The following is a 140,402-nucleotide window of genomic DNA, read 5'->3' on the forward strand; positions in this document are numbered from 1 at the left end:
AGACGTAGGCCTGAATGTTCCCAGGATCCCTAGGTGGAGCTACTTATATATTTTTAATTCACCAATTAATTTTTTATTTGTATGTATGAGCATATGCTACCTGTGCCACACATGTGCAGGTGCCTTCAGAAGCCAGAAGCCCTAGAGTGTCCCAATTCCCTGGAGCAGGAGTTATAGGTAGTTTGTAAGCTGCCTGCTGTGGATGCTGGGAACCAAACTCTGGTCCTCTGGAAGAGCAAGTGCTACCTCTCCCACCCTTCATTTATAGCTTTAAAAAAGAAATAACATGAGTTTCTGCGCAGCAATCATGAGAATTAAAACAGGTGTCAGCCGGGTGTTGGTGGTGCAGGCCTTTAATCCCTGCACTCAGGAGGCAGAGGCAGGTGGATCTCTGTGAGTTCGAGGCCAGCCTGGTCTCCAGAACAAATGCCAGGATAGGTTCCAATGCTACACAGAAAAACCCTGTCTGGAAAAACAAAACAAAAAACAAAACAAAACAAAACAAAAACAAAACCACAGTTGTCAGTGTGAGAATAGCAACGACTGTTGAAGGTTTTTAAAGCTGCAATAGGAAACAGACAAAGCTTACACTTAGTTGTGAGTGTGAGACCCTCAACAAGGCAAAGTATGAGTAGGTTAGTATACTGCTTCCATTCCTTTGAGCTTGCCTGAGGGAGGCAGACCTACCTACACGTGCATCGACTACCCTCTTCCAAGGAACAAGGGACATCCATTATACCCACCAGATTTCCATGGCAACCCTAGTCCAGAGAGGTAATAAATTAGACCCATAATGCTAGTCTTGCAAGCTCAAATCCATGAGTGATGAAAAATAACATATGGGAAGAAAAACATGTAATTTCAACTTCCTACTTTCAACCAATGTTAAAAACAACCAAACAAACAAAAAAACTATTGTGACAGGCATTAAGTGTTCAGGAGAGATACATGGCCATTTTATGATGTCTGTCTTTTGTCACTTTGACTCTGTTTGCATTTCTTTGGTCATTGTGTTTATTGTGAATACAGTAACTGAGTGTTGGGAGAACTTCCGTGTTTAGGCTAGATGCTGCCATGGTGGAAGCACAGCACTTAGTGTGCTCTATCACTAACAAGACTGTTTGTGTAAGCCAGAGCATCTCTTGACCCATAGGAATTAAGATTACTCAACAGGAGGAGCTGGAGAGATGGCTCAGCAGTTAAGAGTGCATTCTGCTCTTCTAGAAGTTCCCAGCACCGGTGTCAGGCAGCTCACAAACTACCTGTAACTCCAGCTCTACAGGATCAGTTGCCCTCTTATGGTCTTTGTGGGCACCCTCATACACATGACCAACATTCACAGACACATACAAATAAATAAAAATGAAAATAAATCTTTAAAAGATTCCTAAACAAGTTCACCACTAACTGGTAGTGGCACACACTTTAATCCCAGCACTCAGGAGGCAGAGGCAGGCAGATTTCTGAGTTCAAGGCCAGCTTAGTCTGCAAAGTGAGTTCCAGATAACCAGGGCTATACAGAGAAACCCTGTGTCACAAACAAAAACAACACAAAACCCCACAAGATTCCTAAGCAATCTCAAATGTGTTATAAAGCAGAATGCTGTGTGAACATGGGTGGCAGGGTACACTGCTCAGTGCTGTGCAAAACACTAATGCTATTCAGACTAAGCAGATGGACAGATATTTGAATGTTTTTAAAAGTAGGGAGCAAGTAGCAAGTAAATATATTTCATATTGATCAGCCTTTCCCTCTATTTTCTCTTAAGTGGGAAAATATTTAACGATTACTTGAAAATATGCCCTATAAGGAGCTGGAGAAATGGCTCAGCAGTTAAGAGGCCTCACTCTTCCAAAGAACGGGTTCAATTCCCAGCACCCACATAACAGCTCACAAGTATCCATAACTCCAGTTCCAGGGGATCCAGTGCCCTCTTCTGACCTCAGACACCAGGCAGGCACACACACACACACACACACACACACACACACACACACACACACACACACACGGAGGCAAAACACTCATAAAATAAAAATAAATAAACCTAAATCCAAATTCATGTAGAGTAAAAATGTTTTAAAGAAATTTAACAATATTTTCTACCCCATTACAAATATGAAGAATTTATAGCAAAAATGGCACTGAGTCTTACATTTTTATTAAGGTGGTAAAGCTGGTCACATCACAAATTCACACAATATTTTCAGGTCTTTCAGAAATATGGAAAGTCTGACTTCAATCAACGGGACAAGATTTGTAAGGACTTAACCGTATATAACCTTGCAGCAATGATAAGGACAGTTGATTCTGTCTATCAGGCATTCCCAGGGGAGTATGCCCTAGGCTAAGCATTTTGCAAATAGGATTTACTTACTCTTTAAAAAATAATATAATATAATTCCTTTCATTTTACCAAATGAGCCCGCTGAAGCTAGAGAGGTTAGCTATCTTTCTAAAACCTGTAACTAATGAAGGGTAGGATTTGAATGCAGCCCATCTGACGCCCAGGCCCAGCCAGCACCATCACCACTCTACATCAAGCTCAGACTGCCAGCAACTGACAAATTTTATAGTGGATTTTCATGATTTTTTATTCAAAATCTATTTCTTTTAGTGCATGTTGGCTTTTACTTTAAGATATAATTTGCATTTTATTATGTCACAGTATAATTTGATATAAAAATTAACGACTGCAAGGTGTGATACACTAGTATCTAATATTTCCGCACTTGGTGTTTTTAATATAAGGGGCAGACAGTTCAGCAGGCCTCTGCATCTGCCGTGGGGAGTGTATGTTTTGTTTGGTACAAATGAAGTAAATCCTTGCAAAATAATTCAAATCTCCTTAGATTTAGTTGTAGAAAAAAGAAATACCTGGGGTCCGGGAACAGTCACAGGAACCTTCAGGAGAAGACTGAATTTAACAGCTCTGTTTCAGGGCTGTTTCATTCAGCTAGGATGGTGGCTGGCATATCTCACATCTTCCTCACAGCTTTTGCTGTTACTCTGATCACAAGGTCTTTAGTAGAAGAGATTTTGTTTCTTTGTTTTTATAGGGTTTCTCTGTGCCCTGGCTGTCCTGGAACTAGTTCTGTAGACCAGGCTGGCCTCAAACTCAGAGACCCACCTGGTTCTGCCTCTCAAATGCTGGAACTAAAGTCGTGCTCCGCCACCTCTGCCTGGCTTGTATAAGAGTATTTTTAGGCTTAAGGAGTGCTGGTAGAAGGTTCTTTTCTCTCCTAAGTCCCACGAGGTTGGGCTATTTAGATTTTTTGTTAGCTGAGACTTTCAGACTAGCTGTAGTGTGATTTTAAGAATGTATTCCCTGACACTTTCGAGTTGACCCCATAAGTTTCCTTCAGGCATAATTAGTTCTCAACATTTGGAGGTAAATAATTAATGGACATCAATCTTTAAGGCAAGAGATGCCCACTACATTCTTGTCACAGCACTCACATTGAAAAAGAAAAGACAACCCAAGAGCTAGAGGTACTAACTGATTTTTAAATGGAGATGTGGGGTGGCTTTTGGTTTTTGATTGAGACTTTCGGCGTGATGGCCTTACAGAACCCATTAGACAGTTTACAGAGCTGGGGCTCAAAGATCAGGCAACAAGGCATTTCTTCCATTCTTTGACCTGAGTAGCCATGCAACCTTGGCCACAATGTGGCTATTGATTTAAAAACAATATATTTTAAAGATCTCAGTAAAACGTCTGCAAATAAAAGCACCACATTTTGTACAGCCTGGCCAGCTGGGACAATCACAGAGGCTCAGCAGCAGCAGCCCAAGAGTTCAGGGCTTAATCATGTCAGTAACTTGTTAAAACGATTCCTGTCTGTTGTTTGTGATGGTCGTAGGGACAAAAGAGGCTGACAATTCTCTCCCAGCTCTAGGGCATCTGCATCGGGACATGTTTGAGGACGGGAACCCTATGAGGCACTGAGGAAAGTATTCGGCTCTCTCACACTTGAGGTCACAAAGTTTTGCAAGTCAAAAATGTTGGGCATGCCAAAAACATCACGCTACACACTACCAAATAAAAGAACACTGTTGTTCTTACAAGGGAACACTTGATGGGAAGGGAAATAGGGAGGCCGGGGAAGTTTACTTAATACCAAGACTCGTTTAACCATCATGAAGCCAAAATACAATGACAGCTTAAAAAAAATAAACAAACAGCTGTTACACAAAACAAAACCACTGGGTATGTGTTCTCCACTGAAACTGGTTATTAGAGTTTTTGGCAAATGCAAGAAGTGGGTGGATAAGCCCAGAAAAACCCCCGGGAAACTTCTAGAAGCCTTCTCGTCTGTGTGCCACGTGCTTTTTGCAAAGACAGTGAATAGTAAAGTGTTTTTAATTTGTGGATAGAAAGTTGAAACAACGAAGACGCGATCTTAAAATGTTTCAGATGATTTCATTAAAGAGCAGTCTTTTTAAAAGTCACATTCTCCTTAAAATGGGCAGCAGTGGGGGGAAGGAAAGAAGAGATAGGAGATGGGAGAAAATCTAGTCCTTCAGTACAGTTTTCATTTTGTTTCAACACGGCAGGAGGGCAGGGCCACTGGCTTCTCTGGTCCTTTTGAATGCCAGGAGTGATTATGCAAAGCCCACAGCCACCCAAATCTTTAAAGCCATAATCTCACTCTCATAATGACTCTGCCTGCTTGCTCTCAGTCATTGCTACATCTCATTTTCTGCCAGGTTTTGGATCCACTGGGAGTCTTCAATTTATAATTGCAAATGCTTTTTTTTTTCTGTCATTTTAAAAGTAAAAATCGAAAACAGCAAGTGACATCTAGTGGGCGTCTGGGTTGCACAATAATCTCAAGAATATCTTATTTTATAATTATTTAAATTTGCTCTTTCTCAAATAGTCTTTTCTCCCCCCTAATATGGGAAAACATTAGATGGAAAGACTATCTGATAAGGTTGGCAAATTGCTATTTTCTTTCCTTACAGGAAATGTTCTTCTTCCATAGAACATGAACAAGAACCTTCCAGATAAAGCACTAGAAATAACGGGGGTTCTGCTATTAGACATGGGCGTTAGTGAGGACAACCCCATCCGTGTGGGTAGGTCTGAAGACAAGGTGGCATAGTAACCACAGATCCCAGTTCATGTGCTTTGAGAGAATTAATCTGACCAATCCATATCTGCTTCAATTATTGCCCCTCTTCAAATGCCTTGGGAGAATCCGGTAAGTTAGCTGGTCTCCTTTCTACACTGGTGGAAACCTTTGCTGATTTCACAAATGACTAGATTAATGGGAGTCAGTCAGATCTTAATTGGGGTTAGAATAGCTGAACCTTGCTCCTTTAAGAGTTTTAAGGTTCAGAAAAATATCCCAAGGGATACATGCACTGCTGCCTACACACAGGATTGTGGGAGGGACAGAAAGGGAAATTAGTCAGTGAGAAGTTGAAAGATCCTGTTTAAATTTAGCATTTTCTTTCAAGAAAATGTTCAGCTGTAACCCAGAAGCCAGCTGTCTACTCTCCCCAACTTTTCAGGAATCTTCTTTTTTATTTTATTGTTTTTTTAATTATCATTATTTTGTTTTGTTTTCCAAGACAGGGTTTCTCTGTAGGTATCCCTGCCTGTTCTGCAACTCCTCTGTAGACCAGGCTGGTCTCCAACTGAGAGATCCTCCTGCCTCTGCCACCTGAATGCTGGGATTAAAGGTGTGCGCCACCACCCTGCTAGGAATCTTTTTGATAATCTGCACACTCGCACAAGGCATAGGCTTTCCTGAAACTCCCCACAAAACTCCTTGGCTCTCATCTCCCATCTTAGCATTCACCGTCCAGATTCCCCACATGCCTGCAATTCTTTCAGCGCTCAAGAAGCTAAGGCAGGAGAATTGTTCATTGGAAGCCAGCCTGGGCTACATGAAGTGTCACTTCTCTCTTCTTCCCCCCTTTTAATGGAATGTAATTTGTTTCTCTTCTTTCCATCCTCTTCCAAAGCACCGCTGGAACAGAAAACAATGATCGATTTGACCGAACTGTGGATACAGAAGCGGGGAGTTCCACAGCACTAATGGCTCAGCCAACAGATGAAAATGTCGCCCATGATGCTATGAAGTGTGGGACTTGTTTCAAAATATGTGGGGAGGGGAAGAATTGGGAATGGGACAGTAGAATGATGCAGAGGAGGCAGTCACCCGCAGGGCCCTGGGAACCATGGGAAGACATGGCACCACTGTCACATATGCTTGGAATTTCTCCAACATTTTTAAAGGAACAAGTTTCTTGGCAATACCAAAAGCGGGGAATTTCTCACTGGTTTTTCTCCCATCAGTCCCCTACTATGTCTGGAGGTCCCCTCTTTCATAATTGAGGAGTCCCATAACTTCCTGCCTCCTCTTTTCAGGTTGTTCTTGGGCCCCATTCTAAGACTCGGGTAGCCCACCAGAAACTAGGATAAAGGAACGATTGCCACCCTCACCCTAAGTAGTCCATCCAGCTTTGCAGACTGTCTCCTTTAGGTAAAAGTAACCCTCGTAGTTTAGCACGTGGCTCACACTACACTTAAAAAGGCCCCTCTCAGGGGGCAGTGGTGGCGCATACATTTAATCTCAGGGCTCAAGAGGTAGAGGTCTCTGTGAGACCTCTGTGAGGTCTCACAGGTCTCTGTGAGTTCGAGGCCAGCCTGGTCTACAGAGTGAATTCCAGGACAGGCTTCAAAAGGTACAGAGAAATCCTGTCTTGAAAAACCAAAAATAAATAAATAAAGCAACAGATGAAGAGTATTTAAAAAGACTTTATATTTAAAAAGGCCCCCCTCTTCCTGTGTTTTCTAATTCAAGAGCCCAGGATAAGTCTTTTAAAAGTGGGCATGGACAACTGTACTAGGGCCAAGCATTCAGAAAGATAAGCTGGCTCTACAGAAAAGTCTTGAAGAGAAAGAACACGTAGCAGATGGGCAATCATTTCACCTCCTTAACAAGATGTTCAATATAGACACCATGCTAGGTCCAAATAAAACCTTTGAAAACCCACCCTTACCCCTGAGGTCCTTTCCACTAACTGTTCCAGCTCACACAGTCCTGGCTGACTGAGGAATGAATGCACAGGCCTGCACTGAGGGCTAGCAAGAGGCAGCCTTTCCATTCCTCAGCTTCGGCTGGCCCCAGCTCATTTAACTGCATTGTCTACTTGGAAAAACAAAAAGAACCCACAAGGTCTTAGTGAAGGTGTGATTGAGATTTGGCTACTGTTCAAACTCCCCAGAAGTGTGCTTATCTATCAGAAACCCTTTCTCCTTTCAAATGTGCACAGACATGAGCTCTCCCTCTGAACAGCTACATAAATTAACACCAGGGTGAAAGCTATGTCTCTACCTCCTCTTCTAGCCCTAAGGGGTAGGTAATCAAGCTAGGGACTAGGGTGGGGTGGGAGAATTGGCTTTCATCCCATTTCCAAAATATCCCTAAGCAATGGAAAAGTGGGCATATCATCGTTGGTATGTGCCATTGTCCCCAAATGCACAGATGAACCTTTTTTTTTCTCTCTCTTTTTGTCAGTATCATGTTCTTACCCTCTCTTCCCAGGAGACTGAGTTTCCACTCCATGGAGCCTGGTGACATTCCAGGACAGAGTAGGCTGGCAGAGTTGGGCACAGGGATCAGTTAACTGCAGCAAATAAAGACTTTCAACTTGACCTTCTGAAGCTTTATTGCCTCATCACCACAGCTTCTTTGCTTTGGCTGTGTATTGATTTTTTTGGGGGGGTGGGGTTGAAAAACTGTTTCGTTTCTTCTGAGATAATTACAGCCAACAGGCAGCTTCTTTTCCAACTTGCACTATTTGGCTATTACAGAATCACTCCAAGCTCCCCCTGAGACAGGACCCTGGTGTGGTGATCATCTTTCCCCCATAATACTATTGCCCCTGTCATCTCCCAGCATGTAGCTGTGGGGATTTTATTCCTATTTGCCTTTGCACTGCGCCCCCCCCCCCATATACTTTCTCAGTTCCTTGTCAATTGTCCTGATTTCTCTACCACTCGTCAAAATATCACTCCTGAAATGATCTGTTTCTCCAGGATAGTAAAAGAAACTCCATAAAAGCAGTTCAAGCCAGGTGGTGGTGGAACATGCCTTTAATCCCAGCATTGGGGAGGCAGAAACAGGAGGATCTCCTAGTTTGAGGAAAGACTGGTCTACAGAGAAGTTCCAGGACAGTCAATGCAACATAAAGAAAACCTGCCTTGTACCACAAAAAAAAAAAGAAAGAAGGAAAGAAGGAAGAAAGGAAGGAAGGAAGGAGGGAAGGAAGGAAGGAAGGAAGGAAGGAAGGAAGAAGAAAGCAGTTCGAGAATCAGTGACCAGGTGTTTCACTTGGGGTTTTTAATTTCCTCTAAGTATAATGCTCTTTTTAACACAGTGAATAAGCCTATGGAAACCCATTGTCTCCTTATCCGCCCCCCCCCCACCTTAGTGATAGCCACTAAGCTTGTACTTGTACCATGTGATACAAGTCCAGCCTCCTCTTTCATTCAGTGTTCATCTCATTGGAAAGTCGGGTTCATATCATCTGTGGAAGAGGAAGGGATATTGGACCCAGTCAGGAACCCAAGCCCAGCAAAACGATTGCTATTATGGAAGCAGGCACGCCTTGGCCTTCCCTTGCTCATCTGTTCATTTGCCACCTCCCATTGTTCTAAGCTGTCTTAGGTTCATTCATAACCATGATTTGGTTTCTGTCCATTTGCAGCTTCTTTCCTTGGCCAGTCTCTGCTCATGATATGGTCACTGGTCACAGCTTAAGTGACTTGTCAAACATCAGATTGGTCCTGATGTTCAGCTCCAGTAATCTGTCCAAAACTCTTCTATGGCTGCACAGCTGGCCATAGCGTCCCTGGCATTGTGTCCCCTCCAAGATAGCCCTGCAAGCTACCACCGAAAACACATAAAATAGTCCACACCTTTTTAGTCCAGTTTACTTTGACTCTGCCATTTTCTCATGATGCCTCTTGTTTTGATAGCACAATCATGTACCTCTATTTGCCTAACCTCTCCACCACTTTCCACGTTGAGACAATCTCTCACTATGCAGCCCAGCTTGGCTTCAAACTTGTGATCTTCCTCTCTCCACGAGTGTTGGAACTCAGGTATATCCCACACTCGGTTTTTAAACTCCCTCTCCTGAGGATAACTGCTACCATTGGTCAAGCGCTTTTTGCTGTGTCTGATATGTTAGACACATCATCTCTACTTTTTCTAGTATGCTATTCATGTTCATTTTACAGACTCAATATATTAAATGCTGACCTTAGGGTCACAGGGTTAGAGTGTGACAGTTCATTACCTCAGTTGTCTCATTTATATCATCTAATGAAGGGCCAAATTTGAGTGAAGGCAATGTTAGCATCCACACACTAGAAACAGAAACTTGAATGATGGTGCCTCAACCTCACTTTAGAAACCTGCCACCAGGTGGCAGCATTTTGCCATGTTCACGGTCTGGTGTTCAGAAAAGCTGGGACCTCACTCAGAAATGAGACATATTCTCTTTATGATTAAAACACGTGGAGAGCTGGAAGTTTATTGAATCTTTTTAATAAGAGCCCAACTTAACCTTAACTGTAAAGTTCCCCAATTCGGTTTTCTATTTCTGTTTTTCTTCAAAGCTTAGATATATTTTCCATATTAATATTCATAGGAACCAGCTCAGCATGGTCCACTGATTTCATCTTGAATGGTTCCTAAGGCCCCTGAGCTAACACCGGCTACAGACATCAACACAGTCCCCAGCTGCAATTGAACTACAGATGCAGACAGGGCCCTAGGTAACATCTTGAGTTCGGACGACATCCTGACTCTGGGTGGAAGCACTGGCTACTTAGGTAGGGATGGTTCTAGTGGCTGCATGGCCACTGGACACCTCCAAGACCTCAGGTTGTGGCCCCAACCAGGCATGGGTTTCTATGTGATCTTTGATGGCAATATGGGACTCGGATATCAGCACAGACCCCAGCCGTGGTAGGACCCGGACCCAGACATGGTCTGCGTCAGCAGCTGAGTCTGGATGTCACCAGTGGTGGCTTTGCCTTTCCCTGGACACCACAGCAAGAAAGCTGGCCCCACCCTCACCACAGGTGAAACCGACCCTGAGGACATGGGCTGAGGGGAGCTGACTGTGCCCCTTGCCTGGGGTGGCTAGGACGGACCAACTCAGCTAGGATGGACCACAACCGGGCTTTGAGTTGGCCCATCCTAACATCTACCCACCTGCTACCCTCCATGACTGGGGCAGCCTCGGGATATCCCGGGGTCCAGTGATGATCCAGAAACCAGACTAGTGACTCATTGTAATGAACATTTGCTACTAAAGCTGACAGGACAATAGTGTGCTGTATGACACATGGAGACCCCCAATGCCACCAGGTGGAATGAAGAGGTGTTGGAGAGGTGGGAAAAGAGAAGGAAAGACTTTTGTTGTTTTTGGTTGTCTACTTGCTTTCTTTGTTTTCTTAGTATTATTATTACTAAAACTAAAATACCAAAGTTGGCTTCATCTTTAGCATTTCTACTCTAGCACTACTTTAAGGCTACGGCAGGGACAGACAGTAGTGGCAGATAATCCAAAGCAAACACTGTCCTAGAGCGCCAGGAACTGTGGGGAATGGCACCCCAAGGAAGAAACCCTCCCATTACATCCCAGTGAGGCACTTACACCCAAGCTGTGCGGTGTGCTCTCGGTTTATGGCTGTAGCGAGCAGTCACCATGCTGGATGGGCCTTCGGTGATGCAGGTTCCTCTGAGTCACTTCCGCTCCTGTGTGCAGCCCCTCCCCCATTGTCCCTGGTTCACCAAGTTATACTTTAGTGCTGTCCTTTATAGTCTGTTGTGGGTTCCCAATCCAGGGAGAGTAGACCTTTACAGTTCCAGTCAAACAGCACCAATGTGGAAAAGAACAGGAGTAACATTAGCACCGCCCCCTTCCTCAGACTGCATCTCACAGTAGTTCTGGCCTCTAGCTCATAGCAATCCTCCTGGTGCAACCTCCCAATGCTGTTACAGCCCACACTTGATCTCTTTTCAGTTCTTTAGTAAGCTTACGTAAAAAAACGTGATCTGCTAAAGACTTCAACTTTATTGAATTAAAAAAAAAACAAACCTTACAACTGATAAAGCAATTAGAACAAAACTAGTAACTAGAGGACTATAATTTAAATAACACAACAAAAAAACCCAATGGTACACTTGGTTTGACCAAATCTGTATGTCCTTTCCATCCTCACAATGCGGCTTTCTAGGTAACCATCAACCACAGGATAGAGAAGTTCCAATGTAACATAACAGGTCCTCTTTCTGCATCCTAGAATACAAAACACTACCAAAACTAAAGCTTCTCTTTACAGTGTTGAAACAGCAAAATACTTCAAGCAGTTTTAATTCTTTCCAGTGGAGCCGAAACCTCCTGAGCCCCTTGCAGTGTCATCCAGTGTCTGAAAAACAAGATAGGAGGAAGGCAAGCCAGTCAGTGTCACAGACTCTCCAGACAACTCACAAACTCTTTGTCCTCACTGTATCACCATCCAAAATGCCACGGTCATCCAGAGGAAAAAACATTTAACAGTCTCACACTAAAAAACTAATTTTGCTTAAATAGTACCAGTCATTTACACTATTTATCTACAAAGAGCACCTTCTCAAACGTCCCTCCTCTCCACTTAACAACACACCATCCACTCTCCACTCAGCAATTACAACACTTACTTGAACTTCTTCTAAGTCCGGATAAAAAATCCGTTCACAAATGAGCTGTGCAATTCGATCACCTTTTTTTACTTCAAAGAAAAAAAAAAACAAAGAAACAAAAAAAAAAAAACAGATTACTATTGATACTTACTGATGTTTTTTCTATCCTGTGTTATTCATTGAGAACTGGGATCAATTTTACTAACACGGGTAACTCAAAATTCTCTTAATACATGTAAATGTACATACTTAACTCACCTTCAAACTTCTCTTTTCCAAAGTTAAACAGCACAACACCAACATTCCCTCTATAATCTTCATCTATGACACCGGCTGGAGGAAGGAATAATGTTACTTTGGTTTATGCCACCAGAACACCAGGTGTCTAAGATTATCTCAAGCCCTCTTTTCCAAAGACTTTCTCAGATTCTTATTCTTACACCTGACAAAGTGAAATCTCACTTTGGTCCTACATAGTCTGAAAACAAATGACATTACAAAAATACAAGAATTTAAAAAGTGTGTCTCAATTTGCCATCCTGCAAGCTTATCAAGCGGTGAGCATCTGGTACTTCAAGCTGGGTGGAGCAGTTACCCTCTCCAACCTTCCAGCTGACTACCCAGTCTATATGCTAAAAGGAGGAGAAAAAATCTGGGCTCTAAGTCTTCTCTGGTAACAGCTTTCACGACTTTCTGATTAAATCAGAGAAACAACACTCTGAAACCCGGTGACATGACTAGAGGGAAAAAGGGAGGGGGGCAGAGCACTTGTGTGAGTTCTTGGGTTCCTAGTACTACTATTACAAACAAACAAACAAAAACCAAAAAAGAGAAAGAAAAGGGCTCTTCTCTGCATAAAGACGATGAGCACTGTGTATAATCTCTGCACAAGGATTAATGCATTCTCGTATCTCCTCATGAAAATGCACTGAGCATCTTGGAAAGCTATCATTGGAAAAACCAGCACTGGAACTGGCAGTGGTTAATCGACTTCAGACTCGGGTTTTCTGTGTCGAGACTCTGGCATGTCATCGTTGGAAGCTGCTTTAGTGAAAATGCTCCACATCTGCCAGATGTGGATTCAGAACAATCTTGCACAGTCAACTTTTCCTTTTGACCCCTATTTCCAGCCTGAGGCTTCTAACAGCCTCTCCCTTCAGTTGCCAACTATGATAAACTTGTACCTAAGAGAAATGTTTTAGATATTCTGCATCCAAGAACATACCACACTGATTTTATGAATAACCTCATACCAACCACCAGGCAAACTAACTTTCCAACTGCATGATTTTCCCCCACACAGTTGTTTTAAGCAGAGTAAAATTTAGAAACAAAGTTGGAGGGGGAAAAAGAAGTTTCCACATAAGAAAATCGGTTATGTCCCTAGGAGACAGAACTGTTAACTTGAAGTAATGTATGTGCCAAACACTGTTGTATGCTTCACACACATAACTTAGCTCTCCTACCCCTCAGAGGTAGGCACACTAATTTCCATTCTATAGGTGAGGATTGCCCCTTTAAAAACCCTATGGAATTTCACTAAAAATATAAAATCTTTTATAACTTTAAATTAGATAATTAAGTGACTATACTTGACTTAGTAAAATTTTAAAAAAATTTTATTGTATGTGTATGGGTGTTTTGCTTGCATAGATGTCTGTGAACCACATGCATTCAGTGCCTTGGGAGGTCATAAGAGGATATCAGATACCCTAGACCTGGAATTACAAACAGTTGTGAGCTGCCATGTGATTGCTGAGAATTGAATCCAGGTCCCCTGGAAGAGCACTCAGTGCTTTTAGCTGCTGAGCCATCTCTCCAGCCTGTAAAAAGTAGTTTTGAAAATTAAATGTAACTCACTAAGCCCTGGGATTTCTCAATCCAAGAGAGGACTGTAAATATCAACCTTGAGGCTATACAGAACAGCAAACTATTTTGAGGTATCTGCCTTGCCCCACAGCACCACCTAGTGGCACCATGGGAGACACCAGTACTTTCTAAAACAGGAGGCCAAGGGATAGGCAGGTGTCTGGGCAGCCAAGCTTCATCTTATGCTTAATTAACCCCCACCCATACTGGTACAGAACAGTAAACAGAGGACAGTGAGATGGGGCAGCTTTTATTCCCCAGAACAGTGGTATTAGAAACACATTTCTAAGCCAGTTTTCTCATTTAAAAACCAAAACCCAAACCCATCTTGACAAGGTTCTGTAAAAAACAGCCGCCAGATAATCTAGCATACCCACACATCTGAGGACCAGTGTCTCTGAAGTAAAATACTGGATGAAGACAAAGACAGGTCAGGATTCTGGCACAACAGTGGAGTAATGTGTCCTAATAAGAGACCAGAAACAATCCTATCAAGAGGGCCTACAAAGATAGCTCAGTGGTTAAAAGCACTTGCTGCTCTCACAGAGGACCCCTAGGATCAGTTAACAGAGAACTCATGGCAGCCCACAGCCTTCTGCAACTCCAGGTCCAGGGGATGCCTTCTTCTGGCCTCATCTAAAGACCCAGGCATGCACATGGCACATACACACACACAGGCAAAATGCTCGCATACACTAAAAACACACATAAAAAAGAGCCTATCAGGAAAGTGAAGATTCTTTACATGTAGAGGCACAGTTAGAAACCCTATAGCCAGAATGGCTACCAGACGACACTGTCACAAAGGTAACAAGAGAAACAGTGTCACTGAAGACACTTTTAAGAAATGTAGAAAAGTGCCATATTTTGTCTTCATACTGTGGGGGGAAAGTACCTTGTTATATTTTGCAAAACAAGTATGGCCTTTCTTCCAAAGCTAAGAAAATTCTTACAAGCTAGATCTGTCTTTCTAGAACCTTTTGCTAACTAGTTCAGAAAACAATAACTACAAGGTTTTCCCAGTCTATGAACCAATTTTGTACTAAATACAGATTCTCAGTACAACAAGGCAAAACCCTTTGTTGGATAGTGCCTGTTACTAGTAAAATAACATGTATTTCATATGTGATCAGTAGAAATTAGACATTATCAAACAGTATCTTAAACTATAGTATTGTTGTCTATCAGACCTAGAAATTCCTAGTGGTAAGGATTCTACAACAAATAGGATAAAGAAATAAATGTTACCTCCTACATCTATGAAGTGCTTTACTGCCAAGCCAGAGCGTGGAGCTGAAAACAAAATTGGAAAAACAGTGGTTATTTTAAATGGTAAGGAGAAACAGACATACTATTTTTGATATAACAAGTACCATGGTCTCCTCTAAGGTTTATATTTCCACCTTAATTTCAGGAGATCATTTTTTTCTTTTTTTTTGGGGGGGGGGATTCAAGACAGGGTTTCTATGTGGCTTTGGAGGCGGTCCTGGAACTCGCTCTTGTAGACCAGGCTGGTCTCGAACTCACAGAGATCTGCCTGTCTCTGCCTCCCAAGTGCTGGGACTAAAGGCGTGCGCCACCTGGCTCAGCAGATCATTCTTAAAGAACACATTTACCATATACTATACCACCAAAGAAAAGACTAGTTTAAAAAAATCTAATGTCGTTTTAATTCAAGACAAACGCAGAACACAGCCCCATGACTGGTGGCAGTACAGAAACAAGCAATGGATTGCTGGAATGAACTGGAAAGTGAGAAGTACAGCCCAATTTGAAGGATTCTGACTAGTGTTTACATCATATCTACTTACTATGACTGCGTGTGTGTGTGTGTGTGTGTGTGTGTGTGTGTGTGTGTGTGTGTGTGTGTGAGAGAGAGAGAGAGAGAGAGAGAGAGAGAGAGAGAGAGAGAAGACAACCCCGTGGACTCAGAGAGAGAGAGAGAGAGAGAGAGAGAGAGAGAGAGAGAGAGAAGACAACCCCGTGGACTCAGTTCTCTCCTTCTACATGTGGGTCCGGCATCAAACTCAGGCCACAAGGCTTTGTGGACAAATGCTTTACTCACTGAGCCATCTTTCTAGCCCAACTTGTAGTTCAAGATGGGAGAGCTAAATATGCAAATCCTAGAATGAAGAAGGGATAAGGCTATGCAAACAATGGCAGAGCTTAGCAGAGACTTCTTTTCATTCTTCATGTTAGGAGACATGCCTGCATGGAACATGAGTAATGGCCAAAGCTCTAATGTTAGTGAACTAAAATATCTATGGAATTTCACCAAAAATTAAAAACTCCTGTACATTTTTTATTCTAAAAATGAAAAGACATTTTATAGCTTAAACTTGCTGACCCAACCATCAGGTCTATCTCAATAATCCTAACATCTAGGACCACACTTCACAACAATCTAAAGCAGGCACTTTGTCAATAAACACCACCTTTTCAGGGTTGTTTCCCTCATCCCAACCAATTGCTTTCCTACCCTAGGACTTTAAAAGTGTAGTCGGTGGTGCTAGATTAGCAGAACCCCTTTTCTTCTTTTCAAGGGCCAAGGTACTAAAGGTTCTACACACTCATAACAAGAGTGTTAGTCCAGGTCTCTTAGCTAAGAAGAGCCTTGGTTTTTTTTCCCTCTTACTTAGTTTGAAGTTACAAAGGCACTTAGGTTTTTGACAAGTTTTGAATTTACTCTCTAGACAATGACACTCCCCAGAAACTGACAGTCCATTTTCTTCTCAGCAGGAACTGATTCAAACATACAAGTGTCTCTCACTCTAATCTCTGGGGCCCAGAACAGGACAAGGCTCCGTGGGTTCAGGCCTCTCTCCCATAATATAAAATGCCAAAGCCATCATTCTAAGACCCCACTTTCTTACAAAATATTAGTCAACCTTAAAATGACTATATTCACAAAGAATGTGACCTCATATGCAGACTAACTCTTGCAGAGTTGACAATACTACTGGGAAAAGCTCCAATTAAAAACCACCTAAATTTTTCATTTTAAGAACCAACAATTGGGTCAGTGTAACAATTCTATAAAGCTCAAGAAGGTACTTGAAGTAAAAATGCAAAAGCAGACATGTGAATCTGAGTTTTTTGAAATAGGTGTATCCAATCAGATGGCCACAGACCAAGCCTACATGACACTAAGATGACAGACAGTTATCATAAAGGACAGGCATGACAGTTACCTGTTTCTTAAACTACTTACCTACTCTTCCATAACACCCAGAAGGAACAGCTATCTGAATGTCTGTTTTCACAATGGCTTTCTCCATAGGTGGTATTGTGTATTCATAGGCACTGAAAAGACATTTAAATAAAGTATTTATTAAACTTTTTCTTTTTGGGTTTTTCAAGCAGGGTTTCTCTTTGTTACATCCATGGCTGTTCTGGAACTCTCTTTGTGGACCAGGCTGGCCTTTGAACTCACAGAGATCTGCCTCCCAAGTGCTGGGATTAAAGGCATGGACCACCACTGCTTTATTAAACTGCTTTTAACATTCTTTGCTTTGATAACACATATAAAATGTATACAGATATGTCATTATTTCATATAAACTTAAATCCTATAAACATGACAAATTCCTAAATCATTTAAAAGTTTCCTTAGAAGTTTTTTCTTTAGTTAAAAAAAAAAAAAAGAAAGAAAAAAAAATAACTGGCTGGAGGTGGTGACACATAACTTTAATCCCAGCACTCAGGGCAGAGAGCCTCTCTCAGTGAGCCCTCAGGTTATCTGTAACTACATGGTAAGGGGTGGTCAGTCTGGACACACAGCTTAGCTAACAGTTCTCTGAATTAACACTGTCACTGCTGTGTTTCTGTCTCTGAAAGCAATGGTTAGAGAATTGGCATGAAGGGCAGAAAGGCTGACTTAATTCTACCTTTATGGAGAGAAAGTGAAAAGCCAAGAAAAGGGCAAATAACGGCTACCACTCCCTAGGCCCATACTCCATGCCAGGCACAGTTCTAACCTGCTAATGCATATGAACCCATTTTACTTTTGTAACCATTCTCTTGAATGAGAAATGTAACCATTCTCTTGAATGAAGAAGAAAATATTAAAACACAAAACATTGGCGAGCGGTTGAGATGCACTTCATCCTTCCTCTTAGCCAGGTAGATCACCAAGCCTCCAGAGCTATGGCTGTGGACTTGGGAAGCTGAAGAGAAAACTGGTCACCCATCACCCAGCTCCTGGGGATGGACACTGATAAAAACCGATTTCCGAAGGTCCTCCTACAAAATGCTGCTGTGGTCTCTATTACTGGAGCTCCCCTCCTGATAAAAATGTCAGAGACTTTACAATGAGCAACATGGAAGTTACTCTGGTGGCCTTAATTCAATCTGGTAGAATTAACTGTTCCATGGCTCCATTTCTTTCACAAGGTATTTGCACTCCTTATACACCAGTCTTCAAACACACAGAAAACCCCAGCTTATTTACAAGATGGCCAAAGTAACTAATGTCTCTCCCAAGACTCGCCATGCTAGATGCACACACACGGGTCAACAGGTTTGGTGACCATGGCAAATACTTTTACGCTAAGCCATCTCATTAGCCTGAGACCCCCTTCCTTAAGTTCCCAGTCCTTGGATGGGACGTAGAGAGAAGTAAGCAGCGTCCATACATCTTTTTCCTAGACTCTCAACTTAGCTTTTCTAACGTGCACACCGCAGACGGTCACCCTCTGGTCAAGCATAAGCCTTGCTCACCGGACCTTCCACTTGGAAAGGGTAGAGTGCACGCGGCACAGTCATGCTTTGGACATGTCAGCCGTTTACTTCCCTCTCGCCCAAACCCTTCCTGGTTTGCTTAAGATGAACTTTTAAAAGTCTTTGGGAGAACGCGGCGGAGCCACGGCTGCACCAAGGCTCGGTGCTTGCATTCCTGCAGGCCGGCCGTGGCTCTCACCTGTACAGGTCGTAGCCCGCAGCGCGGGCGGACCCGCGCGTGGGAGCCGTGGCGTGCTCCGAGAGCCGCACGAAGCGCAGAGAAACGCCATCCTCGGCCCGAGCCCTCTTGCTGATGGACCCGGCGGCAGCGTCTTCGGAGCAGGGCATGGTGGCAAACGGTAAAAAGCAGAGTGCAATGAGCACAGGAACCCGCCAGCCCGGAGGGAGAAAAAAAAGAATCTCCCGCCTGGACGAGCCCACCGCGCAGAACAGGGATGCGGCCTTCCGCAATGGGCTCGAGCGCGGCCTACTGGAGGCACCGACCGCGGCGGGCTCCCCTCCTCCGGGACCCCAGTGGACTCGCTCCCGCGCTCGGAGCCCGGCCCAGGCTTGCAGTTACCTGGGCAAGTCCAGCCTCCCCTCCAGTAGCTCCCTCCAATCAGCGCGCGCGACCTCCCGGTCTCCCTCCTCCCCACCAGCGCACGCACCCTCCCCGGCTCCCTCCTCCCCACCAGCGCATGCACCCTCCCCGGCTCCCTCCCACCACCAGCATGCACTCCTGCCGCAGCTCCGCTTTACCGGCTCGCGCACCCACCCACCCCAGCCCGCGCGGCCGGGACTTCACTGGTTCCGTTGCTGATTCGGCTCCGCGCGGGCACCAGGGCCCGCGAGGGGAGCCGAGCCCACAGGAGGTGGCCGCGCAGCAGCAGCGTACGCGCGCACGGGAACAGCATGACGGGACTCTCACTGGGCCACTGCTGGCTGGAGCTTTAGGCCCCGGCAGGCCCTGAGCCCGCTGCTCCGCCCTAGGCTCCGCCTAGCGGCCCTCCTGTTCGCCTTTCCTCTCCTGGCAAACAAGAGACCAAGAGACCAAGAGACCGTTTGCCTTCTACAAATGTACCCATAAGTTGTCCTCACCCAAATCAAACGGGAGATCCCGTGGCTGGGAGTCAGACATTCTTTGACTTTACAAAGGGGATAATTAAGGAACTTAGTAGAATCTCCGGTTTTATCAGGAGTATACCAGAAACTCATGGAATTCAAGTTGTGATGCACTTTGATTTTCAGGATAAATAGAAGGCCCAAGGCACTCTTACAGAAATGTCAACTAAGCGTCTTAGGAGTTGATCGTCATTTCCTTGCCTTTTCTACAGGCCAGTGCAGTCCTCTGGTGAGTGTACTATACAGTACACTTCCTGAGGCTCTTTAATGAGTCTGTTGTTAGCCAGGTGGTGGGGGCGCATGCCTTTAATTCCTGCTCTTGGGAGGCAGAGGCAGGTGGATCTCTTTGGGAGTTTGAGTCCAACTTGGTTTACAGATCGAGTTCCAGGACAGCCAGGGCTATGTAGAGAAACCCTGTCTCAGAAAAACAAAAGGAGGAAGGAAAAAAGAATCTGTTATTGTGCGAGTTCATGATTGTTGTGCCAGGTTCGCAGAGCCCAAGAGACCAACCCAAGGAGCAGACACTTCTGATGCAATATCAAAAGGTTTCTTTTTATTGTTCAAGCTGGCCAGCTTGGATCTCACTCCATGATGGGGAAATGAGATGCCAACCAGCCAAAAAGAGAAGCTTTTAAAGTGGCAGACCATAGGGTTGATGTTAGGACTTAAGGCCTGGCTGACCCTGCCCCCTCTCCCCCCATGATAGGCAGGCACTCACGGGAAACGCGCTACCTTTTTCTCTACTGATAGCTGCAGCAGGAATCTAACAGTTGAAGGCCACAAATTTCAGAGTTTCCATGGTCATAAAAAGTACAGAGTAAAGCAGTAACTATTTTAAGCAAGATACATTTGAGTAAGATAAGACAGGGTTTGAGGTTGCGGGGTCACAGGGTCTCTCAGTTATCCGATGGGCTGGGGGATCTTTACAACCTTACATCCAGTAATTAGCAAACATAGGAATGTTAACCCAAGTAGTGGAGGGTCACCTCCCCTTCTCTGAGAGCAGGGCTCAGGTACCAGCCCGGCATTTCCAGTCATTAGAAGTTCCCTTTTCAGGGCCTAAGTTTTTAAACTTTTATTCATTTTAATTTTTGGTCCTTCAGTGATAAGTAGGTGTGGTCCTGCAGCAGGCCAAGCCAGTCAGCTCCTCCTTCCTCCTTCCACCTGTAGGTGGGTATAGGAGTGGACCTCTGGTGGCTGGGCTTGAACAACAAGCTCATTTTCCCGCTGAGCCTTTTCCTTGGGCCCAGGCTTTAAATTTTATCTATACGCCCAGAACTTCTTAAATTTCTAGCAGTAATCAGGCATTCTGCTCATTTTCCGACTTGAGAGATTATCCTGCTGCCCTCTGTTCACAGTGTCTTCCTAACAGTTTCTAGACCCAGCTTTGGCCTCAACAAGACTCAATTTATCTCCAAGAGGCCATTCTCAAAAAATTGAAGTTGTTGCCCTGCCTCCCCTCAGCACTGTTCAGTATCAGAATATCTCTCTATTTACATTTCTTGTGTATATATTTTTCTTGTACATTGCCTACTTATTTGGTAAAATACAAAATCCATAAAGGAAGGCCTTTTATATTCCTGGTGTATCATGGTTGGTTTCAAAACCCACACCAGGCCCACTATCCGTTATTGCCTGCTGGCCTGAGGATCAAGATGTAGCTCTCAGCCCTTGCTCCGGTGCCATGCTTGCCTGTTTCCTGCCGTGATGATAATGGACTGACCCTCTGAAACTGTAAGCAAACCTCCAAGGAAATGCTTTCTCTCTAGGAAGTTGCCTTGGTCATGGGGTCTCTTCACAGCAACAGGACACTAAGACAGATAGTGATCTCATTGTCTAGTCAGTCAGACTTCCCCATATTATTTCCTTTCACAAATCTTAGCATTTGTGTTGATTCCTTTAAACAAGATTATTGTTGGGCCTGGAGAGGTCAGTTGTCCAGAGCACTTGGTGTTCCTGTATCAGACCCAGATTTGGTTGGCAGCGTCCACATGGGGTGGCTCACAACTGCCTGAAGTTCCAGCACCAGGGGCTCCAACTGTCTTCTGGCTTTGTATGGCACTTGTGCACACATGGTGCACACATGGTGCACATACAGACAATCAGACCCACACAAACATATGCATAAAATATATTCTTTTCAATTCAATTTTGTACATGAAAGTGTATGTGCTTTGACCATATTGCTCCAATTATCCTGTCTTATCACATCCCCTGCCACAAACCCCTTCTCCTGAAATGCCTCTTCTGGTGTGTGTGTGTGTGTGTGTGTGTGTGTGTGTGTGTGTGTTCCTCTTTGTAGCCCATGGCATTTAACTAGATTTACCTTCTTGTGCATGGATGGACAACCATTAACTGTCCTTAGTCCCTCAGGGAGAGGTGGGGTCTTGTTTGCCAATTGTTTTATTTTCTTAATCAATCATCATGTTTTTGAGATAGGATCTCATGTATCCCCATGACCTACACTGGCCTTGAAAAGGATTACTTAAGAATCAGATTCTCCTGCCTCTACCTCCCTGGTGCTGGGGTTACAGGGGTGAGCCACCATGCCTAATTTTGACAGGAACAGAGGATGGAACTGAGTGCTTCATGCATTCTAGGCAAGCACTTTATCAGCTATACTGTGCTCCCAGCCGCCAGTTCCTCTGATTTTTATTTCTATATTTATTCATTTATTTATTGGTTTTTCGAGACAGGGTTTCACTGTACAGCCCTGACTGTCCTGGAACACTCTGTAGAGCAGGCTGGCCTTGAACTCACAGAGATCTGCCTGCCTCTGCCTTCCAAGTGCTTGGATTAAAGGCGTGCGCCACTACTACCCAGTTCCTCCAAATTTTAATTGAAGACTTTTTATTCCGTGTATTGCTTTTCAAAATAAGAAACAGGTATGATGAGAAATTGTTTGAATCCTTGCTTTTCTTATCATGTAATAATTACAAATCTTTTTCCCTAGTCCCAGATCAAAAGCTTACTTTAAAACCAAGAGTGGACTTCTGTTCTCATCTTATCTACCACAACACTTACTATATCATTGATTTGTCACTTAGCTCTGGTGTGTGAGCTCATATCTTATCTTCCAGATTAGCAAAAGTCATATAACTTCATGAATGCTTCAAAGTACTTACCTGGGTGTTTTAGTCAAACAAAAAAAGTTGCTTGACTTATAATACCTACCACTATGACAGTGTCCTTCGGTATCTTTTGTTAATTTGGGTATAGAAAGTGCTTATTGTGATCACTTTTCATCTGGGGTTATTTTAGACAGCGGACTACCGACTAAGTAGCTTAAATCCAAGCTACTTCAGTTAAGAACTAGATATCTCTCCCCCCCCCCCCCCGACACAGTTTATTCTATCAGGACACAGCTTTTGGTCCTGCTGACTAATTTAGTTGCATATGCCCAGTGGCAGCTTCAAAACTGAGGATCAAATAGGAGCTTTGCCAGCCAAGTTGGCCATGCAACCTCAGATGCTGTAGCATCAGAATCCGTGCCCTTCCACCATTCCCTGCAGGTTTCTACGTGCTCCAAGAAGACTATGACGGCAACACTGAGCCTGCTGCTGCCCATGCTCTCAGGGGCTAAGATGACTGGTGAATGAATCAGGATTCTTCATGTCGGAGTTGATGGGGCCCTTGCAGAAATGCTGCTTCCTCAGCCACACACTGTGGTTTCCCTCCCTTCTCCTGGTGTTCCTCTTCTCAGGTACATTTCAACTACTTATGCTTCAAGCTTAAAAAAGTCTGAGAGCCAGGTATGATGGCACACATCTTTAACCCCAGCTCTTGGGAGGCAGAGGCATGTTGATATCTGAGTTTGAGGACAACCTAGCATACAGAGCAAGTTCCAGGACAGCCAGGTCTACACTGTAAGACCCTGTCTCAAAAACAAATAAAGCATTTTAAGAAGAGACTTTGTTTTCTTTCTCTCAGGTCTTCCCCTCTTTGAAAATAGTCTCCTTCTGGACACCAGCTAACGCTTTGCCCTATTTGGTGGCTCTTCATTGCATGTACCCATATATGAAATGATAGATTTATTCATTTCACCCGCTCATGGATCTGTCCTTCACTAGCATGGAAGCATTAGGGTAGACTTGAAATTGTGAGTTGGTGTGACAGTCAGTGTTCTATAGCTGTGAAGAGACACCATGACCATGGCAACTCCTATAAAGGAAGACATTTAATTGGTGCTGGCTTTCAGTTTCAGAGATTTAGTCCATTGTCATCATGGCAGGGTATGGCAGCAAGCAGGCAGACATGGTGCTGGAGAAGGAGCTGAGAGTTCTACATCTTGATCCAAAGGCAACAAAGAAGTGAACTATCTCACTGGGTGTAGCTTGAGAATAGGACCTCAAAGCCCAACCCCACAGTGACACACTTCCTCCAATAAGGCCACACCTCCAAATAGTGCCTCTCCCTTTGTGGGCCATTTTCTTTCAAATCACCACAGTTGGTTTCTTTCCAGAGTTCTAATCAATTGTTTTACCCTTTCTGGTCTTCTTTTAAACTTTCTAAACATTTTTTTCAGGTTTTTTTGTATATGTTTTACTCTGCTTTTTTTTTCTTTTAATTGAAATGTGTACTTGATTCATCAGTTTTTAAAATATAAAATTAGTCTATTTTTTTCTGTATAACACCGGGTCTTTAGCCAAATGCTTTGACTTTGTTAATCCTTTTTTCATTTACATGAAATTATAATTTCATGTGCTCTGGGTGCTTAATTTTGATAAGCCTCACTATTAGTGGCACTTTGAATAGCCATTTTAAGCAATGCTTGCCTATGGCAATGCATTATTTTGAAAGCATCTCTTGCAGTATAAGAGCCTGGAACACTGGGACACAGCCAAAGTTAATAATACATCTTGAGACCACTCAAGTCTAAGACTGCTGTCCTGTTGTGCATGCAGCCTTTTTTAACCTGCCTTTAAGAGAACAGTGGAACAACAAATCTTACTTGCCTTGGATTGTCCATGTAGTCAACATATACAACCTAAGCTGATGCACAATTGTAATCTTAAATTATGTACTCTTCCATTCCTGTGACACAGAGAGCAATGCATTCTACAGTAATAAATGCTAGAAATAGCAAACAGATTGAAAGAAATCTTACAAAACAACGATTTGCCATCAATGTTGAAAATAACACGTGGATGTTGCTTGATAGGATTTGTTTGTTATCTTGGTCAGTTGGAGTCATTGCTTTAACCCCTTGTAAACTGTTAAATATTTCTGAAAAGTATCCCCCATTGCTTCCCTCACGTGAGCTTTCTGCACTGTTGTATATAAGAGAGAGCAAAGCCCTTGGTTGGAGGCATAGACACACAGACAGACACAGACACAGGGTAAGATTCACAAGACAGCATTCAGCCAGTCATGCAATAGACAATGAATGACAAAGGCACAAGGAGAGGCAAGCAAGAATTCAAGTCTGGCCTCACTCTTGGTGAAATTACACTAAGGGAAAGTGATTTGATTTTAAAATTTTTCTTAATGGGATACTGATGCATTGATGGTGACTGGGAGTTTGTCACCAATGCATTTAATACCATTTATTGCTTTCACCCTCTTCTTCTGGTGTCTCAGACCTCTGGGCAGTGTCAACATTTTTCTATATAACTTCCTGTGGTGAGGGTCCCTTGTAGAGACATTTTCTCAGATTTGGAGGGTTTGAAAACTCTTGTGTTCCTTTTTAGTGGAAGTATGTTTTCTTGGACAATAATGCAGGGATGGAAGAGATACAGGCAGTGATAGAAGACTGCCCTTATTGTCCTTAGCTAGCCAAATAGATCCGAATTTAGAACATTCCCAAATGGACCAAAGCAACCTTGCTCCTCATGCTGAAGGTCACCATCAGACAAAGATGCCAAGGAAACAAGAAGTCACTTAGGGTTCTTACACTAAAATTGAAACGTGTTTCTCTGCTTTTATTCTGGAGGCATTCCACCATGGAACAAAGTCTGAGGCAGGCTGGGGGTGGGTAGGAAGTGTGCTTTTGTAAACAGATGGTTACAATAGTGGACCTGGAAAAGGAACTGGTAATGCAGAGAAGTGTGAATAAAACCACTGACTGCCTGGATCAATGTCTAAAATATAAAATTAATGAAAATTATTATTCCAGAATTCAGAATGCTTAATTTTGTTAATGTACTACTTTTAAATTTTTGGCCCAATACACCATTGTGGGGCCTGGGGAGATGGCTCAGTAAAATTGTTTGCCATACAAATGAGAGGACCTGAGTTTGATACTCTCTACCTATGTAAAAAGCAGCGTGTAGTGGTATGCACTTGTATTCACAGCACTGAAGAGGCAGACAGACAGATCTCTAGGGCTCCCTGGGCAGCTATCTAAGCCTATTCAGTGAGTTCCAGGTCAATGAAAGACCCTGTCTGTACAAACAGGGTGAGTGACTCCTGAGAAATGGCATCAGAGACTGAACTCTGGCATGCAGATATGCACGCGCGCGTGCGCGCGCACACACACCTAGAAAATAATACTATTGGGAAGCTTCTCAGAATGTCTTGTGTTCCCCCAGAAGTGTGTTCAGACAAATTTGAAAATAGTTTATTGGGTGTATAATGTAGCAACCACATACAACTATTCCTATGAGGCTCTCATGAAGAACATAAAGAACAGATGCGGGATTTTGATTTCATGAGACCAGCACAGGGATCTTAAGTATTCAAGTATCTCAGAAGGGGATGGAGAGATGGCTCAATGGCTAAGAGCACTGGCTGCTCTTGCAGAGGACCTGTGTTCAACTCACACCATGCACACAAAGGCTCACAACCATCCATAACTCCAGTCTAGGGGACCAAATACCTTCTGACTTCAGTGGGCACCAAGCACACATGCAGTACACTTGCATCCATTCAGGCAAAGCACTCGTTAAAAATAAATATATCTTAAGAAGAAATCGCTGTGTAGATTGACACAAAACTGACTGGCAGTTAAGTGGCCCAGAAGCTAATCACACAAATATTTCTTGCTGTAAAACTCTTTGAACTACTCACAAATTATTGCCTCATTGTGCTGCAGAAGTTGGTGAGGACAGAATACTACTTAGCATAAAATCTGAATACTCAATCTAACTTAACGAGGGCAGCCATCATGAAAAGCTGACTCTAGATAATGCAGACATGTCAGGAGACAGAATCTCTGTAATTATAGTTCATAGATGAGTTACTGTTATCTAATTTTAAGGCATCATTAGGCTCTTATGAAGTAAATAGTGTAAAAGTGATAGCTTTAAGAAGAAAAGCACACAGGACAATCCACAGAGAGCTTGGCTAAGGCTCTTTGTCTGCCCCTCCTGGTTATAGACCATTGCTTTGGGGATTTATTTTACAGAATTTTGTGGGTTCATCACAGCCTAGAAAGAACTCCTTCACATTTAATCATTGTTCCCAGCTCAACCAAACCTGCTGTGCTCAACATTGTGATGAAGACATCATCACCTTAAATATGAGAGCAAGGCCAGTGTCTTTGTCCCTAGCACAAATTTCATGGTATAATTGTATTAATTATCACAGAACAGACAGCATCCCGAATATCTGCTGCTTTCTCAATTAAGCTAAATGGAGATCATCAAGACAAGTCACAAAAGATGCCCCATCAGCAACTGAGTGGGACTGAAAAGCTGGAGTTAAACTTATTGTCAAATAGGAAGGGAAAGTCTGAACAATAAGGAGCTATAAATGGAGGAGGGTTACATGGACTGAACTGAAACATGAACTGACTGAACTGAAATGATGGGCTTTCTCTGTCTTTCCTGCTCATAGTGCTTCTTTGTAGCATATCGCCCTTTCTCATTGGGTTTTCTTATTGAACTACAAAATTGACTTTATAATGTAGTCACCTCTGTTGACTGGTCTCTGCTCAGAAATCTTTGCATGGTTCCATCTGGCATTGGGGCAGAATTTATTTATTTTACAATTTTCCTAGACACCCTTCCTACAACATTTGTAATTCACTTGAATTTACAATTTGAGTCAAAGGAAAGGGAATAATAGTTTTAAATGTCATTTCTGATTGTCCAGACTTCCCCACACACACGTGTGTTACTTATAAAGAAAGAATGGTTTCCTACACTAGGACAGGAAGCAACAGAAAGAGCCACTATAGCACAGAAATCCAAGTGGAGACATTCCCTCTTCCCCACTCGCATATTCGTTGCTTTTCTGTTGCTGAACCCAAAATATCTGACAGAAGCAATCTGAGGAAAGACAGGCTTATTAGAGGCACACTTTCAGATCTGGTCCGCCAAGTGTAATAGAGGCAAAGCCGAGAAGTTCAGTTTGTAGAGGCAGGAGCTTGTGGCCATGGTTCTTCACACAGCATAGATCGGGAAGCAGAACCCCTCACTTCCCTTGGTTTCTCCTCCAACTACCTTCTGGGAACAGGAAGCAGCCACGTCAGAGAGCCGGATTTCACTTTCCCAATTATCTGGGTAGCCCTAACTCTCCCTCAGGAATACACATGGCTATGGTTTGGCTACAAAGTTTCCCATAAACAATGTATGTGTTAAGACGGCCCCCCAGTTCTTGGATCCAACTGTGGAGAAGCAGTTGGATCATGAAGACTCTGATCTACTCAGTGATTAACCCATTGATAATTCCTAATTCAATGACATTTAGGAGAGGTGTAGACAGTCTGAGAGGAAGCAGGTCACTAATGGAGTATTCTTGGAAGTGTTTCTTGTCCTGGGCCCCTTCCCTCTGTTGGCATGAAGGTAATAGCATCTTCTCTTCACCGTTTACTATTTTGTTTATGATCTAACAAATAAAGCTTGCCTGAAGATCAGAGTGCAAAACTAGCACTAGTCAGTCATAAAGGCCAGGCAGTGGTGGTATGCACCTTTAATCCCAGCACAAAGGCCACACTGGGCAACGAGAGATTGAATCTGTCTAAAAGAGAAGTAGAGCTCACACAAAGGTGATCTCAGCACTTGGACTGACACGCCTTTAATCCCAGCACTAAGAAGTTGGAGACAGGAAGGGATATGGCTGGGCAGACAGGAATATAAGGCAGGAGGAGATAGGAGCTCGATGCAGTCTAGGCACTCTGAGGACAGGACAGGATCGCCTCTTTGGTCTGAGCATTGTAGACACTGTAGAGGTGAGAACTCTTTAGTGGCTGGCTGCTTTGCTTCTCTGATCTTTCAGCTTTCACCCACTGATAGCTGACTCTGAGTTTTTTATTATTAATACCAATTAGAATTTGTGTTGTGAGAGGGAGAGGAAGAGAGAGAGGGAGAGTTTTGTCTCCCGGGGAAAGTACTGGACACAGCCCTGATTTGGCAGGTAAATTAGATAAAAGACAGAAGAATGTGGAAGTGCTGGTTTGTCACTTTTCAGAGCTGGGGGCCAATAGGAAAAGAATTAAGAGTCAGATCTATGGGGAGGAAAACACGCAACAGAGATAGAAAATAATCCCTGGGTCAGACCTTTAATAGAGAAAAGGGGAAATCTGTGATCCGACTTGGACATAGAGTCCTTAACAAAGGCCTGGTACCCTGAACTTCAACTGGGGAAGACTTCTAAACAAGGAATAAAAACGCTTGTCTCAGCCTGGCTCCTGAGGCTGTGGGACATGGGAACAGATGGGAACCATCTAACTGCAGTTGGGAGCAGAAAAACTGAGCAGTGCAATAACTCATGTCTCCTTAAGAAAAAAGGAGGTGTGAGGGAAACCAGTCATTGATGGGCTGGCTAAATAGAGCCCTTAGGAGCACTTGGCTATCTCCATCTGAGGTCCCTATAAATATCAGGGGACAGAGGCCCATAGAGGAGTAATGTTGAGTAACCCCCTCCCCAGGGGTTACTGGGGAGGCTGAGAGAAGTTGTGTTTGATCCCCAGTTCACAAGACCAGGAAGATCAATGTTCACTCGACAGTTAAAAAGGAAGTTGATTCAGCAGGGACCTTGGGACTGGTATAGAGGGCTTTAGTGGCTTTGTTGAGTCTCATGATGGGTTGTGGTATTTTTGAAGTAGGAGAGGCTTTGGCAGACATAGGTGACCTAGCACATAAACTGAATTTGTAAAGTGGTAAGGCAGAGGAGGAGAAGAGGAGGAGGAGGAGGAGGAGGAGGAAGAGGAGGAGGAGGAGGAGACAGAGACAGCAGCTAAAAGGTCTGTATAGATCACTTAGAATGAAAAATGTTGCAAGATCTGGGCAACAGTTCACGCACAACATTAACAACACATTACAAATAAGAAAGACTAAGCTTGTCCAGGGGTGGGTAGTCGTGTCCCCAGACTAATCTGTATATACTTCTCTCTAGCAGGAAACATTGCTGCGGGGGATGGAAATTATTCATGCCGTCTGGGGTCCTTGCAGAAGCCAGGTGTGGCTGAGGGTGAGACACTGGAGGTGGCTAGAGTTGCAGTGCATACTCATACCCTTCCAGACTAAGGACTCTCACAGAAGCCGGCATGGCTGAGAGAGGGGCAATGACAACTGGCTGAAACCCAGAGCCTCTTAGATCCAAGGAGCCAACTCAAGCGGCAAGCGCAAGCACAGCCCACTCCTCCTTATACCTGGGCATACGCATACAAGCAACACTAACTGGGCTCAGCAGATGGCTGTGAACAATGCTGTTCCATGAAGACTCTCTAACAGGTGCAGTTAGGTACCGTGACACTGAAAAGAGTTTGGTAGAGGAAGGTGTCTGAGGTAACTAGAGACCAGACAGGTTGGAGAGATTGAAAATTGTCTGTTGTGCTAATCCTGATTCACGAAGGATTCACATTTGTTTTTCTTTTCTACATTTCCTTTGTTTTGTTGTTTTGAGACTAGGGTTCTCATAGACTAGGCTAGCTTTGAGCTCCCTGAGGAAGACTTTGAACTCATGATCTTCCTGCTTCCTTGTAGATGGAAGTTTCTGTCCTGTCTGGTCCCTGCCTTAATCCCAAATAAACACACAGGGGCTTATATTATTTATAAACCATTTGGCCTATTGCTCAGTCTTATTACTAAGCTCTTACAACTTAAATTACAAGCTCTGACAACTTAAATTAACCCATAATTCTTATCTATGTTTAGTCATGTGGCTTGGTACCTTTGCTCAGTAAGGGATTCTCATCTTCCTTCCTCCGTGTCTGACTGGAGACTGTCTCTGCCTTCCTCTTCCCAGAATCTCCTAGTCTGCTAGCTCACCCATTCTTCCTGCCTGGCTATTGGCCAATCAGAGTTTTATTAAACCAATCCGAGTGACAAACCTTTACAGTGTGCAAGAGCATTAGCCCACGTCACTTCCATCCAGCACTACATTGCAGACTGCAGCACCACACTCAACAACTTTCAATCTTTTATTGCTGGTATAACAAAGTGTTACAGTGGTGGCTTGAAAGAAAATGGCCCCCAAAGGGAATGGCACTATTGGGAGGTGTGGCTTTATTGGATAGGTGTGGCCTTGTTGGAGGAAGTGGGTCACTGTGAAGGTGAGCCTTGAGGTTTCATATATGCTCAAGATACCACCTAGTGTCACAAACCATTTCCTGTTGCTTGCAAGCTACTTCTCCAGCACCATGTGGACTGCAAAACACCACGCTCCCTGCCATGATGATAGTGGACTAATCCTTTGAAACTGTAAACCTCCCAAATTAAATTCTTTCCTTTGTAAGGGTTCACTTGGAGCCAGGTGGTAGTGGCGCTCACCTTTAATCCCATCACTCGAGAGGCAGAGGAAGGTGGATCTCTGTGAGTTCAAGGTCAGCCTGGTCTACAGAGTGAGTTCCAGGGCAGGCTCCAAAGCTACACAGAGAAACCATGTCTTGAAAAAACAAACAAACAAACAAACAAAAGAGTTGACTTGGTCATGATGTCTCTTCTCAGCAATAGAAGCACTAAGTCTTAGTGGTTTAAACACTACCTTTAAAAGAAATCAACATTCTTTAGGTCAAAAGTCCAACCCAGTTATCAATAATCTAAATATAACAGGCATTAGAAAAGCTGCTTTTTTTTTTTTTTTACAAGCTCTAGAGAGAGAAAGCCATGCTTTCCTTCCCCCACCTTTCCAGCCTATGACCTCCCTTTGAGCTCAGAGCTCTGAGCAGCCGATGAGTTCTGCTGCTAATGTCGTCTCTTTGGTTCTTGGCCACACCCTGGACTGGTTTTTCTCTATGTGCTTGTTAGTTGCAGTTTGTCTACCAGACTGACCAGGATACTATCCCCAGCTCAAGCTTACACATGGGCCATACACGCAGAGTCTCTTTGCTGTTGGAAGTACAGGCTCAGTGTGTGGACAACTTTGAGGAACAATGAGTAAGCCAGTCCTTAGTCCCCACATCACTGCTCCACTTCCAGGCTCCCCCACCCCCAAAGGTCATTGGGAGGAGGATGTGTTGCTCACTGATGAACTTCTTGCCTTTCCCAGAGACCTGCTCTCCTATTTCAGAGGACACAGGGCCATCTTAACCAGGTCACTAGTCATTTAAGTTTCAGATCCATAGGGTGAGCTGAGTATCAGTGGACAAGGCATCCTGCTGACTGGGCCTTGCTCCTTGCCTCTGTTAAGCTTAGAAATATTCATCCTGAATCTCAACTTTAAACAAGCTGCAGGTGTGGTTACGGGGATGCACTCTTCAGGCTCGCATTCATGTACCATTGCACATTGCACCATTGTTGATTTCAATGACAGAAAAGGAAAATGCACCACTTTGTCAAAGCAAACACATTTTAGCGATTTTATTTCTGGTCGATTTGCCCCACATATTTCCCCAGAATAGTCAAAATATGCCAAGAAAAATCAAAACAAAACAAAACAATAAAAAAACAAGCCATTCATCAGATAAACAATTTTTAGGTTTTTTTTTCTGTGATTAAATATAGACACACTATCAAGAAGAAAAATCAATACCCGTATTCTTAATTTTTATAATTTTCTCCATTCATATCTTAGTTATCCTCTAAAGCCTATATAACAACTGTAAAAAGTAAATGAAAGTAGGATCTATATGTACTTTTAATAGTGGATTGAAAGTTTATGAGATTATTTTTCAATGAGACATCTATTTTGATTTCATCTATGCAAACCATTAATTAGAAAAATAAGCAAAGTAGTACTAAGATAGAAATTTAAAAATATTTAGCAGGGAAGACAACTGATATTTATATGTTAAGAATCCACTGGAGTTCATTTAAGTAGAGCATGTGTCTCTTGCTCGCCTCCCTAACAAACCTTCAGCAGGCAGCAAATCCAAGCTATGTGTTATCAGAGATCACTTGTAAGCATATTATCTGCTGCATTAAATAAACCTTTAGGTAACTGCTTTGAACACTCTGTAGACTCTAGTCCTTCGTAAAGTTTTCAGTTATTGATTTTTAAATCTTCATAAGCCTCTCAGGAGGCCAAGCAGAATCAGGCTGCTGACCCAGCAGGTCTTTTCCTGTGATTGCCACCTGCCGTCACCATACCAGCCTGTCAATAAGTGCTTATGGAGAGCCTGCTGTGGGACTGAGGTGTGCACTGGGGCCATACAGCAGGCTCCACAGATTAAGTTTGCCTGGAGCTCACATCCAGATTAGCATGACTTGTAAGCATGCCAGCTAGGTTTTATTAATTTCTTGTTTTTCAGCAACTTTGACAAAGTGTTTCTCTAGGAGCGGTATGGCTTTTGATGTTTCTTAAACTAATGGGGAAAACCTCTTGTTAATAATAACTCTTTTTTTAAAGACAAAATTTATGTAGAATCAGGTACGCTAGTCTTCAGAGGTTTGTATAATCATAGATGAGGTTTTACATCATCAAGTACCAGACGTTTTTCATATTCAGACATCAAGTTACATTTCCTATCTTTCACACATTAAGAGTAAAATGTCAGGACATTTTTGTGATTTCCTCTAACCAGTAACACAGGAGGGAGGTTCCTGGTCAGAATTTCTAACCACGCCATGTACAGCATATCCGATATAGATCCTTTTCTTGCCACTGGAAGGCTCCTGATGACATGGAAGAAAAATTAAAATCAAAGAGAAAAATTACAGTGGGCAGGGACGTTGTCTGCATTTCTGAATTAGCAATAACTAGAATTTGAAATGTTTATCACACCCCCCCCTCAAGTGAGAGCACTGCAGTTATTTTAAATTCAGAAATTAAATTGATATATTCTTCAAATAATGCAAACATGTATAAGTGAGAAAATGTACAGTCATTGTACAGTTATTCACCCCTCCAATATCTACTGGGATTTTTGTTGTTGTTGTTTTTGGTGGGGGAGGTATATTAGAAGTAGCAGTCCTCTAAGCCACGCCATGCTTGAAGATACATATATTTTCATATATAGGTCAGTTCACTGGGTAAACATAAAATAGTTGGACATTACCCCATTTTTAGCACCAATCTTTGTTACATGAGTAATATTTTCAGTAGGGGAATACTCCTAACATTGGTAAGGCCATGGGCTAAGGAGTGAAAATATATAAGCTCATGGCCTTTTGTCTTTGGTGATCTATTCCCACACTGTACAGAACCACATGAGTCAGTCACAAACACACATAGCTCAGAAGTGCCCACCCAGGAAATCAGCCATGGACACACAGCTCAGCAACACCCATCTAGGGAAGTTACTGGTGAGCCCTGTGGTCCACTTGGGCTATTGGGAGGGAATTTCAGACTTCCAGACTCCTGGAGCCTATTTCATATGGGACCACAGGGTAGCTTCAGGCCAACATGGACGTATGCTCCCGGCCCCATGATTGTTGTAGAACCACTAGAAAGTCCAAGCAGGCCCTGCTGAAGTTCACAGGACTCAGTCATCCCTGTCTAAGTGCCCAGTGATACTTACAGCACGATGAGATTGGCAGCTCTCGAATGTTCCTGTAAGAGCTCATTCAGTCGAACTTGGCGGTAACTCTGTGGACAGTATTTAGACTGAGTTGAGTACAGGTTGACCAGAATTATGAATGAGAAGTTATCTTCTTACCTCAAGTCACAAATAATCAGAAGATATGATTAAAAGTCATTACTAAAAAGTGCACTTAATAAATGAAGATTTAATGTTGTAAAGCTTCATGGGAAATTGTAGAAATATGAAGAGTAATTCTGGATTGCCATTGTGACATGGTGGCTTATTAGATTCTAGGAGTGTAGAACAACACAGATGGCAAAAACAAACAAACAAACAAACAAAAAGATGAGAACAGAGGGCTTGGAAACAGGTTTTCATCTGAAGAAAACCAATTGAATCTCGCTATCTTTTTGATAGCCTAAGAAGGTAGGTTCTGTTCTATTGTGTTTTCTTTAAGCTCCCTGACAATATTATTTAGGGGACCAGTTTCAAGTAAAAAGCCACCAGTAAACTCATTGGAAAATTATTTTACAGTGATAAGACTAATACTATATTTTTTTTGTGTTTCACAGGTTCATGTCTGACTTGCTTAATTATACGCTATGTCTCTGTAAAACTGGGTACTTAATCGCATGTACAGTTTATTCTTCTATTTCAGCATTGGTGTCACTGATGCTGGAAGGGTTCAATATTTTCTTCCTGTGATCCTTGTCCTTTGATGTCCAGTTAACATGTTGAGTTTTGAACTTAAATCTTCATCCCTGTTCTTTTCATTGTCATTATTACCTACCACTTCAATTTAAGCTCAGGCCAGAGAGACAATTCTGGTTGTTCTCTGTCCTTCTCAGGCTGGTCTGGTGTTTGTGATCCTCCTGCCTCAGATTCCATAGTGCTAGAATTACTACTGCCATTGTGCTATCTAGGAAAACTTATCATTTTACACCCATTTCACTGTGTGTGCTGGGTGCAACTTACACGTACACATACAATTTTATTATTTCTCTGTGTGTATGATGTATGTGTGAGTGCTGCCATATGCTTGTAGATGTCACAGAACAGCTTTTTATCAATTATTTTCTGCCTCTACAAATAGAATCTTCAGGCTGAACTCAGGCCACCTGATGAGCTATCTTGTTAGCCCAGGCACAACATCTGTATTCATTATTCCAAACAACACATCATACATTTCTATAGATATTTTTGTTAGTTTTTCACAGCTATGTTAATCAGGCCAGAGGCCTTTGTTATTGGTTAAATTTGTGGGTCAATTTACCTTTATCCACATTGCATGCCTAACGACTTAAATTATTTTAGGTTAATGAAAATACATTTCAAAGGAGACCTCACAATATGGACCAATAACCTGTTTTGTTAACTTAAAAATAGGTTATATCCAGTAACATGATCAAAAAGTCCCTGAAGATGCAGGCTCTCAGGATGCTGAGGAAGGCAGCTTGACTTGATGTATCATTTCTTGAAATCAGCCACTGTTTCTTCTTTACTGTTTAGACGGTGAAGTAAAAACTAAGGAAGATGAGTCCTTACCTTTTCCTTGACGGCTTCCAGTTCTGCATCTGTAATTTTCCATGGACTTTCTCTTTTTAATTTCTCAGCAGTGGTCAAATCTTTGTGGCTTTCATGGAGACGATAAGGTTCAATCATCTCTTCAAAGACCTTCCAGCTGAAATTGGAATTGTAAAGGAGGCCTCACAGTGGGAAATGGACTCATTATTTCACAGATGCACAGAATCAGAGCAGAATTGTATGCAAATCTTTTAAGAGTCATCTTTGTACAGAATGTACTGTGAGGGAAACCATGGGCATTACTCCCTCTGTAGTCAAAGCAAGCAGTTAGTGCGTTTGAGGCCTGGTTAGTTTGCCAGGATCATCAACATTATTAATTCATGGACATGTAGATAGTAATTATTCTACAGATGTGTTTTCTGCATAATGTAGTTAAAGAGCTACTTATGCTATACACATGGAAGCCCATTTCTATTTGCTTGTGATGCAGGTCAGTGGGTGACCTCCAGCAGTTACTGTAGTTGGGAGATGACCTCCATGGGAACGATGGGGGCCCTCCTCACCTGCAGTCAACTAACAATGCCCACTCCTGCCGGGAGGCTTTGGGCAGATAGGAAACAGACTGGGCTCTCATAGGCTTAACAGAAAAAAAAATCTGGAAAATAATGGCATCCTTGTCCTGGTGTTTGATGTTGCTGTCTGAGATTTTCAAATGACTATTATTCATGTTTGTGTTAAGCAAGAGGGTGAAAATCAATAACATTTAATGCTTAAAAATCTGAGGCCATCTTAGGGCATCTAAGAATAAATCATTGAGGAGAAAGTGAGAGGCAGTGTCTAAGAGCTATGGAACGTTTAAAAATTGCAAAAAGAATCTCATTCTTGTCTTACATGATAATCTCCTAAGATTTATTCTTCAAACTTCCGCACAAAGTGAAGCTTCTAATTTATGGAAGGAGTTGTCTTCAGAGCTCTTCTTAAGAAGACCTCAACTATGAATAATTTCCTTTGGTTTTATATAATTTAGCTTACTTACCATTTAGTAACTTTGGGATGAATAGTAATTAGAATCCATACGCTTTGGGGTTAAGAAATTAAAATACGGAGTGATGAATTTAATTATCTCATCAGTTGGCCTGATTTAGGATTTGCAAATACGAGTGCAGAGATTACAAAGGAGTAAAATTGTCTCTGCCAGTTAGCTTCTGTAAAGTATTGAAGAGGTGCTGAATGCAATAGACTCCTATTGTGCTGACTCACATAGAGAGTTGGGAGACGATAGGTAAGCAAGAGAACTGATGTGCACCTATTATTCTTTCAACAATACATTCATTTGTCACTACTTCCAACAGTATCAACCCTGAAAGAGCTGTGGTGACAATCAGTAAGATGCAGGGCCTGGCCTCAGAACCTGGAAAATTGCTCTATGGCTTCTACTTTCCTCGTATAGCTAGCTAATCTGGCCTACAGAAGGGAGTGACAATGGCCATTAGGAGCCCTGGGAGAACCAGAGTGATGCTGTGGCTGCAGTGCCTCAGGAAAGTGAGGTAGCATCTTGCTGACCAGCCCCAGAACTTGGTTTCAGGTTGGAAAACTGTGTTTAAACTCTACAAGTACAGTTTGAGTTTCTCTGCACCTCAGCCAGAGACTGGCTAAAGGCCAGCCTGATCTACAGAGCGAGTTGCAGGACAACCTCCAAAGCAATACAGAGAAACCCTGTCTTGAAAATAAAAAAAAAAGAAAGAAAGAAAGAAAAAGAAAGAAAGGAAGGAAGGAAATACAGAACAAAAGTGATTTCTCAAAAAACAGAGGGGAAGTGGAAATTAGCAGTTGTTTCCATAGTATCCAGTGTGAGAACTATTCCATCTACAACATCAACCAATTCTAGCATATTTCTGGGCTTTCTGCAAGGACTGGGTAAAACCCAGGCAGTTTTGAACCAATATACACCCTATATTATAGTGCCTGCCGTGTATGGCCCAGTGGTTTAGGCAGATAATGAATTCTGAACGGAGTGACTTCAATGATTAGGGAGAGACACTTTCTACTCTCCTACTGAATACACAAGAACAAGTATGGAATCCTAGTTGCTATTGTTACTCCCCTTGTTTTTATAAGCTAAATAAACTTTTATTGATGGCTTTCCAAAGGAAGGGAGAACAGAAAGAATGAAAGAAAATCAGTCCTTTGTTATAAAGTTTATTTTCTAGGTCATTTAGCTGAAAGGCAGCCTACCCCTGTACTTAATTGTGTGTGACAATAATTTCTGTCATCTAAATCACTATGAGATTTTCTTTCACTGGCACTAAAACATGCTAAGGGAGTGATGAGGGAGACGAGAACAGGACATTGGATCTCCTGGAACTGGAGTTATAGATGGTTATTAGCCAGCATATAGGTTCTAAGTATTGAACCCTGGTCCTCTGGAAGAATAGCCAGTACTCTTAATGCTGAGCCATCTCTCTAGGCCCCAAGTGATTTTTCTTTAAAGTACCTTTTAATTGACTCTCAGCCAAGTAATATCTGCTGCTAAATGTAAATGAGAATTAATTCAGTTTTCCAAAATTAACTAAAACTGTCCTTCCTTCTCCATCATTTTCTTCATACCAAAGTTTAGCACTATTTTAACTGCACAGAACTTTCTCTGAGAGAGAAAAGGGAAGGAAGAAAACAATGCACTTTAATCTCAAAATGTGATAAAATTTAAAACCTTATCCTTGGTCCACATTAAGATTCCCTCTTTCAAAGTAACGTATTGTAGTTTTTGTTTTGTTTTGTTTTTTGGACAACTCTAACATCTAGCATCTTTAAGCTAAATTATCTAGTTAATTGCTTCCAGTTTCTCCTTGATTTCCACATAAAGATTGCTGTCTTTGGCCCATGACTTTTAATTCAGTTTATACAATAAAAATGAATCCTAACCACAATATGTACTATGTTTCTCTAGGCTCAATTATTTTCTCATTTAGTTGAGAAAATTTAGTTCTCATTTTGTGCTGTATTCACCCTTGCACCTCCCATATTTAGAGATAAGGTTTCCATGACAAAATGCCTCTGACATAACTAACCAACATTTCATGGTGACTGCAAGATGTACTAAAGGTGATTGAAAGATAATTTAACACTAGGCCTTTCCCAAGCAAATCACTGACAAACTGTTATCCACTTTGTATAACACCAGGTGAGCAAGACAAAAATAGTGATCTGGGGACAGTTGTTCATGGTGGTGAAGACTGTCCAGCCAAAAAGGCTACCCTGGGCGCTGAATTTGGAACAGTATACTCTTGATGGTTTAGCTCTGAGGCCTGGGGCTACATCTGTCTACAAGAGCTTTCTCTGATTGCATTACCTAGAGTTAACACAAACATGACTGACCTTCTGATAGAGGCTACAGGTACCATGGACCAAATGACTGCTTTCTGTTCCAAACTAGGGCTACTTTAAAATCTGGGACATGAGTTACAGCAGGGTACATGGCATTTTACACGCCACTATTATCAAAGTGTGGTAGAGGGTGAGAGAGGAGGAGGGCCCCTCTGAGCACTCTTTCTGGCAGCTGGCCTCCTTTTCTCAAGACAGTATTCATTAGCCACCAGTATCCTTTAACCTTAGCAAGGATGGATGTGCTCCCCCCAACCCCCGTATCTTCTCTGCAACCTTCACACAGCAGAGAGAAAATTTGCAAAGCTTTGAAACCTAATTTATTGGTTTCTCAAGGAAGGGAAGTAATTCTCTTCTCAAGAGGACAGTGACACTGTGTGAGGAACACCAATGGTGTGTGGAATAAAATTTAGATGCACAGACAAAAAAAAAAAAAATGAAAATGCCCAGAGAAGAGGACAGTATGTGGCAAAGGTTAGCATGAAAAGACAAAGTTTGCCGGTACTATGACAATCAGGCTCTTCCAGAATGGAGACGACAGTTAATAAAGATGACATATCACACATTCAATGACAGAACAGAAAGGGTAAGAACACAGGGTGGTGGCCACAGCAGCTGAATGGAAGCAAGGTTGCACGACACAGAAAGGAACTTACCTTCAGTAGAGAAAACCAGGTTGAGGGTAGAAAGACGAAGGAGTAGAGAAATAACTGTGTATTTATGAAGATAAATGATGAAGACAAATTCTGCTGCTATAAGAACTGGGTGGCTAATTTTTGTTCAGCATTGAGCAAGGGCTTGAAGAGATACAGTGGTTACCCTCCAGACAATGAGAAATGGCTTGACCTTGATGTACAATGATACCTAAACCCTGTCACTAAGGGGTTCATGCAAAAAATTGTCCAGCTTGGTCTTCTATGAAGGATCCATCTCTGCCAACTAGAGCCACACAGTGAGCCTGTTGGGTCACATGACTACAAGTACCTCCCAGTGACTCAGTGAGCTACAACTCTTCAGATGACAATCCATTTCTGATCAGAACAATGTTTCCACTTACCAAAGGGAACTATAAATATGCCATTTTACTTATGTGTTTGTTACCGCAGAAGCATAAGAATTTCAGGCATGGCCAGTCAGTGGTGGCTCATGCCTTTAGTCCCAGGAGGCAGAGGCAGGTGGATCTCTGTGAGTTTGAGACCAGCCTGATCTCCAGGGTGAGTTCCAGGATAGACAGACAGGACTGTTTCACAGAGAAACCCTGTCTCGGAGGGAAAAACAACAACAACAACAACAACAACAACAAAACCAAAAGAATGTTAGGCATTTGAGTTATGTGTGATGCAAGGAAATGTTATAAAGCATATAAAGCTTTGAAGGCATTTAATGATTATTTCTGCTTTGTCACTCCCTGTTTCCGGGAGTGGGGCTTCAATCACCTTTCTAGGTCTCAGATAGTTTTAGAGACTCCCTCAAAAGTTCACAGGCCATAACCATTGAGCCCCTTAGTGCCTGGACCCTAAAATAGCTCTGGGATGGGAGACCCTGTCCTCAGGCTTCTTGCCATAACCCAACTCTATTAAAGTGGACTTGATGGCTCTGTGTCATGGTTACTGAAAAGCATTTCTTTAATATCTGTCAAGAAGACATTACAGTAAATGCATTACATTTTCAATCCTTTGTTAAGCAACAGGAAAAAGAGTGAGACAGCAGCAGGGGTGATGAGGGGAGCTTGCTAAACAATTCACACCTCTCTTTGTTTGGCTTAATGTTGATGTCTCCAATTATATGGATGTCTGCAAATTTTATCCTAAATTTGCTGAGAAGAGAAGCCATTCTGAAAAAAAAGAGAGAGAGAAAAAAACCACATAGTTAGTGCCTATGTAATTACTTTCTATCAAATGTGTCTTTGTATTTGAGTTAAGGCATCAAAAGCAATCAGTACAGCTTTCAGACAGAGGCTTTTCAGTTGATTTTGTTAACATACTTGTTGGAGAAGTTAAGTATGCACAAAGCTGCTCCACTGGGGTCATAAAGTGAGCCCTGCAGCTGATTAGGGTGTGGTACACCTGCTATCTCAGGGTACTGAGGTAGGCAGATTGTGAGTTAGAGGCCAGCTTGACACACTCAAAGACACCTTGTCATAAAAACAAAATCCAAGAAATCAAAACAAAGCCCCGGTGGATACAGAGAACAGAAAGAGCAAAGGGAACTCTGCATTCATCTTCATGAGAGATGCTGTAATTTTCCTTGTCATTGCCAATTCTTACTACTGGAAGTTTTTATAAGGTTGCTAACAAACTAATAGTTCTAGTGTATGCCTATATGTTGAACCCCCACCCCTAGAAACTGGTAATTTGAACTTAAAGTTACAGAAATCTTATAAAATGGTTCAAAAGTTCCTAGGCTTATTATTTGCTTAGATTTGGTCTAATTTGGCTTGTTATTATTATATAAGCATTGCATAATATTCATTGAGAGTAAATATATAAATATATACTTATTATAAATGTGAGTGTATGTGTGTACTTAGCATAATTCCATTAACCTGAGAGGGAAAAGAAAATATGATAACTGATAGAATGAGAGTCCTATATTATTGCAGTTTCTGGAAGGTACAGAGTTCAGGACTTTAGCCTGCCAAGCAGGACTGAGAGCTGCTGATGGCATCTCCCAGGTTTCCATGACAGCTGTGAGTACAGCATGCTCTCTGATGTTTGTTATTCTCACATCTATACATCAGCTCCAAGTGGCTACATTAATGAAAAATCTATAAAGATACCTGATTCGACTTTAATTAGAAGTTTTTCTAATTAAAACTGCTCATTATGCAGCCCTGGCTGGTCAGGAACTCAACATCTAGTAAAGTTGGCCTTGAACTTGGTATGTAATGCAAGCTGGGCTCAAACTCAGAAAGATCTGCCTGCCTCTGCCTCCTCAGTGCTGAGAATTAAGGTGTGTGCCTTAATTCTAGCTCAAAGATGTTTAAGGCACTGAAAACTCAAGCCCTAGAGCAGCCCATCCCCAAGACAACCAGAAAGGCCAGGCCCAAATCACTCACGAAATTTTTTCCTCTTCAATACGGTTGATTTTTCCTCCAACATAGATTCTTAACTTACAGTCTTTCCATTTTTTTCTGAGAGTCAAGATATATGGGATAAGAAGTGTTAACCCTGGAATAAAGAGTAAATTACAGCAGAAAGGATGAGAGAAATTGAGAGGAAAAAAATGAGAGCATTATTTTTATTCATTCCCATTATCACAGCTATTAAATGATTTATGGCCTTTAGGAACTCAGAAGTGGGATTCTTGAACGGACACCCTTTTCATACGCAGCCATCCTGTCAAAATAGTCAAGCAGGAGTTCCGCTCCCTCGTGAACGTTTTGGACAGCTTACCTCCATCATCAAATAACCACCAAACATCAATCGTGCCTTTTCCTTGTTTCTTTTTAAACTGAGCACTGGCTTCGACCAGTTTCTGGTTGAACTCCCCGACATGCATCGACTGGATGGTGTTGATGTTTGCCTCTGAAACAGAGGACACAGTGATGCATCTGTTTGTCTTTTGAGGACAGAAACAAGATAACTTCCCAATAAGCCTACTGAGGAAAAACGGAACGATTCATGGTGTCATGGATAAGTTCTGAGCTGCATTGAACAAAGTCAAACTCCACGGTTTAGCTCACCTTCCTTAACTAGGGAAAGACATGCCCCCAGTTCTATCGACAGCTTTTATTATAAAGCAGTGCATTGTTTTTTAGATCCCTCTTATTCTCATGATGGAATTATAATTTAGGTGTACAGTGGCTTAAACTTGAAAGATAGCCCTCAAGCTTATATTTTGAGTTTTTTTTTTTTAACCCCTGGCTAATGGTGTTATTTGGGGAGGTTGAGGAGCTTTAAGGGGGCTCAGCCTAGTTGGAGAAAGCAGTTCAGTGAGGGGCTCACCTTAGAAGGTTACAGGCTGCCTCCTTCTGTAGGGCCTATAAACTTTCTTGTGTGCCCTGATGTGAATAGCATCTCCCTTGAGCATTTGCTGCCAAAGATGAAGCCACAGTGGTTTATCTTTTCTACTCTGATAGACTAAAACTCTCTGAGATTACGAGCCATTGGAAATCTTTCCTCCTGTAAGGTGTTTTTTTGTTCAGGAGACCATGAAAGAATAAAGTGTCCATGGGAATGGTTTGGAGGGGGGGAACAAAGTGTCACATGTGACAGGTATGTGGAAAGAAGGCTACTGGGGAAGGAGAGGGTGTAAAAGGAAGAGGACGGGGACAAAGAGGATAAAGAGGGGAGAGAAGCAATACAAACATTTGTTTGAAAACACTGTAATGAAACCTAACTCTGTATATGTTAATAAAAACATTTGTTTTAGAAGAGGGCTACACCAGCTGCTTTCTCGTGGGATGTTTTAGCCCGGTTATGCTCCAGTTACAAATGCAGCATGTGGCAATGCTCACTAGATCCCCAATCTTTGGAAATTTTAGAGTAAAACAAAAGTTTTTAGATTGACTTTAATTAGGTATGGTGATGGAATTTTCTAGAGATAAGGAGTAGGGGACTGGGAAGGCCACTGGGTTGCCCAAGTACTAGCTTCTGTGATGCAAAAGCAAAATCCTTTTGAGTTGTATGAATTTTTGTGAATGATATGAAAAAATCTAGGACACATAAGGCTTAAAAACTGCTTTGAGTTTTAATTAAGGATGGATGCATATATAATATTTACAAGTGAATAATATCTTTCTAAACCATTAATTTGTTTAAAATTATTTGTATTTTTGTTACGTGTGTGTGTGTGTGTGTGTGTGTGTGTGTGTGTATGCTTGTGTGTGTGTGGGGGGGGTAAGTATGTACACTATGTGCACATAAGTGCAGGTGCCCTCATAGGTCAGGTATTGAATCCTCAGAGCTGGGATTACAGGTTGTGAGAGCCTCCTGATGCATGTGCTGGGACTTGAACACACGTCCTCTGGGAGAGCAGTCAGTGCTTTTAGCCACTGAGTTATCTCTTCAATCCCATGTTTGATAGTTTTTGACTCTGACACGGGAACAATGAAGGAGGCCTATTTCCTGGCAGAGTGCTCATCACTGTTTCTCTGGCATGCTTTCTATATTATTTCTAATTTCCTTGCCGTTGAGAGTTACTCCGTGGCTCTAATGCAAAGAGGCAGTTGTTGGGACAGTGCTTAGTGCTGCACTGACAGCCTCTTCAGAGCTCCCTCTCTGATCTAGTGGGTTCTGAAGACGCTTTGTTTTGTTTCCGCTGTTGCCATGTTCTGGGCCTGTCAGTTGTAAAGCAACGATTGCCTATTGTTTTTACATCCTTAGGACTGCTGAGAGAGAAAGTAAATTTATTTGTAAAATGGACAAACTCTGCCCTTACTTCCATGCAAATCAAGGCATCTGGAAGAATCATTAGGAGAGCCTGCAGGTTTGGACTTGATCTAGAGCTCAAAAGAGTTGTCTGAAGCTGGGGTGGCATAGGCTCCCTGCAGAGCAATGTTTGAACACCTAGGTACTCAAGCACGCAGCTCATGATTTTGTTTTTGTGAATACCAAGGCAGGTTGACATTGGGAAAAGTACCTTTTTACCTAAATAATTTCTGTGATGGAGGAGTAGATTTCCAGAATGAACAAGCCTTGCTTACACCAATGACACCAAGGCATCCCCCTCTCAATTAGAAACGGGAGGAGCTTTAGCTTTGAACTTTTTGTTGGTTTTCCAGGCCGTTGTCACTCAATAGAGATTAATAGTACAAATAAGACAACAATGGGAAAAGAAATATTTTTTAAAGTCTTATTGCTAAATTAAAAATTTTATTTTTGTGAATGCGCATGTGTGGGCACATGTGTGCCATGGCTTGCACATGGAGGTCAGAGGACAACTTGAAGGAGTCAGTTTGCTTCTTTCATTCTATCGGTTCCAGGGACAAATCAAGTCATCAGGCCTGGTGGCAAGCACTTTAACCTGTTGAGTGATCTCATGGGTCCCTTATCACCAATTTATGCCAATTCCAACTTCAGATTCAAACATATAATTCTCTTTGGAACGTATGTATGTATGTATGCATGTATGTATGTATTATGTTTGTATGTTTTGAGACAGAGTCTATCTCCATAGCTCTGGCTGTCCTGAAACTCACTATGTAGACCAGGCTGTACTCAGACTCAGAGATCTGCCTGCCTCTGCCTCCCAAGTGCTGGTAGTAAAGGCGTGCGCCACTGTGCTGGGAGGGAAAGGATATTTTAAAGTGCATGGGAAGGGGCTGGAGAGATGACTCAGAAGGAAGAGTCCTGGTTGCTCTTCAAAGGATGGAAGTTCAGGTCCCAGCAGCCACATACCCACGTCAGATCACATACTCCTGTAAACCCAGTTCTGGGGCTTCTGGTGTCTGCTTCTGGCACTTACACATACACATAAAAATACATCATTTTTAAAACTTGGTGGGAAATATTAGGCTTCCCACAGTCTGTGGGATACAAATTTCCTGTCATTCTTCTATTATAGGTAAATTTTAAACCTTGGGCTACACACACTAGAACAAGCCAACGGAATTGAACTATTTATAGGCTGGGGAGTGGTCTTTTCAGAGATGGCTGTCACCATAGACCAGGGGCTGGCAAATTTCAGTTTGGATCCTGCCACTGGACTAACAGTGAAACCATCTCTGGCTACTTTCACACCCTGTGTGACAGTCTGTGTCTCATGTGTATTCTGATTTTCTACCAGCAGAGGCCACTGTGGACCTCATTAAATTCAAACTTAGACTCCCTCTGCTTAGGAAAGAAGGCAACTTTCAAAAGTAAATAAAAACCCTTCCGTTTCCACAACTTAAAAAAAAAAAATGCTCTCATGTTTAATCCTCCATCCTCGGGATGTCTTCCAGACACACAGAGATAAGTTTACAGCTAGTCCAAAACTACAGGAAGCAATCAGTATCAGGAAAGAGTCCAGTACTTCATTCTGGTCAGGTAGGAGGATGCCTTTCTGGAAACAGGTTTTTAGCTGTATCCCATTTGCCCAGTGCCCCTGACACATCTGCATAAGGATTCTATAGATAAAATTGATGGATATTATTGGTTTTTAATTCTCTATTCTTCCGTCTCAGCAGACCTTTCTATTTTGAGGCACCCAGTCTACATAAGCACCAACTACTTTTTAAAAAAAAATAGTTTGTTTTTAACAGTGAGGTAGCATAGAATGCTTAATGACCCTTCTTTCCTGGAAAAGACCTTTCTGTGCATGCCCAAACTCGGTGTCTCGGATGCTTCTCTGACCCCCTCATGATGTTCAGCTATGTGCTCATCTTGAAGTCTTGCTCCTAAGATTTTAAAGTGCTTACCTTTCTTAGGGGCTGCCTTGGAAATGTTGAGCTTGCCAGCTTTCTTAAACAAGCCTCGGATGCCTCCCTTTCCCTCCTCACACTCGTTGTCTTTAATTGTGGCCTCCAGAGCCAATCTCTCTTGTTCCAGTTTCTCCAGCTCATCTGAAGAGAGTAGACACAGTCAGCAACTCCACTCAGAGGAACAAAGTTTCCAGGAGAGTCTTAGAAATGTATCTAGCATGTCATACAATTATGCAATGAGATGGCTGTGCAATGGTATGGCTGTCTTTCTCTGATCCTTAAAAAGTAATTTGTTTTCAGCAAATTGTATTCAGAAAGTATTAACAGCTGCTCAGAAAAAGACAGCTCCATGTATGATGCCATGGGGATTTGATTTATGAGGGCAAGAAGGACTGATTTTTTTTTTTTGAGACAGGGTTTCTTTGTGTAACAGCTCTGGATGTCCTGAATCTCTATTTGTAGACCAGGTGGTCTTGAATTCACAGAGATTCTCCTGCTTCTGCCTCTCGAGTGCTGGGATTAAAGGTGAGTGCCGCCATGCCCACCTGAAGACTCCTACTTATTTACACCTTTATACCACTGTTGGGAAAATCTGACCTAGTGAGATGATGTCCCTACTGAATCACTGACTTAATGATCAATTTACCAGGTAAGAGTTTCAACAAGCCAAAGTAATAATATCGAAGAAGTATTCTGGGCATCCATCCCACACAGCAAGACCTCTGGATTGAAACAGAAAACTAACAGCAAGAATTATAGACAGATACCTGAGAATGCTAGTGTACACATGTGATCCCAGCACTTGGGAGGTGGAAGCAGAAAGGCCAGGAATTCAAGGTCATCCTTGGCTACACATGCTCAGGCTATAATAAAACTCTGTCTCAACAGGCCAAAGGGGACTGGGTGAATTACAGAAATCAACTTCTCTGATCTTTGAATGCAAACTGAATAAAGTATCCAGCACTGATTGACTGTGTCTCTTAAGTGAACAACAACGACAAAGAAATGGCATTATGGAATAAGTGACCGAAGGCAAAGAGCCAAAGCCAAGGTTTCTGGGAGAATGCCAGAGTCCAGATGGCTGAAAAGTCACTCGAAACACTTGAGTCTAAACCAAGAGTCAAACTGTGCTGAATTTCCTCCAGAAGGTTCAGGACCACTGTCCAGGCTTTGATGTTGTATCTGGCTGCCTTTTAGCTTTTCTGAGTTTTGATTGTGTTGGAAAGTTCCTAGCCAATCTCTCCATCTCTCCCCTCCCTCCCCATCTCTCTATATAGCATAATATAATATATAATCTCTTTGACCTTAGCAAGTAAGAGATTATAAACAATCACATGACAGTGATGAGCTAACAAGCATGTTCTTGAACTTCCCTGGGATCTCCTATTTCATTGCCTGCTGAGAAGTCAGCCTTGGGAAATAAGTCCTGCTCCAAGGGAGAGGGCAGAAAACCCAGATTCGGTGTTACAAAACCCTGCCAGGGCTTCTGTAAATGTCAATCCTCACAACCCATTGCCTTATCTCTCTGTGAAGGGACGATTCCGCCTTAACTAAATCTGTCCAGCTACACAGAATCACTGGGCCCCTTTCCAGGTCTTACCAATTAATCTTTTGCCAGTGGCATGAGATTTAGAGTCAAATCTCCCATGTGATCTCCCCAAAGCTTCAAAGGTTCTCATGATGAGCAGCCATAGATGGGCTGGGAATGAGGCTGATGGTCTTAGAGATCAGGCGGGTCGTGCTTGCACTGACATTAAAAATGTGAGGGCAATCTATATTGCAGTGGGGGCCACAACCCGTAGGAGCTCAGCAGCTGGCTGGCTGTGAATTCAGTCATTTACTCCATTTCTCAGACCTCCTGTGGAATGGAAAATCAGAATACTTTCCCACCCTCTGAGCTTCATAAGAAGAATAAACAGCAGTGTGACTTGGAGCTCCAGGAAGACCAGTGCAGCAATGGTCTCATTAGGCAGGGTATTTATACTCCTTCTGGACATGGGTCTTATCAGGCAAAACAAATGACCTTGAGAAGGCCGGTAGTTGTTTTAACCCTGTTTATTGCACACTCTCTGGGTGATGCGTTTTATTCCTTTCCAAACGTCTCAGAGATAGTTACTATGGTTTTCTTCATTTTGTAGATGAAGAAACCATAGCTCACAAATTTAAAGAACTTGCATGACTATGATCGAGCAAGATCAGAGCTTAAATACAAAGAGGTCAGTTTGGCTGTCAGTCTGTGTGCTTCCCAACATGAAGACCTTCTAGCAGCTTGTTATTTTTACTTTACAGTTGTTTCTATTAACTGCCAGCTTCTTCATCAGAGGAACTAAAACATTTGCAGGCACAGGGTGCCAAGCCAAGCTACACCCCCAATGATGGTTCTGGAACATGTCATTTTAGGGAGGGCTCTAATGATCTGGGTTATATGGGAGGCTGCCTCAGAGTTGCAGCTGGGACGTTCTCTTACAGGCCTCTTCCAGGAGCTTAGCTGTGAACTACTTGGAGGCAACTAAGGACTGCACAGAGGAGGGGGCAGCTCCCTTTCTTTCTCTCTCTGACAGGCTCCAGCACACTCTGTGTTTAGCTACTAACTGTGCTCTGCCTGGATAAAGATAGTTTAAATCCTCTTTTGTCAATGAGCCAGCTAGCTGAGCACACCCCAAGTGACTCTAGCCATTTGTTCCAAAATGAGTCTGTAGCCCATCCAGGACAAGCAAACTGCAGAACCTCAGGCTCAGGAGACAGACCAAAGTCCTGCTCCTAAGTTTCAAATTCTTTAGTTCCCTTGTAGAGCAGACAGGCTGGTGAAATCTATTCTGGAGGCTAAAATCAGCTTGCTTAGTCATCTTGGGTTTCAGGGCCACAGTGGTGCCATGTTTACTACACACACAGTAGGCTTGCACGCCTTCATTAAAGATGATGCTTCATTGTTTACTCTGTGGGAGATAGATGGAAGACCCCCTCTGTGCAGCTCCTCACATTGCAGTCTGAAACAGAAGTGCCCCTTGGATGATCTTGGGTTTGAATTATATCTGGTAGACTGCATAACTCTGTCTGCACTGGAAACAAAGAATCAACTTTGCCAAGATGTTTAAGAGGGATACCAGCCAGCTAAATTGCAAAAGTAACCATTAGTCACAAGGAGGTGGTTCAGGGGAGCCATGAGGTTGACATTAAAGGTTACTCATTCTAGCCGGGCCTTGGTGGTGCACGCCTTTAATCCCAGCACTCGGGAGGCAGAGGCAGGCAGAGAGTTCGAGGCCAGCCTGGTCTCCAGAGAGATTGCCAGGATAGGCTCCAAAGCTACACAGAGAAACCCTGTCTCGGAAAACCCAAAAAAAAAAAAAAAAAAAAAAAAGATTACTCAATCTATGCCATAGCCATGACCACCATTCTGTCCTTTGTTTTGTTTTTGGAAATAGGGTCTTCTTCTGTAGCCTAGAAGTCTTCATGTAGCTGAGGCTGTCTTGAATCTCTACCTCTTCATCCCAAGTGCTAGGATTACAGGTCTGTGCTCCTAGGCTCAGCTACAACAACACTTTGAATATTCAGGAGTCACAGTCTCCACATGTGGGAGCTTTGCTTCGGATGCTGGTGTGCAGAGAGAACTGTTTTAGTCCTCACTTTCTTATAAAGGAAACTTGGACATAAACAGTGCAGGTGATGTGTTCAAGGTACCATAGTAACATGTCTTCTGTTTCCAGTTCTAATATTAATGCATGTCACCACTGTCTTTGAGTCTTATGTAGCCTTGGCTAGCCTCATGATCACTGTGGAGCCTAGGGTGGCTTTCAACTCCTGATCTTGTTTCAGCATCATCAGTGCTGAAATTACAGGAATGTGCCACCACACCCTATTGCTCATCCCTTTTTACCAGTGGTTCTCAATCTTCCTAAGGCTGTGACCAACTCTTTAACACAGTGTCTTATGTTGTGTTGACTCCAAACCATAAATATCATTTTTGTTGCTACTTCATAACTGTAATTTTGCTACTGTTAGGAATCATAATGAAAATATCTGTGTTTTCTGATGGTCTTAGATGACTCCTGTGGAAGGGTCATTTGGGGTAGAGACCCGTAAGTTGAGAACTGCTGCTCTTTGCTGTTCTTCAGTGACCTGATCATGGTATCTGTCCGCCCTTTGGTTTTATAGATTTTGAGAGAATCCCAAGGCTATAACGGTAGAATTATATGACCTTCAGGTTGTCAGTTGAAAGCAGGATTTGAATAACTTTCTTCCTACATACCCTGAAAGAATTCTAGTGAGACCAGATACCCAAACTGCTTTGAATAGTGGTTACTGTGTTCGAAGTGCTTCATAGACCACATAGTAACCAACTGGAGACACTGTATTTTGAAATTCATTTAGTTTGTCAGAATGGTCTTGTGTTCTAATGTGTCATTAAAAAAAAAAGATGTCATTTGGGGGCTTATAATTCACCATCTGCTTTGAACCTTAAGGACAGCAGCAGGAGGAGCAGAGGAAGCCACAGGGCAGTCATATTCCCCTCCCATTTTACCGCCTCTTTTTTCTTTATTCATTATTAAATTATAACTCTTTCCTTGGTCAATCAACTTGAAGCCACAAATACTTATATGAATCAGTTGCTGATCCCCAGGTGAAGTCAGGCTGGATTGAAGGCAGGAAGCAGTCCTACAGCCTTGCCTTCCAATCAAGCAATTATTTACTGCTAGGCCATCTGTCTTTATTTTGCTAAGCCACTCGATCAAACACAGCAGTATCACCATGCTCTGAGCTGGTCATAAATCGTGCAGTACTTACCCAGGGTACTCAATTGCAAATCACACTCTATCACTTTGTTTACTACCAATGCAATCTGGATTCTTTGTTTTAATTGGAAAACTTGCTAAATACCTCTGGGATGTGAAAAATATGAAATGCCACATTTTTTTTGTGTTGTCAGACAATAAATTAATTTATTAAGAAGAAGTATTAGTCATCAGTATCGGGTGACTTGCTGTGGTGTAGGAGGTATAACGCTATGAGCATCGATCTTATTTAAACAAAAAGTTATTCTCATATGAGCCTGTGACACAGTACAGAAACGATTGTCATTAGCTGGTAAATTACCTAGAAAGCTGATTTCTACTCATTGCTTTATTAACTGTAGTATATGGGCTCAGAGTTGCTAATGTTTCCCTTAAATTATAATCTGTGATGACACTGCGGTGCCCATGTTGGGAAAGCTATGATGATGATCATTAACATACTGTAATGCAATACTGAAGATTTATCAGGCTCTTATTAAGCCCTATATTACAATATAATATAATGAACTGCAAGTTTGTTTCTTCTAATCCAAAATCTAATATAAGGCTTGTGCCATAAATTGCCAGAGCTTCATAACAAAGCATGGAGCTGTGGCATCAAACTAATTCCTATCATTATGGTTTTTTTTTTACATGTTCTCTGTGTATTCGTGTGACATTGCATTTCTGTTTACCTAGATAGTCGGTACTTATAATTATTTTATTAGCATCCAACTGTATTTTGCCTTTCTGTCTAGGAAGCAGAAATATTTCAAACACAAAGTTGATCTAAATAGTACTTGTTTTCTGGGAAGTCTAAAAGAACTATAGTGCCAGGCTTCTTTAAGAAACATTAAAGAATCTAGTGGTTCTATTGCATCACAGAAAGAAACTGATGGTACATTTTGGTGCCTGGAGCAATAAGAGGCAGAGGTGATATTTTTCAGCTACATTGCATATATCAGCTTGAAGAGACTAACATAATACACAAAGAAAATGCATAATCTAAATACAAATTATATTTTTTATTCTTATTTTTAGATAGAAAACTCAACAGCACCAAAGGCAGAAAAAATTAAAATATATTGGACACAGGATTTAGAGACATTGATTTGGATCTGACCAAGAAGCCTTTGCCCTGATGACTACGTTTTACAGTACTAAAAGGTACTATGCAAGCTTCCGTGGTAGGGGAGAAGTCAATAGTCCCACCCAGTTGTGATGCCCATGAAATTCAACAATGAATGGTAAGAGATCCCTAAAGATGCAATAATGGTACTCACATCTTGGTAGTAACCAATAGCCGTCTAATTGGACTTAAGACGCTCTCAAGGAGAGGGAAATCATACCCGGTACTGGAAACCTAGCCACCTACCCAGGACTAATTAAGTCATGAATTTTAGAGGAGAAACTACTACTGCACTTTACTAAGCCAACATAATTCTTAGCTGCATTCTAAGGGCTTACACTTATACCCTTAAGTGTGGTCTTCATCCCTCATTGAAGAAACTTCTCTTTATAATAGATAGGAAGAATTACAGAAATCCACAACTGATCAAAATGCAGGGAACAACCAATCATGGGGTGTCCAGTCCAGCCCCAATGATACATCTACAACCCAACTTCTGCAATCTAAGCCTCAGGGAACATTTTGGAAGAGGGGGCACAATGATTGTAAGAGCCAGAGGAACAGGAAATCTGCTGTGGAAGTGTGTCTCCTAGAAATGACACCTCCCATTACACCTCAACAATATGGCTGCCTAAACAAGACCTGAAACAAGGATTTTAACACTGTAATTCTAGAGAAATCTCTTTCACCACAATTACCTCTGTCATGTCAATTATATTTCATTCACTCTAACTGGGCTTGTCTGCTGTCCATGACAATGTTGATTATTATTATGGCTCCCCTGACACCAGTCACCTGGTCCCTTTTGGCTCCTTCTTAGTTTCTTTCTTGGGCTGTATTTGCATTGTTGTAGTTTCCATTTCCACCTTACCAACAATGATTTTCCATCTTCACTTGCTGGGGATAACCACAAAACCACCATGCATTAAAGAGATTTGAGCAATGGAAATTTGTTTTCCACAGTTCTGGGGGTGAGAATTCCAATATCAAAGTGTTGACTGAAATAATTATCCCAAGTTGACTTGGCCTGGTTTGAGGGTGGTGCTTCCCACATGGTAATGCCCACCTCTGCATCTTAATCTCTTTTTGTAAGAGCTCTAGATAAGTTAAATTGTGGCCTATCAGTGTGGTCCTATTCTTCCTTATTTACATCATTAAAGATGATCTTTTCAGACAGTTCCAATCTGAGGTACTAAGGTTAGGACTTTGGCATATGAATTTGGTGGTCTATGAGGCACAGTTTAGTCAACAACATCTAAATCTGGATCTCAGATGTAGTTAGATTAAGAATCTTGACTCCCAGCAGGATTTCCCACTATCTTTGAGTTAGACACACATCTCTCCTTTTCTTGCATTTCCCATCTTCTTTGCTAGCCCAAGCACTCAGTCAACCAAGGCATTTTTTTTCTTCACAGTTCCCTGTCCTGTCTCTTACATATTCAATCAACTTCTATCACTGCTCTTTATGCCTCCAAAATACTTATCCATTCTGCTTTATTCTCTTCATCCCTGAAGAAGATTTCCAAGTGTGAGCTGTTAACTCTCCTTGCTTCTATTATTTTAGAAATCTTTTTTCAAGTACACATTTTACAGTCTTTTTCCTTGGTGAAATATTTTAAAGCAAAGTAGACTCATCAATACTCACTCCTAGCATGTTTGTACATATCGCTCTACCCTTGTAATTCTAAAAATTAATTTCTTAACCTACAAAATAGTAGGTTTCTTTTGACATTTTCATACATATGTATTATTGTGTCTTTCTCATATTTGCTTCTCCCCCCACCCCCGCTGTCACTGACTACCTTCTTCTCTCTGTCCTGCCCCCTTTCACTGGTCCCCTTTCTCCCTCCAAATGTAACCCATTCTACTTTCATGTCACATATATGCATGTATATACACTTAAGCCTAGATTTCACGTATGAGAGAAAAAGTGACATCTCTTTCCCCCGTTCTAGTCTTCTGTGAGTCATGCCCCAAATGACTGAAATAGTATGAACTTTGAAAGCCAACTTTGACATTATACCCTCACTTACATCCTTCTGAGGATTCTCGTTGGTGACAGACTACAGTCCACCCTTTGAGTATGTCAGAAGAAGCTTGGGAAGCCCTCATTATTGCCTGCCTCATACTTTCCCCTTCGGTGGTACTGATCTGCTCTGGCTGTGCATATACCACCCATTCCTGTTCCTCATCTTAACCTTTATTCATGCTCGCCTCTGGGCAAGAGATGTTTGTTCTCAAGTCTCATTATTCTTTTGTCCCTCGACATTGTTTATTTAACTCTTACTCATCCACTAAACCTCTGTCTTAGTTAGGGTTTTCATTGCTGTGAAGCGAAACCATGACCACAGTAACTCTAACAAATAAAAACATTTAACATTAACTCATTTACAGTTTCAGAGGTTCAGTCCATTATCATCATTATGGTGAGCATGGTGGCTGACAGGCAGATGTGGTACTGGAGAAATGTCTGAGAGTTCTACATCTTGCAGGCAACAGGAAGTCCATTGACAGTCACACTGAGGGAAGCTTGAGCAAAAGAGACCTTAAAGCCCAACCCCCACACACTTCCTCCAACAAGACCACACCTTCTAATAGCTTCACTCCCTTTGGAAGCCACTTTCTTACAAACCACCACAACTTCAAATCATATCTCTTCCAGGAAATTTGGGATCAGATGCCCCTTCTTTATCATAATTTCTCATTCACACATAATGATCACATTAATATCCATTTCCCTACTACAGTGCCAGTTTCTTAAGTGTAGAAACCAAGCTTATTAATATCATATTACCATTGATACCAATATCATCACCTGCACTCTCCATGCTATACAATAGGCATCCCAAAATATCCCCTTGTCTTAGTGTCATTAGAGGATCGAGTAGAGAATCTCAGTTGAAGAGAAGGACTCCTATTCTCTCCTAATCTTTCAGAAACTCTTCTCGTATGCTCTCCTTACTTCATATCTACCAAATTCTCTATAGTGAAGAAACAGGTATTAACCAGAACGAGTGTTTCTGCCTGTGTATTACTCAGTGATTCACAGACATGACCCATTCAAGTTCATTTCCATGTTGTCTACAAACCAGTTCGTGGTTACCTGACAGCAAAATGTGTGCTTCTCCATGGAGGAAAAAAAAAATCTACATTTTCTTTAACATCTTATAGAAATTAATTTGGCAGGCTACTGTACTCAAGGTGTATATTTACCACATACTGGCTTTGTAGTATTACAATAAGAAAAATCATTGACTACTCTGAGTTTAATCTACATCTTTGATTACCAGGACAAAGGCTACTTGTGTTAGCCATGGGAAAACACACTTGGAGTGCACACACCATGGGCTGAGGGAGAATCATTTTGTCCACACTGAGCACTGTTCTGACCCCACCATCTAGAACAATTCACCATCTGTTGAGTGGATAAGAAAAATACTTACCTTGTACCTGGAGAACTGGAGAGATGTCAAACCCTTGGCTGATTCTGACGATAACCACACCAATCTCAAAGTCAAAGGCATCACTGAAAGGGGAAGCAACATGTTAAGTGTTTCCAGTGTTTTCTTCAACCTTCACACAGGGTAAATATTAAACTTGTTCCTAGGGTTCTGATATTGTGAAGTTGTTAAAATTCGCTTTAGAATATAGCTAAGAGCAGATATCTTCTTTGGGTTTTCTTTCCTTTGTGCCTTTAGAAAATAAGTTCTGGATAGAGGTAAAGAGATAATTTACCATGAAGCTGATTTGTTCTAATAGTTCCACCAGCTATAAGTTTTGATTAGGAGCTTTCTACATACTTTAAAATAATTAATCTGTTATTAGGTGATCAAAACAATATGATATATTTAGAATGGAACATTTATAGATTGCAAAATCTTTTGAAATTATCTGCCTTCCCTGCCTGCCACTGGGAAGACATCTCTAGTGACATTGGACACCAAGTTCATGGCTTGAAACATCTCTAGTATAGCAGTTGGAAGGTAGATGGGTCTCTGAGTTTCAGGTCAATCTGCTCTACAGAGTAACTTCAAGGACAGCCAATCCTGCATAGTTGAGATTCTGTCAACAAACAAACACAAAGGTTTCCAGTTTCTCTGAGGAACTTTTGTTATAGACTCTGCACAGGCCCTTCAAAGCAGCACCTCCCCTGGAAATCCCTGGCTCTAACGTCTTCTATGCCCCAGCTTAAGGAGATCAAAGAGTGTAGACAAGAAGGAAAAGCTACTTGGTTTATCTTAGCTCCTGTAGTACAGGTCATAAATCTGAAAGCAAATCTATTGCTTATTTGTGTTAACTAAACATTTCCCTCTGGAGGTTCCCTTGTTGGCTCATCTGCAAAACTGAGACCCAGAATTGCTTATGGTCAGGCCACCCTCTTCGGTATTGTTGATATAGTCTATGATGGCCACCATAAACAACAAGCATCCAGTAAGAAGTCAATCTGAACTTTCAGGGAATGATATGAAGAGGTTCCACTCAAAATTCAAAATGTAAATTGTTCAAGCCAAAGATCTCAGGGCTTGGCATAAGATTCTAGGCCATGCTTGGCCAGCCACATAGTTATATATTAATCTTTACATAGCAGCTCCTTAGAACCTCAGCTCAAGAAAAAAGCAACATGACCCAGTCCCCCATCCTATGTTCCACTTGCAGGCTTAGTCACCTAGGTGACCCTTCCTGGACCTCTTTCTTACTCATGAACTCTTTACCCTGCCAAACATCCTCTCTTTGTGGTTTCCTAATATCCCGTCTACACTAACACCTTGTGCACAAACAATCCATTCTACCCCTCCCCATATCCTGCTCTGCTGACTATATAAGCTAGCCTGAGAAAAATAAAGTTTGCCACTTGATTAGAATCTTGTCTTGTGGTCATTCTTTCTATGTCTCTTGTCCCCATTCCCCATCCCTGACTCTCTTGCCCCAGGTTGACATCCCGCAGGTTGGGACAGTAAATTACCTTCATTTTAACAAAATAGTTGTTTTCTAACACAGAACTCTACATAAGCAAATCTTATTTCTATTATGATTATGAAAAACTAGACAATTAGTTTCACAAGAAGATGTTGATTCTTTTATAAGCAGATTGGTGGCTTTAAAGGACATCCTAATTCCTGAAACCTATGAATACATTTCATCACTAGACAAAGGGGACTTTTCATATATAATAAAATCAAGAGCTTTGAGGGTGGGGAGAGTATTCTGCAACATCTTCCTGGGCCAGATATAGGGACAAGAGTGCTTAAAAATGAACTTGAGAGACAGAAGAGATCTGTGTAATGTGGCTGTTGCTAGATTGGGAATGGAGAAAGAGGGACACCAGCTACATCCACTCATGTGCAGCTTCTAGGAACTGAAAAGGCAAGATAGGACTTTACACTAGAGTATTCTGTGGATACATCCTGGTTCACTTTGATTTGGGCATAGTAAGAGATGTGTTAAATGTCTAACTCATCCAACTGTAAGGTGGAAAAACTTCATTGTTTTAAAAGCCATCAAAAACTAAGACAGATTCTAAGTAAAAGCAGACATTTAAAACCTTTTACTCAAAGGAGTATAGTAAGACACCATATGATTGTAGCCTTAGCCCAGTGTTAACAGTGTGTGGCTACTTCCTCCTGCTTTCTCTTTGGTGGTAGATTTATTCAATTTTATACTCGTGCAAGCTTGGATCACCTTAGATAATCCTGCCAAGAAGACCAATTGTTAATGTGTTGTAAAAGCCGGAGTCTTCCTCAGTTTGATGTAATTAGGCTCAATCATTTTGATCCTTGGAATTGAGTGTTTGGGATGGTGGGGAAGCTGATCACAGGAATGCTTCTTCAAATACTAGACTGTGAGGCTGCACACAGTTCTTATATCTTATATGTAATATAAGACAGACATATAAGACTATATCTTATCTCTGTTTGCATTTCTTTCTCTATCCTGTTTGTGGGCATAACAGCCAACCCATGATTCCAAATGTTTTCAAGGAAAATTTCTTCCCCCTCTACCTGTCCTTTGCCTTCAATCTAGTAGATAGAATTTTAGGTTGTACCTTATATTATATACCTTGGCGACCTTAAACACTTGCCTTTTCTTGACTTCAATATCACTCTACTCTATCCCCTCTGATATTCCAACTCATTCTACTTATTGGTGGTGTGGGTTTTATTTTTCCACTTTGGAATAGAACTTACAGTTGCAGGAGAGTGTGTTCTTCTCCAGCAATTGAATCTGATGTAAGAAAGCTTTGTGTGTACAGGTTGTATGCTGCCCTAATTAGTGCATTATAAACAAGGAAGTCATCACTTACTGTATGATCCCCACGTAGTTCTCAATCTCTGACAAGGGAGCTTTCCTCCAGTTTCTTTTATATCCAATCACTAGAGTGTTTGGCTTCATTCTCCCCAAGCCTGAGGCCTAAACAGAGGACATAAACACATGAGCAATCCTTCCCATGCCAGTAAAATACTACTGCAGATGAAAAATGATGTCAAAGAGCACTGAAGTAATGTTCTGAAGATTAGATTACATCTTAATGTATGTCCTTCATGCCCGTACCCAAGCATAAAATAGGAAGATCAGTTCTAAATCATCTCAGCCATAAATGGATTTTAGATGACAGGAATGTAGCTTTGCTAAATTAGCAGTCATTTGCATTACTTCTGACACACTCATTAAAATGGTTCAATAATTTAAAATCAAGTAAGGGTTGACTTAACTGTCGATGTGCATGTTATAACTTAGAGGTTCAGAACTCATTTCCACCTGTGATGTCCAAAATGTCATCAACAATGAAATCCACGTTTTGGAGACCATTGAAAACTTCTTTATATTATTTGCTGAAGAATGGCTGAGCTGTGCTTCTAACAATGCTTTTACATGATAGTGTCCTGAGATTTTATATTTCATATCAAAAGTTTCAGTCATTTTTAGATGACAAGATGTGGCTTCCAGTTAATCAGATTTAATGTGGCAATATTATCAAGCCCGTATTAATTGCAAAGTGATGTCTGAAGCACTTGTGATAGGATCTTGGAATAATGAGGAGGAGACAAGATATGCATACGCAATTGTAACACAGTAATAAATGCAACAGAGGACACACAGGGAGACTTGTGCTCCAGCTCATGGCTCATAGCTTCATGGAGAAGTGACATTTATACTGGATCTCCAAGTTTAATTGACCATTGACAACTAAAGGTAAGGAGAGCTGCTAGTGAAGGAAGGTCACGTGGATCATGAAGATACTAAGGAAATGACCAGCCATTCTAGAGGACACATTCATGAGTACAAGGACATAGGCACAATCAGGGATGGCTAACATGAACTTGGCCTTTACATACTTGGTATATGCTTCATGTGAATCTGCATGTTCAACTTTTGTTTTACATTTATTTGCATGTTTCTTTACTTTGTTTTTTTTCATGACTCGTTACAATTTAAAAAAAAACTTTGACAAATTTATTCATGTGTATGCTGAATCCTGGGCTCTTTCAAGCTCTCTCCCCTTCCCTCTATCCCTTGCCTCTTATTGAAGCCCTTTCCCCTAACAAACCACTGACTGTTTTGACAGCCACTTTCTTAGCCCATTGTGTTTAACTGTAGTCAGTTGCATGGACATGAATAGGTGTGAGGCCATTAATAGTACACCATCAACTTATTGGTGGATATACTACTGAAGGAAAAGACTTTCTTCCCCCCAGTACTCATAAATAGCCTGTAGTCCTTTTGTAAGGGGTGAGGTCTCATGAGTCCCCTCTTCCCTGCATGATGAAATAGTTACAGGTCCAATTTTGTATAGGTCTTATGCAGGTAACCACAGTTGCAGTGAGTTCATGGATGTGATGTCCATTGCATGTCCACAAGTCATAGTTTTGTAGCAGCCCCAGCTCTCGATTCTTATTTCTTTATCCCCTTCCTCTGTGATGCTCCCCAGACTTAGAGGGGATGGTATTGATAACCTGTTTAGGGCCCAGTACTCCACAATCACAGTCTTTATACTTTGACTAGTTCTGAATCTCAACATTGAGTAGAACCTATTGTAAAAGAAGCTTCTCTGATGAAGGCTGGGACCAGCACTATTCTATAAACATTCTGTCTATTTAGTAAAACAAGAAGAGCAGTCTCTTCTCTGAGACCTATGACCTCTGTACTCAAAGACTCTTGACCTGGTTTATATTAAAAGGCATGAGTTCCTTTCTGAGGAGTAGCCTCAAATCCAATAGAAAAGTGGTTAGTTATCTCCATAACTATCATGCCACTGTTACACAAATGGGGTATCTTGCCAGACAGATTATCATTGTAGAATTCCTGGAAAGAGGCTATGACTGCAAAGGCTGATCAACTGATTCAATGATGTGGAAAGGTTGGGATGTTGCAAATTCAGGGCTAAATAATTTTTTATTGCCTCTCTCTGTATGTCATCTAATATTTTTGTGGCCACTGGGTTAACATTTTCAAATACACAAATGCTATATTCAGAGAGTCTCTTGGATTGCTTTAAAGTTTTTTTTTTTTTTTTTTTTTTTTTTTTTTTGTACCTTAAATCACAGAGATGAGAACTGGCGACAAGTTGCTGTCATCACTATAGAAATAGAAGAGGGAAGGGCAAAGGAAAGAAAGAGAGAGGGGCATAGGAAACTGCAGACTCCAGCATGTAGCTATAGAGATGATCACATTTATTTAATGTTCTGGAAATAATTCCCAAGGCTGTGGAGATTTTCCGCCCCGATCCACATGCATTTATTAGTGGAGTCTAGCAGCTGCCCACCCGTCATTTGCAAAAGAAAAAAAGAGAAACCGTGCCTGACTGGACCACTGCTACCTGCTGCACACGACGCAAAGAGTTTGAAGTTTTAATAGGATCCTCAATGTCCTCAACCACCAGAACAAATTTGCATTTCAATGAGTGTGGGGACAGAATGGTGCTGGTAGCCAAAGGCAAACTCATTTTCTGTTTCCAGTGGATCATTCCTAGTTCAATGTTAACAGAACCTCAGCTTTTGTTCATGCCCTGCCTAACCCAAGGAATTTGAAACCTATTTCCTGACCATCTGTCTTGATCTCAGATGCTTCCTTGGTGAGTGACCTAACTCTAGCCATTGGTTTGAGAAGTTTCATCCACCAGGATGCTGCCTTCTGCCCCTGTGCTCACTCCCTCAGTACCTGCCTTACCTGAAGGAGACTCCGGACGCCATCTCTGAAGCAGTCTGCTGCTACTGCAGCATAAAACGCCTTGATCTTGTTCTTTATAAGCCAGGCCTGCTTTTTAGCCATGCCGCTGTTCATCTCCTTAACACACAGCTTTCGAGGCCCCTGTATGATGCAATGAAATATTAACTAGAAGCCCAGCTATTATACATCACGCTACCGTTGTTTTCCAAGTGACAAAACCAGCCATGAACGCCCCATTAAATGAAGAGATGGGATTGAGGGAAAAGTACCTCCTTAAGTGAGGTTTGCCTAGAACCCTGTTTTTGGAGAGGACCTATGTGGCTCACATGACTCATTTTCAACCCCAAACCCAGGCTTACTAATACCTACATAAACAACTGCCTTGCACAGAATGGAAAGGAAAGCCGAGGGTAGGATGGCACACGGGGAAAACACTCAGCATGTGATTGAAGAGGCTCCCGATGAATTCACAATCAACCTGTGATTCAACAGTGAGAGCCATGTTTATGAACCTCAAAGAAGGCTCAAGTTAGAGCCCAATTCCCAGAAACAGACAGAGCTCTTGGGAGCCAGCACATGATGAACTGCAAATTCTCCACAAGCTACACATCCTGACAATTCTGTCAGACTCTAAGCACTGCTTCTTGATGTGGTAAGAATTCCTTCACATCACTCTTTCCTTGTATTGATATATTTATAATCTGGCAAGTCATTAAATTTGGTGGGAATAAAAGGTCACATGTCTATGATACAACGGGAGTGAGACAAGCTAAGAGAAGGGAAGGCAGCCATGGCGGTGGTAAAGCACCTTGTAATCTCAAGGTTTCATTCTGGAAAACACTGTTTAACTAACAGTTCTTCTCCCATAAAGGTCCAAGTTGGTTCGCTTCTTCTCATGTTCTAATGCAGTCCAAGAGGTGTTTTTGATTTTCACCTATGTGTTTGACAGGACAGATGAACCACCTACTTTCTCCAGTCTATAATAGAAGGATTTGCATTCTGTTTGAATGCCTTAGTTTTCAAGTCCCTTGAGATCCTGATAACATGTAATGGACTGCCCCTAGAGGATACAGAGTATGGTGTAAGCATCTGCATTTCTAATAAGCACCCAGATGATTCAGATGCTACTGTTTCCGCAGACTACACTTAGAATGATAGTCTCGGGGGTCTTTGGTAGGAAACAAAGGGCTCTGGGATATGGGAAGATAAGGTCAAGCTTTAGTGTCAGATAGAACTTGTCTAGCCCTATGCTTGACTATTCTAGAGATCATGGGTTATCTCTGAGCTTTGAAATATTATTCTGGACATGAGGATAAACATGATTTTTTCCATGATTGCCTAAGTAGTTACAGTAAGTGAGTTATCTAATACTAAGCTTGAAAAGTACTAGGTGCCTACCTATGCCTAACTTCTATTATTGTAAATGGGTGTTCATAATTTCAATGAAACCCCAGGCCTAACTCTGCATTGTGTTTGCTCTGCCACAGCTGGGATGTCACTCAGCTGGGAGTCAGGTGCTGGGTTTAAATGTGGCTCTGGGCTGATCCATTGATACTACCGTGTACTATTTTGAGAGCAAATATATTTATACAAATAAGGCAATCTCTGGGTCATCACTGCCCAATATAACAGCTCTTATCCACATGTTGCCATTAAGCATTTGAAATGTATTTTAGATGAGATATCCTAGAAGTCTTAGAACACAAATATATCTAAAATAAATCTCATTAGCATTTATGCTGATGGCACATTGAAATAACATTTTGGACATATTTGAGTTTAACAAAAGAAATTATTAAAAAATAACTTGATCTATCTTTTTATCTTTTAATTGGCACCTAGAAGATTTTAAATTATACAAACAACACGTATTATATTTCTATCATACAGCACTGGTTGATCTTTGGGGTCTCTTCCATTTTAGTATTTTGTTTAAATTGGATCAAGTTCTTTTTATAGTTAGTTGTTTGCCAGCATATGTTCGAGAGGTTACCAATATTTCAAAACAATTTGATTGTCTTGTATTAGTCAAAAAAAAAAAAAAACAAGAAACTTCAATGAAGATAGAAAAGGAAGCTGATATTTAACCAGAAGACCTGGACTAAAGACAGATATATGCTACTATGAAGGAAGTTGCACTCAGTGATCCAGTGCATTTTAAGTTGTCAGTCCTTCCTTAGGCATTCTAGGTTTCACCCACTACAAGGGATGGGAGGAAAGAATGTTGTATGGAGGGTTGCTTAATGTTGACTACAACCATCAGACAGAAGATTAATGAACAGCTAAGAAAGATGTTGGATCACCAGAGTTCTAAGCTACCCTGCAATGACTGTAAGCCCCTGAGGAAAATAGTGTTTATTTAAGGAAATATAGTCTAACATATGCCTGTTAGTATTACAAAAATCTGGATTATACATGAATTGTGACAGAAAGATTTATTTTAATGACTGAACTTGCCATACTAAAAAGTCATAAAAATATTTCATACAGAATATCTTTCTGCTAAAAGGGATTATAATGTCTTTGTAGCATACTTGCTAATATGAAGCTAGACTACAATGCAAATGCAAGAAGGCTAAAGCCAACTAACAGGAGGGGAGACATTCTGGAACACAATTAATCAATATTCCAATATGTCATGATCACAAAAATGGATTTTTATCATCCAATTAATAGACTATTGAGATTAACTTCAGTCAGCATTCCCAAAAGTGAGCACATGAATTAATCCCCCAATTTGAACAATGAAACTTTGGAAAATGTGTATATTTTATGTATCAGTTTGTCGCATGGCTTTGCTTTAATTGCTTTTCTGGTTGGAACTACCAGAAGGCTAATTTCTCCCTTTTTCTGATTTGATCCATGAACCATCTCACCATATATCCTACCTAGTGCCCATTCTTAGGTCATTTCATTCTTCCTGTATTTGGTCATGCCATTATTTTTTAACATCTTGATAGATGCCCACTGATGTAAAGAGTTTAGTGTCCCTCATCTGAAATTGTGAGGCAGAATTAAAAAAAAAAAAGGCAAGGGGAGGGAGGGAGAGAGCTTCAATAGCTGAATATCAGTTAGGTGAATAGGAGACAACCAAATCCACTGTCTGGACTTGAGTTTTGTTGAAGACCACATATTTCAGGAATGAAAATAGCAACTATCATATTCCCTCAATAGTAACATCAACAACATTACCAATAATAACAAGTAAAGTTAATTCAATATTCACTATCAGACAGATATGAAATGGTGCTGGAAAGCACGTATAATTCTCACAATGACCCCAAAACAGGTGATTTTTTATTCAGAGAGACTAAACTATATGTGTAAGGGAATCAAAGCAGCAAAATAGTGATTCCAAACTTGATTGTTAGTTTCAAAGACCCAGGGGAACTAGCTTCCTAGAGTTGCAAACAAAATTATAGTTCCATTTCCATCATCACTACTTAACATTTACAGAAGACTGGCTTAACTATCATCAGTATACTTTGGGGAAAACATTTCCAGTGGTATGCTGCTTCCCCTGCATCCCTTCCCATCTGTTTCCTTGGAAAGATGATTGACAATAGAGCCTTGAATCTAAACACTCTTACAGCGTCCACAGCCTCGGGAGTTCACAGGCAGTAACTAACCGGGAAGCCTTTAATTGACTCAGTAACTCTTCTCTGTTCCCAAGAGAATTTCAGCACTGTGGAGTAGGACTCATGTGGGTTTCATGGCAACATCAGCACAGTAATATGGAGTGCCATCCAACATACATGTGAAACTACCAGGTCACACACTTACTTCACATGAAAGGGGCTTCTAGGATCGTACTCCATTTTGTAGTTTAAAGAAGCAAAGGGTTAATTAAAAGCAGGGTTTCTTGTCTCTGTGGAAGACCTTTTCTCCCTTGCCAATATATGACTGTTTATATTTCTTGTTCATTTCTCCAGTCCTGGAGATATTTTATTGCTTGCTAAACCAAATTTTCTCTAAATTGCTAGAGAAGAAAAACACCCCAAACTGCTTATTCTATCAAAACCAGTTCCTATATTATATTGGCCAAAATGAAATCCACTAATCCAGGGCACTAAAGTTGATAATAAGGGAGAAAGGCTCTTGATAAGTTTTTAACAAATTCTCTGGAGTCACAGTTGGCCATAACTTATCCTGTCAATCTTCCCTATTCAGTAACTCCCTCCACCCCCTACTGGATAATTGTATTTAGTAATATTGTTTGAGTTACTGTCATCTAAGCAGAGAAAGGAAAGAGAATATGACCAACTTTCATAGCATTTAGGATATTGCTAAGTTTAAAAAGATGTTTGACTGTTTCTCAGGATGCAATACAGTAAATTTGTCCACTGTATCATTGCAGAGTTGACTGCCACCGGCCACAACTTCCTCACACCCATTTCTTGGCAGATACTGGAAGTGTAAATAGTGGTCTTTGATTGTGACAGTTCTCCCAGGGATCAGGCTGTCTAGGCTTTCTTCTTCCTGGCCTAATAAGAGACACCCTAGGTGGGGGGGAGTGGGGTCTCCACTGACATCCCAATTGCCGTTTTCTTGTCAGGATGGCCCAGTACATGATTTAACTTTCCTGTCTCATTTTCGTAGTCAGTGAAACAAAAGCAAGAGTTTCTTTGTTTTCTGCATTTGTGTGCTTGTGGCTCAAGGAAGAAACTGGGAAAATGCTTTGAAGACTATGTAAGTATTTAGTTGTGTAAACATGTATTGATAAAGATTTAACTGAGGCACAGAGAGAGCACAGAGACAGAGTGAGAGGAGAGACACAAAGAGAACACAGAGACAGAGTGAGAGGAGAGACACGCAGAGAGAGTACAGAGACAGAGAGGAGAGACACAGAGAGAGGACAGAGAAAGAGTGAGAGGAAAGACACAGAGAGCATAGAGACAGAGAGAGGAGAGAGACACAGAGAGAGCACAGAGACAGAGTGAGATGAGAGAGAAAGAGAGAAATGAGAATACACACAGAGGTAGGCTAGTGTGGAGGATTTAGATGTATATTTTTTATTATAATTTCAATGCTTTGTCTCCATTTGGAGAATTGGTAAATAATTACTGTTGACTTTTTAGCATCTACTTTGAAAACTTCCCAAGAAAACCTCTAGTCACTTGTTAGTCCTCCACATGGTCCTTGAACAATAGGGAAAACTCTCAACTCTGTTAAAGTCACAGAAAGCTTAGCTTAATTCCTCAGGTATCTGTAGTGTCATCACAATTATCCAAACATTTCATCTAAATTTCATGTGTGGCCATTTAAGGCCATTATGCCTGGTCCCTTCTCATCGGCTTCCGTAGACTAGTGAATGTTCTGGTATATGATCCTTCCCACCCTTTTTATTTAGACAGTTATCAACCCAGATACTTCATTTTATTTCTGAGCCAGTTCAGTTCTTCTTGACTCAAAGGCCATCTCTTAAAAATATTTATCACTTTTAGTTGGCCTCCTAAGAAGTCAGGAATACACTTCATCTATCCATTTAAATTCCGATTACTTTTTCTGATAGTTATGAATCAAGGAGAAGAACTATTTCTTGTTCAAGCTATTCTGTCACTTTCCTATTACTGTAGGTATCTTCTTGGCACTTAAAATAGCCCAAGGTGAGCACTTCCCTTGGGTGAGCACTTCCCTTGGGTGAGCACTTCCCTTGGGTGAGCACTTCCCTTGGATGAAGCAACTCTTACCACGAAGACTTCACAACAGATGCACAGGCCACTGTTCTTCGTGAAGGCATGGGTTATATCCAAGAGAGCAGGTCTTGCCATGGGTCCTCCTGTTAAGACAATGCACTGGGGTCTGAAAATAAAGAAGACATGAGAATTGGCCAGTGCAAGAAGCATGTGAGCCCAGAACCCCTCAGAGGAAATAAAAGAAAGTTAAGAAAAACAAGAAATTTTGGAAAAATGGAATACTCATTTCTTACTCATTTCTTGGATTTTCTGTCAGAACTCTTGAGTTATCTTGACTCTACATCTTGCCATCTTAATATGTTTCATTTCATTAATCATAGAAAAAAGAATGAAATAGGGGAAGGGTAGTCTTGGGCTTCCCTTGTCTTTTATTTGGGGGTACTACATCACCCCAAACCTCCACAAGCCTGTCTTTCTCTCATCAGTGTTTTCATTTATCTTCCTTGCCAGCCTATGTCGTGAGGCATCATTATAACATATAACCAATGAAAATCTAAAATTACTATTGCTCCTAAGGGAATTCATTAAATCATAGAGCCTGAGATTGAATGCAGATAAGACCAATGATTAAGATGCCTGGGGATCTGGCGAATATCCCTCTGAAGTCACAGCCTTCAGGTCTTTCTGTCTCCAGGCATGGAAAATGGCACAGCAGTAGGAGGAGTGGTGCCTCTGGGTGGGCAGAGCTCAAAACAAAAAGAAAAATATGTTCATTTCTGTTCTTGGTAACAGTATGAATTGTATCCCAGAAAGCAGGCCTTCTGCTGTTGTCAGAAGTGGTAACTTTGCTATTCATATTGGAAATGTGCTCACAAAGCTAGTTGCAGTGACCCCGATGTAGCTGGGTCCTCTAAAGGAAAGTCACTTGGAATGTGGAACATCAGGGGACCCCAAAAGCCAACTTTACCTGAAATTTTTCACATGGTCTTCCACCGTAGTTAATTCCAGAGCATTGTCTAAAGCGCTCACATAGGAAAGAGCCTGAGTGGAGGAGCCCCAGTTCACATCTGTGGAAAAAGGTGGAAATTGGTACCTCCCAAAATTGACCTTTTCTCTGTATGCCTTGAATAATTTTTAATAAGCCATTCTCTCCTGCAGTTTTTCTCTCCTATGTAAGCAGTGGTGAGAGCCCAGGTTAGAGGAAATACAACATAGTGTTTCCTGGAAAGAGCCTTGGACCCTCCCATGAGCACCCATTTAAATCCTTAGGAATGAGCCTTCCTTCCAGCCAGGGTCACAAGGTCAATCCCAGAAAGCTTGCTTAGTAAGAAAGCCTGTTTGCTGATGGCCACACAGGCAGAGTTTTCAAGGTCTTCACAAGTTCTTAAATTGGAAACAAAAGAGGGATTTCTGTGTGCAGAGGCAGCACACAGTCATCTCTCTATTTTGAGTGACAGAGCTGGCCAGCTTGGGAATTCTTGCTTGTGGGGGTCATGAGGAGAGTTTTCGGCTCTTTAGCAAGTGTCCTCAGTCCGATCTGCCAGAAACCAATCTTCAAAGGAGGGAGCTCAGTGCTCTCCCTGCTTCAAAAGCAGTGAGTTTAAATATTAAATGGACTCTGTAAGTTTTATGATGGGAAGTCCCAGAGATGAACTGATAGTTCCTCCCCAGACAACAGTCTTCCAGTTCTTGCTGTGGAGGTTAGGGACAAGTGAGGGTTTTATGTAAGGACTGAACAAAGTGATACACAGTGTTGATTATGTACCAGACAAGCAAACCTCAGGACATTCGTTCTTTTATTATATTATATTATATTATATTATATTATATTATATTATATTATTATTGGTGGGGACTTGCATGCCACAGCACCTGCATCGGGGGTCAGAGGACAAGTTTTGTGAGTGGGTTTTCTCCTTCCATTGTAGGCTTAAAAGCTCCTTCCTCAGGCTTATGTGGCAAAAACATTTCTCCTGCTGGCCTGATATTCATTCATTTAGGGCCAAAACTTCAACTAGTCAATTTCATATTCATATGTAAAAGAATGAACCTCAATTCACACCATACACCAAAATTAGGACAGTAGATAATAGACCTTAATCAATTATCAAAGTGTCAAAAGTTCTAAATGCTTGTGGCCTTAGGTTGAGGAAAGATGTTTGAGACCTCTCTCTCTCTCTCTCTCTCTCTCTCTCTCTCTCTTTCTCTCTCTCTCTCTCACACACACACACACTTACACATACACACACACACACACACACACACACACACACACACACACAAATCACAAAAGTTAAAAGATAGAAAAGAAAGATCAATTAGTTTTTATAAAAAAAATAAGAACTTTTATTGATAAAACTACATTTTCAGGGAAATGAAAAGAAAAGCCACAGGCCTGGAGAACATAGTTAGAAAGCCCATACTACAAGAGGAACCAGAATACACAAGGAAGCCTCACAATTGAGTTAGAAAACAAAAAGAAGACAAAAGATTTAAATAGCTGCTAAATAGGATATATAAATGGTATAGATTTTCAGTGTCATTAGTCACTAGGAAAATGCAAATTGAGTTGACAGTGGCTAGGATTATACCTCTATTACAAGGACTTTAAAAGGCAACTGACAATGCTGACAAGGGTGTGAAGTGACTAGGACACCTTTTAGAATTGCTGTTTGGAATGGAAAATAACACTGCTATTCTGGCAGACAGTCTGGCAATAAAGTTACATACACCATGTATGAAGTCTCACTCCTAGGCATGTACTCAACAAAAATGAAAACTCAGATCCACTTAGATTATATGTATATATTATATGTATATACAATATATATGATATTGATATATACAATTATATATAATAATAATTATATATATCCAAAATTGAAAATTACCCAGATGTCCATCAACTGTCAATTAGTAACAAAGACTTGTTGTGGTATGTTCATATACAGAACACCACTCCTCAATATCAAAGGACAAATTGCTTATACATGTTCCAGTATGGACAAATCTAAAAGTTCATGCTAATTCAAAGACATCCATAAAGACTATGTGCCATGATTCTATTTAGATAATATTCTGGAAAGGACAAAGCTATAGGTTCAGAAGTTAGAAAATTGGTTGCTAGGAGCTAAGTTCTGAAGGAAGAGCCTGAATACACAGGTGTCAAAGGGGACTCCTGGAGAAATCCTACACTTTTATTGTGACAGTGACAGGGCTTTATAAGTTTGTCAAAATTTACAGCTATACATCAGAAGGTGGTGAAACTTTCCCAGCTGTAAATTGTACCCATTGTTAATAATGTATAAGTCGATAACAAAAACAACAACAAAATTCCTCTAGAGTAGTTGTTCCCATCTCTGCCTGGCTGACAGAGTAAGGTAAGGGATGCCATGGTGGCCCTGGGCCTCTCCATGCTGAATTCTGGTCCCCGGATGTTTCTAACTGTGTTCACCTTTCTCTTGGGTTCTGAAATTAATAGATGAAGCTCAGGCCATGGGACCCACAATGTCCCGATTCTTTCTTACAACAATGACCTTGCTTTGTGGTGGGTTGACTATCCCTCTAGAATGCCTCTTGCCTCATCGTGGTCTTCAAGAATTCTTTTTCTGTTAAGGCCTTGAGACTTCCCAAATGTTCCACACCATTGCATGCATCTACAATTCACTCCCATTCTTCTCCCTTGATTCTGATTCTCTGGCTCTGGCACTACCCACCTCCATGTAGCTTGATCTTGTTTTAGAACTTCATTCATTCACTCAACAAATATTGACTAAATTCATGTAGAGTAGTTGGCTCTGGGAATACAAACTACGGACCAAGAAAGAATTTTGAACAACACCGAAGTTGCTCATGCCTCCCTTTTCCCATCAATCTGTTTATAGTGTGCTTGTGATAATATACTATATTATAGTTAATTGCTTGGCTCTGAGTCTGAGAAGCCCTTGAGGACTTCTATCTCATTAGAAGAAGGAGATAGACGGGGAGGCTTGTGAGGTTTGGGGTCACACGCCTCTGGTCAGCTCTGTTACACCCTGACTTGTGTTTTGGCAAGTGAGCAACTCTTTGAAATTTCTTCTCCTCTAAAATGAGTCTCACACCACCAAATGTGCAGCTTCACTGTGCAGATTAAATGAGCCATGTATAGTGCTCCGTGCTGTTAATTACCATTGTCCTTACATTATGCAGCATTGTGATAAGCTGTCTTGCGCACACGGAAGCTACATGCTATAATTCAATGGATGGGTAGAGAGAGCCATGGAAGCCCATCCTAGGTGGCCTCTTTTCTCTCACCTGGCTTCTTATAAGTCACATAGATGTAGAGGGATAACTCGATGACATAGGTGATGACAGCTGCCCACCAGTTGATGACAAACATGACTGCACAGCACAAAATAGCTCCAAAAAGAGATACCCACATGTTATAAATCCCATACGCTGGCCTCCATCCTGGAAGGAAAAATAACATAGGAAAATTTTGCTGCTATACCACTCTGTATTATAGGAGTGCAGATAACCTGTCTTTTTCTTGCATAAAAATGTAGTTTTCAGGTCCATTTTCTAACTCTTAACTATTTTTCCATGATGTTAGATCCTTGGTCTACAAAGATACTGTTTGTACCAAAGACAATGCTGTAAAATTTGGGGAATATAAAGCATTCTGAAAGTAGATGGTCGTGTACCAGACCCCTCCATGCTTCCTACATGTCCTCCTTGTCCTCCCAGACTACCAGACCTCAAGCATCTAAAATCAGCACCATCAGAATGGAAAGGAAGAAGGGAGGGTGGAAAAGGTGGTGTCCGGGCAACAGGTGGGATGGAAGAACTTCCTGTCTGTGCAAGGGCCAGTTACTAAAGTGGATTTTTGCTCCATTTGCAGAGCAGTGGAGACTGCCCGAATTAGATTCATCCTAAGGGGACAGAGTTTTCTCCTTCAAAAGCAATAATCTTAGAGAGGGGGAGGAATGTTTCTATACGTGGTCCTTAAACTCATCACATTAATACGCATAACATCGTATTTTACAACGTATCTGTCACAGTTACAATACACACAGGTTTCTATGTTCCATTAGTTTTCCAAAGTGAAAGAGACCAGGAAACAAGTCGGTCAGGATGGGAAAAACTGAGTTGGAGGATGCATTGGGTCAATGGGTGAATACCGCTTTAAATCTGGAGTCATTGGAATCCCGTGGAAAGCTGTCTAGAGGAGCAATTTCCTCTATGGCCACAAGAGGGAAACAGCACTCCAAGAACGCCATTAGAAAAGCCCGACTTGCTTAGTTTTTCTCCCTTTTGAGAGATAGCTGATGGAGGTAAGGTGGATGGGGAGGGGGTGGGGTGGGTTTGGAGAGTCACCTTTGGGGTTTGTGTATCTACATGAGTCTTCCTATACATGTGTTTTTTTTTTCTATTTTTCTTCCCCCTTCTCTTTCCCATTATTCCTTTCCATTCTTCTGATAATTATTGTAACTGGGTTGTTTTGGGTTTGTTTTTGTGTTTTGATTCTTTCTAACATAGCAAAACATGGCATGGAATTACAGATTCATGTTAAAAGACAAACCACACTAAACTAAAAATCTTCACTTATTTTCTATAACCCAGTAGTCCTGCGTGGATACAGGCCCCATGGCCTCCCTTTCTATAACTAGTAGCCTTGTGTGGACACAGGCTCCTGGCCTCCTTAGCAAACCTGCTGCCAATAAGGCTGGAGATGGTGGCAAACCATAAATGAGTATTTATTTCGTATCTTGGATGAAAGTCCTCATGTTGAAAAACTTTCTGAGAGTCATAGGACCTCATCAGATGACTTTCTGGAAGTGACAGAAGGGATTTTGGGGCAGTAGAAGCAAAGAAGACCTGAAGGGTGATGAGGTAGAGAAAGGCTCTTGGGTGTGAAATTTTAAACCATTTAAGACCGCAGCCCGATTGTGCACCGATGTCCCTGGCATGAACACTACAGTAGACCTGCATTGCCTGCACTCAGCAGGTAATTATGGGAACTGCTCATCCTTCTCTTCTGCACCATGGGCAGGAAACAAATTGATAGTGAGGAAGTCTCAAATATATACATTTATTCCACTTCTGTGGTCACTTTTACCCTAGAAATAAATAGTGGTGTTTTTCTACTGCTGAAATAAATGTGGTTTCTCTTGCAATGAATAATTTATTGCCACAGGAGAAAATTGACTTTACGGTTGGTCAAAAAGGCCATTGCTCATATGATTCTTTTTCTATTTCGGAAGTCATCCCCCCAACTCACCAAAATAAAGTGGATTATGCTGCCTACTAAGATATAAGAAACATAAAAACACAGATTGAACACTTTTCACAGACTTAGTTCATTTTATCGAGACAAACTAACTGCTTGGACTTATGTTTTTATTTTGGCTTACCTGGAGATTTGGCGTATGAGGCATGGAAACAGGAGAAATTAATAAGTGCATATGAGGCCAGGAAGAAGTTGGAGATGATGGGTGCGATGACATTCAGCTCCGCTGCAAGAGAAACAGAGCAGTGCATGAAAGATCTGAGCAGTGACAGTGGGGAAGAAACAGCTGTGCAGGCCTAGGAGCTCAACTTCTTCTGCAAATTGAACACATAGCTAAAATCTGTAAGAAGTTGGAAACATAGCCAAAATCAAAGTTTAAGAAATTTCATTGGGGCTATATACATACTTTCAGCCAATGTTTCCATGAAGTGAGACTCAAGAAAACCTGCCAATCACAAAATAGACCATCCAGACCTCTGTCTACACCAGGGCTAAGTGCATAATGAACTCCTCTATAGGAATTTTGAAGGCACCAAATCCTGTATTGCTTGTGTGCTGTGTGTAAACAGTCAAGAGGCTCTGTAGGATGGAAATACATGCGGTTTTAAAGGAGATAATGTAAAGTATATGTTACATTAGATCAATGATTTTAAAGGAGATAATTTAATGTATACAGTTTTTAAAAATTGGTTGTGTGATCATTTAAATGCAGAAGGGGGCTAATAAGATGGCTCAGCAGGTAAAGGTGTGTGCTGCCAATCCTGACTCCCTGAATTAGATCTCAGGGACCTGCATTGAAGGAGAGAACCTTCCACAAGTTGTCTCTTGACTGATTTGCAAGCTCAGGCATGTGCACATATGTGCATACACACACACACACACACACACACACACACACACACACACACACGTAATAAAACATTTAAACGCAACAGAGGACAAGAATTGGAAGTCTTATAACATTATATTGCATTACTAGAATATTTCTCTATATAAACCATTTTATTTAATTTCTTAAATGTCTATCAAATTGAAGGAGTTATATGTAGCCCCCCCCAACTTCATAGACATTGTATAAGGACACATAAATTATAGTTGTTTCCAGTGTTTCACATTCAAAGAAGATCCCTTAGCTTTGGTCTTAAGAGAGAGCAAGGGTTGTGAAGCTGGCAAATATGCCTTTTTGAGGCCATGTGATCGCTTCTAGTTTGCTTGGGAAAGAAAACTCAAGTTATAGTCCAGGTAAATGGTTCTCAAAAAAAAAAAAAGTCTAGGAGTGATTTGAGGAGCATGTAATATGCATATTCCAAATCCTCAGTGATTCTAATTCAGCAGCCTTGGCTTTGGGTCTGTGAAACATGGACTTCCCAGTGATTCTGAGCAGATGGCCAAGGAGCTGCATTTAAAGAAATGCAGCTGGTATAGACAATTCAGCTTGCCAGTTTAGAACTATCAGCTTAGTGCGTAGAGATGGCGTGGGAGGGTGGAGGTGTTTCCAATCTCCCATGGTTAGGAAGTATTGCATTGGTCTTCTAACATTCAGGTTCAAAGTCTGCAGACCACCTCCCTCCCTCAAATGCCCCCTTGTAAGGATTCCTTGCTTCCTTCTTAGACAAACATTTCCAGACAGAGTCTTAATATAAACCAGCTAATTTCTCAAGCTAAAGCAAAAGCCTGAGTAATAAGAAGGCTCTTTGGCTTTCAATAGTACAAGAAAACTACACACCGATGAGAATGAATGCCATGGCTATCACAAAAGTGAGAAAGTATCCTCTCAGGGGCTCGTTGTTTTTCCCATAGCCCTTTGCGAAGAACTGCAGTCCTTTGAAGATGTTGTCCTTGCACAGAGCCTAATGGGAGAAAAGAGAAGACATTTTTCATTTATATCTATGCACAGTCATTTTCTCTAGGTGATTCAGAAAAGAAGATTTGGGAAAGATTAAGCGTTCACAATATGAGGCGCAAGTTAACACTGCGGCTCATCAGTCTTTATATTATCAGAATCGATCTTCACTATGTGGCAGACACAGCGCTTGAGCCAGATGCAAGCATTAACGGTTGCAGAAAATGATGGAAAGTGATTGCTTGTGGGGACCACTATTTCAGATAGTTTCGCATGCAGTGAAGACAGTGCACGCTTCCACGGCTGTATTACCTGGAATACTTTGGGCGCACTGACTAGGGAGGCCAGGGCTGAAGAGAGCGTTGCCGAAAAGATCCCCGCGGTGATGAGGGGGCCGAACCCTGACACCATGCTCATGACCTTGAGAACAGAAAGGGGTTTGATAAAGCAGCTCATCCAACAGACAGTTTGAAAGTTACTTATTCTTCAGCACAATTTCTTCCTTCTCCACTTCCTGTGATTTGCAATCTTATAAACTAATGTTCCCTATACCCCCTCCCCTGCTTCACTCTTGAACTTGTAAGACTTCTCTTTTCAAGATGGAATGATCTCTCTTTTTTTTATTTACTTACCAAGCACTAGATACCCACCACAAAATACTTAGAGAACACTGGAAAAACTAAGGAAGAGAATGCCTCCAGGGACTTTCATAGCATCTCCATCTCCCTGTGCTCTCAGTAGCTCTGGTGGGAGAGGCTCTGCTCCACAGCAGGTGGTGTTGAACAGGTATGAGGACGGCTTGCCTTCCTTCAGTCTTTTTAAGGCATTGGTTTTTCTTCTGCCAAAGAGTTTCCAAACCTTTGCTTTTCTTGTGCTCTTTAAACATAACTTTATTTTTTTGAGATAATTGGGATACTCATGGTTTGCCTCAGAATAATAGTGAAAATGATATCAGTACCAATCTGATCCCCGGGAACAGATTTTATGTGTTTATGAGGAGCCTATCGGCTTAAGCCATAATTTGGAATAATGAATTCAGCAGAGTTGATGTCTCTGGGTTGTTACAATTGGATGGATGCAGACTTTTCAGTCCACTGGCTTCTTACTCTCTTTACTGACCATGTAGGACAGTTAGGATGCCTTAAGTCCTGTACTTTCCTATGCTGCTCGGCTCTCAATTCCATCCCAGTTTCTCATTCATAATTTCTCCTTGCCCTGTCTCTTGGCCTGTACACAAAATGCATTCCAAGTGCTAGTTAGCCTCTTCTTTCCAGCACACAGTCTCACAGAGTTGACTCAAAGCTATGGAAACAACATGGTGCTCCCTCCTGGTGACACAACCCACACCATCTACTGTCTCCTTACCATAGTGCCCGAAAAGCATGGGAATTGCTACACACAACACCTGCGTGGCTTCTTTCGCTCCCACGCCACCTGCTCCTCACTTAATTCAAATCAATCCATATGTAATCAATTGTAGATCCAGAAGCCTTACTGTACTTGATATTCTGAAAATGCAGACAATAGCAACAAACCTTTTTCCCTCTCTCTCTCTCTCTCTCTCTCTCTCTCTCTCTCTCTCTCTCTGAAAGTTCATACCTGAAAATTGTTCATCAGCCCATACTGACATGGTTCATGTTGACATCTTGAGAAGTCATAGCCCAGCCCACAGGCTGCAGACCCGTTGCAGCTCATCCCAGAAATGATGGTGTCATTTATGCTTCCAGTGGCATCTCTGACCACACATGCAGCTGAGGAGACAATGTTTGTCTGTCATTTTTTTTTCTCCTTGCTCCTTTTCAGTGCTAGGGACAGAGCCAAGGGCCTTGTGCTTGTGAAGCAAACACTGCAGCACTGAGCTAAATCCCTGACCCCCCACATCATCTCATCATCTTGACATCCCTTTGTCAGAGTCCTGCTCTCTGAGGGTTTTGTTCTAAAACATGCTTAGTTGGCACTGAGTCTGAACACATATTTTCAGAGCCTGTGCAGACTGTCAATTCTTCTTGAGACACGGTCCCTGGAGCTCCCAGCCTCTGAGTCCTCTGAACACCCTGTCACTCACACTGCCTTGGGTGGTCCTCACTCCTGAGGCTATCTTGTAAGAGGCTTGGGCACTGAGATACTGTCTTATTTTCTGATCTCCTAATGCGTGTGGTGCTTTGGCATAGCATGTACACAGCTCATGTCTAGTGCACATCTACTGACCACATGAGTTTTAATAATTCTCATTACCTGAGAGGCAATCAAGGGAAGGCACTAAGGAATCGAATAACCAAGATAATGTGGCCTTGTTTTCAACTAATCCTTTGCAAACATTTTAGAAACAGAGTAATAATTCTACTTTAGACGTAATTCTTAAAACTTCTTAAAGAGATTACAATGAAATAATAACATTTCCCTCTTCTCTGCCCTCCCTCCAAACCCTCTCACATACCCACCCATCTTGCTCTTTCAAATTCATGGCCTCTTTTTTGTTTAATTCGAGAGTGTGTGTTTCAAAACACATGAATACAGTGTGCTTAGTCTGTATATTCTTTGCCTGTATGTTTTCAGAGCTGGCCATATAGCATTGGGTTACCAATTGCTGTGCTCTTCCCTGGGGAAGACTGTTTCTTCTGCTCTCAGCATTCCTTGGTTCCCTATAGTTCTTCGTATATTGTTGAGGCTTTGTGTGTTTTCCTACCCGCCCTCCCAATTCACAATAGTGTGTCTCTTGGCATCCTCCTTGTTCAGGTCATGTATATGTAATTTTAATTGCTTTAATAACAAAGATAGCACCTCCCAGTAAGATGGTTGCATAGTTTCTGCCTATGTGAGAACTGCTGAAAAAAAAGATAGGATAAAAAACATTAGACTTCATCCCAAACAGCAATATAGGCAGGGCTTTGGCAATCCCTGGAGGAAGGAAAGGAAAAGAGCTGAGGGGAGATGCACTGTTACACAGAGTAGCAAGCTTAGCAGAACTTCACCTGCACAGTTCCTGGGATGGGCAATGGGATTCAGAAGCCATTTCCAAAAGATAAGCTGGGTGAGGGTCAGGCAGCTCCACCCCCAGCACAAGCCAAAGCCCTCATGAGCTTAAATCCTGTTGTAGTATTTGGGGACACAGTGATTTCTCCAGCTGATGAGGCAGCATCGGTGAGAGAGATCCTGCTTTGCTGATGGCATTCAGAGCAGTGGGGATTGGAAGGCATCTTGAAAATCTTGCCTTGGGCCTGTTACAACCCACCCTATGGTGAGGGATGGTTCAGGGAGGCAGTTGTGGAGAGCAGAGAGCTGGATATTGAGGACTGAAGAGTACAGGTGGCCACCAAGCCTGGAGTTTGATGCCTCGGAGCCTGAAGCTTACAGGCAGATGAAATTCGAAGATAACTATGGCTCCCTGCTTTAGAACCCAATAACTCAGAAGTTCCAGGGGTGCACCCTTCAGCAGGTGAAGCCTTGACAGTGCCATGTCAGGTCCTCCACGTGCACCCATCTCAGTTTGGTGGCTGCTCCCACACCCCCACATCCTTCTGCTAGAACAGTACATCAGGTTTATGATCTGGGGGTCTCAGAAAGTGAGAGAAACTGTCCATCTTACAGAGGGGCACTGAGTGGCCAGTAGAGGTCCCTGGTGCCCTAAGAAGAACAGCGGCTGTGCAGTGAACTCTGGGAGGCATCCTGCACTTGTCCCAGACAGGGTAGGCAACAGTGTAAGCCAAAGGAGAGAAGGGAGCCCAAATTCAACCGGCTCCCCTTCCCCAGTGCTTGTAACTAGCAGTTTCAATTCAGAAGACCCAGGTAGGAGCCATTTTAACATCGTTTTCCCCTACTGTGATTCCTCCCTCACATCCTTCGTATTTAGCAGTATCTTCACTGTATTATATCTTTTGAAACGTCTTAATATTTATATTTATTTTTCTTCATACATTCATCTTATCTTATGCATTTTTATCCCCACTTTGGGCAACATTTTTTTTTTCATCGTTGTTTCTTTTCTGGCTTTTCCCCACACCACACCTCTCTACATTTTATTATATTTTGGATTTGCTTCATTGACTTTTTTCTTTCCTCTTTCTTTCTTTCTTTCTTTCTTTCTTTCTTTCTTTCTCTCTTTCTTTTTTGTTTTTTCGAGACAGCGTTTCTCTGTGTAGCTTTGGAGCCTATCCTGGCACTCTCGCTGGAGACCAGGCTGGCCTCAAACTCACAGACATCTGCCTGCCTCAGCCTACCGAGTGCTGGGATTAAAGGCATGCGCCACCAATGCCGGGCATCTTTTCTTTTCTATTAAAAAAAGGTTTATATTTTCAATTGTGTGTTTGTGTGTGTCTATGTGAGTATGTGTGCATACGATCAAGGTTGCTCACAAGGTCACAGGCCTTGGATCTCCTGGATCTGGAGTTACAGGTTGTGTGGGCCGCCCGATGTGGGTGCTGGGAACCAGGCTTGGATCCTCTGCCAGAGCAATATGTGCTCTTAACACCTGTCTAGCCACCTCTGCAGCCCAGACTATTTTCTCTTAATACTCTTATGTTTTTCAGTTTTATCCTCTTTATTATATTTATTTAATTTTGGTTTTGAACTTTTAAAAAATAATTTATTCTTATTTTACATACATTGGCATTTTGCTAGCATGTATGTCTGTGTGAGGGTGTCAGATCTTGGAGTTACAGACAGTTGTTAGCTACCAATGCCATGACTCTTCCAAGAGATGGTAACTCCAGGAGTGCTAAACCCAAAGATACAGAGAAGTGCAAAATTCAGTGTGATGATTTCAGTTTTTTGGTAAAAATGATCAATAACCTAAAAGAAGATACAAACTATCAGATGAATTTGGTCCAGGCCATAGAGAGAAGCATCAGGAGATAGGGAAAAAAGTCATCAAAATGAAGGAGATCAGCAATACAGGCGAAAAAGTCGGCAGCACAGACAACTCAGCAAAGAAACAAAGATTTTTGAAAAGAAAAGCAAAAACCAAAGCATTAAAAAGCAAAAAAACTCACTGAATCAAATAAAAGGCCCAGCAGACCGGTCACCAAGAAACCTGACAAACAGAAGGAAGAATGTGAGAGGTGGAAGATGGGGTCTATGGAGCATGGTGTTCAGATATCAGCACAGGAAACGTCAGTAGCAAACAAGTGTGACCACATCTAAGGACTCTGAGACACTAACGCTCATATCCACAGCACAGAAGAAAGAGGCCAACACTAAAGACACCAAGAATCTACCGAATTATACCAGAAACCCTCCAAATTTAAAGACACGGATATTCAAACACCAGAAGCATTTAGAATTCCAAATAGACACGATGAGAGAAGAATCTCTGTGATGTCATAATGTTGAAAATACAGGGCAAAGAAAATCATCTTCAAAGCTGTAAGGGGGAAATGGCAAATCACCTACAAAGACAGAAACAACAAAATAGCACCAGGCATCTCACAGCTCACCCTTAAGGCCAAGAAAGCTTAGGATGAGATATCCCAAGAACCCAAAGCAAATAACTGTTGACCAGCAAAGTTATCTTTTAGAATCGATGGAGAAATAAAGGCTCCTAGGGCAGACACTTACTATGGCAGTGATATGTGTCAAACCCACACCTCAGAGGATGCTTAAAAGGTTGTCATATGCAGAAAGGAAGGGGAAATGATGTACTTAGAGTATAATGTCATAAATAAAATGAATTTAGGAAAAGAAAACAAAGGTCAGCATATGCTGGTAGGGATGTGTGGAAAGATGAACTCTTAGTTGGTGGCAATGTAAACTTGTGTAACCCCCATGGGAACCAGTATGAATAGTCCCTGAGAAACTGACAATAGGTTTAATCTAAGACCCAGACATGCTCTTGGCTACATCCACAAAAAGTTCTAAGTAGACATATCACAGAGCTATGTGTACTTCCATGCTTATTGCTCCCCTGCTCACAATAGTCAGGACATGGAAGTAGCTTAAATGTCTGTCAACATATAAATGGGTGGAGGGTATGTGTGATGTCTACACAATGGAATTTTATGCTGCCAGAAAGAAAAGTGAAATTATGACAGTGGCAGGAAAATGGACACATCTGAAAATCATTATGTTAACTGCAACAAACCAGCCTCAGAAAGACAAATACTGCATGTTTCCTTTCAGATGTAGAAACTAGGTTTAAAATTATACATACATGTGAGTGAGTATGTGTTTGTAGGTCATATGACTAGCGTGGATATTATGCGAGAAGATGAAGTGGTATTAGGAGAGGTGAGAAACAGACAGGATAACGGGACACAGGAAATAGGAAAGCAGATGCAGGAAGTGACATGGGGAAGAAAGAGGCAAAGAGAGGGCTTGGGGAAGAGCATATGCCCGTATACGCATATGAGACCGAACAACTCAGAACCAAGTGTTCTGACAAATACTTCTGTGGATGTCGTAATGGTGTGCACCCCTCTGTATGTTAACTGAACAAAAGAAGTAAATAAGGCAGTTCTTTGGGATAAATACTAGTAATTTCCTAACTAGCCATTAGTATTAACGATGAGACCATCTTACTTCTTTCTGTTTCATTATTTTCACACATTTGAATACTTCCATCATTTTATATTATAAACCTTGTATGATGACCATCTTTGTGCATTAACATTTTCTTCTAAATTTCAAAATGTTTCTACAGGGTTGAGTCTCAGAAACAGAATTGAGAGCATTTTGAATGCCTTTGTTTTTAGACGTATTTATGTGGTCTTTTATGTGTATGTATGCTTTGCCTGCATGTGTTTGTGGGCTCTATGTATGTGCCTGGTCCCTGCAGGTCAGATGAGGACACTAGAGTCCCTGGAACTGGAGATACTGATGGTTGTGAGTCACCATGTGGGTGCTGGCAACTGAACCTGGGTCCTTCTCAAGAGCAAAGAGTATTCTCAAGAAGAAAAACGAAAGTACGTTATTTGTCAGAAAATGGATGGAATGGAAATCATCATACTAAGCAAAATAAGCCAAAGTCAGAAAGGTAAATACTGCAAGTTTTCCCTCATATGTAGAATTTAGATTTAAATCTGGATCTCTATATATGTGCATATCTACGTGTGTGTGTGTATCTACATATAAACATGTACATATATACAATGTGGAAGTATAAGGGGGACCAATTAGGGAGAGGGCCGATACTAAAGGGAGGGGAAGGGTGTATAAGAAAGTGCTATGGAGGACCAAGGATGAGAAAATACAATGACGTGTTGGAAGGTATTCGATTATACTGTGAACCCCAAGTTTGCATTTGTATTAATTAAATAAAATTAACCTTGGGACAGGAGGCTACATGAACAACTAGTTGACAGAAAGTAATCATAGAGTACTAGGGGGCATCGTGGAGAGACAGAGAGACACAGGAAGTAGTAGAGTGGGGTTTGGAGTGGCGCAGCTTTTTCTGGTTTGGAGAAGCTAATGCAGGGGTCTTCCATGGAAGCCAGCAAGGAGAGATGGTTAGCTAGTTGCTACTCAGCCTCTCTGAGCTCACAGGTTTTCACCCCAGCCTTTATCTCGAGTCTTATTCATAATTAGAATGATAGAGATTTAGTTAAAGCTACCTTTAGTGGCAGCGACAGGGCCAGTGCCTGTGGGAGCAGAATTCTCCTTAGGTTGTGGCCTGAGAGGCCAGGCCGCTGCTAGATAAGCAGGCTGGTGACTGCAGAGTCGCAATCGCTGGCTGTGTAAGGCACAGCCACTGTGCCAAAGTTAAAACAACAATGATGCATTGAGTTTTTCTGACTCATAATCTCTGCCATTGTGTATTTGATTGTTATTGAAATACATTAAAATATACATGAGGTTTTAAAAATGCATAAATAATAGGTTCTTTGCAAACCAAATGCCAACTAATAATAAGATGTTACTTTTGCTTTTCCACTCCACCCTGGGTGCCTCTTATTCGTTACTACTACCTTTAAGGCAGCTCCCAGGGGAGACCTGCCCCTTTCTAAATGGAGATGAAGGAGGAGTAGAAGGGAAATGAGGTAGATGGGAGGGGGACTGGGAGGAGAAGAGGGAGGGGAAACTGTGGTTGATATGTAAAATAAATGAAAAAAATGTTACTTAAATAATAAAAAAAAAAGACAGCTCTAAAGGTTGCTCATTGGTATGAGGATATGAGTCTTACTTATGGTCATGGGTTCTAACCTGAGGTAAGCCTTTCCATTAGCAGCTGGGGACATGGTTCAGTCAGTAAAGTGCTCATTGCACATGCAAGAGGACCTTCATTTTAACATCCAGAACCTATGTAAAACCAGGCATGGTAGTATGTGTCACCCTGCTCCTACTGTGTTTCTTAAACATGCACCTGCTGACCTAAAACCACATTTGGAAGATGTAACCCCAGATGGCTTCAGTGTCACTCTAAAGTCGTTGATGTCCTAATGCACTGAATCAGAAAATGGCTTCCTGTGTAACAGCACAGACTGCCACAGGGCACTGAACAACCTTACTAGGTTTCTCACACAAGAAGCAGCAAGATAGGCAACAGTTGGCTGGAGAGATTAACCTGGCTCAGAGGTTAAGAGCACCAACTGCTCTTCCAGAGGTCCTGAGTTCAATTCCCAGCAACCACATGGTGGCTCACAACCATCCCTTATGAGATCTGGTGCCCTCTTCACGTGTGCAGATATACATGGAAGCAGAATGTTGTATACATAATAAATAAGTTAAAAAAAAACATAGGCAACAGTCTTAACTTTTTGCTTTTTTTTTTCCCCTTCAGAAATCAATTTAAGACATATTGACTTTTCCAATTTTTTTCTTATAGCAAGCAGAGGGCTATAGGAGTTTACCCTTTGGTCAAATGGCCACCAGGCTTCCATAGTTGTCCAACCCTGGCTTGAATTCCTCACTGTGCACTGAAGAGGGTTTCTTCTCTTTGTGTTGGAAAACACATTCCTTTCTTGCCATAAGCTTGTGGTGGCTCTAAGAGGAGTGGCCGCAGGCATCGGGTAGAGCCAAAGCCTGCTTTGTGGCATCTGGAAAGGTAGATACGCCATGCTGGGCTCACCCAGAAACATGGGGCTGGCTTCTACACTGCTAACAGCTGGGCTCGGCTGATTTCCTGGCAGCTGGTGTCAATGACACTTCCAAGTTAGACATGAGATATTGTTGTGAATTCCTCATATTTTGTAAGTTTCTTTGCCAGGTTTGGGTTTCGTTTGATTTTTTTTTTCCGACTTTACTCTGCTCTTGTTCTCACCTCAGAGGGCTCAAGAGCTGAGTGCTAGAAGTGGCAGCTTTCCCAGCAGTGAGATCATCAAGGGTAGCAAGGCGGGGCCTTCTTTAGGCCAGGGCATAACAACAATTTGATAGGCTCTTTTAAAACACTGATCCTAAGATGTCTGCATTGCATTTTAATTGCATCAAAGGCCCCCAAAGATACAAACCATTAAGTACCAAGAAAGGAAGTAAAGTTGCTGCTTTAAGAACAAAACAAAACTTTCTACTCATGTTCCATGAAAAGCCATTAGTGCAAAGAACCACTGGACTCCCTGAAATTCTGACATCAGGGATGTTTTACTCACCTACACAAATAGCGACACCTATGTAGGCAACTGTGGTGATGAAAATGGCCAGCATGGTCCCTCTGGGGATGGCATCCTGGGGATCCTGTGAAAAATTGAGCAGAGGAGAAAACAGAACTGAATAATTAACAGAGTACTAGTAGTTATTTCTGTATTTGCAAAATGTTAATCTATGCTTCCTAAGGCAAGCTCTAAAGAAAGTATCTAGCAAATGGAGAAGTGAACAGTCCTCTGGACAGAGTATTTAGAGTGAATAATGGAATATGAAACTTGGTACTGCATATAAACTCACAGAGCTTACACCAGTCTATAGCAGATGGGATCCTAGAGCTGAAAGGAAAAGTAGACACATGCTTGTATCCCTAACCCAGAAGCCATTTCCAATTGATAAGCACTTGTAAATGAGAAATTAGCTTTCTCCAAGGGAGTCTCACTGGGTAAACAAACCACTGTGAAGGAACAGACAATTAACTCAATGGCATCTTTGGATGTTCCTTGTCTCATGATAAGTCAGGCTTTTTTTTTTTTTTTTTTTTTTTGCCTTACATGTCCTTTGTGCATATAGATATTTCCAGTTTTGTGTTTTTATGGGATTCTTATGTGTGAACATGTGTATCTCCATGCCTATATGTGTTTCTTGTGTTTTCTCTTTGTTTTTTTCCCCTTTGTTTGGTTATTTTGCCCTATATTTGTTTTTTTTTTATTTTATTGTATTATAGGTCATTTTTTTTATTATTTCTTAGATATCTGTTTTCTAAGGAGATACAGGAAGGGGGTGGGTCTAGACGGGAAGATGGGGAGGTTTTGAAAGGAGTAGGGGGAAGGGAAACTGTAATCAGAATATATTGCATAAAAATCTATTTTCAATTAAAAAAGGAAAAGAGAAAAGTGATTCTATTATGTATTTATTTATTTCTTATATACAGTGTTCTGCCTGCATGTCTGCCTTTGGGCCAGAAGAGGGCATCAGATCTCATTATAGATGGTTATGAGCCACCACATGATTGCTGGGAATTGAACTCAGGACCTCTGGAAGAGCAGACAGTACTCTTAACCTCTGAACCATTTCTCCAGCCCTAAGTGGTTCTATTTTTAATAAGCAAATCCAACCATTAAAAAAAAAACCAAACAAACAAAGCCTCAGTGCTGAACTGAAGAGAACACTCCCGTCTAAAGAGAGATGTTATAGAAGTGGAGCAGACCTCTCTCTTTCTCTCCATGTGAATTGCATGTAGAAGCATCAGACACAAACTTATCTGGCATGTTGACAATATCTGGTCATATGCATGTTTTATTCTGAGCTTAGGCTTGTCTTTAATTAAAACCAACAGACAAAGAAAAACAAGACAGAACAAAAACACCATTCTGGCTGAGCAAAAAGGATCATATGCCAAATTCTCCAGTCTCTCTACATTCTTCATTTCCTTGAGAAAGCTCAGTAAAGAGGTAAGGTCAACCCTATACCAGAAAACAAGCTTTTCTCTTGCTTATAAATGTATGTGCATACATTGCATTGAGTCCACATATTTAATTCACCAGTTATATCTGGTTTTGGAAGGGACTGTTAAATTGTATCAAACTGACTTCCAAGCAGCTTATTGGATTATATTTAATTCAATTTAAGAAATTATTAAACAAATATTTTGATGCATGATTTTCTTATACAGGCAGCTAGCTATCTGGCATTTAGAAAGAGACAATGAATACTGAACAGAGAAATGTACAATTCCAGTAGGCAGTGGTTTCCCAGCTGGAGGATACAAGTCCCATCAATACATATAAACTATCAGTACAGGCAAATGAAGCTTGAGCATTTTTTTCCCTAAACTTAAATATGATGGTCAAGTCCATTGAAAACACTTGGCAAATGCAGACCCTATCCAATCACTAGAAACCATGCCTTAACCAAGCAAACCTGCTCCTGATGGGTGCATTGTAACCAGCTCTATGCAGCCACTAATCCATATATGCTCCAATTCTTCCAGGAACATCTGTATGTCAGGGTTTTGATGGGATATGTGTACCCAGCCTCTTCCTTCCATTCCATTATCTCCAGAGCAAATGTGCAGGTGTATGCAATACAACAGTTCCTTCGAGGGAGACAAGGCAGTGTGGCTGAAATGGGCCCTACTTATTCAAATTTGCTTTTGTTTTATTGCTTAAGAATTTATTGGGAGCTGGGAGGTAGCTCAGTAGAGTGCTGCAAAATTGTGAGGGTCTGAGTTCAATTCCTAGAATCCATGTTTAAAGAAACAAGACAAAACAAGTGTGGGCACACTTCAAATCCCAGTACTGGGAAGGTGAGACAGATGGGTGTCTGGAGTTCACTGGCCAGCCAGTCTAGACCAGTTGATGACCCCCAGATTCCAGGGAGAGACTATTGCCCAAACAAAACAAACTGTGTGTGGTCAGGAATGGCCTGATATTGACCTCTGGGCTTTGAAAGCACACACGAATATGTATACCTCCCAACATGTGAAACACACCCCCACAATTTCATGGGATCTGGGTGATGTAACCGACTTAACTGGAGCATAATTGGATAGGAAGTGGAAGGTGAAAGACAGCCTTGTGACATAGACATGAAGACAACTTTCCCTTGCAGCTGCCTACTATAACCCCTGAAACTGTTGAGTCCATGTTACAAGGGGGCCAACTGGACTCTAAGGCACTACTGGGTAACGTATGATGCCAGTGTATTGATGTATGTATGATCTTGTACCACAAGATCAGGCCAAAATGGGATTGTTTAGTCTTGCAACTGACAGAGGGAGCTTGGGAATCTGACACATTCTTAGTTTTCACCCTCCTTCAGAATTAATCCCAAACCATTGACATGTAAAACAAGCTTGTTTCTAATTTAAATTTAAAAAATTAATTCAAAACCAAAAAAAAAAAAAAGAATTTATCCCAAATCTAAGGTACTTCTCCTTTCCATCATTAAAAGTGCCCTCAAGCCAGGACAGGATACCAGTAATCAATTAGGTTTCTGCTTCTTAGGGGTTAACAATCACACCCTAATTTTGCATCTCAAAGTGTTTCTCAAATTTTCTCCTAGATCCTGATTTTCAGGACAGCTCCGGTTATGCTATTGCTATCGTACACAGAATGCTTAGGATGGGACTCTGTGCATCCGTTATGCTGTTCCTGGTCACTCTTCCCTACAGTGTGAGGAGCCATCTTGAGAAGGATTCTGAGTCTGGAAATGGTTACTCATCTGCTTCTCTCTATATCGTATAAACAGTATCTCCTAAACTGAATTGGCTTGATTATTATTATTATTATTATTATTATTATTATTATTATTATTATTATTATTTTATTATTATGACTATTATTTTGTTTTCGCCCTCAGAGAAAAAATAAATTCTAGTGATACAGAGGTTTCCTTGCCATCTTTCAGAATATTTCACCTCTGGGAGCTAACATGTTTGGCTACTCTGACTTTAAACTATGCTCTGATGTCTCAGATAATTTCACTTTTCACTTTCCTTTTTCCTGGGTCTATGGACTGTTGGTTTCTCCATTCACTAAACAGTTTCCCTGTCTCTGTCCTTATCTCCCTCTTTCTCCCCCTCCCTCCTTCCTTTTCTACATTAATACTCTGAGCGCCCCTGCTCCGCTGCCTGCTTCCTTAGATGCCTTGCCCCCCTCTTGCATCTACCTGGGTAAGTTCACCCATGCAGTAGCTCCCGGTCCCGTCTTTCTTCCTACAGCTCCAGACTCTCTCTGCTCCCCAACACTTGTGTTGTGATGTCATTAGCTATTTCTGAGCCTCCTCTTCCTCATCTACTATGCCAAGAAATTGACTCAATGAGGTGAACCCAGTGTTAAAGAATAGAATTGAATAGAACATAATGGAACTGAAACGTCAGAAAGCATTGCTTGCATTTGATTGTGACTTATGATCCTTTCTTACTGTGGCTTATAGTAAGAAAATTCTCTCCATCTCTTCTAACCCTAACAAAAGCAGAGATTTAACCCCTGTCTCGAGCATGGCCTTCATTCAGGCATTAAGTAAGATGAATTGACTAAGCACCTTGTTTTTTTAAGAAATCTAAAGACAGCATAATATTTTCCAATTTAAAAGCCTGTCTGTAGCTTCTGGGAGCTTAAATCAGTGAGCACTGATACTTTTGCGGTTAGTGAGAAAACAGGAGTTCATAATTTAATTTCACTAAGTGAAGAGAGGAGCATAACAAATCTAAATCCTTAATTCGCTCATTCAGTCAATATCTATTAAGACCATGCTGTCTCCGAAGATGCACAATGAGTAAGGCCAAAAGCCAAGTCCCTGCTTCCAGAGTTTGATGCTCCACAGTGAGCATTTGCAACCACTTCCTCTCCTGTGAAGTTTCTGAGGCTCTCCAGCCTCGCCAGGCTTTCCCCAGTTAACATATAAGAGATTCCCTGCTAACCTCAGTGTCTCATGCCAGACTCTGCTTGCTTCCTCGGCCCAGACTTGCCTTGTTCTTCCCCAACAGTCAACTTCTAGCCTTTGCTTCCCAAGTTCCTCCTTGAGGAAACTGACCCTCATCAATCCAACAACTATTTGTGAAGTACTTTTATTTCATGACCCCATTGACCCATGCATGTTTTTCATTTAATACCTGTCTCCTGATGACTCTTGCAAATCCTTACCTTCTGACATTGATTATAAATATGTTGCGGTAAGATTTGCATCTTCTTTTTATGTCTGTGAGGTAAAACCCTTGTCCTTCTTATGAAAGAGACTCTTACTGTCCTCTAACCCTTCTTGTACTGTTGGAATGTCTCAGACTTTATTGGGGTACATGGTTGTCCTACTTCAGAACCTGTTTCAGAGTCCCCTGAAGCTAAGTAAGGACATAAGTCAAAATACAGACCAATGCAATGTCAGCAGAAGTGATTTGTGGAGGTTGTCCTTTGCTGCCCTAGTCCCCTTCGTAGGAGGTAGAGTGTGAATCAGAAAGTGGTTAACCACCCAGGACCTTCAAGTTAGGGGAGAACCCCAAGGTAGAAAGAGGAGAGGCTCTCTGAGTCCCTGGGCTGCCTTTTGAAGTGGATGTTCTAATTTTGTTGCATGGTCTATGAGCTCCAAAATGCATGTGCTAGAAACACGAAGTCTGATCTTGTTTTGGTCATGGCTAGTGGATGGTCCTCCATAAAATACTGCAATCACCATCATAGCTAATACAGTGATCCTTGTAGCACTTGATGGAGAATGCTATGACCTGAGGATGAACTGTTCATGTGGCTGTTTGCTACTGTTGATTTGTTTTTGTTTTTCCCTGTGTTTTTAGACATTATGATTTTTAAAGGGAAGGTGTGATTCTGAAATTGAGTCACTAAACTATGTTAATTTTATTGAAAAATAACTTGCTGTGAATATACTGTTTCTGGATGTCACTGAATATGGGTTTTGGATTTATACTATATTGTCAAGAGTCTAGATTTAAAATTAAAGGGGAGAGAAAAAGGAGGGAGAAGGAGAGAGAGAGAGAGAGAGAGAGAGAGAGAGAGAGAGAATAAATAACAAAGAAATCATGCAGAAACCTTCATTCTTGAGTTTCTGCACACCTTCAGTCTGTACAGCTTCTCATGCTACCAACAACTATACTCCCACCATCAGGACAACAAAGCAGAGGAGACTACATACCTCCAGGTCTCCAGAGATGTTGGCACCAGCAAGGATCCCGGTGGCAGCTGGGAAAAAGATGGCAAAGACGGAGAAGAAGCCTTCACCCTTCGTAAAGCTTGGCCCAAAGTTTTCTGCAAATATGGATGCTGAAATGCAAGCAAGAGCAACATCATCCTTTTGGGTTTTGCCACACTGTAGGAGCTTACAGTCTTGACTTCTGTATTTCTAGATGGAAATAGGTGCTTAGAATTGAGGCAGAGTAAATATGAAACTGTTTGTTACCTTTCCTGGAGTACCAAGGTGCCTATCATTTTAGATACACATTTAGGTCTTAGGTCTCTAGACAGAGCTCCGAAAAGGTCATTAGAGACCAAGTTTACAGAAGAAATGGGAAAAGGGGATAAGGAATTCCTGCAGAAGGGAATGTTAGTCTTCTCCAGTGGGGGTCTCACTGGGCATACAAACTACACTTATGAGAGGCCCCATGCCAAACAGTGGCTGGCTGGTCAATACAAAAAAAAAAAAAGAAAAAAGAAAAAAAACCTCAATGATATTTTTGTAGACTTTTTGTCTCATATGGATTGATTTGAACATTTTTTCTTGCAGATCTTTTGCTTGTATATTATGGGGTTCTGATTTTGTGCTTTATAGGTTTTATTTTTGTGTGAGTCTGTGTTTTTTGTTCTATGTTTTTATTTCCTTATTCTGTTTGTTTACCTGTTTTCTAAGGAGAGAGATAAAGAAAGGGCATGGAGGTGGGTGGGTTGGGAGATGGGGAGGACCAGGGAGGAGTTGCCAGGGAGGAAAAACTGGTTAGAATATACTGTACGAAAAAAATTAAACAACCAATAAATATTGCCAAGAAAAAAGTAATTCTTGCAGGAGTATGTTATCACCCTCACAATATACTACACGTGTTCACATGCTCGCTCATAATCACATTCTCACATGTATGTATCTTTAAATAGCCTGCCTTTCCAGGCCTTTGACAAATCGTAAGAGACCCGTGGGAAGCAGGCTGTAGTGTAGGCTTGTTTCTAGTACTCTAATCTCGCTGCTCTTCCTCTCTGTGTTCCAATCTTAGGTCCTTATACTCAATTTTCAGAGAATAAGAACATGGTGAGGTGCTGTGTCCTTAGATGAATGCTGTCCTGTAGGTTGTCATCAAATCACTTAAACAAAGAGGAAGCAATATAGAGAAAAGACAGAAAGGAAGAGAACAAGGAAGAAACTGAACGAAGAAAGGAATCTGGGATGAGAAAAGGGGAAAAGAAAGTTGAAAATAATGGAAGAAGTAAAGTAGGGTCAAAGGTAGAAAAGAAAGGACAATAAAACCCAATGCAAATAAAATAACCACTGCGGAGAAAAGCAGACAAAATAACCACATTAAAGACCTGGGTTTTTATGTATGTGCCTACAGAGGCCAGAAGAGAGTGCTGGGTCCCCTGAACCTGGAGTTACAGATGGTTGTTAGTTGTGTAAAAGGCTAAGCAAACTCTCCAGTCCCCTAACTCAAGCTGCTTGAAAGCAGGACAGTGACTGGCAGCAGGTCATGTTCCAGTAAGGCTGGATACTGTAAAGTCTCCCAGGAAGACAAAAGGACTTGATTTGACATTAGTTCTCAGAAGTGGCTAATAATTTTTCCCAGATTCAGGTTCTTGTTCCCTACACGTAGTTTCTATTCCTATTGTCTAGCCATCTAGAGATAACCCAGTATGTAAGGATTTACAAGAGACCCTCACGCATCTTCAATTGAAAAAGATTGACTTCTTAAAATTACTTTTAAATTTTAAATACTTTACATATTTACTTTTAAAGTCTTCCAGGAAGTTGTCATTATTAATTTAGTGGGAAAGTCTGAGAATCAAACAGGGTATGTATAACCTGTTCAGCTGATAGTCAAGAGTTGAAACCCACCCAAGGGTCTTCTGAATCCAATGCTAGGCCCTTTTCTGGACTACATAGGAACTCTGGTGGCTGGGGACAGGTAGCAATGGGGTATAGCAATAAGACACATGTACTGAGAAGAGACTAATTGGTCCCACTTACCTTGGTAGTTGAAGAAGCCTCTGGATCTCTTCTCATTGTTGGATGGAATGACCGTTCCAATGAAGAAGTTTGCAATGGCAATGAGAAGAATGACCAGGAGAATCACTTGAGCCTGTGACACCAAAGGAAATTGGCCAAGTTAGAAGCAACAACAATATAAACTAGGTTCAAATCTGGACATTCTCACTGTACAGCTGAAGCTTAATATATTGCCCTCCTCTCTGCTTGGGACTTGAGGATGAAACCTGGGTTTCCAGTGTGCAGTGCTGGTCTGGACAATAATTGTATGTGAAGATGCATCAGCCTTGCTGGCTATGTCACCATAACGGCAGCAAGCCAGGTGAAACATGGCCAGATGACCCGATCCATAAGCTTGAGTTCTGACCAGAGTTGGTACTTGCTACAGAATATTTGTTAATACTGTATGAAGATGTTTCACTGTGACTGGTTTAATAAAGAATTGAATGGCCCATAGCTATGCAAGGAGAAAATAAGCAGGACTTCCGGGCAGAGAGAGGAACTTGGGATGAATCTAGGCAGGTAAGAGATGCCAGCAAGACACTAAAGATGTTGGAGAGGTAACCAAGGCTTGTGGCAAAACATAGATTAATAAAAACAGATTAATTTAAGTTATAAGAGCTAATTGGGAAAAAGCTTAAGCTAAGGTCAAGCTTTCATAATTAACAATAAGCCTCAATGTCATTACTTGTGAGCTGGTGGCCCAAAGGAAAGTCCAACTACAGGTACTTAGTGGTATGATGGCCATCTTGTGTGTACTCATGGCTTTTGCTGTAATGAAGGGATGACAACTATTCTTTGTGAGTATGGTGTTCTTTTTGCTGCGATTAACTCAGGGCTTGGCCAGCACTTGTTATGGTGTTATTTAGAGATACCCACCTTTGCTTCCCACTCCATCCCTGCTACTGAGATGCCTAGAAGAATCACCACGGTGATGGAACCAATTATACGGATGTCATTGGTTGGATCCACCATCATTGAATCACTCTCCTGTTGGGAAGGAATCACTCAAATGATTAGAGATCGCTCTTCTTATTCAGTATATTTTATAATATTCAAGAAGAAGAAAAGATACTGAACACAAATACCTGGGGCATATAGGATAATAAGAAAATGAAGTATGTGTAAGGTCAGGAAGGCAAAAACATCTTTACTTTATCTGTGACATAGGCCTTTGATAGGCAAGGCTAGGAGCTAGAAAGCTTAGAAATTCCTTCTAGTCACAACAGCTTCGGGAGATATTGCAGCACTAACTACAAGTATGTATGTCCACATCTTTTGTGTTGTGATTCAGCAAAAGAAATAGCTATTTTTCTGTGCCATGGGGAATTTTAGAAGAATAAAAATAGGCGGCTTACAATATGAATGTTGGAAAATAAGTGTTGTTCAACTTAACAGAGAACACCAACTCAGTAATATATCTCTTGAAGAGAATATACCTTTAAAAAGACACACTGCACTCATTTATTCATGTAATTTCCACATAGAGGTACTATCACCAGAAAAACCAGCTAGACCTTTAAGGTGAGGAAGGTGAGGCGTTACCACACCACACAGGTTCAAAGAGCTTGTTCCCAGGGCAACTCGATCAGGCACTTAGCTAAGAGGGACCTCATTTTCTGCAGCAAGTTGTTCTCTGTTTGAACTTTCTTCATCTTTGGAAACCTTGTGAGCAACAGTGGTGTGCCTACAGGAAATGATGCCTGCTGTCTACCTGAAGCTTTGTATTTTACACACTCTCCATATACATCCTTTTTATCTGATCTGCATGGAACTCTGTGAAATGCACGAAGCAGTAAATCAGCTCCTCTTTCAACTTTAGAAAACAAGCCTCTGATGCAGAGGAAACTGTGTCTAAAGTCTCCCAGATGGTAGGGTGAGGGCTGAAGCCAGACCTTCCAACATTAAGCCTGGGGCTCCTGCAAGGATACTGAACTCTTTCTCTTATCTTGACATGAAACTACCTCCTAGGGCCCTGTAAAAGAAAATTGAGTTACTTTGTTTGTCTACAAAGAAGAGCTTTAATTACCTTAAGGAGATCTACCACAGTCTCTGCAAACCCCACCACATACATGGCGACAGCCACTGCGTTGGCGAAAGCAAAGATCAAGCCTATGGACCCACCGAACTCAGGCCCTAAGCTCCGGGAAATCAGGTAGTAGGCTCCACCTGCAACAAGAGCAGCTTGTATCACCTGGAGGAGATGCCGAACTCCCCACCCTCTATGGTTAAACCCCAACCGTTAATCATCCCAACGAGACTATTTTGGATTCCTAGTCATTTTAAAAGACCTGTGTCATCATAATGAGTACCTGTAGGCAGACCTGCCTTGTACTCTGTACATAGCCCAGAAAGTGTGTGCTGATAAAATCCAATCTATTAAAGCTTACAAGTTAGAACTCTGATTTAACTTAATAAATAATAACAATAAGCTTTACCCAAATGCTTTGTGTTTTTTAAAAAAAATCATTAGTGTATCCAAATTAATAATGTAACTAAAGTAAAATTTTAGAAAAATTTCCAGAAACAGACAGACCAGGGTAGAAAAGCGAAATGGCAGAACTTCTTCTTTTCTGGTGTTGTGGCACAACCTGTTATCCTAGCCCTTGGGTGGTGGAGGCAGGAGAATTAGGTCTTCAAGGTCATCCTCAGCGATAGTAAATTTGAGGCTAGCCTGGGCTACATAGAACCCTGACTCAAAAGAAGAAAGCAGTTGATCCTTTTTTATTTGTAACTTCCATTCTATTGCATGAACTTTCCTGGTAGCTAATCTGTAAAATGAACAGCTGTATCTATTGTGCGTGTGTTATCCACTCTGCAAAGCAGCCTTGTGTTCTGCTTTTAGCCTAAGGAAGCTTGAGTTCCCATCATAAGGATGTGGAATGGAAAGCAATACAGAGGGAGGGCTGGGAACCATTGTTCTTCCTTGAACACTAAAGAATAAATTTGTAAATGGCCACCCACTTCTGTGACATGAAAACCAAAGGGGACCACTCCAGAGCTTAGAGCAAGTGACTAACACTAAAATGGGCTAGCTGAGGGATATAGACATTGTAATGACTTCTTAGGTGGAGCTAGTCATGGGAGTCTGAGGAGTCAACACTGGACAAGCAAACAGAACAAGACCCCCTTTTATGGAGGAGGAGGAACTGTGCTCTGTATGGATGAGTTCTCAAAATGGAGCAGATCTGGTAGAGCAAATCTCCACACATTTTAAAACCTAACTTTGCACAACAAAATTGACTGGACAGTTGCATGAGCATAACAGTCAAAAAGCGAGACAGATAGGTGCTGGAGAACTGGTTCCCAAGGTTAGGGGCCCTTGTTGCTCTTGCAAAGCATCGGGGTTCAATCCTCAGCACCCATGTGGTGGCTCAAGACCATATGTAATTCCAATTCCAGTTTGCCCTCTTCTGACTTCCTTGGGCACCAGGCACACACAGGGCACATACACATAGATGCAGGCAAATACTCATACACATAAAATAAATCTTTTAAAAAGCAATTAATACGACTTAAGTTGGGAGTGAAGGTGTGTTGTGGATAGGGTGATGTTTTGGAGAGCCCTGGGCGGAGGTGGGGGAGGCAAGAGTGGCACTCACGCCTGCAATCAAGGAGTGTGAAAGGCTAAGGCAAGTGGGGTGTCGTGGACTCAAAGCCAGAATAAGACTTTATCTCAAAACCAGGCTAGAGATGGCTCAGGGACTGGGAGTGTTTATTGTTTTAAAAAGCAGAGGACCTGAGTTTCCAGCACCCAAGTCAAGTAGCTCACAGCCACCTGTGACTCTACTGCCATCTTCTGGCCTCCTCTAGCACCTCTACTGATGTGAACATACCACCCCTTGTCCCCCCCGACACACACACACACACACACACACACACACACACACACACACACACATAATTAAAGATAAAGATAAATCTTAAAAAAAAAAAAACAACAAAACACCTCCCCCTACCAACACTCACCACTGACAACAAAAAGCCCCAAGCAGGGAGACTAGACTAAAACAGCCAAGGCAAAAATTAGCTGAGTCCTGATGAACAGTGCGAGTGCAATTAGGCCAGTTACTAACTTCATCTGCTTTATTTTCTACCCCGACCTGCCTGGACCTGAAAACTTGACAGTAACTCATTGTTTCACTTAGTAATTTTTCTATTATGTTTCCCAATAGAAGCAGAGTGTTTGGGGGAGAACCTGAAGGCTGGGTGCAGGGATGTTGGCTGTGTGGGAATAGCCCCTGTGAGGTGGGGTGTTGGGGAGCACCAGGCTGAGGGGACCCAGGGAGGGAGCCAGTATAGCTCACCTGGTGGGATTCACCGCAGGAGCCTTTCCTCCAGATCTCTTCTTTCTCAATTGAGAAGAATCTTACCTTGCTTTTTAAATTTTGCTTTGTTTCAAGTCTTGGGGGCCAGTTAGCAACATAAGATTTTCATACCCAGTTATTAAGCATCTCTGGACAGGATATGAGACCATCGTTTAGAGTCACAAGTAAGTCAGTTGGCTTACCTCCTCGAACCACTCCATTTGTGCAAATGGCAGACATAGAAATACCTGTGAGTGTCGTCACTACTACGCTCAGGCCAATGATGATGACTCCCAGACCTGAAAAACCCCCAACAAAGGTGTTTGACTCCAGTAGGTAGAGAGATGGCCATTACATCAGGGAGCAGAAGGTCACAGAAGGTCAGTTGCCCTGCAGAAACCTGAAATGCTCTAATCAGTCCCATTCCATGGTGGTGTGGGAGGCACCTGAAATGCACTGTACTTTTAAATGGTGGCCATTCTGATGAGTCGTTTCCTGAGACACACCTGCAAGAGGTGTACAGACTGACCTGGAAAATAAGAACTTTCCGCAAGGACTGCGTGCATCTGGAGCAGGACCTGAAACGTGCTGAGATTCTGTTAGCTGTGACCAGGGTGGACGCACTCACCGAGCTGCTCTCTGTAGTGGGTTCCTCCGCACTTTCTGGTGACCATTGGTTACAAAGTACATAGAAAACTTGTGCCTACCGGTAACATGTGATGAGGACATTAGATAACTTAGGGATTTTACCTCCACGAACAAACCCGTTTGTTGCTATTGCAGAAGTTGACAACCCAGTGATAGAGGTGACCATGGTGGAAAGAAGAATTATAAGAACTCCGAGACCTGTTAGCAATGAAAGACAGAAGACATCACATTTTACTCGTCTCCTTGGAGTCCCTACTCCTGCAGCCTAAACTGCCTTCTGTTTTAACTTTTCAGGTCCATGCCTTGGGCCCCAGTGGGGTTTCTTTGTACAAACGTGGAGTTGGTACGTCTGGCATAAAGAACACGTCCAAGAAGCACTCATTATGATGAAGGATGGCATCCAAGAATCAGCAGTCTAAAGTGCAACCCTGGAAAGGAAAAGCTGGCTTCTGATGGTGTCCTGGGAGAGAAACTACCCTGGCTGTGAAAGAGGAAACATGACATTTGACCTTCTCTCTTGCTTGAGAGGAACCTGAATGAGAAAGTTGGGGATTTGACAAAGGTTAAACCCTTCTTCATTTCTCGTGCACCTCTTTGCCTGGGGGACAAAAGGCACCAACTTGCATTACCTTTGAAAACAGCCCAGAAAGGTCAGCGGTGAACTATTGGAGCCTGCATTACCTTTATCTTACACATGGTGATCAGACTCACAACCTTAATTACCTCCTCTGACATATCCATTTGTGGCGATAGCAGAGGTGGATAAACCAGTGATGGCTGTCACTGTCACGGCTAAGCCGATGATAATCACACCGAGACCTCAGTTGAGAGAGGAGAAATAAGTGCGATTAAATGGTGGAACAGCTCATTGGGTCATTTATATAAAAGCAAACACATCTGGGTACTCATTGAAGGACCACATTTGAATTTAACGAGTTGGCCATGAAATCGCCCTCAGGTACTAAGAGATTCAAGATCAGGAATGTGCAGAGCTGTGCTGCCCCCAAGTGAACAATTTGGGTTGGTCAAAACGGAGGATGAACCTGGTCTTTGATGAAGTTCCCCATAGCCTCCAGCTGTTAGTACAAATGAAGGTTGTTCTAACTTTCCAGGTAAATGTCTTCATTAGCAAATTGTTCATTAGGTAGATGGGTAAATCAGACAGAAGCAAATTTAGGTACATTAACTTATTTGCTGTGTGTCCTCCGAATTTACTTATTTTCTGACACCCAAATGGCAGTTAAATTAGAAGGAGTGCATGTGTGAAGTTGCTGTCATGGTGCACAGTACTCACTGGGGGTACTCTATGAGGGTACCCACAGCACTCATAAATACTAGTGTTTATGAAAAGCCTTCTGCATATCTAGATGTGTGGTTAGCAGTGCAAGAAATGCAAGCCACAAATACAACAGAATGAAAAAGCCACCCTTGAGGATGTTATGGTTCAGAAGGGCAGCGGTTGTGAGGAGAAACTGATAAAGGCCAAAGTTCAAAAGAAAGGCTTAGGCACTGTAGTTTCAACTCACAGCAGGTGTGTGTGTGTGTGTGTGTGTGTGTGTGTGTGTGTGTGTGTGTGTGTGTGTGTGTGTGTGTGTGTGTGTGTGTGTGTGTGTGTGTGTGTGTGTGTGTGTGTGTGTGTGTGTGTGTGATTTAGGCAGACATAGAATGTACTGGAATGTATCATTATGGTATAAGGTATTTTTTTTTTTAAGTTACACAAGGGAACATAAACCAAGCAGGCACCAGGAAAGCTCTCAGTTTTCCTGTTCATCCAGGTCAGGGGCACACATGTGGATGTGTCCATGCTTCCATTATCTGGAAAGACTGGTGTCACCTACAGAGACAAGTGTGGACCCCTTAGCTTGCAGAAATTTCCACAAGAATCCAGCAAGCCTTCCAGGCCAGTCCTTTTCTCCTAGCAAATTTTTCTATTTGTTTTCCTTCCCACAATTGGCCACCTTAGGAACTCAAATTCCCTTCTCTTTGTCTAGTGTCTTCCCTCCAGTTTCCTTGTCCTTTGTTAAATGACATAACAAGTGTTCTAACTATCCCTCTGAATCACCACCCACCACCGAGTCCTCCCATGTGTGTGCACAGTACATTAATAAATGTGCTCTTTTGTTAACCTGATGTGTGACAATCTAAAGCATGAGGCCACAGTCTACGAACCTAAGATGGACAGAAGGAAACTTATCCACCCCCCCCCAATAACACCCTCTCTGCAGAAGTTGATACAGAATTCAGAGAGAAGATTATGGAGAGGTCAGTGACTCCACCTAGAATGTTTTGCTCTACGGCATGCCATTGAGTGTTATCCCACACATAAAGTAGTCATTCCCATTTTACCACCCCTGCCACAGACTCTTATAGAGGAAGCTGTAGGAAGGGGTCACACTACATGTTTTGTGTTACAGAGACACTATGAGGAGCGTCACTTCTCTTGTGTGGCCTTGGATGCTGGTGCCATGAAAGGTGGTTTATTCCCCAGCGTCCACACATTACTTTGCTTTTAGGATGTTAGAGAATGAGTGTTTAGCACTCCCTAGACACTTGACGGGCTCACAAGCTTGCACGGCATGACGTTACTCCCACTCTGACTTCATTTTTTCCTGATCATTGTCTCCTGAGCAATTCCCACTTCACTCTATCGTGCTGCATGCATTTCTGTAACAGGTTTGGACACCAGTTTCTCCTTTAAATCAGTGAGAAACTTGCTTCTTTCTCACAAACAAAAAGTCCCAGGGTGAAAGGCAGCTGAGCGAGCATTTGGTTCATGGCTTTTGCATGACCTGCTTTTGCATGAAGCGCCGGGCATGCCCACAAAAAAATATGCCCACCTTGCTAGGTTCAGAGCTTTGAAAGTGAATCCCAGGCTTCTGCAATCTTCAATTTCACTTTAAGATAATTCTTGCTCATACTATAGGGAGATGAGTAGTTTAGCCTCAGCCCATCTCAACTTGTATCTGCCCATTCAGCAAGTTTTTTTGTTTTGTTTTGTTTTTGCTATATCTTCAAATAATTGATTGGGGAAGAATTAACTCATTTTCCTATGTTTTAGCTGCAAAGTGAAACTCAGAGTGTAAGTGACTTGCTTCAGGTCACATTGACTTTTTACACCCAACTTCCCTGCCTAATGTTGAGTTTATTTGAAATGATACCTCCCCAGAAAGGTGTGCAAAGAGTGGAACCAGTGGACAGCATTATCAACTCAGTCAATCACATGATTTTATGAACGAGGCAGCCCAGACTCAGAGCCCCAGAATGGCTGCCTGTGGGCTTATCCCCAGGGTCTGGGCTTGAAAATATATAAGCTATGCCTAAAACAAAAAGAAAATACTTGTATTTGTGTCTTTTCTTCTAGGAAGAAGTAAGCCAAACACAGTGTCCTCTGGACAGTTTCTGTGTGTGTGTGTGTGTGTGTGTGTGTGTGTGTGTGTGTGTGTGTGAGAGAGAGAGAGAGAGAGAGAGATAGAGAGAGAGAGAGAGAGAGAGAGAGAGAGAAGCTGCCTCATCAAATGGTACCAGGGGGCTGGAGAGATAGCTCAGTGGTTAAGAGGTCATGTGTTCAATTTCCAGCAACCACATGGTGGTTCACAACCATCTGTAATGAAATCTGATGCTTTCTTCTGGCATGCAGGGATACATGCAGACAGAATACTGTATACATTATAAATAAATCTTTAAAAAAGAAAGAATATTAGAAAGCTCAATAAGAAGACCCCTCCACAGAAGAGTTATCCAAACTAACAGTCCCAGACTCAAAGATGCTGACATTGGGCAAGTGCCAGCCAGATGAAGATGTCGAAAGTTCTGGAAAAAAAAATGATCCAGGACCTGAATTCAATCTAGACTCTAGAGAGGAATGTCTGCAACACTGAATGGAGAAGTCAGCAAAACAAGTGAGAAAACTAGCAATACACAAAACCCCATATGGAAACATTTGGTCCCATCAGCTTTAGGTCTATAACAATGTAGGTTGGTAAGATGTTTCTACTGCTAACAAATTCTATGCTTTGAGACTTAAAAGAGCATGTGAAAAAGCAGCAACTCCAAACAACAGAAAACTCAAGGCACACTGTTAGGTTAGAGTGATCGCTACTGACTTCTATGCGTGATTCCACTACACAAATAAAATGATTTTGTTGAGACACACTACTGTCTAAAAGTGAAGCAAATTGCTTAGCAGAGAGAGGATCCTCTATACCTTTGTAATAACATGAAACTGGGTTGACTGTGAAGAGCTGCGTAAGATCTGATTAAAGTGCAGATTGTTGCCCAAACATATGGGTGTTAAATACATACATTAGAAAGAATTACTCTTGCCTTTGGCTGTCTGTGCTCACACCTCCACACAAAGAACTGCGTCTTGATGATCTCAATAAGTTACTAAACTGCCCTTAAAAAACTAATTTTGCATGAAGCCCTGGAGCAAAGCCTTGGCAATATTAAGCTGCAGATTTTCCATGGAACGGCATCTACTTATTTTGGACCCTGTGGCTGTAGGCATTCATTTGCTACGCATCATCAAACCGGCAAGCAGCCTTTTTTTTTTTTTTTTTGTCAGGCACATAGCAGCTGGTGAACAAGAAACATGGAAAAAAGCGATGGGGCTGGCTCAGAGCTCCCTGTTGGAGGGGAGCCTTCCTCTCCAGTTGTCAACTGCTGGTTCTAAGGTGTGTTGCAGGAGGTAGATAACACCAGGTACTTTCCATACACAAATTGAGATACCTTCCTGAGCAGCATAAGAAGGCACAGATGAGCTTCCGTGCTCTCCACACCAATACTCACTTCTAAGTCTTCCCTCAACATGCAATCCATCTTTTTCCAGTGTACAGAGCAGAACACTGTTGATATTTATCCCAGTAAGTTGGGAACTTAGGTAAAACTCAAATAAGTTTTTCAAATAACGTATATATAGGTTTTTCCAGATAGGGTTTCTCTGTAGCTTTGGTGGCCGTCCTGAAACTCACTAAGTAGACCATACTGGCCTTGAACTCACAGAGAGGTGGCTCAGAGGTTAAGAGCATTGGTTGCTCTTCCAGAGGTCCTGAGTTCAATTCCCAGCAACCACACAGTGGCTCACTGCCATCTGTAATGGGATCAAATTCCTTTTTCTTAATAAAAACACTTTGCAAAACTGAGTTTTTAAGTGGAATGTAATTGAAAAGCATTAAGTCATTACTCCTGGAATAATACCATCTTTTTTTATTCTGAAAAAAAAAAAAAAAAGCTGGTTACCTACATTGTAAGTAATCATTTGCAATGACTGGAGTCATTTCAACTGTCATTTAAGCTTATAGTTGGGAATAGTTTATAAACATTCGCTGTTTACTGCTGATCTCTGACAGCAACACAGTTACTTTCTTTGGAAAATGTTCAGCAATGGAGCATTTTTATTAATCAGATCGCATATATAGTTGTATGTACGTTTTTACCACTTTACCACCTGTTGTTTTTGCCAAGTGAAGTTTTGCCAGTCTTCCGAAGTGGGATAGTTTGAGGCAAATAAAAATCGAATGTCAATATACTCCAAAGTGTGACCATAATTATTTGAAATAAATATGCTTTATACACCCATATGCTTGGAACCCCATAGAAAGGTAGAAATATTCACATGACTGTTGGGCAAACTGGAAAATTCCAGTCTCACGGGAGCTAGTGCCTCACCTCTCCTCCCTAGCATTGTGAGAGGAAAAAAAAAAAAATGTTCTCAAGTGTAAATGCCTTCTGTGACCTTCATCTTCTGCAGCATTGATAGGGAACCCAGTTTGTTATTAAGCTCGCGATTTACATAAAAACCATTTAGAAGGGGAAATTGCTCACCAATTCCGGCTTCTCCAACAATCCAAGAGAGGCGAATGAAGAGCATGACTCCCCAGATGTTCAACATGCATCTTACCTGTGGACGAAAGTGAGGGTGAAAAGGGGTCCTGGGTCAAGCCTACCAACCCCCTTCCTAAGTCTGGAGTCCATGGCTGGCTGGTGAACCAGGTGGGATCACCCAGCACGTGGCGTTCCTTTGTACACAGAGGTTTCTCACCAGCACGCCTTTCACCCATCCAAACTTCACGACCCCGGAGGTATCTTCTTCCTTATTTTCTGCTTGTTCATCTCCTCCGGGCATCCCATCACCATTAGCAACCCTGTCAGCTGAACCAGGGGCCACGGCCACATTCTGCATTTTTTACAGAGGGAAAAACAAACAAAGGAACAGACGGTGGATCAAACAATTTCTTAAAACTTTCCAAGCCAAATGAAAACAGTGGCCGCAAAACTCTAGAAGAAAAAGTATTCCCATAACTTCAGCAAATATTGTTGTTATTGTTTCTTACCCTGGGAGCCAATGGGTTCCCCGTGTGAGTCATTTCCAACCATGGCTAAGGCTGTAGGATGGCAGACGGAACCTGGGCCATCCTGCCACTAACAACATAAAAGTGGTCAGACTTAAATGAATTGAAAATGCAAAAGGATAAAAAACAAGTCAACGGAGTCAAGGGAGGGAAGCCAGGCAAGGCCAGATGAGGGTCTTTTGTGTCGCATGTTAGGAGGACCAGAGTGAAAAGCTTCCCAGATGTAGAATAGGGGTAATTATTTCCCTCTGATTTGTGTCTTCTGCCAGGCTTCCCGAGCTCCAAGAGCAAAAACAAATTTCTTATGGATTCATATCTCCTTGCTTGGAAATTTTAGAATGTGCTTGCATTGTGGAGAAGGTAAGAGGTCTCATGACTGACAACCAGTAAGATTTACTCAGTAGAAACAAAAAGAACTATACATAAATAATTTTTTAAAAATTAGTATATAATTTTATCTCTGTGGCCAGTTTTCAAAAACTTCCTTTTGAGAGTTTTTTTTTTTTTTTGGTATGATAGCCCATGCATATAATGTGGAGAAAATATATTTATTTCAAATTAAGAATAGCTCTCCGTCTCTAATTTTTCTTCTGCATATATCTGCATAATTTCATGTATTTTATTTAGCCTTTGTTTTTTATCCATTTTCCTTGCTCCCTTTATGCAGGACACATTTTAAAAGGGAGAGGAAGAGAATGAATCTCAAGCCACATCCTTTTTTTCTCCCCTTTCTATTGTACTGAGGACTGAATCCAGGACCCTCCAATCTGAGGCCATCATTCCAGCACTGGTACAGTCTCAGCCCATAGCCTGGGCCTCTTACTATTCTATGACAGTAACGGGGAGAAACTGAGCAACAAAGGAAATTGACAATCATAGTTACAATTTAGTGTTACTAGGGGACTATAGTAATCTTAAGCATCCTCAGTCCCCACTTGCACAGATAATTGAAAGCTGACTTTGCATACTCATGCCAATGTAAAATAAAGATAAACAAAGTCCAAAGATGCTGGGGCTGATCTGGCTGAACAGAACCAGATCGTCTATGTGAGCTTTGAACACAAGTCAATCATGAAATTAAGGAATTTTTAATAACTACTTTTGATTTATTTTAAAGTTACTGTTAGTGCTGAAGATTTAACCCAGGATCTAATGCTGCAACTTTTTAATATAGTTCATGTTGTGGTGACCCCCAACCATAAAATTATTTTTATTGCTATTTCCTAACTGTAGTCTTACTACCATTACGAGTTGTAATGTAAATAAATACCTGTGTTTCCCAATGGTCTTAGGCGACTCCTGTAAAGAGGTCATTCACCCCCAAAGGGGTTTCGACACACAGGTTGAGAACCACTGGTCTAGTTCCTACTAAGCACCTGTTTTGCTACTGAGATCTGCTCTCATCCCTTAGGAAAAAGAAAAATCAGCTACGATAAAAGAAAGAAATCTTCAGATGAAATTGTTTAGGTTTAGATATAATCAAATTTTAAAATTCTTATAGGAAATTGTCTTACAGAATTTGTACTATAAATGTGTGTTGGCAGTCGTGTTCCCTCACTTTGTAGCAGGGACTGGAATCACAAGTTTTAGATTGTGCTTTATTTACTTGGGTTCATGCAAAATATCACTATTCAAACCTACAGTCAGTATAAAGTATCAGGCAGGCTTTATATAAGCATTTTTCATACTAAGTATTTAAAATCCAGTGTGTATTTTCCATTGACAGCACATTGTGGCTTGGCCTAGCCTCATTTCCAGTGCTCAGTGGCCATGGGTCATGTATGGGTCAGCTCAACACAAGCCCATACGGTGCAGTAAATTTCCGAAGAAAGTGTTAGGTGCTTTCCACACACCAAGGAAAAAGCATTTTTCTTTTAACAAATTCTAGACACACAAAGCAGCTAACAGTCACCTGTAGCTTTTACTTTCATTTTATGTGTTGTATCCAATGTGTCTGTGTTTCTGACATGTGTGAATGGGTATATATGATGTATGCATTTGTGTTGTATATGCTGTGCGTGCACAGGTGTATGTGGTGGTGTGTGTGAGTGCAGACATGAATGTGTTAAGGCATGTGGGTGAAAGTCAGAGGACGACCTTCATGGGTGTTGGTCCTTGCCTTCCATCTTCATTGAAACAGGATTTCTTGGTTGTTTGCTGATGTGTAGCCAGGCTGACTGGAGAGGCAGTCTCCGATCTGCCCCCTCCACCCATGTAGCACAGCCCTGAACATCCACACCAGGTAATGAATATTGTGAGTGCTTCCCACCTGGAGCCATCTCCCAGCCACAAATACAGTTTTTTACTTCCCACGACTATCATAGTCTTCAAAAGCACGGGTGTTAGACTTGTGCTAATGTGAATTTTAAGGGAATCATTTATTTAGAGAATTCATTTCTTCAACTTGGAGAAGCCAACTCTACAATCACCAGTATTCTAGTCATTATTCCCATGGCTGGGGATCATGTGAGAAAGCCTTAGTCACCTGCATTTTTTATATGTGGTTTGGGGAATAAAAACTATGATTTCTGGTAAAACCCGATGAGGAAAACATAGGAGATTGCTGTATTCTCTGATGAACTCCAGAGATGACTCTGGCCCTTAGATTTGGAGAATGAGAGCAATAATAGCTGCAAACAACAGCAACAACAACAAACAGCCCCCTAACCCACAATAAAGTAGTATAAAAATAAATTGCATATTTAAAATTTTCCATTAAATGAAATTGTTTTTTCCCTGATGGATGCCATTCCTGATCACAGTTTCCTGATTTCAGTCCATCACTTTAGAACCTGCCACAAAAAGAGCATTCTGCATGCAAGGTAGAGGAACCACTATACATGGAATTTAGTACAACAATAATTTTCTAAATTGTCAAAAGTAGAGTCTACATAGGGCCAGCAACTCTCTTTTCATAGATAGATGGAATTTGCTAGTGTTTTAAAGTTTTAAGTATATTTATGGCCAGGGCTGGGGGGTCAGTGACCTTGAATGTATATTTTCTTTTGTGACTCATGTTTAACAGTAAATTTACAAGAACTGATGCTGTTTTCTTGGCTTGCTATAATATAAAGGAGCAAAAAGGCTCTGTACCTTATAAACTACACATGAATCTAATCTTGTCATGAAATTAATCCAGGGCATGTTCTCCAGCAGGCTATTTTTTGCTTTCTTAGGAAGTAAAAATGAGAACACATCCAAGATTGTTTTTGAAAATATTACCTCAAAGTAGTTAAAAACAAAAATCACCTTTTATATGGTAAAGGAAATCTTGGTTTTGCTCTTGGATAAATGCTTCCTTTGCTGAAAGAACAGCAGATTCAGTGTCTCATCTGAATATTGAACATGACATGAGTGGAAGTTTGTGGATATCAGGACTGCTAAGCTCTGCCCAGGGGTTCACAGACATCTGGAAGCTGCCAGTATCTCAAAGATGCAAAGTTTTGTGATTGCATCTTTCCTCTAGCTGTTTTTTCTTTCTTTTACAATTCGAAATAATTTGCTCCTTTATACTCTGTTTCCATAAATCATGACCTTTCATAAATGCATTTTTAACTTCTATGGAATGATCATCCATTCATCAAGATTTCTACTTATGTACTACAGATTCAGTGAGGAGACTATAAAGTGCATTTAAAGAGAAAGGAAGACCATTTGATAGGAGTCTTCCCTCTTCTGATATTTGACAACGAAGGCAGCTTTAATCGCATGCTTTCTAAGGGGAACTGAAAGCAGAATGCTTTTTATGAAGTAAAATCTCCTCAGATGCCAAGTGATCTCTGCATTCTTTGATGTGGAGAGCTCTCCAAGGTCGACTGTGTAGGGAAGAGAGCAGAGCACAGAACAATGTAAAGGCCTTGGTCTTATTCCATCTGTTCAAAAATGATAAGCCATAGCAAACAGCTTCCAAAGTGCTGTCAAAGGCAGCTCTGGTGTTCTAACTGTGCAGCCATTGAGCTGGCATACTGAAAAACCACTGCTTCTGAGTTTACTCCCCTAACTTAAAGATCTTCACAAGCCAGGCCTTTAGAACTTACCCATAAGCTCCCTTTCTCTTTAGAATGTTGGTGCTAAGAGCAACATTCCTCCTACTCCACCGCAACCCTTTTCCTTAAGGTGCTGCAGATTGCACCTATAGTTTCCCACATCATGGGCAAGTGCACCGTCACTAAACTTTATCATTTATTGGCTTTATCTTATTTAAAATTCGAGCTTTAATTCTGAGGCAGGGTCTTGCAAGGTTACCCTAGCTGACTTTAATCTCATCCTGCAAACCAGGCAGGCCCTGAACTCTTAGTTCTGTACCCTCGTTTTACCTATTAGGACAACCCTTGTCGTATCATTTTCTGACTTGGAAATCAGGTTCCAGGCACAGCCAGGATTGCTGGCCTGAACTACCCACCAGGCCCTGCTTCCAGTTTCTTCTTAATGAGGGCTAAGATATTATTTTTCTTTGTTGTAAACCGTGTGAATGGTTGCATGTTTAAATTTTAATAATGAAGGGGACAGTGTTACAAGTTATCTTTAGTGCACAGCACTTGGTGGGGTAGGATTTCATGTCTTTTTCTGGGCATTTTTGGTTCTTTTTACTTCAGAAGCTCCTTGCAATGTATAACTTCTCTCTCTGCTCCTTCCACAACTTGGGATCACCGTGTTCTCCTGTCGGTCCACTGTTTCTTGTCTTTCCCCCTTTCCTGTCCCCCTGCCATCATTTCTTCCCCCATCACTTAAAGCAAGAAACTGACAGAAGCTTGTCTGAAGTTTCACGTTACCCCCCTTAAAACATCTCCATGAAAGCTGATACTGTGTCTGAATAGCCATGATGCTATTTTTTTTATTAAGGCACCAGATATTTCAGATAAAGCCTAAAGTTAGCAGATTGCCAATTGTATCTGTGGCAACCTGCTAACTTTAGGCTTTATCTGAAATATCTGGAGGGTGTAAGAGATCTGAGTGAGAGCATGGGGTCTTCTTTTGGAAGTCCTAGTCTGGAGTTGGGCCTCATGCAGCTCAGGGAGTAAATTTTGGAGATTTATTTCCTCTGGGAAGAAGGTGAGAAGAAACTAAAAGAAGAGCCAGTGCCTTTTCCAGAATCATTCCTGAGAGAACTCATCCTGAATGGGGGTTGGGGATGATGGGAGACTATAACTTCTTTCTTTCCTTCTTTCTTTTTTCTTCCTTCCTTCCTTCCTCCCTCCCTTCCTTCCTTCCTTCCTTCCTTCCTTCCTTCCTTCCTTCCTTCCTTCCTTCCTTCATTTCTTTCTTTCTCTCTCTGCTTCTCTCTGTCTCTCACTCTTTCTCTGCCTCTGTCTCTCTCTCTCTCTTTTTCCTTTTTTCTTTCTAAGAGCAAGTTTTCTGTATAGCCCTGGCTATGCAGAAACTCACTCTGTAGACCAGGCTGGCCTCAAACTTAGAGATGCTCCAGTCTCTGCCTCCAGAATGCTGAGGTTAAATGTCTGAGCCACCATGCCCAGCTTGTTTAACCTTTAAGATCCAGAATGAATAAATGAATGGTTATGAAATAAACTGTTCATTCTTTGTTTTACTGGAAGTTTGGACATGAGTAAGTAAACAATATTTGAGTGTGTAATATCTAATTCTTTTCCTAGAGTGTAACCATATTCCACAAAGTGATATTCAGTGGTGGGGAGATGGCTCGGTAGGTGATGCATTTGCTGGTAAGTGCGAGGGCCTGGGTTTGAATCTCTACACTCTCATAAATTGGCTGCTACGGTGTCCCACCTGCAATTTCAGCACTAAGGAAGTGAAGACAGGAGATCTCCAGAGGAAGCTAGCTAGACAACCGAATCACAAAGCTCTGGGTGCAAGCAAGAGACCCTGCCTTAATACATAAGCTGAATAAATGGAGGAACATGCCCAACACCAACCTCAAACTTTCACATATACCATCATACACTTGTGCAAGTACATGCGAATAGGCCCACGTGCACACACAGAGACATGCAAAAAAAAAAAAAAAAGTGACCTTCATTAAAAACTGACAGAAGGGCAGGAACATAGTCTGTCAACAAATCTCAGGAAGTCACAGAAGAAATCTAAGCTTCTAAATGATGAGTACAAGACTCAACTCTTCCAGAGACTCTGAAACCCTTGTGCATTCTTTAAATACAAAGTCTGACCACTGTGCTTCTGAGCTTAAATTTAGTAGAGGGCCTTGGGAAAAAGGTGTGAAGAGTAAGAATCCAAAGGCTGAATCATAGGCATTTCTGTTTTTTCTTTAAAGAATAGAAAAAGTAGTTGTCATTCAGCCTCAGCTACCAGGGTAGCTGTGTCTTAAGGACACACCACCTCTGGCTCCCACCATCTGAGCTACAAAAGCACATGGCTTGTGTAAGAATGGTTGTGTAGCTGTTTTAACTAAGGTGACACTAATGTAGAAACAGATTAGGCTTCAGTATGTCACGTTCAGCCATGTGGGATTTGAGTAACCCTACTGCAAACACCGTAAGAAACATTGCCTCACGTTTCGGGTTCAGTCTGCACTTCTCTCCCAAGTCAGTAAACATTTGTGAAGCACCAGGATGTTTTCTGTTTCTTAGAGACTAGAGAGACAGCTGTATAAGGAAGATGGATGGCATGGAGCAGCTCTCTTCATTTGACCACTGATGTGTAGTGTTATTGCCCCAAGGGAATGGTGAGGAAGGAAGCTTACCTTGGCCAGCTGCTCGTGGATCTCCAGCAGGCTGGGCCGGTTGACCTTGGGCCCGCTCACACTGCCTGTGTTGCGGTAGTACTCAATCTTGGGGACAGCATCCATGGTGTTGTGGCCAAAGGTTTGCAGATAGTACGTGTTTGTGTGAGAATCGTAGACATGAAATGTGGTGTCTGTTTTCGCAGCATCTCCATTTTGGAGGAAGCTGTCATAGCACTCCTGGTTGCCAGGCCTAAAGCTGATTCGCAGTCTGTTTTGGGCTTCATCTCCAAAAGAGGTCTCTTCATAATGTGGGGGGTCTGTGCTGTCACTCATGGCTGCACCACTGCCATGGCCCTCGTTTATGACATGGACTTGAAAACGACTGGTACTACTGGGCACTGAGTTGGAAGGGGTGTTCACTGACATCTTCTAGAATCTACTTTGGAACTACCTGCTTTATGGTTTTGGTTTTTTCTTTCTTTAGAACTATATATTTTTGCTTCAAAACAGACAATAATGTGGTTACAATATGGAGCGCTCGGCTTTGGTTCTAGATGGCTCAATAATTAGATGTCTGCTGTATCGTTGTTGTATTGTCTCCCATTTAATCTTCAGAATGATCTTCAACACTGTTACTAAGAAAGAAAATTAAATTTGTTCCAGGCAACACATACAAACATGTTTAAGCAGGGCTGTGATTTAAGGTATACTTATCTTTCATAAGATGTACAATTTTAAATTTGATTCATTAAAAATTACCTGTCCAGGAATCCTTGCTACCTGAGTAATGAAATCCTAACAAATAACCAGGGACAGGTTTCTGCAAACAGAAATTCCAATGAAGTCACTAACATGTGACTGCCATGTTTGCTTGGAAGTCACTGGGACTTTTAGAAAGCATATTAGTAGGAGAGTTCACGGACCATCTAAATGCTGAGATTGCAAATGATTTTATGTTGATAGCATTATACACTGTCTGATACATAAAACAGGAAACCCAAAGACTTTGAAAAGTGCATTTTGCTAGTTACAAAAGTCCACACATCATCAATAATAAATTTGTTTCCGAAAAACTTTCACATGTGAAACAAGTAAAAATTACATTTTAGAATGTGAAAATTAAAAAAAAAGTCTGTCAAGATGATTGTCTGTGAAATTTTAGAATTTTTAGTAGCCTTTGAAACATTTTATTGGCTCGTGTATTTGTGCTTTTTTCATAAATGCTGTTATGGAACCTTAAAAATGAGTGTTTGGGATATGAAAATAAGTTATAGTTCTCAGTAAAGGCTTATATTCTACTCTTTCTTTTTAATGAAATAATTTGTGAGTTCAATAGACCACACAGTCATTTTCACAATTCTACAGTGCCAATCTTAAATTCTGTCTTTGGAGTGATATTTCTTTGTAGATACCTTAAATTTTGATTGTTTTTCAAAGAAAGCTAGAAAAATGAGAACAAAAATATGACTCTTGTGCCATGATTTAAAACATTTCTTTGAATTAAAAAAGAAACAAACACACATAACTTAAACTCTTAAGTAAACTTTCCTGGTGAAATTACCAGTGAAGCCCATATCTCTTACCTTTTTAGAACATTTAACGCCACACAGTCCCTGACACCTTCATTCCAGTCCTCAGGGCCTGCTTTTTGACACGGTATGAAGTGAGGATCTTGCCCAGCCCAGACTCTTACCTTGCCATCCGGCAGCCGTCTTCTGAGGAGTGGAACCCACTCTAGCATAGCACAAGCATATATGGAACCTAAGCTTCAGCCCACAACCTTAGGCTTCTTCTCATTGGTTAAAAACTTCTTGAAAGAGATGACTTTTCAGTCATTGGCCTGGAATCGTGGGAGAAGCCCTGCCAGTCATTAGCCCTGGGGAGCCGTAAGTACCACATCAACTAGTAACTAGTAGTAAATCATTAATCCTCTTAGGCAGTAAACAAAATAAAGCTTCTTTAATTCACAGATTGCTCAACAGCAAATCCTTCAAAAATATTGCTTCAGTTGTTTGGGACCAGATAAATTTAGTTCCACCGTCTGCCTTTCTTTCTCTGTCTCCATCTCTGTCTCTGTCTCTATCTCTCTTTCTTGCAATAAGAATTGAACTCAGGGCCTCACACATGCTAAGTAAGTACTCTGCCACTGAGCTCTCCCACCCATTTCTAAACTTTTTTTTTTTTAATTTTGAGACAGCATCTTGCTAATTGTCTACACTGGTCCTGTGTTTAATTTATACTCTAGGCAACCTTAAGCTTGCCATCCTCCTGCCTCAGCCTCCAAAGTAGCTGGAAGTAGGCCTTCGCCACCAGGCCTAGCTCATCCTCTTATTTTTGATGAGACCCAGTGACCTTATATTGCTCAGCATAGGAACCAGAATATTATCCTCAAGGGATAATCTGAATATTTTTTAAATTTTATTTATTTATTATGTATACAACAACATTCTGCTTCCATGTATATCTTGCACACCAGAAGAGGGCACCAGATCTCATAACGGATGGTTGTGAGCCACCATGTGGTTGCTGGGAATTGAACTCAGGACCTCTGGAAGAGCAGTCGGTGCTCTTAACCTCTGAGCCCAGCCTGATCTGAATATTTTATAGCTAGTAAATGTTACCTGAAATCATTTTAGCTTAATCACCTTGCCTCTTCTCTGCATAGGAAGTGAGCAGATTGGGAACAGCATCAGTGAGTTATTGAAAAGATTTCTGCCTAGTGAGAAAACTAAGCTAATCAAGTCAAACCGGGTACAATTTCGAAAGTCTGGATACACTTCCCAGGGACTGGATACACTTCCCAGGGGCTGGATACACTTCCCAGGGGCTGGTTACACTTCCCAGCGGTGCTACTATGTGGCTTTTCTGTCTCTGCTTGGAATATCAGTTTTTATCACATCTAGTTTTTGAGTTTCCTCAGAAGTTTCTGCTCCAGTCTGTGAATTGGTGACTAAGACAGCACATGCAATTCTGTCTGGGGCAATTCAGGAGGTTCTGTCATTGGTTTTCAATCAGGATGATTGAATGAGTCCTTTTTGTGTTGAATAAGAAGCTATCCGAATGATTTCCAGTTGTCTGTGTGGCTCTGCTGTGGTGTGATATAGCGACTAAGTGTGAGCTGTGAGTGAAGAATGCTTGATTTCAATTCTGGTCCTGCCACTTCCTGTCTGGGGCAATTCAGGAGACTAGTTCACTGTGTGTGCTTTAATGTTCTCATATGCAAACATGGATGCAGACAATAATGGCATGTAGCTTCCACAGTTATTGTGAGAATTAAATAAACTAATTTGTGTTTATGTTTAAGTAGTACCGGTTTGTACATAGTCCTTGCTTGTACTATTTTGTAAGTATTTATTATTGGTTTGTGACTTTTATTTTTTACTCACACCCATGATTCTGAGACCAACCAGTAGAAACAGGGATAAGAATCATACCTATTAAAATGGAGGGAAAGGTAAACTGATAACCAGATACAGCATTGTACAAAGGAGTCGCAGATGCCAAAGGAAAACCTCTTCAATGCTGTTAGCCAGGTGAATGCTACAGAAGTCAGTCAGGCTAATGTCAGGTTCTATCAGAAGCAGAACTATAAAGAGACAGCGGTAACTCAATCTTCTCTCTCTTCTTCTGCTTTTTACAATTATTTATTTCTGTATGTGGAGTGGGTGAGTGCACTTGACATGTGGTATGCATGGGGATCAGAGGGCAACTTCAGGGAGTCAGTGCTCTTCTTCTGCTATGTCTGACCCAGAGTTCAAAGCCAAGTGTCAGGCCTGACAGCAAATGCCTGTACCCCCTGACCAATCTTGTCAGCCCTAATCTGCTCATGAAGACTTTAATAGAGGAGAATTGCTTACTCAGTAAAGGTTTCAAACTCTCATGTAGAAGAAGGAGATTCACAGGAGGTCGTAGATGTCCAATTCAGCTGAGGGCGGAATGTGAGTTACTGACTTAACAGTTCAATGGACTGCTAAGATGATGCTGGGACCCCAGACAAGTTCCGTTCCCTGTACAAGAATGGCTGACATCACCCAGCCCCCACTTGCCTTCAGGACTACCTTATTATTCATTCTTCAGTGTTTCTCCTCCACCAGAGTCTGCGTGCCTCTGAAGCCAGTCTCCATTTCTTGCTGCATGCTTGTCTGACTTCAGTGTGTATGAATTTGTTTCGGTCTCAGTCTTCCATCAAGCAGACATTTACGTTCAAGGCTGTTTTCTCTAACTGGGAAATGATGGCCTTTGTCCCTTAGTAAGGGGATTGAGGCCTTCTAGAGTGGCTGGGAGATGTCTGGGGGATATTGATGAAGTGACACCATCCGCAAGTCAACCTTGGATGGCGAGCTTAATTTAAGCCTTTGAGGGGGGTGGTCAGGGACCAGAAAATGCTGTCTGGAGTGGAGACACCACCTTTCTTTCCATTCTCCCTAACAGGATCTTGGGTGTAGCATTAGGGGCTGATCTGGGTATGATATTGGTCATCTGTTTGTAGACACATTAACATTTCTTGAAGTTTCCATATTATTCTAACCAGCCTTTTATAGTTATCACTTCTTACTCGGAAAATGATGACCATTCTTCTATACCTATCTTCACAAAAGACTAACACACACACACACACACACAAATAACAAAAGCCATGGATTAAGTACTTTCTGTCGGTGTCTTCTCTTCTTAGTGAGGTTGGGGGTGGTAGTGTCTGGGAGTTGATACCCTGGAATGATACATTCTTTATGAAATATGTCTGGGTTGCCTTCCTTCCTTCCTTCCTTCCTTCCTTCCTTCCTTCCTTCCTTCCTTCCTTCCTTCCTTGCTTGCTTCCTTTCTTCCTCCTCCCTCCCTCCCTCCCTCCCCCTCCCTCCCTCCCTCCCTTCCTTCTTTCCTTCCTTCCTCCCTCATTCTTTTCTCCCCCGTCCCTCCCTCCTTCCTTTCTTTCCCCCTTCTTTCCTTCCTTTGTTGTTTTTGAAAAAAAATCTGGTCTTGTGAAATGAAAAGCCTTGGTGAATGTTGTCTCTGGGGCAAATGGAACCCCTGCAAGTTGGTCATGCATCTTAGGGATCACTTGGAAAGCCCATGTCACAGAGTTAATGCCTGGTATTCAGGCACAGATGCCTTCCAGCAAGGTCAGCTGGGCTCAACTTACTGGGTTATTCTTGGCCAGATTACGAATTGGATGTGAGGTGTGCTTGTACCAACTGGGCCACCTTGATGTGGAGGCTTGATATAGAAGAACTACAGCCAGCACAGTTGCTTTATAAATCCATTAGAGAAAAACAAACAACAACACATCTCTATCAGAATCTTTCTGTGGCTGCTGTTTTAGAATGCCACAGACCTTGTAAAGGCCTGGGTACTGGCTCAGTGGGGAAAGTGCCTGCCTTGCAAGCAAAGGTACCCTGAGCTCAGATCCCCAGCACCCATATAAAACTCAGGTGTGGCAGAGGCATGCGTAACCCAGTGCTGGGTTAGAGTGGTGTGGAGACAGATGGAGAACATGGTATTTTTTCATGTTCTATGGTTTTCCACATGCTTTTCTGTTCCTTCCATCTCCGTCTTCTTGCCAGCATCCTGGAGAGAAACCAGATAGACCTCTCATCCTACTTTTATGGATGTGAAAGAATGTCTGTCCTGAGGTCACTTTCCATGAAGCTAAATGAAGCTAGTTTCTAGGTGAGCCAACATCAGAATCCTGACTCCTGACCTGGAAAATGTGCGTATCGTCAAACCTTACCTTGGCTCTCTGGCTTTTCAGGGATGCGTGTGGCATTTTTACACTGTGGGAGTTTAAAGGGCCATTCAAGCCCTCTGGTTATCCCTCCCCTGAAGTTCACACAGATTAGACAACTAGCTCAGAGCAGCAAGGCTCCAGTGGTGGCAGGGCTTTCTGCCTGGACTTCTTGCCTCTTTGTAGTCATCCCTCCTACTAGGTGATGCTGGAACACACTCTTTAGTGCTAGCCATGAAGTAGGGTAATGCAGCCAGTGTGCATGTGAGGCAGGACTGTCAGGCACTCTCAACTACAGCATTTTACCACAGGAGAGTCTTCAAGCCCTACAACAATGCTGGGAATTCTGAGCTGAGTTGGAAGATTTGGGTGTTAGTTTTCTGAAGTTGTCCCACTGTGAACTTTCTGACCTATGATCCTTGTTTAAGAAATAATATTCTTTCTTTTTTGGGCCTAAAGACCTTTGAGCCCAAGAATTGTGTAGCAATTTCCTCTGAGATAAGGCTCTGTCTTGGAAGGAAGTTCCTTAAGACACAGAATGTTCTAAGGGGAGGGGAACATTCCATCTTTCAGGGAATCTTGCTAAGTTTAGGGAATAAACAGCACATAGGCTTCAGAAAGTCTCTGAAGCTGACCATATCCCCTCATTTCCTCCTTCCCCACAAGGACTGCTGAGAGGCAATCTCAGACAAGCTGCCTTAAGGAGACACTCTCCAACCTGTGGAGCTGTGTGCAGGCCGTGTCTGGAGCTCCAGGTTCCCAGCTTGTGTGAGCTGTCACCCATGCTGGGGAGGACTTTTGGTGATGAGGCTGCTGTTGAGACATTTCATCTCTTTAAGTAACCTTTCATCCATATCCCTGTAGGTAACCCCAGTCTATCACTGGTTCTCTATCTGGTGTGAGTGGACATGTGTTCATGACTCCCCCAAAATAGTATCACACAACACTGCATTCATTAAATCTATGTTGTGGCTCCAGTATGGAATGTGGAGAGGATACCTGGGCTTGTTTTGCCGAAGCTCCCAGCTAGTTCATTGGCACACAGAAAAGAGCAGACAGCAAGAGCAGAAATTAGAGGAGGGAACAAAGTGGCAGAGGTCATATTTCTGCTCTATGCATAGAAACCTCCACTGAGGGTAGACCAGGAAGAACACAACATTTTACATAGCACGGTGGATAAATCAATCATAGACATTTATTGAATTTTATGAATGGAATGATCCTCTCGGCAGTACCACTCAAGCTAATTACAAATGTGTCTGTCGCATGACCCAATGTCACCTGGAAAAAAAAAAAAAGCTGGAACCACCATCAGGCAAGTGCATACTCGAAGGTCCCTTTATCAAACTCTTCAACTTCATCTTCCCATGTAGAAGACGGCATGCTACTATATGGGTCTAGTAGTATTTTGAAGCATCTGATAATAAGAAGTCCCAAGAAAATGCACAGGATGCCCACAAAGGCGAAACCAGTCTTTTGCTCCAGAGTCAGGGAGAAGGCGGAGACCTCGTTGACACTCATCTTAGCTGAAGAATTGCTGCAGTAGGTGCTACTCATCATTCACTGGTGCATTGTGGTGGCTCTTCAGAGTTCCTGCGGGAGTCAATTCTCTGCCTAGGTACAGAACAGACACAGTTTAGTTTCATCCTTGTGTGGCATTGGGCAAGAAATTATAAAAGCAGGTATTTTCAAGGCCTCTTAACTCATCAAAGATGTTTGAGGGTATCAGATATAGATCAGAATGAAATTGATACTGGAGATTCTTATCCCACTGTGAGAAGTGCAGAGTTGTTCATGGACATGGAAACCCATACCTACACACTGAAATAGAAAGCTCCCTGCTTCTTTGATCTGGATTTTCACCTAATTTTCACTTCATTTTTGCATGTGGAGATCATAGCATATATAGAAAGAGGATAAGCTGTTCCTGTTGTTTAAAGTCCTAGTTTCAAGGTCTCTCTCCAGGGCCAGTTTGTCTGAAATAAAATCTGATTCTTTAAACAGCTGTAATATATTCTTTGTTTCAACTCTTGTTTTCATAGCTACATATTTACAATATCTTCCCCATTATATGTGACCGTGTGTGTGTGTGTGTGTGTGTGTGTGTGTGTGTGTGTGTGTGTGTGTGTGTGTGTGTAAGAGAGAAATTCTCACTCTATAGTTCAAGCTGTCTCAGAACTCATGGCAATCCCTCTGCCTCAGCTTTCCCGAATGCTGGGATTATAGGCAAGAGCCACCATACATGGTTTAAATGTTACTTTCTCAAAGATAAAAACATGTTTTAAAAATTAACTGAGTAGAGGTAATGCCCAACATCATAACTGCAAAGAGATAATCACAATATCTGTGGGTGTTACCCACTTTCCTACCATCTACATTCATTTGCTGACACCCTAAACCAGTGCTTCTCAACCTGTGGCTTGAGACCCCTCAGTGGGTCCAAAGCCCTTTCATAAACATCGCCCAAGACCATCAGAAAAATCAGATATTTACATTATGATTTGTAACAGTAGCAAAATTACAGTTATGAAGTAGCAATGAAAATAATTTTGTGGTTGAGGGTTACCACAACATGAGGAGCAATAAGAACATTAGGAAAATAGAGAACCACTGCTGTAAATAAACATAAAATCCAAGTTAAAGTTCTGTGTTCTTTGTAATTCAGCTAACTTTTAAGAAAACTCTCTACGCCGCCTCCTGACAAGATTCTCATTCCTATGCCCCTGTCTATGATTGATATTCTAAAACTACAGCTAAAATGTTAAGAAAGTTGACTTTAAATAAAACAGAGTCCCTTATCTGTTTTCAGAAAGCAACTGAAGGAGTGGTTAAGAGCACTTCTTGTAGAGGAAGGAAGTTGGGTCACTAGACCACACATAGTGTCTCACAAGTGTCTGTAACTCCAGTTCCAGGGGATCTGACTCCCTCCTCTGGCCTCCAGTGGCACCAGGAAAGCACATGGGGCACAGACATATAGGCATGCAAAACACTCATTCATACATATAAAATAAAGAAAGGGCCCATTGAGATAAAACAAGAGCTAGGTGGGAATTTGTGGCGAGAGTAATAAGTCTTATAACTTTCAAACTTAAAATGACACTGATAAACACTGTTTTTATGAAGGTTTATGTTACAAAAGAGCTCTGTTTTCAAACTACCAGTGATAGAGATACTCCCTGCTTCTGGCATGTTGGTTGGTTGACTTTTTGTTCAATAAAAGGAAAAAACATTTTTAAATCTCTTTGTGGAGTATCTGTCTACCAAGTTGTTTTAATGCCTGAGCAAATAAAAGAATGCTTTGCCTCAGTTTTTAAAAATTATCTTTTTAGTCTTACTTAAGTAGCTCAGAGTGGTCTTGCCAAAGGCTGGATTCTATTGTTACTTAATCCTAAGTAGGAGGCATAGGATAGAGGATTTTATGCTTCTGAATTTTTAAAATTTTGTTAAGTTTATGGTCTTTGTAAGCTACATTTAACATTTTCAGGGGGTATGTAGGTAAGAGGAGCCAATGACACTCAGCCTTTAAGAAGGGGTCCTACTCTTTCAGAGTGTCAAAATTCAGTTCCTAGCTCCCATGTCAGGCAGCAACACATAAACATGGATAACTCCAGCTCCAAGACACCCAATTCCTCTGCCTCTGAGGGTGGCAACACCTACATGCATGTACCCACACATGTGCACATAATTTAAGATAATAAAATAAACCTTTAAAAACAGAGGGGCCGACAACATTGGTTTCCTGGTGGACATGTGGAGTACCCACAGTGCAGGACTTGTTGTCTAGCAGCTGGCAGAGTTCCCATCAGTTGTTGTAATCTCTTTTCATGGGTTGCCTCAGCTGCAGAGAACTGCCCTGCCAAGGGCATGTTTCCTCCTGGGAAGGTTGCTATTCAGAGAGTGAGTGATATGACTGTGACCATCTCGACTCAAGGGGAAAATGCTAAAGAAGTAGTCTAGCTCTGGAGTTCCATGGGGTACCAGTTGAGGGCATTTGGGGTACATATCACAACTCAACTCTATCTACACCTGCATCATTCTCCATCCTTCTCCAGGCTAGGAGCCCAGGGGCAGCTCTTAATAAACGTCCAGGCCACTAACTCTGCCTCTGAGTCTGGTTACTGCAACAATTAACATCACAAATGTTAAAACACCTGAGCAGTTTTAATGATTTGTTTATTTTGCCACCATGTAGAAATGGCCTAAGCAGATTGATGTCATAAAATTAGCTGAATGTAGTTACATATTTTAAAGACATCATATAGTGAACATATGCAGGGTGTCATGGCTGGTCACAGAAGACAGTCTAGTTCCCCTTGGGCTTGTAATGAACCTACTAGCCTTTGCTATTCTTAGTAAAACTTACCAACCAACTAAACAAGCAAAGCAACAAAAAGGCATTTTCCAGAAGCTGCAAGCAAGCCTACAGCTCACATAGTTCTAATAAATTAAAACACAACTCCTTCCTAGATAGAGAAACATTTTGTCTAACATATGCCACGTAGCTCTTCGTTCTTAGATTCTTAGACAGTAAGTTATAGAATTAATGGAAAAATAACCACTTTTAAAACCGGCATATCATCTTTTTGTTTTGTTTTGTTTTTCAAGACAGGGTTTCTTTGTGTAGCTTTGGAGCCTATCCTGGCACTCACACTGTAGACCAGGTTGGCCTCGAACTCACAAAGATCCACCTGCCTCTGCCTCCTGAGTGCTGGTATTAAAGGCATGTGCCACCAACGCCTGGCTTGGCATATCATCTTTATTCAATAAGTAAGTATTAGAACTGGAATAAATTAAGGATTGTGTCAGTGGACACAGTCTTTGAAGAATAAAGTTATTTTTAAATCTATGTTTTCAATATCCAGAGAAGTTGAAATTTCATTTATTCGTAGTTGACATGAACAAGAGAACTTCCACTTGGTTTCAGAAACTAGCCTTGAAGATAAGCAGCAGAATTCAACAGCTCTTTCAATGTTCCTGCTCTCTCCAGATAAACTGATGTACCACAGCATTCTCAAAAAGACACCATTTTTCATGTCCAGAGATGGAGAAGGTGGATTTTTTTTCGTAGTAATTGTGTGAATTCCCCTTTGTTTTCTCAGGATACTATATCATAATCATTTTACATAGACATTACTCTGTACCAGAAAGTACAGATAACAATTTTGTGTTTGATCTCTGTGATTATTTTTTAGCTTAAATTTTCTGATGTGGTACTCCTTCTTCACCCAATCCTTGTCTGCTATCCTTAGCCAGGAAGGATATTATGGGATACTTCAAAATCTTCTGAATGGAGTAGGGATGTGAATGGTGTGTGGATAAAGAGTTGCTTATTAAATGAAAGGGGTTACCATGACTACAAACCTAATTTGTAGCACTCTGTCTCTCAATTACTCCTACAAATATGAGAAGAGATGCAGTGCTATTTGAACACATGATAAAAAGTGACCCAAAACTTTCAGGGCAGTGTTGGGAAAATTCTAAAGGGTTGAACGAGTTTAAGGCAATACAGTATTTTCTTAACCTTTTCATTGAGAAAAAGCAGAGACTGATATACGCTAGCACTTTCCTTGGTGGACTTGGTAACAATGTGCCATACTGAGCAGTATAGTATGCCTTTGTAGAAAAGGCAGATATAATTATTTTAAAGTCATAAATGACAAAGACATGACTATTTAACCTACTCTGATTTTTATAGCTTGGAGATATGCTTTTAGAAATGACTGACCATGGGAAAGCTACCGGAGTTATGAGTCCAGACAAATGTTTCCTTTTTCAAAAGGTGGAAGAGGAAATTATGGAAATTATACGTTGGTAATGTGTGACTAGTAGACATTTAATAGGTAATGATTGGCACTGAAGGCACTGATAACATGGGTGAGAGGCAATGCTATACTCCTCAGCTTTCCCTTGTAGGCAAATACTAAATTATCAATTTAAAAGAGAAAAAAGTTCATTTTGGTTCTCTGCTTTGGAAGTTTCAGTCAAGGTCACATGAGCCTGATTTTGCTTCTAGAATTGACACAGGAGGGTTGTTCACTTGGTATCTGGAGGGAAGGAAGGACCAGGGTCTCAATTGTCCTTTCAAGGCCATCTCTGTAGTGATCTAACTTCTTTTGACAAGGTGCATCTCTTCCTAAAGGTTTCACTGTCTCCCAATAACCCAATAGCTATAGCTAGGAGCCAGGACTTAACAGACGAACCTTTCAGGAAAACTTCAGATATCAAAAGCTAAATCCACCTTCTTTTGCTGGTTAGCTGTTAACATGATGAACTAGGGACACGGCACAGCATGGTTTAGTGACTTTGGCAATTTATGGACCTTCTCTTATAATCTCTTTGTAAAGAAGATGTGAGATACACCTGGCTTGTGATATTTTATGTAGATTCACAGTTACTGAGCTATCCTAATAAATACAGGGTTCTATAATCATGAAGACAGTTTTCAGTGTAGTATCACAAAGGTCTAGCCTTACTACACACTCTTACATGCTTCAAGCCGTGACTAGGTTGAAGACATTTAAGAGATGACTATTAAATTTGACATAAAACTTGGCTGAAATTATATGTAGAGTCAAGATTCAAAAGAATTCTAATGACTGAAATTCTGAGATGGAACCTGAACATAATACCTAATAGAAAGATTTACAAAAGTCTTGTGTTGGGCTGGAGAGATGGCTCAGGGGTTCTTCCAGAGGACCTGAGTTCAATTCCCAGCAACCACATGGTGGCTCCCAACCATCTGTAATGTAGTCTTGTGCCCTCTTCTGGACTGCAGGGATACATGCAGGCCGAACACTGTATATATAATAAATAAATAAATCCTTTTTTAAAAAAAAGTCTTGTGTTTGAGAATGAAGGAGAGAAATGTGTCATCTGAAAATGGGGGGAGATATTGCTTGATAATTTACATGAAATAAGTATTCAAATTTAAATTAATCAAAAATTCATATAAGTTGAGGATATAAAGTGGTTGCTTGAATAGCAGTGGCAATCTTAAATTGAATGGGAACAAAAGATCAAGAATGGCAATACCATGATTATGCCCCAGCCAAACACAAATGACTTAATTGATAGTCATCATACTTGTATTCAAAATATTTATTGCACTGCCACATGGGTGTAGATATGACCTCTCTACTCAAAAAGCTTCCAACTAGCAAGGGAGGGAAGCCATGTTCAAAGAAGAATAAAACAATTCAGGCTTCTACATGGGTAATGAAAAAGAAAAAGAAAGAAAACTATATTCAACATTTACTGCCTTTCTCCTATGTAGTGCTCTACACATAGTTTATCTCCTTAGCAGCCATATTGGTTAATTTTATTATCTTCTACATATTTAGAAGCAATGGAAAACAATGCTTTATTGTGAGCAACAAATAAAGGTCTGCATGAATAAGTATAAGGAAGAGAGTGTAGGTCAGAAAGCTATTTATAAAGTTAGGACTTGGCATCTGTTGGAGTGTGGTGAGCCATAAAAAGAGATCCACGAATGACAGCTCCACCCTCTTAAGCTTGAACAAATAGAAAAACAGCATTTTCACTAAGCAGAAAGTAAGAAACATTATAGATTTAGAAAGCAAATGTAAATTTGGACATAGTCAACTTGAGGTTCTCATGTAAGGAGTCAACCCAGATAACTTTGTGCAACACAAAGTTCCTAGTGGGGAGAATACTTTGGGTCTGATTAAGTAAAAACTGACGTAGATTAATAAAATGCAGGATAGAGATATTACAGCATACAGAAGTATTTTGCAGTCTTCAATTAAAGAAAGGACATTATTGAAAGGGAACACTGAAGAAGACAATAGAAACATCCAGATTTTTAAAGTGTTTTCTAGTATAGACTTGTTCTAGACTTGCAATTTTCTTGCAAGCTATTGCTATTACCAGATAGGATTTGAATGAAGAAAAAAACCCACTACCAATAAACCACAATACATGCCCCTCTTACAGAGGAAAAATAAGATCTCCTAGTGTACCTATAAGAAGTTCTCGGCATCATGAATAAATCCACAGTAGGAATTCACACAAAACTAAGAAAGCCAAAGTTTCCAGATGGACTATTGAAAAACTGTCTAATTCTTCGAGAATGGAAACTAAGCACTGATAAGCAAGGCCTGTTATCAGATTTATTTCACCATTATAGAAATTTCTAGAAGGTTAATAAGTTGAAGGAAATTTTGGTATGAGGGCTAAAGAGGAAACAGAATTGAATGCTAATAAAATTTACAAAACAAGTTTTACTTCTGTAAAGGTGAAAGGTGCAGGATAATACATTCAAATTTGAATCACAGCCTCCAAAGCCACAGAGAAACCCTGTCTCGAAAAAACAAAAACAAAAAACAAATTGGAATCATTCTTAATAAGAACTTAACCAGATATTTGAAAATCTAAGTCAATCCATCTAATGTTTAAAGAACTGCAGCTTACATTTTTAAACAAAAATTGAGTTGAAAAGGGATGATTTTGTTAATATCTTAAAAGGAAAAACTTAGATTTTAATGTTCAGCTTTAAAGCAGGTGCCTTATAGGAGAAGAGTTGAAAAGGAGACAGACAGAGGTTCACAAGAAGCCTGACTATTGATTCCAGCTCAGTACAAATACACAGGTAAATACAAAAACAGGAGCACATTAGCCTTCTTATTCAAGACATGATGCATGGAGCACTCAAAAACACTGGTATTTGAGGCCTAGCTTTTCAAACCATTCCCCAAACTTTCCTATATTATTTGACATATAAAGTGAATGCTTTGTCTCATTTCAATAGCAACTAAGTCTGAAGTTTTGAGAACATATCATTAAGTTTTCTGAGCTTTGTGCCTCTCCATTGATGTGGAGCACATTATATAAAATACTGCTAATAGCTATCATAAACAAATAGAAGTCTTCAGTTACAACCCTGACTACTTCATGATGGATAAGGTCTCAAAAATACTTTCACATGAGGAGTAAAGTCAAATTTTCATTTTCCGTAATTGGAAGAAATAGGGAAGTAAAGATTCATTAGGTTCTATAGGACAAATCTAGTAAAGTTTACCTCAGGAGGAAAATAATATTTTAATGCCTGAGAAATAGGAGATGAATGGAATATGAGAGAAATAGATTATAAAGGAGCATAACTATGAATTGACAAAAAGTCCTTATGAAAAAGATGGTTGTGAAAAGAATAAGCAAATTTTAAAAATGAGTTGCATGTAAAAGTGAATCCAGGTAAAATTGACTTTAAATGTGATACACCACAAAAAATGGATAACATCATCAACACTGTTCCTTTTAAATATCAGAATCTCTCCATGTAACGACCGAAGGATTAAGGTTTATTTTTGTACTATGTCTGCTGCTGATCAAATACTGCTTGGAACTCCAGTCACTGGAATTAATGATTAGATACTTAGTTGTGAGCAGCCAGATTCAAAGTGTTTCTTTTCTTTCGTGGCAAACGTCATGTTTGCTCTTTAAGTCCTGATGAGTCATAGCACTGGGCCATGGCAGTACCTGTAGATATCAAAAGGCCCAATGTGATGGAGTTGCTTTGTAGCTAGCAACAAATAACTGACGATGATGACAACAACAAGCCTCTGTGCTCAGTTATTTAAATCATATCACTGCCAGTAACCCACCAAGGAGAGCATTTTTATACCTGCTTATGCATGTAACCTCTCATGCCCATGAATGACTGTGCTAGGTAATGCTCTTTTCCTCTGTGAATTGTTTACTGAGTAGGAGCTATCAAATTTGCTTTTCAAACACAGTCATTTAATATATACACAATAACATGCAATTGCAGAAGCCAATGGTAAAATATAGGCAACTCCTAAAAATACACAAGAATGTCTTTATTCTAATCAACAGGTTTTTTCTTATTGCTTATTTATCTAGTAATCACAAACATTAAATCTGAAATAGTTACAATTGGAGTGCAATATGATATTCTAGGTAAAAAAATAAGTATGTTAGTACTAGTCACTAGACAAAAGTCTCTAACAAGAGGATACTTATAATTTCTTAAAATGAGACATGCAAACTCAAGCTTAAAGAATAATGAGATCTTCTGTATATCAGCAACAGACTGTCTATAAAATACAAAGGTTGTTAAATTCTATTAAAATAAGGAACAGCAGAAAGCATTATTGAGGCCATATCTGCAAAGAGCTATCATTTAAGAATGGATGTGTTGGAATCAAAGGAAATCCTTAAATTACAAACCCAGATGTCTTCATCATGCTGAAGTACATGCATTTTTGTTTCCTAGAGTTTCACAACCTCGGGATCTTCAAGAATCTACCCCCAAAGCCCTGGAGACGTCCACCTTGAGAGATTTTCCTTAAGAGAATATTTGGGTGGCTCCTCAGACACCCATTCCTTCCAAAGCACTGGTAAGCTTGATCTGGAAATTCTCAACATGTCCCACCAAAGAAGCCTAGACCATAGTTATTATTCTACCTTGTGTTGGCTCCAGTTGTCTTCTACATATTAAGCTGCAGGAAGCATGGAAACTTCCTACAAGACATCATGGGAGAAACATCAGCGATCTGTATACACACAACACATTTTCTTTCTTTTTTTCCTTTTTGACAGCATCAGCAGCTGCAGAGGCATTCTTTCTTTTCAGAATTTGTGCTCACAAAACCTACAGACTCTCCCTGCCCCCCACCCGGCTCTCCTGCTTCTGAAATCCAAGAGAATAAGGACACCTTCTCCTCCGGACTGGCGCTGGAACCCTGTTGGTGAATGCTGAGGAAGGGGGAGAAAGTTACTTAGCAGGCAGCAGGGATGGATAGGCTCACCTTCCATGTTTGTTGCCATGGAGATGAATTCCAGGCAGAAGACTTGTTGTCAGGTTTGTCTGTGCTCGCTGATCGGTTCAGTGTAAACGGCGTGTTCTGAGGACCTGCGTGGAGTCACAGGACCGTGGGTTGCGCTTTTCTGGCCTACGTGTATAAATGTCTGTGTCTGGGTGAGAGACAGGACACGGACAAACGCGGAAGGACGTGCGTTGCGAGTGTTTGCAGTAAAATGTGTGCATTTCTCTGGTGTGGCAATGTGTAAATATTTGCGAGCAGGTAGATGTGCGAGCAAAGGAGGAGGGACGTGAGATGGGGAAGGGACTCTAACGGCAGCAACAGGGTCTGTTCTTCAGGTCCATTAGAAAGAGCAGAGACAAGGACTCATTTTCACTCACATCGCACCCTGAAGCTTAGCAATCAGGATTCGTCACTATTTGTGGGTAGTGAGGGCTTAATGAATTCATTTCGAAAATTCTTGCCTCTGCTATGTCCCCAGCTGTGCCGAAGGCATTTCATTGTACGTGGAAACGGCAGTCTCGAGTTGTTAGAAGGCTCTACGCTTTTATGTCTCCTTTGATCAGACAAAGGGAAAAAAACGGAGTGAAAGGTGTACTGGTTTAACTGAAAACTGATGCGTCACTTAGTCGTTTAGTGTTCCTTTCACTACCCACGCCCCTTTTCTCATAAGCCCCACCCCACCCCTTCCCGCAGACGCTTGGAGCTGTCCGCAGTGCTGAAATGCTGAGGCGGCCCTGACTCCTGCCATAAGACTCCTAACTAGCTGTCACAAAACCATTAGGTAGAGGGATGCTGGTTTTCTAAAGCTTTGAACATACACATTGTAAACAGACAGCACTGGAAGCAAGGCAGAACACATCTAAGCAACAGACACTTTTCGTCTCATCCCTCCTAGAGGTTTATCCACACTCAGTTTTACTATTTCTTAACCGTGACCATGTTTTGACTCTATTCCCAGAGCCTACCTTTTGGCAAGCACCTGTAGATTCCCTACAAACTTAATTGTTCCTCTTATGAGCCATTGCATTGCTAATATTTGTAGAGAATGTAGATACAGAATTTGGACATTATTGTTTCTGTGTTTGTTTAGCTGAGAACACAGAGTGTGAGTGTGACCAGATTTAATAATGGAGACAAATTCTGTGGCCACCCTGAGCATTATTACTTAGGAAATTTATGATCTTATTTTCAAAAGTTGCACAGAGAATACATGTTAGTGGAAGGCCCAGCCACAAATGGAAAATCTACATCACCCCCCTTCAAAGCTCATGGAGAGTTGAGCAAGAGGAAGAGGAAAGATTATAAGAACCAGGGGATGGGTCAGAGCAAAATGGTGTTTTTCTGGTCAAGATACCCTGCTTCACTCATGAACTCACAGTTGCCACACAAGACCCACACAAGATCAAACCAGTCGGCATTCTAATATGGTGTGGGCAGGAGATCATGAGTGTCCACCCCTAATTGATGAGTTATTGATTTTTGACAGCTTTTGGAGGGAGGGGTAGACACTTTTTAAGGTTGTGTTCCCTAGTATGTTGATCCAGTTTCTGTAGATAGGCTCAAACCTAGGCATAGGAGTATATGGTAAGCACAAATTTGACTCAATGGATTCTTTAAATGGGTTGAGAAGTGGGGATATTATGAGAGTTCGTAGAAGACCATCTTTTAAAAAGTTGTCCCCCATTAAACGTAAAACTATTAAGACATATTAAGGAGTAGCTGACCTACTTTCCTGTTGTGAAAGGATGGAGGATGTGTGTTCTTCCACTGGCATGCTCACAGCTTTTCTGACTGTTCCAAAGGTGTCAAGGGCGAAATCCTTTCTTAATATTCTAAACTAAAACAGTTGCTTGAATTTCAATGTAGTTATGAATTTCACATTTCTGAGAATCAGAAGATGCTAATTCAGTAGGTGTGGTCATGTCTCAGATTATTCATTCCTAACATCTGTCTGAACTGAACAAGGAGGCTTCTAATCTTACAACCACACTTCAAGTAGACAGGTACTAGAAGTATTGTATTCTAGCAATGCAGTTCCTTGTAGAGTCCAAACAATGAGGTAATATTCTCTGATCTATATTTTAATATTGTTGCTGACTGAAGAGATGACTCAGTGTTTAAAAGAGCCCTTGGAGATTGTGATGGCTTGAATGAGAATGTTCTCCATAGGCTCGTATGTTTAAAATATGTAGTCTCCAGTTTTTCTAACTGTTTTGGGAAGGATAATGAGGTAGCCTTGTTAGAGGAGGTGTGTCACTAAGGATTTACTTTGAGATTTCAAAATACTCTTTCCATTCTCAGTCTTTCTCTCTCTCTCTCTCTCTCTCTCTCTCTCTCTCTCTCTCTCTCTCTCTCTCCTCATTTTGTGGATTACTCTCTGTGGGTTGATCAACCCTGCAACTACCCAGGCCCAGAATCAGGGTTATGAGTTGACCTACCCCAACATCCACCCATCTGTGATGGAACACATGAAGGGACCAGTCCTGCAGACCCAAAGCTGCAGGATCTCCAGGACACAGGGCAACAGCAGGATATCCAAGAGAAGTTCCAGTGAGGGCCCAGCATCCATAGTGTAACAGAAACCAGAGGCCTTGAACCATACCAATGACTCTTCACAATGAACACTTGCAAATAAAGATGTATGGATCAAAGGGTTTACTGGGTGACCCACTGTGTCACACTACAGCTTCCATAATGAGATCGATTTTTTTCCTTTTCTTTTTTTTCTTCTGTTTTTTCTCTGAAATTTTATTGTGGGGGTGTTGCAGGTTCAGAGGCAGATATGAGGTTGGGAAATGGGATGAAGATGCGTGGTGTGAAAGACACAATGAATAAATAGAAAAAATAAGATGTGAGTTCTCAGCTACTTCTCCAGCAATGCCGTGCCTGCCTGTCTGTTGCCATGCTCCCTGCCATGACAGTCATGGACTCTAACCCTCTGGAACTGTATACTCAACATGAATTCTTTCCTTTATCGAAAGGAAAGAATTGGTCATGGTTGCTTTGGTCATGGTGTTTTATTACAGCAATAGAAAAGTTACTAAGACGCTTCTCTTCCAGAGAACCCCAGTTCTGTTCCCACCATCCACATGACACCTCACAGCCAACTGTAACTTCAGTTTCAGGGGATCAGAATCCCTTTTCTGTCTCTTAGGACACCAGTACACACATGGCATACATGAATGCAGACTAGAATACACATAAATAAAAAACAAAAATAAATATAAACCTTAAAGAGGAGGCAGTTGTAAAAAAAAAAACTAATCTGTTTAAATAAGCTCAGAAATTATTCTTGTAATTTTTTGTATTCCATTAATAAAATATTTGTGAATCTGTTTTATTTTATTTTAATTTTTGTGGTATATGGACCCAGGCTACATTTGACATCCTCATTCTTACTCTGTGTGTGTGTGTGTGCATGCATGAGTGCACTATGGACAAATATCCCGTGGTACATATTTAAAGGTCAGTAGTCAACCTGCAGGAGTCAGTTCCCTTCTTTTATCAAGTGAGTCCTAGGTATTGAACATTGGTATTCAGGTTTGGGAGCAAGTACCTTTACATGCTGAACCATCCTGCCAGTCCACTCTGTATTTCCTCAGTGTTCTCAAGGGCTCTTAAACACATTTTTTTTGTTGTTGTTGTTTGTTTGTTTTTTTCCAGACAAGGTTTCTCTGTGGCTTTGGAGGCTGTCCTGGAACTAGCTCTTGTAGACCAGGCTGGTCTCGAACTCACAGAGATCCACCTGCCTCTGCCTCCCGAGTGCTGGGCTCAATCAATTTTTTTTTTTTAAAGCCTGGCTTAAAGGGTCAGAACCAAGTGACATGGATCTGATACAGAGATGAACCTCATTTCAGGAATCATTATCATAGCTAGAGACTTTGAATTGTCATTTTATGACTTTAAATATGGTCTGTGGTAAATGCCTATGAAGCCTAATCTTCAACACCACCGTGCTAGGGTTAGAGATGGCTTAGCAGTTCAAGTGTGTACCACAACTAACGACCACCTGTAACTCCAGTTCCAGGGAATCCAGTACCTTGTTTTGGTCTCTGTGGTCACCCACATGCAGGTGGCATGCACCTTTACACACACACACACACACACACACACACACACACACACACACACACACACACCACACACACCTACGCCCCCCCACACACACACAAATAAATCTTTAAAAAATACTTGGATGTTACACATCTAATTCTCATTCAGGCTATAAAAAAGGGATAGTGTTATCATTTGATCATTGATGTCACAAGTCCATACATAGATTGTGAAGATTGTTCTGGGCGGTTTTCTACTTTTTTTAAGATTTATTTTAGCCGGGCAGTGGTAGTGCATGCCTTTAATCCCAGCACTCGGGAGGCAGAGGCAGGTGGATCTCTGTGAGTTCAAGACCAGCCTGGTCTACAAGAGCTAGTTCCAGGACAGCCTCCAAAGCCTCAGAGAAACCCTGTCTCGAAAAACAAAAACGAAAACAAAAAATATTTTTATTTTTATTTATGTGTATGAGTGTTTTGCCAACATGCATGAATATACACCATTCCTGGGGCCCACAGAGGTTGAAAAAGGGTATTGGATCCCCTGGAATTGCAGTTGTGGATAGTTGTAAACCAAAATGTGGGTGCTGAAATTGAGCCCAGGTCCTATGCAATCGAAACAAGTACTCTTGACTTCTGAGCCATCTCTCCAGCCCCCTGGTTTCCTATTTAAAAAATCATACATCATTTAATACAGTTCTTCCAGCTAATGCTTTCTAACTGATGCCAAAGGAAAGCTTTAACTGCAAATTAGGTTCTTTGGTGTTAGTTGGCACATGACCTTGATCTTTTCAAGCTATATGGAAGATGATGATGCTCTCAAAAGCCTGAAAAGTGGCCCATTCAGGAGCGTGTGATTAAAAATCCATTGTATTCCACTTCCTTCGCTAGGTGTTAGGACCCAAAGATAAATTAGATTTGTTATCTGCCCTTGAGGAGATTATTGTACTTATTTTTGTAAAACAGTGTAAAACTTACTGTTATTGTAAAGCAGGGTAAAAACCCCTGCAAAGTTATACTTCTATAGACGTTAATATACAACTTATGTTTTATCTTTCCATTGAAAAAGACCAGTGAACTAATGCAACTTAGAATGAACACATGCCCTACAAATTCTTGCACAACTTCCATAGAAACTATTGAAAGAAATGAAACTCACTAATGGCTTCTAAGTAACGGCTTTCAGGAGACTATGATCTACTTTCAAAATAAAAAAAAAACAAGTTGTGATTGACATTGTTTGTATAAACCCTGACTAAATCACCTTTAACATGCCTTGGTGCCACACTGGACTTTACCTACAAATATTCTATTGGAAGGAGTCCTAATTTACACAAACTGCTTGATTTCTTTATAGAGTTGTATTAGATATGTATACCCAACACATTTCCTACTATTTTTTCTTTAAGATGTTAAGCAATTTAGAAAGTTTGGAAATTTCCTAAGAAGTACGTCTTACAATGCAAATAGAAGTCTCATACCCACTCCTTATTTAATCAAACCTGGGCAAGTGTTGTGCTTTTTTCTCATATATAGTAGAGACTGTGAGACTGATAACGTTTATTGCTTCTTTTACTTCCCAGAGTCAAATTAATCACTAAAAATTATCACCTCAAATATTCTTTTAAATTTGTTTCTTTTCTCTATTTAGTTGTTTCCTGAATTGTTCTTTTGATTAATTTTTTGAAAATTCAGATTGCAGTCACCTGTAAAATTAATCTCATAAAATCAGAAGAGGAGTAAATAAATTGATATCATTACTCACAACCAAAATGATAACTCTTAGTTGAGTGCATATGACAGTTTTATGTATTTATTTATATAATTATTTTAATAGGATATTTAAAGATAGGAAGCTATATAACCTAATTATTATGGAAATAACAATCCAAATTATAATAATACCAAATATTAAAATGTTAAGTTGGCAGAAAAGAGTTTCAATTTTATAATTACAAATTAGCTTAACCTTAACGTGCAGTGTATTCTGTTTCTTCTTCTAGACCCTTTTTTCCGTTATGACGAGATCTTTTAATTAATTTAGAGATCAGAAGCGTTGAGTTCTGTGTGTATTATTGGTTTCTTCATTACATTGCTATTATTGTTATTATTATTGAGACATTGAGACAGTCTCCTACTGAACTCAGTCTCCTACTGAGCTCGGATTCAGCTAGCCTGACTGGCCAATGTGCTTCAGGGATCCTCCTGCCTCCACCTCCTCAGCATGGGGCTACAGACACGGTAGCATCACCCCCCACTTTTGCAAGTCTGCAGAGCATTCAAATTCAGGTCCTCACATTTAAATCACAATTCAGCTTTGAAAAGGAGCTATCTCCCCCGCCCCAGGAGGTATTCATCTCTGCCTACTTTGTGAGAAGATGTGGTAACTTACAGAAACTAAGAAGGCACTGCAGACAGCCTCACTCAAGAGTGTATTCTAGCAAGAGTATTGCAATGAAACTGAAAGCAAGACCTTCATCCTTTCCAGGGGGAGGTTTTGCTTGCCTGGAGCCTCTTCACTGGTGATTTTTGCCATCATCCCAGTGTCATTCAAGCAGACCAGTTAAAAGTTTAGGTGATAAATGGAGCAGGATCTCACTCAGTACTGAGTGCTTTAAAGTTCTGGGTTTCTTTTGTTTTGTTTTGTTTTTAGTTACACTGTTAGCTTCCTTTCTTTCTTTTCTCCTTAACCCCCCATCCCCAGGTTTATCATCTGAGATCTCAAGAGTAGCCAGTGCTGATTGTGCTGAAATGGGATGGGAGGGTTTGGTAATGGGGTGATTGGATTAGAAAATGACTGTGTTGGGTTTTGTCAACAGTGAAGAAATTATCTTATCTGAGCGGACTCCTAAGTGAATTGAGCTGATGAAACTCCAGCGTGGATAATGATCTAATGCTGGCCTATTTGATGAGTTTCATTGACAACATTACATTTTGTTAGGAAATCTTTTCTGCAAAGATAGATGCACCCAATGTTTCAGCTCCAAGTGATGATTAAAATGAAGTTTCATTTGATTGGTTTTAATTTTACTGTCCACATGTTTCCAAATAGTTTCATTTAAACCATAATTCAAGCCATCTACTATATCCTCTGTTAAATAGAGTAATATGTTACTTTCAGCATAGTCTCCACAAATTTTTGAGCCATGAATAGTAGGAACTGACTCAAATTATTTCAAAATCTATCTTTTTTTTTTTTTTCTGTTACAGTATATGATTCTATAATATCAGTCAGTTAATACATAACTGACAAATGGGAATGTCAAAGATTGTGGAAAATCAGTGGGTTTATTTTGTTGTTTGTTTTGTTTTGTTTTTCGAGACAGGGTTTCTCTGAGCCTATCCAGGCACTCGCTCTGGAGACCACGCTGGCCTCAAACTCACAGAGATCCACCTGCCTCTGCCTCCTGAGTCCTGGGATTAAAGGCTCACGCCAACAATGCCCAGCAAAAATCAGTGTTTTATACTTGTTTTTCTCTAGTGTGTTATGTTTTGACTGTCAAGTTTACAAAAAATGCCTGGGTGTGCCGTGGTGGCACACGCCTTTAATCCCATTACTCAGGAGGCAGAGGCAGGCGGATCTCTGTGAGTTCGAGACCAGCCTGGTCTACAAGTTCCAGGACAGCCTCCAAAGCCACAGGGAAACCCTGTCTCGTAAAAAAAATAAATAAATAAAAACAAAACAAAGGCCTGAACTCTAAGTCCACTTACACAGCTGAATAAGGCAAGCACTAAGGATATCACTCTGATGCCTGTTATTCTTTTGTTTAAAAAGAAGAAAAGAGAAATGCTGAGACATGAGACTTGTTGACTATAAGTTTATTATAAGGCCCGGCAGAGTAGAGAGACTAAGAAGAGGAAAGGAACAGGGTAAATGGCTGACCGCCATGGCTGTTCGCCGCAGAGAGAGCGCGCATAGGTGAGAGAGAGAGAGAGAGTAGAGAGGAAACAGAGAGGAAGCAGAGAGAGAGAGTAAATGGGCAGGGATCTGTCTTTTTAAAGGGGTCCTCTGCACCTGCATGCAGACTTAGTTCCCATGGAACCTTGAGCTGACCAGGGTATTGCCTGTTCCACCAGGTAACAGGGGCAGGCCAGCATAATGCCTGAACCTTTCAATGCCCAGGGCACATTCATGCAGTCCCCTTTCCCATTGGCTCAGCTATACTGCCTGGGCTATCTTGAAAATTCCTATTTCATGATTTTTTTTTCTTATCTTTGTATGAACTTTTCATAATATTGTCTGTTGTGATAAAGCTTAAGGAGGAATTTTGCATGGGGAACTTGGTGGATTCCATGTAGGGCGAGGTTGACTCACGTGGAGGGACAAACATGCCAGGCAGACAGAGCTTAAGTGAGAAGTTTTATGAAAAAGGGGAAGGGAGGGGAAGGAAAGAGAAAAGAGGTAAAGAGACACAGAGACAGAGAGAGGATAGAAGAGAAGAGGGAGATAGGAAAAGTCCTGTTTGCCCCAGGGAACCGCAGGAAAGAGAGCAGGAAAGAGAAGAGCGAGTGGAAAGAGAGGAGAGGGTGAGAGCTGGAAAAGAAAGGAACTGGGAAAGAGAGAGTAAGGGGGGGAGGGGTCTTTCTTTTAAAGGGGTCCTTTGCACCTGGACTGACCAGGGTACTGCCTGAGTGCATTCTTCCAGATGACAGGAGCAGGCCGTTGTCCCTTCTCACCGTTATTTTTTGTTTAGTCAAATTTGTGAAGTCCAAATACATCATAAACTACATTTAAGTTTTCATGCTTTAATTATATTACCACTAGCCATAGGTTTGTCATCTTTATCAGAAATGGTGCCAAGTGGCTTGGAAATTGCACTACATCGGCCCCTTTACTATTCAGCATTGTCCTCACTCTTCTAAATTGACCTTCTTCAAAAAATCTTTCCAGTTGTATTCCAATCTAAATTCTGATAATGAAGGACAGTGTTGCAAATTTTCAAAGAGGCAGATGAGAAGCCGTTCGTCTCTGCAGCTGCTGCAGGTAACTTAAGTCTCGGCAAAGGCAGATAGGGTGGGAGTTCCTGGTACTAGGACCTTCACAGCCCACAGTCTGGTTCCTTTCCATCCCTGCCCTTCCTAATTTTTTAAACCCAACAATAACTCAACTGCTGCTCTCCCAGAGCAGTTATTATGCTAGTTATTATGAAAGCATATAGGGCCCCGAATGAGATCCTTCTTCCTATGAAATATCTAAATGACAGAATGAAAAACTTTGCCTTGCTTTTCTCTGACACCTGAAGCAGAAATGAAAACGATGTAAATACGTGCTATCAAGTTTGTTTCTATTCACATCACACAGTTTCGTGTATTTTAACATGTTTAAATTGTGAATTAAATACATTGGCACCAAATAAATCGATTCCACTCTTCTCTAATATATTATGACAAGATAAGTCACCTTTATAAACTACGGTTAAGACCATTGTTTCCAACAAACCATATTGATAAGCATCTGCCAATAATGAATGCCTCTTGTTGCAAGGGCTTCCTTGGAGCTTCTACAGAACTCCAACTGGAGTACTGAAAGAGAAGTTTTTTAGTCCCCAAACATGAAGCTTGGTTATGGACAGCCAAAGGCGTGTACAGTGGTTCTATGAAGTAAGCAGAGTTTTGGGTGTTTATCTTCTTCCTCTGCAGTGGTTCACATGTAGGTCTGCCCTTAGATTCGTTGAATCACAGTTTCCACATGCGTGCTCAATTTTCCAGCCCCACAGGGAGGAAGAAAAGCAAAGAACTCACCAGGAAATTAAATACATGTGGAACCCCCTGAATACTAGTCCTCACCACTTAGCAGATAGATCTGTGTCATGAACACATGTACGTCACTTGCCCAGACACATTACCTCTCTAGGCAAAATTGCTTTTATTCTGTACAGGAAGTAGAAAATGGGTATAAGACAGGAACTTGTAGCGCTCTGTAATATAAAGCAAAGAACAGGTCAAAACCAAATGTGAATGGTGTCATCAGAAAACCATTTTAAAGTAGTGTTTGTACATCTATCATATAGAAGAAGTTATTAAGCATATCAGTCCTTTCCATTGAAAGTTAGTCTCATCATGATCAGGCTCAGTTGTGTATAATATGAAGATGCTAAGAAGCAGCAATTTAATCAGTGTGAGCATTTGTTAGTCAGTGTAGAAAGCAATATGAGTTAGAATGTCAGGGTAGTCACCGTGGCTTCATGCCTCATCCTGATTCTTTTTTCCTGCTCCTCATCTTTAGCTTCCAGTTGTGAGTTCACTTCTGGGTCCTACATGGTAATTGTTGCAGTAAACATAATGTTTTTATTACAAGCCAATGACAGGAGGAGACAAAGAGGACAGAAGAAACGTGGTCCTTGCTATGACTCTCCTACCTGGTCCATTCAACATTTCTCTTAGATTTTACTCTCCAGAAATACACCCTCATAGATACATGTAGCTGCAAGCAAAGGAAAAATGTATGGGCTTCCAGTAGTTATCATTGGCAATGTATTTCCTATCAGCAGATACAAAGAGAATGGTTGAGTTTGTCAGTTATCTTCTCTATGAGCGTCTAACGATTATCTCCAAATATTCAGAGCAGCACAGGGACTGAACCTCACAATTCATCATTCTAAGAAATCTATTTTCTCTTCCAAATGTTATTGTTAAATGTTGAGAACAATGATGCCAGAATGTAAATATTTAAATTAAAGGCAACAACAAGCAGTAATCATCTCGGTGCTTTTAGAGTGGGGGTGTCAAATGAGATAGTTAAAATGTTGCCATTTAATATCCATGGCTTTGGATGGAGGAAGCCAAATTCTTCCAAGTATTAAGGAGAGGGAGTGTCTCTTCTTATGCAAAGGAAAGTGGGCAGGGCTCTCCAGAATTCACTCTAATCTGCTTTATGATGGACTTACTGGGTGACACTGAGGTAAAGCTAGGCTGACTTAAGCTAAGGAATTAGAAATTAGTTGAAATATTTCTATTATTTAGTAACAAACATCTATTTCTATCATAGGATGATCTGCAAAATAGAACAGTGTACATTACTGTGGATTGAACCTTGTAGACAAGTGTTCTCCCACTGACATATATTCTTAGATCTATAAACACTAGAACATTTAGATTTTAATCCTTACAAATAGTTTGTCATATGTCCTTTCTTCCTCCCTCCCTCCCTTCCTTCCTTCCTTCCTTCCTTCCTTCCTTCCTTCCTTCCTTCTTTACTTCCTTCCTTTCTTTCTTCCTTTCTTTCTTGGTGTGTGTGTGTGTGTGTGTGTGTGTGTGTGTGTGTGTGTGTGTGTGTATGTGGTCATGGTCTGATCCTTCTTCCTTTAATTTCCCCCTGAGACAAGGTCTCAGTGTCCTAGTTTGCTTCTTTTGCCTATGTGATAAAACACTGACCAAAGTTTACAGCTTACAGTTCACCATGGAGGGAAGTCAGTACAGGAACTCAAGACAGCAACCTGGAGGTAGGAACTGGATGAACACTGCTCACTAATTTGTTCCCCATGGCTGGCTCAGCCTGCTTTCTTATATAAATGCACTGCCACCTGCCCGGGGTTGGCATCATCCACAGTGGGATGGCTCCCTCAGATCAGTCACTAATGAATAAAATGTTTTACAGACATTCCTACACGATAGTCAGATGGAGGCAATGCCTCAACTAAGGTTCCCTCTTCCTAGGTGACTGTAGTTTGTGTCAGGCTGACAAAATATACCAACACAATCAAATAGCTTAGGCTGTCCTTAAACTTACTATAGAGCCCAGGATGATCCAGAATCCTAGATACTCCTGTCTCTATGCCATGAGTGTTGGGATTACGGTGTGCCCCATAGGCCTGGCCTGGCCTTTGGATTTTCTTACAAAGAAAAAGGCTGATGGTATCCTAGCTGCCACACCATTTCATTTTCCCCATTTGGTAACAGAATTCCGTTGGCAATGAGGCACTCACCTATTTAATGTCCCCTCCACAGCTCAGTGATTCCTGGACAAAGTTTTGGTCCATCACTGGAAGTGTGTGAGACTTTTCAACAGGATATTCCCTTCTACTGTGGACAACTTATGACCCACAATGCAGAGAAGATGCCCAAATTGTCAGCAATAGCTTAGGGTCATGGAGCCTCCTTAAGGATCAAAGCCTCACACTAGGATGGCCACAAATTAGGGAAGTGGAGTCTGGGCTCATGATGGTGAGGCTAGGATATGTCATAACTAGGACATATCAATGTAATTCATTTTCTTAATGAGATCAACAAAGCCCATCTTGTTTAGGAAACAATTATTTCCCTTCACTGTTACTAGCAAGTGATAACAAATGAGAAGGTTTATTAAGCTATTAGCAGAAAACGCTGGATTTTGGAGTTACATTTCTAATATGCAAAAAGGCTTTCCTCTCTCATAAATGTATGTAAATACACATTCCAATTTCTGAAAAGAAAACCAAGTGGTCCTGTGACTTTACTCCAGAAATATATTAGTTTCTTTTCTGTTACTGAGATAAAACCCCATGGCCAAGGCAACTTACAGACGGAAGTGTTTATTTGGTTTTACAGTTCTGGAGGGATGAGAGTCATCGGGTAGGGGAGGCATGAGAGCAGGCAGGCAACAGCAAGCTGAGAACTTCTATCTTGCAGGAAGGAGAGTGATCTGGGAAGGACATGAGTCTTTAAACCCACCCCTAGTGACATACTTCCTCTAACAGGGCTACATAAGTCTCCCAAAACAGCACCACCAATTGGGGTCTGAGCTTTGAAATATATGAGCAAAAGGGGCTCATTGTATTCAAGCCACTGCAAATATACTTTGTGCAATCGTGAAGGATAACAATTTGCAGTAGGAACTGTGGGAAGAAACTTGTGCATTTGTTATCTAAGTGTTTTCCAATGTGCATACACACACTGGGAAAAAAAAGCCAATGAGGGGAATAGAGGCATTGAATTTTACTCTATTCTTTGTAGATTTCGAGACAGTTAAGTATGATGGCAACAGTGTGGGTGAAGGAAAGGCTAGTGTACAGTGCAGTTTCTACTCTGCATGGAAGCTGCTCCACAGAAGACAGTGTTCCAGGAACCATCCCTTGCAGGAGCCCCTCACGGATCCTCAGTTGACATTGCCCTCTGCTCTTTATGCATTCACCAAGATCCGGACTAAAGTGTGGGCAGGGAGCCATTTGTCTTAGGCACAGAAATGACTCCAAAGCACAGTCATTAAGATAGATGTTTTAATGGAACATTTAAACTGGCATACTATGCAGGAAGGGCAAGTCTCATGTATGTGTGTGTCTAATTATATTATGCTTTTATCCCGATTACAGCTCTCAAATAGTGGTATTTACCAAAGTCTTTCTCCAGCAGGGCTTTAGTGTCCCTCCTGTACCTTCTATTACGCTTTGGCCATGAAGAACTTTCAAAAAGTGTT

At 41.3% G+C, this 140,402-nt stretch overlaps 3 protein-coding genes and 1 long non-coding RNA gene across 7 annotated transcripts; 1 reads left to right on the plus strand and 3 right to left on the minus strand.

Moving 5' to 3' along the window:
* Window positions 1-11,090: 11,090 nt before the first annotated feature.
* Window positions 11,091-19,250, minus strand: Dut (deoxyuridine triphosphatase). Of its 2 annotated transcripts, none has more exons than XM_027421968.2 (7): window positions 19,112-19,250; window positions 18,506-18,638; window positions 16,799-16,890; window positions 14,836-14,880; window positions 11,977-12,051; window positions 11,737-11,807; window positions 11,091-11,465 (listed from the first exon to the last, which is right to left on the minus strand). In XM_027421968.2, exons 1-7 carry the CDS (start codon window positions 19,218-19,220, stop codon window positions 11,409-11,411), a joined length of 582 nt encoding a protein of 193 aa, XP_027277769.1. In that variant the 5' UTR covers window positions 19,221-19,250; the 3' UTR covers window positions 11,091-11,408. The 2 variants fall into 2 exon arrangements, with proteins under 2 accessions (XP_027277769.1, XP_027277768.1); XM_027421967.2 differs by having other exon boundaries at window positions 19,082-19,235.
* Window positions 19,251-33,229: 13,979 nt separating this feature from the next.
* Window positions 33,230-110,861, minus strand: Slc12a1 (solute carrier family 12 member 1). Of its 3 annotated transcripts, none has more exons than XM_035446509.1 (26): window positions 110,454-110,861; window positions 103,471-103,605; window positions 103,254-103,329; window positions 96,986-97,081; window positions 94,505-94,644; window positions 93,355-93,465; window positions 92,458-92,569; window positions 90,427-90,554; window positions 84,789-84,873; window positions 76,873-77,024; window positions 75,586-75,693; window positions 75,157-75,280; window positions 73,555-73,656; window positions 71,456-71,611; window positions 68,130-68,229; window positions 67,217-67,328; window positions 61,527-61,667; window positions 58,663-58,769; window positions 55,805-55,887; window positions 46,461-46,604; window positions 42,514-42,645; window positions 42,177-42,288; window positions 40,866-40,952; window positions 35,759-35,894; window positions 34,211-34,278; window positions 33,230-33,365 (listed from the first exon to the last, which is right to left on the minus strand). In XM_035446509.1, the coding sequence occupies exons 1-26, from the start codon at window positions 110,859-110,861 to the stop codon at window positions 33,230-33,232; spliced, it is 3,291 nt and encodes a 1,096-aa protein (XP_035302400.1). The 3 variants fall into 3 exon arrangements, with proteins under 3 accessions (XP_035302400.1, XP_035302399.1, XP_035302401.1); XM_035446508.1 differs by lacking the exon at window positions 96,986-97,081 and adding an exon at window positions 97,533-97,628; XM_035446510.1 differs by lacking the exon at window positions 96,986-97,081 and adding an exon at window positions 98,154-98,249.
* Window positions 82,051-88,020, plus strand: LOC107978276. Its single transcript, XR_003486551.2, has 3 exons — window positions 82,051-82,240; window positions 86,120-86,234; window positions 87,847-88,020. It is a non-coding gene; the product is annotated as an uncharacterized LOC107978276 (long non-coding RNA).
* A 6,607-nt stretch (window positions 110,862-117,468) lies between the features above and the next one.
* On the minus strand, window positions 117,469-117,717 carry Ctxn2 (cortexin 2). Its single transcript, XM_035446191.1, has one exon. The coding sequence runs from the start codon at window positions 117,715-117,717 to the stop codon at window positions 117,469-117,471; it is 249 nt and encodes an 82-aa protein (XP_035302082.1).
* Window positions 117,718-140,402: the final 22,685 nt, after the last annotated feature.

Source organism: Cricetulus griseus, chromosome 6, assembly GCF_003668045.3.
Source record: "Cricetulus griseus strain 17A/GY chromosome 6, alternate assembly CriGri-PICRH-1.0, whole genome shotgun sequence".
Taxonomy (NCBI): Eukaryota; Metazoa; Chordata; class Mammalia; order Rodentia; family Cricetidae; genus Cricetulus; species Cricetulus griseus.

Excerpts from the sequence above, each read along its gene's own strand:
- Dut (XM_027421967.2), bottom strand. The coding sequence starts at position 19,220 with ATGCTGTTCCCGTGCGCGCGTACGCTGCTGCTGCGCGGCCACCTCCTG. Across the intron at positions 14,881-16,798 it reads TGGGTGTTATGGAAGAGTAG|CTCCACGCTCTGGCTTGGCA; the intron begins GTAAGTAGTTTA and ends TTTTGTTTTCAG. Across the intron at positions 11,808-11,976 it reads TGGAAAAGAGAAGTTTGAAG|TAAAAAAAGGTGATCGAATT; the intron begins GTGAGTTAAGTA and ends TTTTCTTTGAAG.
- Slc12a1 (XM_035446509.1), bottom strand. The coding sequence starts at position 110,861 with ATGTCAGTGAACACCCCTTCCAACTCAGTGCCCAGTAGTACCAGTCGT. Across the intron at positions 61,668-67,216 it reads TCTGTTGTGAAGTCTTCGTG|GGGCCTCGAAAGCTGTGTGT; the intron begins GTAAGAGTTGCT and ends TGCATCATACAG. Across the intron at positions 33,366-34,210 it reads GCTGCCAATCTCATCGTGCT|GAGCCTTCCAGTGGCAAGAA; the intron begins GTAAGTATCACT and ends CCATGTCATCAG.
- Ctxn2 (XM_035446191.1), bottom strand. The coding sequence starts at position 117,717 with ATGATGAGTAGCACCTACTGCAGCAATTCTTCAGCTAAGATGAGTGTC.